We start from the raw sequence: 144,179 nt of genomic DNA, 5'->3' as shown, positions 1-144,179 counted from the left end.
TAGTTATAGAGAAACATTCGAGACCCGCCCAATTATTTTGATGACATGGATTATTAAAATTATCATTTATTATTAAATATTTTGTTACTTTTATGCGGAAGGATAGACAATGGCAACAACGGAAGTGAGAATTGGATTGATATTTTTTTTTAAGAATACAACACCATTAAAACATAGAGTGAAAGTGATTTTGAAAAATGATATAATATAAAATGATTAAAGTTGCAAAAAATATAAAAAATATGAGATTAAAATTTATAAAATAAAATAATAAGAGAACTTAATATTATGCAATTAGCGATAAAAATTATAACACAATTACGCGTGTATTCTTAATTATATTGTTAACCCATAAAAATAGTAAGTAATTAATTTAGGAATATTTTTGAAATAAAAATATTAAATGCATTTAGATTTATTAATATTTAATTATATTTAATATCAAAAAAATTTAAAGTTTCTTATTTTTTAATTTTTTTTAGAAGTCTTTTACTTATAATAAGGACAGAGAGATTACATTAAATTTGTAACCAACCCTTTAATGTGTGACTCATTGGATCCTGTGATTATTAAGGACAAAAATATAAAAAATTATAATTTGGTGAAAACTAAAAGAAATAAGTAAATATAAAAAATAAATTTGAAAAAAACTTTTACCTAATCACACATTATAATTATATGGTCGTATCTCAAATTTTTTGAATGTTTAACAGCTTCTGAAAGTTCCAATATTGTGATTAAAGATTAAATTTGTTCCAATATCTAAGACAATAGACTTATAGACAATGACGAAGTTACAAAGCAGCGGGAGGGTGTAGACGTGTAGTAGCACCCCTCAAAATTATCAGAATTTTTTAATAGTTGGGTTTTATATTAACGAAATGAAAGAGGAACTTTTATTTATTGCAATGTTTTAAAAATTAAACCGAAACTTATCGCCGAACCGTTTATTTAATAAACTAATAATATGAAACAAAATTTTATAGGTATGTTACAATATAGTTGCACACTTCATTTCAATCTTAGTTGAAGAATAATTTGAACAATTTAAAAAATTGTAATAAAATAAGTTAAACTAATTCACATCAAGATTAAAATAACAAAAATATAATAACTAAAATAAAGTTTAAATAATTAAGAATATTTAAGTTAAATAAGATAGAATACTAAGGGTCTGTTTGGTAAAAATAACGGTTGATTAATAAGTTAGCTGATAGCTTATAGCTTATGACCGATAGCTGATGACTGATGACTTATGCCTTATAACGGATGGTTGAGACTGATAGCTTATAAGCTAATTGAAGTGTTTGGTAAAATTAACAGTTCAATTAACTTATAAATGTAAAATGACATAAAAGATATTTAATATATAATTATTTTATTTTAAATTAAAATAAATTATAAGGGTTAAAAATGGATTTTAATTAGAATAATAAGGATAAAAAAGGAAGAAAATATAATAAGCTATAAGACATAAGCTAAAACGCTATTTGAAATAGCGTCTGGAAAATAAGTTATAAGCTCGTGATAAAAAGACCGTTATCAAACGGGTGTAAATTATCATATGAGCTTATAAGACATAAGCTATAAGCTCGAAAACATGTCTTACCAAACATAGCGTAAACAATACAATATATATAATTAAACAACAAAAAACAAATTCAAGTTAAACTACGACAAACAAGTCATAATTGACGATAGCAAACAATATTGACTTGAGCGTCAACCAAATATTGAGTTGGACAATACAACTTGTTTGAAAGATACGGCGTGATGACGATGAAATGTGGTTGAAAGAAAAACTGTAACGAAGTGATAAAACTTAGAAATTTATATGATTGTAAAAAAATACAAAAATTTTTTGTTATTGAAAAATGTTTGTTAAGTTTTAATATTAAGATATTAATTTATTAATGTTTTTTTTTTTAAAATAGTCCATTTGATGCATTTATTTGAACCGGACGATTTTACAAAATCGGATTAGGTTCTTTGGTTCAAATGGTTTTGAACGGTTCTATTCGATTTTTTTTAGTTTTATTTTAATTTTAACTCATTAGCGATTTTAAAAAGTTGACCCAACTGAATTCATCTCCGATTCCCAATCTAACCAACTGAACCGTTCGGTTCGATTTTTAAAACATAGATATTAATAGATAACATTTATATTTTATTTAAACAACTTTTTTACCTGACTTGCTTCATAATAAAGAAATGTTAAACAATTTTTTTACCCGACTTGCTTCATAATAAAGAAATGTTAAACAACTTTTTACTTGACTTGCTTCATAATAAAGAAATGATATTTGAACACTTAAAACTAATATCTAATATGTGTGTTTCTTTCGTATTTAAAGCATATTAATATATTTTCAAAAGAAATAAGAGACACAAAGACATTCACATACGATATCTAAAATTTGATATTCAAATAATATACTAGTAGCTCGTTTTTACCATACACTTATTATAGGAAAGTCTTTTGGCTGTTTTATTTCTAAACGTCCAATAATAAATTTAATAAGTAATAATGAAATGATTTAATTTTTTTAAAACTATATTAAATTATTTTTTATACAAAATTATTTCAAAAAAATATCTTTAACTATAAATTACTTAAGAGTGTGTTTGGTTCGAGGTAGACGGAGCGGAAGGGAGGGGAGGGGAAATTTTTAATTAAACATGTTTGGTTTAAATATAAGGAGGGGAAGGGAGGGGAGGGGAGCAAAATTCCTCCAAACCTCACTTTTTGCGTCCCTCTGAATTGGGGGATTTGGAGGGGAGGAGAGGGAATTAAAATTTTAATACGTAAAAAATAAATATATTTACTAAAATATTTTTAGTTTAATTTTAATATTTCAAAATTATTTATTTTCTTTCGTGTTAATGCTTCTCTTCTATGTGATTTTTCTTGATTATTTCCATCAACTTATTATAACTATTATCCACCTTCAAATTTTTTTACTTAATACAAATCATAATCATTACATTATTTTTATAATTTTTTTAATGTTTATTTATGTTATTTTTTCTTCTAATTTTGTTATCTAACCTATTATATTTTCTTTTATATCAAATTTTAGATTTTATTTTTTGTTTATTCATTTTATTAAAAATAAATAAATTAATAATTTTAACAATAACTTATTTTATATATTTGTTTTGTTAGACGATTATCACTATTTAAAATTTTTTATTAGCATATAGTATCATTTGTGTCGTAGAGTTATTATTTGAATCGAATGTAATCAATTTATTAACGTTATGGTAAATTATAATATTTTAGTCCCTCAATATTAAAAATTTTATTATCAAAAAAATATTTATGAATTTTTCATATTTGAATATTATATCAGTTATATAAGATCATAAGGATAAAAATGTAATTTATTAATAAAACATCTCTCCTCCCTTCCTGAAGCAAACCTATTTTTAATTAAAACCACTCTTTTCCCCTCCCCTCTCTTATTTTGAACCAAACAATTATTTGATTAAAAAAAATCCCTCACCTCCCCTCTCTTCCCCTTCCTTCCTTTAAAACCCCTCTCATCCCCTCCCTTCATTTGAACCAAACAGACCCTAAGTAAATTTGAGTTATATTAGCTTAAAATCAAATATTATTAAATTGAAAAAAAAAACTCTTTATATCAATTAATGCTTTTAAGTTGCAATTCAAATTAATTAGATTTTTTTGTAATTTGTTTAATGTTGAAAATAGCGATTATATTATATAGTTATTTGTGTTGGTGTTAAACTAATTAAATTTTAGGGAAATTTTGGTGTTTGGGCAATTTAGCTGTGGTTTTTTTTTAAAAAATGTATATCTATTTTTAAAAAGAGAAGATGGAATTGATAGTTAATTTGTACACATTTAGTCAATTTTTTTGGTTAAACATATTTAATCAATATTATATAAAGTAAACTTTTTAATTAATAGTAATTGATTTGTGTTTTTTAGAAGTGTTACAATGGTGGGATATACAGAAAAATGACTTTTTTTAAGAAAACAATTTTTAAAATATAAAATAAAAAATAAAAAATTATTTTTATGATTTTTTAAATAGTATTTATCGCATTCCTTAATATTTTAAACAAAATACACCTCACTAGAAAATATTAAAAAAATTTCATTTATTAAAAATACGTCATAATAGTATTTAGAGACTGTTTGGCCCAACTTTTTATCTACTTTTCTTCTCCTTATAAGGACATGGAGGGCCAAACACATTTTTTAGAAAGCTCTTATGAAAAAAAGTAGTTTTTTTTTAAAGACAAAAAATTGAATAAAAGGAGCTTGTAAAAAAGGAGTTGAAACCAACGTTTTTGGAGTTTAAAACATGTGGTCGCGGTTCGAATCCCACTGAAAACACTTTTCTTTAAAAAAATGGCACTAGTACAATAGACTGTAATTTTGTCAATTTTTTCTATGGTTCATAACATCTAGAGTTATTATTTTATTTATTCTTATTTTTTCTTCTTCTTCTGTTTACATTATCATTTTTGAAGATACTAGTATTTTTTTAATTTTTATTTATTTTCTATATTGTATTTTTTTATTGAATAATGATTCTCAATAATAATATTATTAATTCCTTATACTATACATTAAATTATATTTGTTAATACAACAATTAATCAATATGCGTTATATATATATATATATATATATATATATATATATATATATATATATATATATATATATATATATATATATATATATATATATATATATATATAGAGGAGGGATCAAATTACACCATTATGTTACACTTATAGTTACACTCATTAATAACCTTTGATTTTAATTTAATCCAATGACTAGAAATATTTAATTAGTGACTCATGATTCTTACTTAAAATAGTTTTATTCTATTTTTGGTAATTAATAATTTTGATTTTAACATATTATAATTTATTCTATTTCTCATAAAATAAATAAAATCCTACTTTTGTAACAATTAAATCACACTTCAATTTTGTAAAAAAAAAATTTCATAAAAAAAGTCAAGATTAAAAAAAAAACTTTTCATATTTTTAAATATATCAATTATATATAGAATTTTAAGCAAAAAAAATATAAATTTATTTATATAAAAAATAGAAAAATTTGTTTAAAGTTAAAAAAATTTATATAAAAATAAGTTTGATATTAATAAATGTTAAAAACCATAAATTTTTAAGAAATTTTAATAAGAATAAGTGAATAGAATATAGTTTTATATTATTATAAAAATTGTGTTTTGTTTAAAATTGTTAGTAAACATTATTAGATGAAAAATAATATTTGGTAGTAAGAAATCTTTAAAATTCACGTACTTAAAACTTATTAATAAAAAACAAGTGATTTTTACTAATATTTCTTAAAATATGTTATTTTTACCGTTTCTTAATAAAACTATAATTTTTTTAATTAAAAAAACTTGTATTCTTAATTTTTTTTAAATATTGCACTACTTTTTAAAATAAAATTTTATTTGATCCACAAATAAATTATTATGTTCTAATTATTTGATCCACATATTTTGAGAATTATTTTGTATTGTATTTAAAAATAAAACACTTTTATTAGTTACATTAAGCGAATACAATATTAATTTTTCTTTAAAATAAATCACAACTTTTATACCAATTTTTTCTTAGTAACAAATATTATTTTCATCAAATAATGCTTACTAATAATTTTGAACAAATCACAATTTTTATAATAATATAAAACTACATTCGATTCACTTATTATTATTATCATTATTATTATTATTATTATTATTATTATCATTATTATTATTATTATTTTTAATATTTCTTAAAAATTTATGATTTTTAATATTTATTAATATCAAAATTGAATTTGATTTAATTGTTACAAAATTAGTAGCAATTTTATTAATTTTATGAGAAAAAATAAATTATAATTTGATAAAATCAAAGTTAATAATTACCAAAAATAGAATAAAACTATTTTAAGTAAGAATCATGAGTCATTAATTAAACATTTCTAACCATTGGATTAAAATAAAATCAAAGGTTATTAATGAGTGTAACTATAAGTGTAACATATTGGTGTAATTTGATCCCTCCTCATCTAGAGGAGGGATCAAATTACACCATTATGTTACACTTATAGTTACACTCATTAATAACCTTTGATTTTAATTTAATCCAATGACTAGAAATATTTAATTAGTGACTCATGATTCTTACTTAAAATAGTTTTATTCTATTTTTGGTAATTAATAATTTTGATTTTAACATATTATAATTTATTCTATTTCTCATAAAATAAATAAAATCCTACTTTTGTAACAATTAAATCACACTTCAATTTTGTAAAAAAAAAATTTCATAAAAAAAGTCAAGATTAAAAAAAAAACTTTTCATATTTTTAAATATATCAATTATATATAGAATTTTAAGCAAAAAAAATATAAATTTATTTATATAAAAAATAGAAAAATTTGTTTAAAGTTAAAAAAATTTATATAAAAATAAGTTTGATATTAATAAATGTTAAAAACCATAAATTTTTAAGAAATTTTAATAAGAATAAGTGAATAGAATATAGTTTTATATTATTATAAAAATTGTGTTTTGTTTAAAATTGTTAGTAAACATTATTAGATGAAAAATAATATTTGGTAGTAAGAAATCTTTAAAATTCACGTACTTAAAACTTATTAATAAAAAACAAGTGATTTTTACTAATATTTCTTAAAATATGTTATTTTTACCGTTTCTTAATAAAACTATAATTTTTTTAATTAAAAAAACTTGTATTCTTAATTTTTTTTAAATATTGCACTACTTTTTAAAATAAAATTTTATTTGATCCACAAATAAATTATTATGTTCTAATTATTTGATCCACATATTTTGAGAATTATTTTGTATTGTATTTAAAAATAAAACACTTTTATTAGTTACATTAAGCGAATACAATATTAATTTTTCTTTAAAATAAATCACAACTTTTATACCAATTTTTTCTTAGTAACAAATATTATTTTCATCAAATAATGCTTACTAATAATTTTGAACAAATCACAATTTTTATAATAATATAAAACTACATTCGATTCACTTATTATTATTATCATTATTATTATTATTATTATTATTATTATCATTATTATTATTATTATTTTTAATATTTCTTAAAAATTTATGATTTTTAATATTTATTAATATCAAAATTGAATTTGATTTAATTGTTACAAAATTAGTAGCAATTTTATTAATTTTATGAGAAAAAATAAATTATAATTTGATAAAATCAAAGTTAATAATTACCAAAAATAGAATAAAACTATTTTAAGTAAGAATCATGAGTCATTAATTAAACATTTCTAACCATTGGATTAAAATAAAATCAAAGGTTATTAATGAGTGTAACTATAAGTGTAACATATTGGTGTAATTTGATCCCTCCTCATCTATATATATATATATATATATATATATATATATATATATATATATATATATATATATATATATATATATATATATATATATATAAAATATTTTACGAAACAACTTTTAAATTTAAAATAATTTGAAAGTTTAAAAAGTAATCATAACCAATCAGCTTCAACTTTATTTTAAAAGCTCTTATTTTTAACTTTAACTTTAAAGTAACTTTTAAGACTTAAAAAAGTTGGGTCAAACGAGCTCTTACTATGGCTTATAGATAGAAGTCCTTCTCTCTTCAAAAATAAAACAACTTAGATAATAGATACGATAAATTTACTACAAACACCGTGGCACAATTTATTTCTACCAATATTAAAGTACAATGTTGCAATTCAAATTAATTAGATACTTAAAGTATATAATGTTAACTTATATCAATTTAAAGATTTAAAAGCAAATACTACAATAACATTTGATTTAGATCCTATAAGCAAATACTACAATAACATTTGATTTAATGGAAAAGGTTTTTGATCCCATGGAACTGTTTTCAATGTTCATGGGAAGGTTGTTGAACCTGATACTTTCTCATTGGTGAGCTTCTCATGCTCTTTGAAATTAATAATGATAGTACTGACTAATTACTAGTTAGCAACCATTCTTATTTGCTATACATGGTTATTTGCATAAAAAAATTTCCACTAAAAATTTAAGAAATTAAAAATCGAAGTTGTTATCATTAATTTATTCACTCAGTAATCAAAATTGATAATTCAATCACCAAATTACACAAAATTAAGGTTTCAAAATCTGGTTTAAGATTTAAAATCTGGTTTAATACGAAAGATGAGATGAAGAAACATCTATTATAAATATATAAAAAATAAAGTACCTAGAAATACCACATATAACCTTCTGACTAAAAGTTATAACTTTTTTTATTTCAAGGATAAAAGTGATTTATTACTACATTGCTTCAATCATATGCATTTGACATTAAATACGTCTGATGTGTCACTACATCAATTATTTTAAATATTTTTTATTTATTTTAATGTGTGGATGATGACTATTAGAATTCTTCCATAAGTGGGACTCACAAACCAAAGATAAATGTAATTGTTGGACAATGGAAATAATGCGTTTTTCCATGTTGCTAATAAATTTTTTTTTTTTTGAAAATCTAATCAATTAGCATGGCTACAAATTCAAATTAAAACGCCTTCTATATTTTTCTTGAAAAGTGTTGCATATGAATATAGGATAAAAGAGGCATTCAAAGCAATTACACTAGACATGTAGAAAAGAAGTACCTAAATCAAATCCTAACCTGCCGAATAAGATCACAGTTTATTCAAGAAAGTTGGATGTTAGTATTGAAGAGGTATTGTTAAATTATTGTTACAAATTATTTAGTTCAAATTAGTATTCTTTTTGGTTACCCATGTCTATCTGCATTCTTTTTGGGTTTTGTGGCAGATGAAAGCTCCCCGTCGTAGTGCTGCAACGTTTTGCCATCTTCAAACGAAACAATCAATATTCATATTAGGCAGTATGGAAACAATGAGTTGATATCAACGGAATCATATTGAAGAGTAATTCAATATTCAGAAGTTGTGATGTGGGCTGATCTTCTGATGGTTACTCAGAAGATGTCGTTGACCAGAAGATGTTATCTTTTGGGTCCCACTAGCTTAGCTGTTTAGTAGTAAGGGTACTTTAGTATTTTGTAGTACTGTTTGTATCTTAGACTTGTTCACTAAGTTTACTATTTTAGGGCTTATGTGGCAAGATTTTTCTTTTCCTATAAAATAGCCTTGTAATAGCTATCATTAGTAGTAGAATACAACATTTTATTCTCTCATCTCTTTTACGCCGTTATTCTATTATTCTCTTTGTCACCATCTTTATTCATTGTGCACCAACAATTGGTATCTAGAGCTCCGGTTCCAAACACAGGGAAACACGAGTGAACGTGAGTTTGTGTGACTGTGTGATTGATTTTGTTTCTGGGAAACAAAATTGTGTTGAATCACATTTTTCTTGATTGTTTGTGGGTTGGGAAACACTGTGTGAGTGTGAGTGAAATCAGATTTTTATCTGCACAAGTTTAAAGATGAGTGGAAGCAACTTGAATACCAAACTTCCAGTTCTTGATGGTAAAAACTGGAATAGATGGATGATTCAAATGCGTGTATTATTTGGTGCTCAAGATGTTCTAGATCTTGTCACTGGAGGGTATATTCCGGTTGCAGCGGATGCAACGGAAGAACAAAGAGAAGTGCAGAGAGAGACGAAGAAGAGAGACCAAAAGGCGTTGTTCTTCATCCATCAGTGTGTGGATGTGAATGTGTTTGAGAAGATTGCTGATTCTATGACGTCAAAGGAGGCGTGGGATATACTGGTCAGGTGTTACGGTGGTGACGTATCAGTGAAGAAGGTGAAGCTTCAATCCCTGAGAAAGCAATATGAGAATCTCAACATGAAGAACAATGAGAAAGTCTCTGAGTATATCTCTAGAGTGATTGTGATCACTAATGAGATGAAGGCTTGTGGAGAAACTCTTTCTGAACAAGTAATCATAGAGAAGATATTGAGGTCACTTACTCCTCAATTTGATTATATTGTTGTATCCATTGAACATTCTAAAGATCTGGAAACCATGAGAATAGAAGAGTTGCAAAGCAGTTTAGAAGCACAGGAGTTGCGTCTGACTGAGAGAACTTCTGAGAGAGAAGTTGAGCAAGCTCTGAAGGCTTCTTTTGTCAAGAAGGACCAGAAGCATAGACGTGGTGATAGATTCCAGAAGGAAGCCTCAACTTCTGATGAGAAGAGATATCAGAAGGGAAAGGATAAGAAGAAAGTTCAATGTTACTGTTGCAAACAGTTTGGCCATTTTGCTAGAGACTGTTTGGCAAACAAAGGAAGGAGATCAGAAGAAGCAAATATAGCCAGAGGAGGATCAGATGATGAACCTGTGCTATTGATGGCTTCAGAGTCTGACGAAAGACGTTCGTCAGAGTGGTGGTATATGGACACTGGGTGTTCAAATCACTTGACTGGAAACAAACAATGGCTGATAGACTTTGACTCTGAAAGGAGGACAAAGATCAGATGTGCTGATGATAAGTACCTTTATGCAGAAGGTATGGGAAATGTCAAAGCCAAAGTGAAGAATGGAAGGACTGTTCTGATCAAGGATGTTTGGTATGTTCCTGGAATCAGAAGCAATCTGATGAGTGTAGGTCAGCTCATTGAGAAAGGTTTCTCAGTTGTTATGAAGAACAACCTCTTGAAGTTGTATGATTCCAATCAGAAGTTGATTTTGCAATCTGAAAAGGGAATCAACAGAACATTCAAGGTGAATGTAGAAACAGCTGAAACAGAGTGTCTGAGCGCTGAAGGCTCAGAAAGTGATAGTAAGCTGTGGCACAAGAGGTTGGGGCACTTGAACTATAGAAGTCTGGGGCATCTAAGTTTTAAGAAGCTCGTACGTGGCATTCCTAAGATTGTAAAGCCTGCGAAGTCATGTGAGGTATGCATGAAAGGCAAACAACCCAGATTGCCATTTGTATCAGAAGTTGCTCCAAGAGCAAAGCATGCTCTGGGAGTAGTGCACTCTGATGTGTGTGGACCATTTCCAGAACCTTCACTTGGAGGAAATAGGTATTTTGTGTCTTTTGTGGATGAGTTCACAAGAATGACGTGGGTAACACTTATCAAGTTTAAGACTTAGGTGTTCACAGAATTCCAGAAGTTCAAGGTGAAGGCTGAGAAGCAGAGTGGTCAGAAGATAAAGATTCTCAGAACGGATGGTGGAGGCGAGTATAACTCTACAGAATTCCAGAAATTTTGTGATGATAATGGAATTGAGCATGAAGTTACTGCTCCTTATACTCCTCAACACAATGGTCTTGCTGAACGTAGAAACCGTACTTTGCTTGATATGACGAGAAGTATGCTTAAAGAGAAGAAGCTTCCTCATAATCTATGGGGAGAAGCTGTTGCTACTGCAGCATATGTGCTCAACAGGTGTCCAACGAAGAGGCTGAAGGAAATTGTTCCTTTAGAGAAGTGGACTAAAGAGAAGCAAAGTGTTAGTCATCTGAAGGTTTTTGGTTCTGTGTGTTACAAACTCGTTCCAGAAGCTAGAAGGAAGAAGCTGGATGATAGAAGCAAAGTGATGTTATTGGTAGGGTACCACAGTACAGGTGCATACAAGCTCTATTGTCCAGAGACTAACAAAGTTGAAGTCAGCAGAGACGTCATTGTGAAGGAATCAGAAGTTTGGGATTGGAAAGAGTCTCAATCAACTTCTGATGTAGAGATAACTTTTGAAGAAAAGTTAGAGTCAGAAGATGAATCTTCTGAAGACGAGTCAGAAGATGAAGCATCTTCTGAAGATGAGTCAGAAGGAGAATCTGATTCTGATCCAGATTCTGATGATGATCCAGATTCTGGTGGTAGTCATGATTCTGGAAGGGAAAACTCTGAAGACATAGGGTCTGGAGGACAAGCTTCTGGAGATGATCATGGAGGTGGTGACTCAGGAGTAGCTGACTCTGAAGTAGCTCAGCGACCACAAAGAGTCAGAACTATACCAAGAAGGTTTGCAGATTTTGACATGTTGCACGACACAGAAGTTGACTCAGAAGGAGAGGTCATTCAGTGCGCCATGTTAGTAGATTTTGAACCAGTGAGTATAGAAGAAGCGCTCAAGAAGAAGGTCTGGCTAAATGCCATGAAAGAAGAACTTGAGGCTATAGAAAGAAACAAGACTTGGAAGCTGACAGAACTTCCAAAGAAGAAGAAAGCCATCAGCGTCAGATGGGTTTTCAAGGTAAAGCTGAAGCCAGATGGATCAGTTGGTAAACACAAAGCGAGGCTAGTGGCTAGAGGTTTTCTTCAGAAACCTGGACTAGATTACTTTGAGGTGTTTGCTCCTGTAGCTAGACATGAAACAATCAGGCTGGTGATTGCGTTAGCTGCGAACAGAGGATGGTCCTTGATGCATCTGGATGTAAAGTCTGCATTTCTGAACGGTCCATTACAAGAGGAGGTATATGTGTCACAACCCCCTAGCTTTGTGAAAAAGAATAAGGAAGGGATGGTGTACAAATTACACAAAGCTCTATATGGACTGAAGCAAGCGCCCAGAGCTTGGAATTTGAAGATTGATTCATTTTTCAAGAAGCAAGGGTTTCAGAAGTGTGAGATGGAATATGGAGTTTATGTGCAACATTCTGGAAGCAATATGATTCTGCTGTGTCTGTATGTTGATGACATATTGCTTACGGGGAGTTGTACAGAAGATTTGATGAAGTTCAAGAAGGTGCTGATGAATGAGTTTGAGATTACAGACCTTGGGAAAATGTCATATTTTCTAGGGATGGAGATTCTGTACTCAGAAGATGGTATCATTCTGCATCAGTTGAAGTATGAGTTAGAACTTCTGAAGAAATTCAAGTTGGAGAATTGCAAAGCTGCTGTTACACCGTCAGAAGTGAATCAGAAGTTGGACTCTGATTCTGAAGGTGAAGATGTTGATGCTACGGTATTCAAACAGCTGGTTGGTTCTCTAAGGTATTTGTGTAATACCAGGCCTGATATATGCTATGCAGTTGGATTGGTTAGTAGGTTCATGAGTAAACCTAAGTGGTCCCATTACCAAGCTGCTGTCAGAGTCTTGAGATATGTCAAGGGAACTCTGAAGTTTGGCATATTGTTTCCTTCTGGGAGAAAGGAAGAATCAGAGTTATTAAGTTATTCTGATTCTGATTGGTGTGGAGACAGAGTTGATAGAAGGAGTACTTCTGGATATTTGTTCATGTTTCTGGGAGGCCCTATCTCTTGGAGTTCCAAGAAGCAACCTGTTGTTGCTCTATCAACCTGTGAAGCTGAGTACATCGCAGGCGCTGTAGCTGCATGTCAAGCTGTGTGGCTTCTGAATCTATTAGAAGATCTGAAGATTAGAGTGAAGAAGCCTCTGAAGCTGATGATTGATAACAAGTCTGCAATCAATCTTGCCAAGAATCCGGTGTTACACGGAAGAAGCAAGCATATTGAGACTAAGTATCATTTCTTGAGAAGCCAAGTCCATAATGGAACATTAGAAGTTGTGCACTGTAGCACTCAGAAGCAAGTGGCAGATGTTCTGACTAAGGCGATCAAGACGGATCAATTTCTGCTCTTGAGGGATGGAATTGGCGTTGTCAGCTTTGAGTGAAGAATATGAATTAAGGGATGGTATTGAAGAGTAATTCAATATTCAGAAGTTGTGATGTGGGCTGATCTTCTGATGGTTACTCAGAAGATGTCGTTGACCAGAAGATGTTATCTTTTGGGTCCCACTAGCTTAGCTGTTTAGTAGTAAGGGTACTTTAGTATTTTGTAGTACTGGTTGTATCTTAGACTTGTTCACTAAGTTTACTATTTTAGGGCTTATGTGGCAAGATTTTTCTTTTCCTATAAAATAGCCTTGTAATAGCTATCATTAGTAGTAGAATACAACATTTTATTCTCTCATCTCTTTTACGCCGTTATTCTATTATTCTCTTTGTCACCATCTTTATTCATTGTGCACCAACAAATCATACTATTTCTTCATCGAGTTGCTGCTTTGAAAGCTTTGAAACTTTAACAATTTATAATGTTTGATGAAATTCAGTTCCATGTTGACGTTGAAGCGAATATATGGTGGATGCTTCTGCGTCAAGGCAGGTCTTATAACTTTGTCAGCAATATGTTACTAAGAAAGATTATTCATCTCATAGTCACGGGTAGGTTTTGGTTCGAATGGAAATTGATCAACAACCTCTCACATCATGCCCAAGTTATGTTGCCTTTTTAATTTTCTGTGTAGCTGTAGTTTTCAATTGATTTATTTTCCTGCAGTAGTACATATTATTAAATATATTTATTATACATATTTTTGATGCACAAATTTTTTATGGTTGCTCCCATGTTTGGAGTGGGGAAACCTCTCACCTAAAGGACCAATTTTGTTATGGATTGTGATCCTAAAGGGGTCCATGCACAAATTTCTTTTTCGCCTGGATCTTCTACCTGACCAAAGGAATATTGTTTATGGGACTGAGAGCATTGTGGCTGGTGTTTCTTGAGCATTTTCTTTTTAATGTAAAATGAAAAGTTTTATATCAAAATAAATTTAATGTAACATGAAAAGTTTTATATCAAAATAAATTTAATGAAAAGATACTAATTTTTTTTTGGGAAAAAAAGATACTGATTTTTAAATATTATGATATTATACATATTGAAAATCGAAAGCTATCGTATGATAATATTTATTTTTCGTGAGATATAATCAAATAGCTATACAATATCTCTTCATACTATTAATAGTTATGGAATAATTTATATATATATATATATGGATTTTATTTTATTAATTTAATTTATTCAAATTCAACTAATAAACTTGAAACATTATAACTCAAGCCCACTTTTGTAAACATATGCATTATCAACATTAATAGGAAAGCCAATAAATTACATTTAAGTAGAAGTTATAAAATTATTATTTGAATTTCCAACTATTCTTATCGATTTGAAAGGTATTTTAATATTTCTTATATAAATTAACAATAAAATTAAACTATTCAATTGATTTTAATAAATTATATTAAATATTTATTTTTAATTAAAGTTTATAAATGACATTATTTTATACATAGGGAAAGATAAAAAATAAATCATGATTTTCTTTTGTCAAATAGTAATTAGGAGTTAAAAGAGAATAGTTCAAAAGATATGTGATGTTCAGAGACCCACATAATCTATTTAAATAAATAATAATTATACTAAACATTGAAAGAAAACATTGGTATTAAAGTCATTGAACAATTAAAAAGTATAAAATGATTCAGTTTTTTGGAAAATTAAAATTAAAAGATATAAAGTGATCCAGTATTTTGAAAATTTAAAAGCCAGATTAAAAAGTTATAAAATGCTTTAAATTTGAAGCAGATTGAAAAGTTATAAATACTTTAATTTTTCTTTAGTAATAATAAATTTAATTCAATCAAAAAATTAATAATGTCATGAAACATTTTAGTTTCAAATTAAAACAATATTGAAGTTGGTTTACCGATACTCTATTAAATTCTATGCAAATTTAGAGGAACCAATTCACAAAAGTACGACAAACCGGCACGTGCGAACCAATTCATAAATTCTATGACTATGAAAAAGACCGAAGCCTTAATTTAATAGTTGAACTGAAATTCATTTATAACTGAAATTTAACGGGAAGCTGTCATATATTGTAGGTTTGTAAAAATTGTTATAAATTGGTGCATATTATTTGAGGTTTGAAAAAATTGACTAATATCTAAAAATTGGTGCATATATAACTGATATTTGACGGGAAGCTGTTATAAATTTGAGGTTTGAAAAAATTGACTAATATCTAAAAATTGGTGTATACTATTAATATAATTGAAGTTAGATAATCGGTTGTCCGATTTATTGTAAGTACGAATCAATGCTTTAAAATTGGTGCATATTAATATATATTTGGAACTATATCAATGCTAACCAATTGAAAAATAAATTCAAACTTTATAAATGATGATTTGGTAGACATGTGATGTGAATCCAGACAGAACCTGTGCGATAGCACGGGTTTCTTACTAGTAAAACATAAAATCGAAAGTTAAGGTTTCAACCGGGCAAGTTTCAAAATCGCCATGACCAACTAGGTGAAGTTTCAAAATCATTTTACCGAGATGAGATGAAGAAACATTAAGGTTTGTAATCAGACTATTTAGAAATATAAACCTTGAGTTAATAAGAAACAGACATATGGAGATTCAAACTTAAAGTAAATGATTAACTTCACTAACTCATTTCTAAAGAAAATTATGTTACTAAGTAAAAAGAACTTATCATTTTTTTCAATTTTATCACTAACTCATTCCCATGTTGTTCGGTAATACATGACAGTTATTTTCTTTGACCAATCAAATTCTCAGTTATAAAAGAAGTAAGGGAAGACACTACTTTTCTAGACCTATAAATATACCTACCTCATGTTTCTTTTTTGTAGATTTATTTTTGTTCAAAACTCACGCACAAATAAACATAGAAGTAAAATATCTATGAAAGATATTCACAATACTGAAAGAATTGGAATTTCAAATTATCCGTTCAAAGATTGCATGTGGAACAACATCACAATTAAATCTTCTCACCTTCTCACCAATTCTTTTTGTTTGTCACTTTTATGATTGTTTGTATTCTAAGATGAAATTTTTTTAATATACAAGATTACTCCATACTTTTAAAAGATAACTGTGAAGGAGGTGTATATATCTACTTTTAATATAATAAAGTAGAAGACATATAAAATTCTATAATTATCCCTCTAATCACCAATTTGAGGGTGATAAACGGGGACATAGATGTAATTGCATCTCCTTTAATACTTTAATTAATAAATAAATTTTTTAATCATTTGGTAACCTTTCAATTATCCCTTTTTTTGTTTTACCATCATTATAACGTGAAAAAGTTTTTTTGAAATTGTGCAATCTTTCTTGGAATACAGCAAAACCACCTCCACACTTCTCCTCTTTGATTTCTGAGAAACCCTTCAACTTTCTCTCATTAATCTATATATTATGGCTTTTGATATCAACCAACAAACCCTAAACTACAATAACTGCATAATGCATCTCTCATTAAACTATAATAACTGCATAATGCATCTTTCATCCACAAATTCAATCTCTCCTTCAACCCTAAACCCTTTTTGCATATTTTCATATTTACGATATTATACATCATGTTTACAATATGATTTTATCATTTGTCACTGAAAATTGTGAGTTGGTCTTCTCTCTGTTTCAGATCTGCCGAAGAATTGTCGCCTCTGCTGCAACTTTCTTTGTCAGTTTGTTTTTTTTTTGTTTGCTATGATTTGATTTTGTTTCAGTTCATGTTAAATCCTTTCTCATTCCATCATTTACTTTTCCAGCCTAATCAATTTTTTTTATTAATGACCCAACACAACCCCCACTTTTCCAACGTTGAGAACCTTGGAGTTTCAGCTTCCTTCCTCTTCGCCTCAACAACAATCTTTCCCAGTCTACAAAGCCTATGCAAATACAAGTTAGTTCCACCAGTCGGTTCATTTTTTTCGTTTCCATTGTTGTTTTCTGTTTTCATTTAACACTTCCTTTTCATTTTTGTGTATTATTTTCATCGGGCAAAAATAGATTGCAAAACCCAATCTGAAAAAACCTCAGCAAACAATAGTTTCAAAACTAGATTTGAAGCAAACTCAACAAACTATCATTGCAAAACAAAATCTAAAGCAAACTCGGAAAATAATCGTTGCAAAACTGGATCTGAAGCAAACTCAGAAAATAGTCATTACAAAATCAGATCTGAAGCAAACTCAACAAAAAATCATTTTGGATTCTCAGTTATTGAAAATTGGTCAGTTTAATTGAGTTTTCATCACAAATATATAGAAAATTTTTAAATTATATATTAACAAGATTTATCATTAAGTATCCAGGCATTGGTATAAAATTTATGACCAAATTAATATATAATTTATTTTCTACAAATATCTCAATGTATATAATTGATATGCATTATTTTGTTTACCCATGACTATGATTGATACGTATTATTTTCTATGAATACCAAAAAAGGATTATGATCAAATTAATATATAATAATCAATTGAATTTTTTTTTTCAAATTCACTTAAAACAATGAATTTTTTTAATGATTATACTATGAGTTTTTTAATCCATATATCAAATTTCTATACTCATATACTCATGTCATTATATCGGAAGATGATTTTCATTCCAAGATTTGTATTACAAATTTGCAATTCAATATTTGTGTTATAAAATTTAAGTCACATAATCTCATCTCTTAATGATTACACTTTGGGTTTTTTAATCTATTTATTAAATTATTTTATTTTTTCATAGATTTATTTTAATTTGTTTATAATTAAAAATTAAAATTTAGTAAATAAATAACTTATAAAGAATTAAGAGAATAGTGAATCTTTAGAGAATAGTAAATAACTTATCAAGACGAAGTGCATAATTTCCCTTAATTTTTCAGTTTTCCAACCTACAAAATATGTTACATACTACTCATTAATTATTTATTAGTAACAATTACCATAATATACTAAATCTAATTTATCCTTAACTTTTCAATTTTTAATTAGTTATTTATTCGTAATAATTACCAGAATATACTAAATTTAATTTATTCTTAATTTTTTAGTTTTTCAGATTTCAAATTCATGGTGTATATATGTAACGTTGTATTTGTTCCGCCCATTTGCTAGAAAATAATAAGATAGAGGAACAAGTTGTACTAAATTTGAAACTTGTGTTATTTAATGATAATTTTTTAGAGAAAATACAGAACTATTACAATAAATTAATGATAATATTTTATTGAATACGGAATAGGGGAAGGAACTAAAATAACAATTAACCATCGTTACTTATATTCACTTATCTCTAATAAAATAAAATTTAAATATATGTGTAGTAACTATTACAAAATATATACATTAAAAAATTAACTTTTTTTACCTAATCAATAAAACATACTACATGTTTGAAGTCATTATATTATTTACTCTAACCTCTTTAGAAATTTTTTTAATTAAAAAATAAAAAATTAAATTGAATATAAAAGGGGATTTGTTACTTAGACATGGAGGATTAAGCTACGCCAAATTTGGAACCACGGTAAAAAAAAAAAGATAAATGGTGATTATCTAATTATTTACGCTCAAAAAACATTATTGTTACTCAAAACCTTTTGCAACAACTTTAAAAACATAAATGGAGAATAGTTTATTCCTTTTATTTATAAAAAATCATATTAGAAAGTTAATTAATAAATATATATCAATTGTTTCTTGCCAAATTAACATTAGGAAGGTATTCGAAAAAAAACCGTTTTAAATTGATATATTATTTATTTTTATAATTTTAAAAAAATAATTGAAAACAAAAAATAATAGATAAAGGGTGAATGTCTAATTATATACGCCGCATAAAAAATGTAGAATAGTCTGTTCATTTTATTTTAAAAAATATTTATAAAAATTTATTAATTTGCATTAATAATGTAAAAAAATTTACATATCATTTAAGAATATTTTTAGACATCATTTATGGTTTGTTTTTTAACAACCAGTTGAACAACGTTATTCATGTCTCTATTTGTCATGATTACCCTATTACTCTATTTTATGGGAATAAAAATATAGATTCACTATTAATTAGGCATGCTTATATATATAATATTAATTATATACACTATTAATTAAGTGTGCATAGACAGTATCACATAGTCTCAAAGAACCGTTTCGACTTCGCTTGCAATTAACATTAAAAAGGTATTTCAAAAAAAAATTATTGTATTGTGTTTTTCATAATATAATATAATATAATAATTAGAAGGAGTATTTCATACCTATTACATTTATGATTGGTTGTGATTTACTTTACTCGCATGTTGTTTCTTAACTTTTCAAAATGGTCAAACTTGCCTATTATAATAAATGGCCTATTCTAATAAATTAATATTTCAAATCCTCATACTCTATATTTTTTTTAATAATGATAATAAATTGTGTTTCATACTGTCACATTTATGATTGGGATTTAGTTTACACGCGTGAATATTTCATACTGTCACATTTATGATTGGAATTTAGTTTACACGCATTTGTTTTTTAACTTTTTAAAACGGTCCAACTTGCATATTCCAATAAATGGCCTATTCCAATAAATTAATATTCTAAATCTAATATTCTATATATTAACTTGATTTATACCTTTTATTATCAAGGTATTAATAAGGAATTGATAACACGTTCTTTGCATCCTAGGAGGTATTGATAACACGTTTTTATATCTTCAAAAATTAATTTGATTTAATTTTAAATAATATATTATTTTATAATTTCTCATTCCATCACCGTTCTGTAAATTAGTACAATAATATTCTCTACACATATTTATCTATTTGACACTTAAATTTAGGAGACTTTCTTCCATGTTGATTTTTTATATCATGAGATCTTTATATGATTATTTTATTTTATTTTCATGTGAAAATTAATCTATAACTATAGATAAAAGAGATAGAAATTGTTAGACTAATATATTTTTTAGATTAATTTATTCTTTAAATTTATCTATAACTATTAATCTATGTGATATGTGGATAATAATTAACAATAATATCTATTTAAATTTTTAATACAAAGTTATAAACCTTCTTTAATAGTGGATCATTTGACTTTTATTTAGAGAGAAGACCCATTTTAGTCCCTCACAAAAATTACATAGTCCAAATTGATCCTAAGAAATAAAAAGTCCATATTTAATCCCTTGCAAAATTTAACCGAGATAAATTAGTCCTTCTCTTAATATTTTTCTCATCAAGTCGGTTCTTTTTTCTACTTTTAAACCATGATTGGACTTCCATCTATAATAATTTTGATGACATGGACTTTCAATTATTTTTAAATCCATTTATTTATTTATTTTAATTTATTTAGTTATCAAACAAAGCTGAAAAAAATTAAAATTTTACTTTCAACAAGAATAGAACCAAAGGCCTCTTGGTCATGAAGCAATCTTGTCTACCACTAATCCAATGTATTTTCATTTTACAACCTACAAATATCAATATATATTTTTTATTTTTTAATTATTAGCAATACTTAATATATTTTGATAATAAATCTTCAACTAACATTCACACCCACTAAAACCATATTTAAATATATTTTAAAACTATTTTATATAAATTAAAATTAATTTCTAATAACTTCTAAAATAAAATTCATACATTTAAATAATTTACAAAACACATCCAAATATATTCAAATACTATTAAAATGTGTTTGAATTCAAACAATGTAATTTAAATGTGATTTTTATATCATCCAAACATATTTACAAATTAGCATATTTACAAATTAAAAAATAATTTTAAATTATTATTTAAATGTGTTTGATTAATATCAAAATGTATCATTGTTTCTTAAATATTATATATTTATAAATAAACTTATATTTAATAAGAATGAGTTTGAAATATATATATATATATATATATATATATATATATATATATATATATATATATATATATGTGTGTGTGTGTGTGTGTGTGTGTGTGTGTGTGTGTGTGTGTGTGTGTGATTTTAGCTGATGTATATCTACTTAATCTAAATGCAAGGTTGTCATGATGACAACTTTTGCAACAACCCTAAACCTAAGAATGATGTGTCATTCCCATATAATACTAATGCTGACGTGTCAATTTCTTAAAATTTCTAATATTAATTAACTATTTGTATTATAATATTTTGAAATAAATAGTTAAATTATTAATATAATATAAATGATAATAAATTTTGATGTAATTTATTTGTTGTCTTAATTTCCCTTGCATTTATTGTGGGTATTTTCCTCTTAGAATTTCTAATATTAATTTAAATTATTATTATTAATTGAGATATCTCTACATTAAAAATCTCTTATTTCTAAAATTATATAGTCAATTAATAATTAATTATAAATATATTTATATAACCATATTAACCTCAATAAAATTAATAATAATCTAATTCGTGCAATTTTGGAAATTTAAAATTTATAATAATTTCAAAATTCAAGAATTCAATTCTCCAACAAATAATAAAAAAACCTCAAAAAATAATTATTTAAATTTTCTATATAGTTTTAGAATATATTTTTAAAATAAGTATTTATAATTTAAGGTTTAAGAATACTCCTATAAATAATAGAAAAACCTCAAAATATAAGTATTTAAATTATATATATATATATATATATATATATATATATATAAACTTTATTTATCCTATAAATTATTTAAATATTTTATCTATTTCAATTTCTTCAATATAAATTTTTTATTCAATATAAATATGTTACATCTACCACCCAACTCATATAGAAATGAGATCTATTTTTCCTTCTTTTTTTTTATTACAAGCTCTACTTTTCTTTTTGTATCGATATTTAGATTACTTTTTCAGAGCTCTCTCTTATATTTTAACAATTTTTTAAAAAACTTCATATAATTTATATAAATCAATAATTTGAATTATATTTTATTTAAGTTATTATAACTAATTAATTTAATATGTAACGTGTTTAAATTATTATAACTAATTAATTTAATATGTAACGTTTTTAAATTATTATAACTAATTATAACTAATTTATTTTATAGCATTATAACTAATTCTTTTTAAATCATTATAACTAATTACTTTATGTGTAACGTTTTAAAATTTATAAATATAATCAATATAATTTAATATTACATTTATAACAGACCATTAATTCACAACTATTAAGTATATTTCCTATAGAAAATAAATGGTACCTTTAAATGTTTTTATTGTGATATTTTTTTTTATCTTTTCATTTTCTTTAATATAGAATTTGTATTCAATATAAATAGGTTACAAAACATCTACCACCTAACCTATCACTTTTTGTTCTTTTTTTGTTGTCACAAGATCTACTTTTCCTTTTATATCAAATTTCGATTACTTTTTCTGAGCTCTCTTTTAAGTTTTAACTATTTTTTAATTTACGTTGCAGACTAATAAATTTGATGTATGTTATTGGTTGAAGACTCAACTTTATTTATCCTATCAATTATTTAAATATTTTATCTATGATGTTTTGTAATAATTTGTTTTGAGCGTCAATATAATATCTCCCTCCCTATCTACTGTTATGATTTTCTCTTCTTTTGATTGTTAATTTGAATATAATTATTTTTGCTATGTGAACGAAAAGAAGAGGATAAAGAAAACTCATATTATTTTTGCATCCTTATTACTTGAAAATCATGAGAAAAATTGCAGCTCATGTAATCTTTAAGAGAAATGTGTATTTGATTTAAATTTATTTATTTAATTATTGGAGATCTTCAATAAAAAAAGTAAAGAATCTAATAATAAAAAAAATGTATCTTTTGTCAATATTTTATTGAGAAAAAGGTATTTGTGATTCACTTGATATAATGAGATTGATAAAAATGAATTTTTTATTATTATGAAAATATGTATCTAATTGATTTTAAAAATTTTTTAAATTATTATTTTAAAAAATAAAATAAATATGTTAATAAAAAATTTATCTTATGATTTTGTATGATCTTACCGACGTCATCTCTTAAATTTATCCACCTCTTGATTAAAATATCTAAGCTTGAGTTTAAAAAAATGATTATTTTATTGCGATTTTAATTGAGATTACATTTTTTTTATTTCCCTTCTATGTAGAAACATTTGATCAAATTGATAGTATGATCACATACATTCAGTTAAGGTGGACAATTAATAATAAAGTTCATGATTAAAAAATTATATTACATGTTATAAAAACAACTAAAATAATTTGTAAGAAATTTAATTCGACCATCTAAATTATCTCTTAATTTATGCTCTTTTGTATATAATTATTATTTTCTTTGAAATATAATTAAAGTAATGATCAGAATACAATATTTGGAAAAAGTAAAATCAAAATAATAAAAAAGTTAAAAAGAAATTAAATAAATGAGAAAAAACATTTATATACAACCATACATTAATGTCATCAATTTTTATTTATATTTTTTCATCGAACAAAAAAGTTCAAATAAGTATATTATAATAAAACCTATGCAACACACAAGTTATATACATAGCCTCAAAATACTATAAATTAAATTTGTATAGAAATAAAGGTCTAGATAATATGTCTATGTAAGTAAATATAATATAAATAGGTGTAATTTAATCTCACATGTTATTGACTAAAAAGTTTTTTTTTTTTTTCTAATTTATTGTCTTCCATATTAAAAAATTAATAATATAATTGCAAGCATAATCTAAATGGCTTACAAAATAAATTTATATGCAGATAAAAAATTAAATATCAATTGTTATTAATAATATGTAATTTTATTTCTAATATACACGTGCGAAGCACGGGCCAGCAATCTAGTTATTTAAACGTCTGAGTTTTATTTTTGATGTTATTATAAGTTAATTTTAATTTGTAGAAAGTGGTTTTAAAAAATAATTAAATGTGATTTTAGTGGGTGTGAATTTTATTTAAAGATTTATTATTAAAATATATTAAGTATTGTTAATAATTGAAAAATAATAAAAATAATATTGATATAATTGTTATTTATAAACTAAAACATGAAAATACATTGGATTAGTGGTAGAGAAGTTTACTTAATGCCCAAGAGGTCCTTGGTTCAATCCTTGCTTAATGTAAAATTTTGATTTCTTTTTCAATTTTGTTTGATAACTAAATATAATTAAAATAAATAAATAAATGGATTTAAAAATAATTGAAATAAAAAATAATAAATAAATAAATAAATGGATTTAAAAATAATTGAAATAAAAAATAATAAGTCCACATCATCAAAATTATTACACATGGCAGTCCAATCATGGTTCAAAAGTAGGGAAAAAAAACCGGTTTGAGAAAAGTAGGGAAAAAAAACCGGTTTGAGAAAAATATTAAGAGAATGACTAATTTGTCTCGGTTAAATTTTGCAAGGGATTAAATGTAGATTAATTTATTCTTTAAATTTATCTATAACTATTAATCTATGTGATATGTGGATAATAATTAACAATAATATCTATTTAAATTTTTAATACAAAGTTATAAACCTTCTTTAATAGTGGATCATTTGACTTTTATTTATTTATTTACCTGGATCCTTATTTTTATAAAAGGAAAAATATTGTTTATATTATTTAAATTTAATTTTTAACTAATATGTAATTGAGTAAAGTGACAATAATAACGATATGCCATCAATATTAATGGCATATCGTTATTATTGCCACTTTACATTTAACATGAGACAATAGTTGAATACATAATTTCTTATAAAAACAAAAATTTGACGGGCCGAAACTACTTATAAAATTACATTTAACTTGAGACAATTATGATTGGGAATACATAATTTGTTATAAGAACAAAAATTTGTTATTCTTTTTACATTTTATATACATTTTTAACCATCACTATATTATATTAATTTACTACTTATAACGATATTATACGAACCGTGCGAACGCACGGGTAAATGATTTCTTAATTATTTTCTTTATTTTTCTACTAAAATATACATTTTTCGACGGGACAAAGCTACTTAATTTGTATATATTTTATTTACATTTTTAACCATTACTATATTATTTATTTTCTTTATTTTTTATATGTTGATATTAAGCCATAACAGATATTTTTGAAAAAATAAATCTATTAAATATATTGAAATTTTTATTTAAAATAAGTGAAAAAGATTTGAAATGCTTATAATAAGATAGAGGTATGAGTGACAATGAACACAATTTGGACAACAAATTTGGTACATGTTACCGAATCAAATAAATATAGTCACATATATTATATTTATTTATTATTTATAACATTGTGCAATTCGTGCGAAGGCACGGGTAGATGACTACTCATGGTAGATTTGTAACGATATTGTATGATGCGTGCGAACACACAGGTAGATGACTACTTAATTATATATATTTCTAACTAAATTAAATTAATATTTATATGACAATTATAATTTCAAATGTTTTTCTTTTTAATTTGCGTATCTTTTATATATATTTATTAACCATCGTTATATATTTATTTATTATTTTTATCGACTTTGCGTGACTCGTGCGAACGCACGGGTCCTTTACTAGTTAAGTTATAGTATCAAGAAGATTATGAAATTTGTGTAAAATTTCATGTCATATTTATTATCCTACTACTTTTTTAATCTATTTTTTTAGTTATTAATTTATCATGTGAAACTAGATTTTGATATGTATTTGCATAAATACGTAACGATATAATAAATTGAAAAATAATATTGTTACCACAAATTATATATTGATTTTGATTTTGATATGTATTTGCATAAATACGTAACCATAAATAATATTGAAAAATAATTTAACGATATATATATATATATATATATATATATATATATATATATATATATATATATATATATATATATATATATATATATATATAGTTATATATAGTTATTCTTTTTAAACATAAAAATATTATTGCTAATTTTTGTTTTATGCATGGACTAAATAAAAAAAATATAGATTTTTACCAATTCTTAGATTAAATATGAATTTTAATAATTAAAATAACAAAAATAAATAAAATTACTAGTTGTTATTCTTACAAAGTCATAATTTATTATGATAATACCTACAATATCTATATTTATTTTTAAAATTATTGGTTTTTATTATGTGGATTTTTTCTATACCAGTGATAACAAAAACATCATTTTAAATAATCAATCGTTAGTTGGTTCAATGGTAATTGACAAATAAATTTTATTATTTTTCTAATACTTATAAATTATTAAATTAATATTAATTCATATTATTTTATTTTAAATTATTAATTTAAACTAAAATGCATATTATTATAATATTTATTATTGATAATTTAATAAAAGTTTCTCGCACATCATGCAGATGAACGTCTCACTTATGTTACTTTTATGCGAAAGAATGGATTGGGCAACAAAAGTGAGAATTACACTGATATTTTTTAAGAATACAACATTAAAACATAGAGTATTTTGAAAATTTAAGTGTTGAGTTTAAGCTTAAAGATTGATATAATAAAATGATTAAAAAAATGAGAGATTAAAATTTATAAAATAAAATAATAAGAGAACTTAATATTATCCAATTAACCACAAAAACTAAACTTGATTATTAGGGTATGAAATTGGGACAAAAAGTTTGGAGTTTTCTTTAGTGAGGGTCATAGCATATACATTAAATTTATAACCAACCCTTTAATGGGTGAGCCATCAAAATATGTGATTATTAAAGACAACAATACTTGCGTTTATATCTCAAAGCATCCACTAAATATGTGATTATTAAAGACAACAATACCTACGTAGGGTGTTGCAAGTGCCAAAATAGAAGAGAAGGAGCCTGATCACCACCTGCTTCACGGTACCAATGATAAGTTAATATTCCACATGTTCTTCTTCAGTCTAGGATTCTGATCTATACAGTCCCTTTTGTTAATAAACTAACAATAAAAATCCTTTGGCCTCTGAATATATATCTTTGCATACATCTATATTGGATAAGAATCTCGCTTTTTTTAAAAACTCGCTATGGTTTAATTAATTACTTTACCCATATGTTGTTGTTCAGCCTCCCCCCCCCCCCCCATGAGGGACAAGCTTAGTGGAGAATTAGAAAGGAAATATTGAATTAATCAATATTAGGTTGTGGAGCTAATTGAGGTTGTGGGGGCTGAGCAGGATTGTAACACTCCGATTTATCCCGTATAATATTAATAAAATCTAAGTATAAGTATCATCATTTAAAACAATTGCTCATAACGATAACAAATACATAACACATATAAACGGATAAACCATTCAAAATGATATAGTATTCAAAAACATCCTTTATCACGCAACGGAAATCATTCATAATTCAAATAGAAGTCAACAACAACTTGGTTCAACAATAGTCAACATCATTAATTAAAAAATTTAAACAATTAACTTGGTATTTAACAATAAAGCAAATAGTGTTCATCCCTTCTCTAGTGTTACATATCAGAGCGACGACACCGACTCGAACTACTCGGAGGTAACTATCCTTCATTCCTGATTACCTGCACGTTACCAACATACAGGTAACATTCAAACAGAAGGGGTGAGATATCATAACAATATAAAGAAGCTTATGATAACAAGTATATGAGAATAGAGTCATACATGAATCATCACTTTGCAACATATTAACATCATTCATTATCAAGTAGTACACAACTATTCTACGGCATCAAAATCATCATCACATCGTCGATTATAAAAGTATTCATCACCAAACGACTCATCATTATTCATCATTATGTAGAATGCAACTTGACCAATGACTATGCGAATGCATGTGGTACCAATAGGGCATATGAAGGATCGAAAAACACAGTAAGGGGGGTTGGATTGGGTTTTTAATAAAATAAAAACTTAATGACACGTTTGGTTATCCTGGTTTGTTTGAACTCAAACTACTTCAGTCCACCCTGTTAAGGTGATTTTGCCTCTCTCTAACGAGGTCTTAATCCACTAATCAATCTTGATTACAAATTTTCACGATGACAACCGTCAACGTCTTCTCGAGATTCAAACCACAACCCGGTTTGCTCAAGGAACAACAATAACGACAAAACTTAATCTTATGTGTTTACAAAGTGCTTAAAATAAGCTGTATCACAACCATGATGTATACACTAGAATTCAAATAACAAAAGCAATAGATAAAGGAAATATAAATATCGTTTACAACCTCTTACTTTTTTCGTGCGTATGTCAGTGTTCCAATTCTTCAACAATTACTTCTTTATATAGGAGAGCATTTTGATCTGTTGGAAAACACGCTTTCTTGATTTGGAAACTTGATGAATTGCAGAATTAATTTGTTTCATATGAGAAGATTTTGTCTCTTGAATATTATTTCCAGTCGTTTTTAGATAAATCTTGCATTTAATTCTTGTAACGGAACTGTTCATCAGAGTATTATTCAGCGTTGGCGCATGAAGCGCTTATGTATCAGAGTTGTTTAGAACTTCTTGTTCTTGTAACTTCCTTCAAAGTCTTCGGAACTTCTTGTTCTTATAAACTTCCTTCAAGTGTTAGATGTTCTTATTCATATAAACTTCCTTTAAAGTTTAGATCTTCTTATTCTTTTAAACCTTTCTCTATGTAGCTTTCTGATTCTGAGAGATCAATGTTCAGAGTATCTTCTTCTTATAAGCTTCCCTCAATGCAACCTTTTGCTTCTGAGAAATCACTGTTACCTACTTCAGAACTTCTGAAAAGTGAAACATAGAATTAGAGTGCATATTTGTTCTTATCTAAGTTTATGTGTTTCTTATCATCAAAACTCTTTCAAAGATGTAGAACCAAACTATGTTCTAACAATCTCCCGCTTTTTGATGATGACAAAAACTCATATTTTAAAACTGAATTAAGAATAATATAAAATTAGAAAAACTCCCTCTGAGTGAAATACTCAAATATTTTAGATTACTTCCCTGATACGTAAGACTCTTCATGAGGAAGTTTTGATCAGTTGATTTTACTTTCACTGATTTCTTCAGAATTTTTGCTGGCCTTCTGGTTTTAAATATTCATGTTCTTTCAGATAAACATATATATATATATATATATATATATATATTGAAATGTCTGAGACTTAGTCTCGGTGAGCTGTTATGATTTCAAAATAACTTTACGTTTCTCCCCCTTTTTGTCATTAATCAAAAAGAACATAAAAGAAACTCGAGACTTTATTGAAGAAAAACGAGAAAGTTACAAAGAAAACAAAGACATAAGGAAAATAAAAGAAGAGAAAGAACAATCATAAGTCAAAGACTTCACAACTCTCATCAAACAGAACTTCGTTACTATCTGGAAAGTTTGCTTTGCGAAGGATATCAACGACTTCCGCAGATTCGAACAAAGCAGATAAGACACGTCCACATGGAATGAAGAAGTTCTGACCGGATCTGAAGGCCAAAAGGGATTCCTTCAGGTGATTGAAGATTATAGCTGGAAGATTTACAGGACGCCCTTTCTCTAGTCGATGAATGAGGAATCGATCCCTTGAGGACACAACATTATGGAAATATCCCCTTGGATGCAAGTTTGAGAGGACAAACCGAAACCAGGTTTTCTTTGAGGGTGGAAGAAACTCTGGGTTGTTGAGAAGGCGTCGGGAGGAGGCACTCAGATTGCTTGGGACAACATAGAAATTCCAGAAGTCAAAAGTTGCATGACAAGCAGATGTTGGGTCGGAGGGACAATCAATAGTTTCAACAATGGTGGATTTAGTGATGATGAAAGGAATACCATGGATTATAGAAGTGATGCGACTACCATCACTACTAAGAGAAGCATAGATCCATAAGGTTTTTACAATGTTAGTAAAGATAGGACCTCGAAGAATAATGGTGTACCCTCCTCATCCTTGTTTGTCTATATAGGAGTTGAAATGTTCATTTTCTATTTCTGAGCTGAGACGTTTTTCTATGATGACTTGAAGGAAACTTTCAGCGGTTTGAGGGTTTTGAGAAGCCATAAAAAACTTGAGAGAAGGAAAGATCACGAATTAGGTTAAAAATCAGTAGTAGAGATAGATAAGGAAAACATGTATATATATATAGCAAATGCGAAATAACGTGAGAGAAAATTTAGGAACAAGCATTAATGAGCAAGATTAATGAGGCATATGTAATCAAGAGAAAGAATAAAGACCTTCTTGGAAAGACGCGAAGAAAAGATGATTAAGGAACAGAGGAATAGCATAAAATAAATTTGAAAACAGTTACTGATGTGACTCATGCCTCAATGTATCAACTCAACCATTTCAACTATTCAGATTCTGACCACGTGTTCAGTCTCGGAAGGTGATTAAGTACTTAATGTTGATAGCTGTTGATGTAGTAAACTGTATGAAATAAGCTTAAGAAATTTTCAGATCTTTTGGCTTATTAGAATAGATAATCAGTAGTTCATAAATTGCGACAATCGAGAGAACATTTTAAGAATAAGCATATACAAATTACATCTTCATTCTGGACATAATTCCATACTAATATTCTTCAGAATGAAATTAAACCTATCTTCAGCAAGGGTTTTGTAAAGATATCAGCCCATTGATGGTATGTATCAATAAATTTTAAGGAAAGGATCCCCTTCTGAGTATAGTCCCTAATGAAATGATGTTTTATTTCTATATGTTTAGCCCTAGAATGTAAAATCGGGTTTTTAGAAAGACAGATAGCAGAAGTATTATCACAAAGAATAGGAATGTTACTCTTATATATGTTAAAGTCTTCAAGTTGGTTTTTTATCCAGAGCATCTGAGTACTACACCCGGTTGCAGCTATGTATTCAGCTTCAACAGTTGATAGTGCAACCGTAGATTGTCATTTGTTGGACCATGATATTAACTTTTCTCCCTGAAATTGGCAGCTTCCAGAAGTACTTTTTCTTTCTATTCTATCTCCAGCAAAATCTACATCACAGTACGCTACCAAATTGTAATTTCTGGATTTTCTATAAAACAAACCAAGATTAGTAGTACCTTTCAGATACTTGAAAATTCGCTTAACTGTTGTTAAGCGAGATTCTCTAGAATCTGATTGGAATATGGCACATAAACATACACTATAGAGAGTATTTGGTCTTGAAGCAGTTAAATATAGGAGAGAGCCAATCATACCTCTGTAAAACTATTGTTCTACTTTCTTACTTACTTCTTCCTTCTCAAGAATGCACGTCGGATGCATGGGGTTATTGGCTGGCTTACTTTCTTACATATCAAATTTCTTCAGAAGTTCTTTAACATATTTGGTTTGGTGTAAGTAAGTTCCTTCTGAAGTTTGATTGATTTGAATTCCTAGAAAGAACTTGAGTTCGCCTATCATGCTCATCTCAAATTCTGCCTGCATATTCTTAGCAAATTCTTTGCCCAGGGAGACTTTAGTAGATCCAAAAATAATATCATCAACGTAAATCTGAAAGATCAGAATATCATTTTTAATTGACTTACAGAATAGGGTTGTGTCCACCTTCCCTCTAGTAAAACCTTTTTCTAAGAGAAAGCTACTTAGTCTTTCATACCAAGCTCGGGAGCTTGTTTTAGACCGTATAGTGATTTCCTAAGTTTGTAAACAAACTCTAGATGTTTTGAATCTTCAAAACCAGGGGGTTGGTGCACATAGACTTCTTCATCAATGTAGCTGTTAGGGACCAAAAAGTACTATTTTTCATATATTGTTATTGGTCCCTTTAACCAATTTTCATTGATTTTTCACACTTTTATTCACACAATTTAATAGAAATGCAATTACTTTTGTTTTAGGTATGTTTTAAATAGATATTTCACTTTGTTTATTAGTTGTGTAGAAATTACTAACAAGAGGCTTTGGATGCATGTGCAAGTAAGGATGGATCATGGAAGATTTTGAAGTGCTTGAAGAATTAAACATGAGGAAAATATTGAAGAGAGTTTGGAAAGAAAAGGAGTGAAGATTCACTCAGTTCGAGCCGCGAACTGAGTGTTATCAGCCAACCTGTTTTTGTATTGCTTCTGATGTGGGGAATTCCTTTCAGTTCGAGCCGCGAACTGAGCTTCGTCAGCAATTCTGTTTTAGTGTTTGAGCCACTAATTATGTTTTGGGGCCCAATTTTTAAGTGACGTTTTGAAGACCCTTTTTAGTAACTTTTGAGATATCATTAGATAAGCTTTATTAATGTATGGTTAAGCTAGGCACCACACATATCAACTAGGTTTTTAGAGAGAGATTTGGTGTGGATTCTCATCCAATTTGTGAGAGCAAACTTGGTATCCATTGATTCCTCTTCATTGCATGTGTTGTCAACTATGGTGATGAGTAGCTAAATCCCATTTTGGTAAGATTTGAGGTAGTAGCTATTCTTGTTTACTATGTAATTCCTCTAGCTCTCTTATGTGAACTATTTGATTATTGAAATAGATTGATGCTTTTGTTCTATGTTGAATATTTAGATTTGGATTATAGTTGAGAAATATTATTCAAATCTTGAACTAGAGCATTCTTTCAAGTAGTGGATAAATTGTAGAATATATTTATACGCTACTTTTCTCTTGTATCAAACATTAAAGATTGCTATATTAATAGTTAGATGGAGAAATCGTCTAAGGATTAATATAGTGACTATCACAATCTCATTTAGAAATAAATGTTATTTAGAGGATACTAGAATATTTTCATTAATCTTGAGTTCACTTGTTGATTACTAAGGAAACATAGGAAATAAGGATAGTGAAACCCAATCTCGTCAATATTTTACATTGGATACAAGTCTAATTTTATTGCTTTATTGTTATTTTAATTAAAAAGATTGCGATTCAAACCAAAAACAACTTTGTTAACACATCCTTTTCAACAATTTGTTTGTCAACAAAATATATTTTGTGATGATTCAAAGTTTAAACCTACAAAAATCAATATAACAAAAAATTAGCAGACAATAATAAATTAAAAAAAATAGAATAGATGTATGAATAATAAACATAGTGAAAAAATAAAGTTAAGAAATCATCACATATAATAATAGTAAAATACAAATTGCAAACCGAACCGAACTGCGCGGTTTATTAAAAAATGACCCAAACACATCCGAACCAAATGCGATTTTTTACGGTTTCGGTTTGGTTTGGTTTAATTTTGCGGTTTTCTATTGGACCGATTTGATTTTGAACACCCCTAATTTAGGGTATCCACAATTTATTCATGTTTATTGTATAGATAGATGACAAGTGGTCAAAGTATGAGTCAATGGCTAAGATTTAAAATATAAACATCAATATTTTTTAATTAAAAATTAAAAGAAAAACACGGTTAAACTTCTCCTCCTAAAAGTTATTCTCCCCTCTCTTTGCTTCCCTGCCGTCAAACAAATTCCCATTCAACAACATATTATTCTGTTTCAAATTCATCTTTATTTTGTTTATGCAATTTCTATCAAATCTACTTGTATACACTCATTGTAGAATAGTTCTCATATTTGTAAAGTAGTCAATAATATCATAGAGAATAAAATGCCCAAATTTGTTTTATGATTGGCAATCAAACAAGAATGTTGTTCTACTCAACCGCAATATTGCCGTTAAGGTCATCACTACATCAAAGCTCCACAATCAATGTGTCTTTGTTTTTGGTCCTATTCTATCTCTCAAAATCACTACTATAGATCTTAAAGTTTTTTTTAAACAAACTAGTTCTTAAATATTTGGAAAGTGATAAAAAAAATCCCATGGCTTTTTCTAAAAAAAAAAGAAATTTTGCAATTTTTCAACAATACTCTTTAATTTCATGCAACAACTAAGTAATCCTCAATCTTAAAAAAAAATATATGACAACGTTTCACTGGAACAATGAGTATTGGCAACAATCGTAACAACTCAACAAGGAAGAAACGCATAGAGACAACATCGATGATTTGAAGAGACAACAACCATGATTTATCTTGATCCGGTAAATATTAAATTTTGAGATTATGGATTTCTTGGAAGAGAGAATTTGGGGAAGATGGTTTTTTTATTTTAAACAAAAAGGTTTATTTTTAACATTTAATCCCATTTGTTGAATTTAAAGTTCACACGTGTTATTCAGTTTACAAAACTAGACAGAAGTGGAACTGGAGCCAATCCGAACTCCTTAATTTTTAACACATGATTCAACTAACATAAACATTATCTCTATTTTTCTTAAATTAACAAGTCATTATCCATGTGTGGATGAGATGAAAATGGAAGAACTTGTTTTGCAGACAAAGTAAGTCTTGATCCAAATGAAACGATGTTATATTTAAAAGAGTCATAATAAGTGGTAATTCCATGTTCCTAATCATCTAAATTTAAAATATATTAATAATCACTAAAAAAATTGTCTGTTGCAACATGATATTCACGTCACAACTTAAAAAATCACATCACTACAAGTAATTAGCGACGTGAATTTTCATGCGGCAGGAGCTCGTGTGCCACGTGAATTTTACGTCGCAAATTTGCCACATGATATTTACATTGCAATAATTGTGACGTGATATGCATGACACAACCTAATGAAATGATTTTATTTTGTCTACTGCAGGGAAGATAAAGCAGAAAATGGCAGAGTTGTGACATGAATATCACGTGTCAAACTTGCGACGTGAAATTTACGTCATTAATTTTAATAGTTTTAAAAAATTTGTCACCTGATTTTAACTCGGCAAAATATTTTTATAATAAAAATAAGAAATTATTAATTAATAAAAATACAAAAATTAATAAAAATATCATGTTTTATTAAATATCTATATAATATTTTAATATATTATCAAAAAAATATTTTCAAATTAAATAGGGTTAATATTCGTTTAAAACCCCCCCCCCCCCCCTTCCATATAGGCGAGTTTTGATTTAACCCCCTTAAAAAAAAAGTTTTGGATTACCCCCCTATAATTTTTGGGCACCCCCCTAAACGTGTAAAAACTAGGGTGGTAAATCAAAAAAAATTCATTTTACAGGGGGATAATTTTTCCTCTTAGGGGGCAAAAGACTTAGAATTTTAAAATTATAGGGGGTAATCCAATTTTTTTTTAAAGGGGGTAAATCAAAACTCGCCTATATGGCAGGGGGTAAACGGCTATTAACCCAATTAAATAATATATTTATTGTTTTAATAACATAAATATAAAAAACTTCATAAAACCTAATATACTATATCATTAAAATATATTTTCGTATAAATAATTTTTTTATATTATATTAAAAATTAAAACAACTACTACATAATTAATTTACAATAACAACAACCAACAACCTAATATAGAAGCTAATTCGTGCGCCGACTTGTTGGCAAATGAATGCATTTTTGTAGATGGTTATTAGGCTTCTTTGATCCTCCGCAAAACCTATTCTCTAGCGTTTTATTCAACAAGTTAGACAAACCTAACTTTAGATTTACACACTTTAGAGCGAGGGTTTGGTTTGGCCCCCCTCTTTTTTTAGCTCTTTTCTTTGATTTATAATATTTGCCCTTTATAAAAAAAACCTAATATATTTAAATTTGAAAAAATAAATAAAATAAATTGCTTAAATACCTCAATGAAAATAAAATAAAAAGCTTGAATCTTGAACCTTGAATCTTGATATATCTTGAATTTTAAAGGAAAAATTAGCAATGTTATACAATAAAAAATCAATATAATATTAACAAATAAAAAATGAAAAATTAAACTTAATATCTTTTAATTTAAAGATAAAAATTGAAAGTCGAAAGATTTAATATGAGCAATCGGGTGACAAGTACCATATCTTCATATACAAAATGGACTACTAAAATTATTTATCAAACATATAAAGTTAAATTGTATTTTTCATATATCATATATAATTGTCTCATATGTTTATTAAAACAAACATTTATTGTAATTTTTAATATAAATATTATTATTTTATCATTAAAAAGTACAGTTTAATATTCCTAATATTAAATTAAAATATATCATAAATAAATATTAACTTGTATTTTGGTTATAAACTAAATCCTTTTAATATGATATATTCAATAACATTAAGTGATGTATGAAAAAAAATAAATTGTTTTTTATTATTATCAAATTTTTATAAATAATATAATTTTTTTAAATATGATAGATACTTTAATGTTATTCATATATATATTTTTTTAGAAATATTATGTTAAGAGTTATATTTATTTAAAAAATTGCGTGAAGTATAATTCTTTTTCTATTAATATTAGCGGTTTAGATTATATGTTGATTAATTTTATAAGCACCCTCCTATATATTTAAATAAAAAATGTTTGGAAGTTTGACCAACCAATTATAATACAAGCATGGTGTATGTATGTAAGTATATTTAATAATTCTTTTTTTTTTTATGACGTAATAATTTTAGAATTAAATATGTTTTTGGTTTCTATAAATATTTTAAATTTTATTTTTAGTCCTTTTAAAAAAATGATATATTTTAGTTTCTATAAAAAAATTATGCATGCAGTTTTAGCATTAGTTATTTTTTAAAATATTGAAAATTGTTTAATTACTTTGAAAATTTTAAATTTTTCAATAATATCTTTAAAAAATTATAAAATATTTCTTTACCAAATTATAGAACTAAAAATAAAATTTGAAATATTTATAAATGTGAACTCTTAATATTAAAATCACTCGCTCATATATTTTTGCATATTCTTAATACTAAATTAAAATATATCATAAATATTAAATTATTTTTTAATTATAAACTAAAAGGAGATTTAATATGGTTCTATCTTTATAAGGTTGAATAAGATATAAAACTAAATTAATTTGTTTTTAATATTATTAAATTTTATTAAAAAAATTCTATTAAAAATATATGAATTGAAGTCCTCAACCCCAAATCCCCTTGTACTTGTCATACGTTTTTTTCTTTAAGCTTAAGATACCATTTAAAGTCCTCACGAGTCACACACTTTATTAACTTGAGATTCAGAATTAGGTTTCACCTCTAATCCTCTATCTATAAATTAAATGTTATTTTTCTGAGATTTGTTTGTTTCTCCTCCATGTATCAATTAAATATTTTTAGTGAGATTTGTTTGTTTCTCCTCCATCTATAAATTAAATATTTCTTTTGGTCTGAGATTTGTTTCCATCTATAAATTAAATATTTTCAGTGAGAGATTTGTTCCATCTATGAATTAAATATAATTATTGGAGATTTGTTTCAGAGTTTGAGAATAAATAGTTTGTCCTTGCTTAAACAAACCAGAATTCATCAGTTTTGAATTTCAACACAAGATAGCTTTAGCAAGTGCAAGCCATCAATTTCGATGATTTCAACACAAGATAGCAAGCGATTTAGGGTTAGCAAGCCATCGATGATGATTTCAACACAAGATAGGCTTAGTAACCTTCCTGACTCAATTCTCTCTCACATTCTCTCTTTTCTTCCAACCAAATTAGCCGCCCGCACAAGCATCCTCTCAAAGATCTGGAAATCAATATGGCTTTCTCTCACCACTTTGGATTTCACTATTGGAATCACCCCAAACCATGTTATACACTCAATCATACTATCTCGTGACATCAAATTGCCAATACTATCATTCCGCCTAACGTGTGACAAACCTGAAGATGAAGATTTAGACTCAGTTATTAAGATAGCAATACAAAGAAGAGTTGAAACCCTAGAACTTAACATGCTCTCTTACCCTTTAGAGATGAAATTCTTTTCTAATTTTTTCACTTCTAACACTCTTACTGTTCTCAAGCTTACACACATATATATTGTCAAAGACCTTCCTGGAATAAGTGTTTCTTCTTCTATCAAAACTATTTATTTAGATGATGTCATTTTCTGTCGTACTAGCTATGTCATCAACTTTTTCTCCGCCTTTCCCAATCTAGAGGTATTGCAAACAAAATGCGTAGGTGTTTACGATTGGTCTAATCTACCTGCACCTGGAGCAATGATGGAATGTTTGCCCAATTTGGTGAGAGCTGATATTAATGACCATGTACTTATTCCTTTACTCCCCTTTTCCAGGGCACTCATTCTCAATTTAGGGAAGGTATGCTTTTTATTGTTTTCTAACTTCATACAAGTAAAGTACTACTTTCTAATGTTTTGTGATTTAAATTCTTCAAGGTATGGTCGCACCCCTTTGTACAAGTCCCCAATTTTTACAATTTAACTCAAATGGAGCTATTCATTGACTTGGACCAATTAGGGAAGTGGATACTTAAACTGCTTCAACATACTCCCAAACTTGACCATCTTATCATTCATCATCAGGTTCGTTGGTTTTATACACCATTTGGTTTTTTCTTTTTTAAATCTTAACTCATTCTGTTTTTTACTTCAACATTGTCTAGGAAATAGAAAATCAGAAGGAAATCTATGCGATGAATCGGGAGCGCATAAAGAAGATGAATAATCAGGTGGACCCAAAGATGGTTCCAGAATGTCTTTCTTCTCGGCTCAAAACTTGTTTGTTTCCAAGTTGGAGAGGCAAAAACTACGAGCTTCAATTTGCTGAATATATCATGCGAAATTCAAAAGTATTAAGTACCATGACAATTCAGTGCTCCTCTTCCTTGGATTTAAATGCAAAATATCAAATATTACAAAAATTATCTCTATATCCAAAGGGCTGTAAACTTATATTTGACTGATTCTGGAATACATTTAAATGCAAAGTATTAAGTATTACAAAACTCATCTCCAAGTCCAAAGGGCTGTAAAGTTATATTTGATTGATTCTCTATGTGAAATACATTATCTTTCTATATGCAATTTAAATTCATTATAATCCCTCACAATTCTTACTTTTTGTTTTTTATTTTAACTGTTTTCATCACTAAGTATCATTTTCTTTTCTCGCAACTGTTTTAAGTTTGTTGTAACCGGTGTATTTTGTTACATGCTTAATTTGGCAAAGATCACAAAATGCCTTACTTTTCCCTCTCTATACAGCCATAGAATGAAAAAGTCTCAATTGAAAATGCCTTTATTGCATGCCCTCCTTGTTTTCGAGAGTAGTTTATGAAATTTTAAGCATTAGTCATTTCTCTTGGTCGTTCTTATTCTGTCTGTCCAACATGTTCTAATTCTATTGTGTGGTAGTCATTTCTCTTGGTTTGTGCTTTCATATAAGATATAATTTACTGAGAACTTTGTTTGGTCTTTATATATGCAATGCATGCTACTGTGATGGATTTAAACCAAACATTCATAACAAACCAACTTTTTGGACGGAGAACTGGGATGAATGGTATGAACAAACTCATCCTTCAAGGGAATTGTCCATTAATAAGACACATGGTTGTCAATAGTGGCTGTAGAAAATGTTGTTGTAGATTGCATTATTGTACATGCCACCAATAGTCGCTACTACTTCTTTCTGGAAACCCTTGTTTTAACCATGTTTATTACTATCTCTTTACTAAATTCAGAAATTGAACTTTTACTCTGCTTTCTTTGCCATAGTATCTGCCACTGTAGAAGTCAAGGTCATATATCACTTTCTATTTCCCTTTTCATCTAATTTTGATTCTCATTTTTTGCGTTAGACGTTGACTTAAAGTTCTTCCTTTGTTGAAGATGGTCCTTTCCTATTCTTTTGCAGGTAGCAGATCCTGTTGTCTCATTTTGTGAAATAGTTGTTGATTCTTCATCCATGAAATGTTTTGCTGAAACAACAAACAAGAAGAAAAAAATAACAATGGTAGGTATCATATAGGCTTCATTACAATTTGTCCATTTCTTATTTCACAGATACATTTTTCTTAGGCTGGGTATTTTTCACTTCACTCATAAAACTCTTGGCCATTCTTTAGATTGCGGAGCCACTAGAAAGAGGTCTGGCAGAAGACATAGAGAATGGTGTTGTTAGCACTGACTGGAACAAAAAGTAACTAGGTGAATTTTTCCAGACTAAATATGATTGGGATCTTCTTGCTGCTTGGTCAATCTGGGCTTTTGGCCCTGATAAGCAGGTAAATCATTATATCTATCTATCTCTTTGCCCAAATGTCTCATGAAACTTATGTGTAACATATTCTAGTTCGATTGCAGGGCCCTAATATTCTTTTAGATGACACCCTTCCTACTGAAGTTGACAAGAACCTGCTCAATGCTTTAAAGGATTCCATTGTTTACTTTGATAATGTTATGTCATTTAACAGATTTCAGTGGGGTGCACGGGAAGGACCTTTGTGTGATGAACCCATTAGGAATGTTAAATTTAAGATTGTTGATGCAAGGACCTTTGTTTCTTCTTGGTGCTCTTTCACTTTCTACTGCTGGAATGCTTGTTCCATATGGTTCCTTCCTTGTACCTCCAGGGTATGCTTTTGGTTTTTGTATTCTTGTTTATAAATAATTTAAATTCAATCTCTTTGTGAAATTAAGGTTTTTGTCTGGTTGGTGAGACCTGTTGATGATGTATTGAGTTGTACAATCGTGTGGATTGATGTGTAGGTTAAGGATTTCTATGTGTTTGACACAAACATTGAACATGATACTGATTCCGACACTTAGACAATGATAATAAATTAGGAAATAGAAGTGATTGTGTCTAACCGCATGTATAAATTTTGTGTTAATTTCAGACACCAATACATGTCAGTGTCACAATCATATTTTCAATTTTAAAGGTTAGTGTCTAAGTGTTTAAATGTATGTTTGGTATCACTACTGGTTGACAGACTCACGATGATCTCATCGTGGTTATGACAAACTCAACGCAATACCAAACATGCACTAATAAGATGTATCACACAAGAGAATTATTAGTAGTCTACTATATTACTAGTTATCTTTTTCATTTGGCATCCAAAAGTTATATGATTCTTCATATTCCAAATTATTAACCTGTCTTGGAAAAAAATTCACAGCTCAGGTTCTTCAACTGGTGGTACCGTTGCCAAGGATGCCATTGGCAATGATGTAGTTGCATCAGAATGGCTCAAGGTTCATGGACCTGGTGACCGTACTCTTACACAAGGATTAAAGGTAAGAGTACAATCGTTAGTTGATTAAAACATTACATTATAAAGCCGTTTCATAAGTTGTTTGCAGAATTTATAGAAATAACTTATACATAAACACTTATCAGATAAGCTGTAATGCTATAAACACTTGAGAAACTTTTTGAAAGAGTGAAAATGAATACCTCTACTTTCATGATATTATATATTAGGGTGATCCTACCTAGTGGTAGAGAAAGATAGAACACTTGCAACATTTGCAATTAACGCCGTATGCACTCACCTCAGGTGTGTCATGCCTTTTAATCAAGCTGAGAACAAGTTCATCTGCCCCTACCATGGATCTTAGTACAATGACCAAGGAAGAGTTGTGAGAGGACCTGCACCTTTGGTAAGCATAAGAACTTGTAAAAATAGCTTCAACAACTAAAAATAGCTTGAACATAAGAACTTGTAGTAATGAATATTGTTGCTTATTTTTTTGGACAGTCTCTGGCATTTGCCCATTGTGATGCTGGTGTGGATGATGGGAAGGTAGTGTTTGTTCCTTGGATTGAAACAGATTTCAGAACAGGTGATGCTCCATGGTGGTCTTAGAGTTGTTAAACTTGTCCCTATATTTAAAAATGACAGTCTAAGCAGAATGTCCTTTTTGTATATGGCTGGAGTGACGTAATTTTTCTGAAGCTAACAATGGTTGCTTGTCTTTTAATTTAATTTAATCCTATATACATTGACAGATTATTTATGTTTAACAATAAATTTCAACTTGCATAGATTTTACTAATAATATGAATTTCTTGCTTAAATCTGTCAGTACTCAGAAGTTGAACGTCATAACAGTGAACAGTGTTGAAATTGGTGCAAATACATGCATTGACAGGAGAAGGTTGGTTATTTTAGGGCTTATCCTTTTCTATTTAGTTTAGTGATGTGTCAAAAATGGTGATATAGTTTGATTTTCACTTGAAGGAATGTTAGCTCTAATATTTATATTTGTAGTTGAAAGGGGCAATTTTTTTCTTTAGTAACTGCATTAATGGAATTTTTTGATACAATTATTGCTAATGAAATTTTTTAGAGCACACTTATTGCTATGAAAATGATATAGATTTGCCCCTTTCAAAAAACACACGAGCTAGCTTAAGTTGTGTCAAGTGTGAGCTTCCCTCTTTGTTTGTTAGAGGAAAGAAAAAGTAAAACTAGTTTTTGGGTTTATTTGTTAAGATTAAGAAATATTGTTTTCTGATGGGCAGAAAAAATCAGTCAAAGGTATTGGATTCTAAATATTCAAAATTATGACAGAAAATGGAAAATGGAGTATTAGATTCTAAACTATCCTTTGAGTGGATTATTTAGTATATCTTGTGTTATATTCCATCTTGTTGAGTTATAGTTTGTTGACACCTAGCATTGATGATATCCATGTGGTCATTATGTGGTGTTTCTAGTGATATTTTGTCATGAGCTTTTCTTGTTGATCATGATGCCTTGTGTTTTGCTTTTTCTTGTTTGTTTTTTACCTCTGATATGCTCAAATTTATAGGTAAGACTTGCATTCGGGAATTGTTGACCAAATGGGTAATCACGACGCCATAGCAACATGCATTGGATATTCCAATGAAACATGTAAGCTACTTACCTAACCTATGCTCCTTGTTTCTATTTGTTTCGGTTATAAGTTATAAAATTTTACTTTTATTGTTTTTCATTTGTTATTTGAATGGACACAAGATGAGATAAGATAGAAAACAGAGTCATTGAAGAGAATGTTGGGAAGCCCACTAAAGAGAATGTTGGGAAGCCCACAGTAATTATAAATTGTTTGAATGTTTGTTTTGGGCAAATGATAGGTCTATCAAGGTCAAGCTTTATTTTGTCCAAGTTCTTATTATGATCTTGATTGTTGCGTGTTTGTTAATTACTTCAGGATTTGACAACAAGTTATTGTCATGGGACGTTCGTACGAAGAAGGCTTCTCTTACTGAGTTGAGTTTCTCTCATGTATTTTCTCTTAAAACTTAGCATATGTACATTGTTTTGAGCTAAAAATGGTAATCTTGATTGTTTTTATTTCTGAAATCTCCTAGAAGTCATTAATCTTATTAGGTTGGATCTATATGGATTTTTAATTGTCAAATTCACAAATTTCTAATTTCTTAACTTGTTCTTGGAATTGGTATTGTTCTCTAAGTAGGTAATTTGATTGATACGATTATAATGTTTTTTGCGATTTTTTTAATTAGGCCTATTTTGTTTTGATTAAAATTAATAACTAAAATTAAGCCTAACAAATTTTGATTAAAAGTTATTACAAACATTTGCTATAAATTAGCTTGAGATTTACTATGAAATTTTGGCGGCGATATTGTAGTTGTATAGTTGGTGAAAACATAACTCAAAAAAGACATTTTGCTGGAACTTGGTTGTGGTTTAGCAAGAAACTTTAATATATTAGTTTGAGTTTTGCTAGGAAATTTTGGCCAAGATAATTAGTCACTCAATCTATGCTACGGCATATATTGTAGCTAATCCCCAACAAATCTCCAACTAACTCTGTTTGATAGAGATTAGCTACTAATTAGCTATTGTATCTGTCATAGCAAAATACACATTTTCTTGTGGTGTTATTAGAACTCATTTAGGATATTTTAGAACCAATACAATAATGTAACCTATAACATATCTATAATTTTATGGTGCTGAATGATAATATTATCTTTAGGGTGTGTTTGATTCGAGGTAAATGGAGGGGAGGGGAGAGAATATTTATAATAAAATGTGTTTGGTTTAATTTTTAGGAGGGGATATGAGGGGAAGGGAGAGAATATTTATAATAAAATGTGCTTGGTTTAATTTTTAGGAGGGGATATGAGGGGAGCGGAAGGGAGTAAAATCCTTCCAAATCACACTTTTTGCGCCCCCGAATCAGGGGATTTGAAAAGGAGGGGAGGAAATGTGACTCTTGATATTTAATTAACTAATATATTTATTAAAATATCCTAAATTTTATTTTATTATTTCTTATTTTCTTCCGTCTGCTTCTTTTTTATTTTTTGTGATTTTTCTCTATTGCTTATATCGATTTATTATAATTATTCTTTACCTTTAAATTATTATTTTTATTTAATAAAAATTATAATCACTACAATTTTTTATTTTTTATTATAATTTTTATATTTAATTATATTAATTTTTTTTCTAATTTTGTTATGTATTCTATTATATATATTTTTTATATAAAATTTTAAACCATTTATTTATTTTGTTTATTATATATAGTTAATAATAAGTTATTTTATGTATTCAAAAGTTGTTATCAATGGATAGATAATTGTGTTGAAAGTTATAATATGTATCAAGTGTATTTAATTTTAATCACTCTATATTACAAATATCACTTCTAAAAAATTATTTATGAAATTTTCACTTTTGAATATCATATCAATTATATAAAATAATAAGTATAAAAATATAAATTATTAATAAAATTTCTCCCCTCCTCTCGTGAACCAAACATATTTTTAACCAAAATCTCTCCCCCTTTTTCCCCCTCGTTTGAACGTCCAAAAATACATATAATTAATAAAAATCTCTCCCCTTCCCTCCATTAAAATCTCTCTCCTCCCCCTTATTTGAACCAAACAGACTCTTAGAATATTTTATATTATATAATAAATATATAGGATATATGTGAATATTCATCTTTATTTTATTCTTGAAATAGGTTAAGAATTGATATGCGCATTAATTGAAAAAATATTTTAAATGATAATTGTCATATAAATATTAATTTAATTTAGACTTAATTGTGATTTTGGTATTTCTATTATTCTTTTTTTTTTTTGTTTTAGTCCCCCTATTTTAAAATCCGAAATTTTAGTCCCTATATTTTAGTTTTTTTAGGATTTTGGTCCCCCTGCAAATTCAAAGACAATTTTAAATGAAATGATGCTCACATTGATTATGTGTCAGTGCTAGTTGAATAGTGAACTATTCAAAAAAATAATTTTATTTAAGATTTATGTTAAACATGTCATTGACTTCCATTTCATTAAAAAATGCATTCGAATTTGCAAGGGGACCAAAATTCTCAAAAAGCTAAAATAAAAGGACTAAAATTCCGAATTTTAAAACAGAGGGACCAATACCAAAGAAAAAGGATAATAAGGGGGCCAAAATTGCAATTAAGCCTTTAATTTATCATGTTGTAGATATAAAATCAATTAAATTAATATTAATGATGTTGTAATAGGGTTGTATTAAACTATAATTTAATTTATCGAATCAAATGAATAGTTGGTAATATTTGATATAATTTCCTAATTGTTATTAAACCAATTCTTGGGGTGGGAAAACATATCAGACACCTCATGCATGTCCATTTTGCCCTTATTAATTTTACGACGAGTCAAGATTTCAGACCCGCACACTCTAATATGCTCACTCCGTCCAATTTTTTGCGGGCATAAACATTTACCAGGAAATTTGTAATTTTAAGATTAAAAAGATGCAATGTCGGCGAGTCTGTCCCACCCCGCGCACATGATTTTGCAAGATAGGAAAAGGTTTTAGACCCATCCCTCAACAAAGCTTATCCCGACCTTTTTTTTTTCCCGACTTTTGCTTACACTATAAGAAAATAAGAGATTAGCCATCAAAATTTTATTATAAATTATTTTTCTAGTTAATCTCAATTTAAAAAACTACTATCTAACTTCAATTATTTTTCATTGTTATTTTCCTAGTTAACTTTTACTATATATTTATAAAATATTTATTCTCTTTTAGAAAATTATTTTTTAATAAAACAATATCTTTTAAATCTAAACACCAAACAAAAAACCTTTTTCTCCATCATCGATCAATTCTTTCTTTTATTGAAACACGTAAAACCTTTTCTCCTTCATCAATTGATTATTCTCAAAATCGCTTTCTCCTTCATCGATTTTTCTTAAAATTGCTTCTTTCCTTCATCAATCAAAATACTTCTCCTTCCTTCGAAATCACTTCTTCAACTTTCGAATGAGTTGTCGAAATTGCTCATGAATTTTTGAAAACCTAATACTTGAGGTAAAAAATTTCTGATGAATCTCTTTCTCTAATTCAAATGGTTTGATTCATAACAAATCTCTGAAGAATCTCTATCGGGGGATTGAGGACCAAATTTAAAAAGGATAGGTACTTTGATATTTGAAATTAGTATTAAATATTGTGCTAGCATTTTTCTGTTTCTGTTTCACTGTGCTGAAAGAGTTTATTGTTGTTTCAATGTCAGACAACTTTTCCTACGGTACTTTCAAAGAGTTCCAAAGATGTTTACAAAAAGCTACTTCTCTTCAGGCCTTGCAAGGTTGTTTCTGTAAAACTATCATCTAAGGACTAATTTGCGTAATATGATATGAGAGTTGAGCATTTAAAAGACTGAAACTATTAGTATTGTGATATTTTGACAGCAGCTGATCTCAGGTACACATTTTCTCCGGTCGACAGTATCAACATTTATTTTTACTAATTCTAAGGTACGGTTGATGGTAACTTTAGTTATACATGCCAGTGAAATCTACTTTGTTAAAGACATGTTTGTGTTGTTTAAATTACTAAAATATCTAAAATGTTGGAAGTTTATGGTGTTTGTTTATAGTAATGATTAAGGAAGTGAGTTACTGAGTTTGTGCTTTCATATAAGATATAATTTACTGAGAACTTAGTTTGGTCTTTATATATGCAATGCATGCTTTTTCATATATCAAGTACATTGTAGTAAATAGTAGACATGGCAGAATAGGAGTCAGAAAACACAGAAAATTTGCGGCGTGATTTTCACATTACAAATTTGTGACTTGAAAATCATGTCACTAAAACAAGTGTTTTTGTTTTAAATTTAAATCTGAAATAAACTAGTTGCAACTATTCATTAAATAGACTATTCAGTAAATTCATTTTTATTTTGTTGAAATTCTCTTTTTGATATTATGTTATTTTTTTAATAATAATAATAATAATAACATACTTATATTAGTTCTTATTTATAATATATGATAGTTGTAAGGTTTTTTTTATTAAACAAATAATAATAATAACAATATATAAAATATGCAAATGTAATATATTTATGTTATAAATAAAAAATTTAATTTTAATATTATTTGTTCAACTTTTTTAATATTATATTATTATTATATTTATTTTTAATTATAGAAATTGTTTTATTGGGTTAGATGAATCCTAAGATCAGATAATAGTTTGATTTGCGTTGAAGATATATAGTTCAACTAATATGTGTTGTTGTTTATTGTTATATTATGGTTTATGAATGAATAAATTTTTATTTGGTGAAATTTACTCAATACTATTGTTATTTAGAATTATTTTTACTAAGTACAAATAATATTTATAAGGATAAAAAGGTAAATTGATTTTAAAATCTTTCCTCTCCTCTTGTGAAACAAACATACTTGTTAAAAATCTCTCCCCTCCTTTCTTTGAACCAAAAATATATTTAGTTAAATTTCCTCCCCTCCCTTCCCCTCCATTCCCCTCCCCTCGATTAAATTCTCTCCCCTCCCCTTCCCTCCCCTCCGTTGAACCAAACGGACCCTTAGTGGTTGAAATTTTTAAGAGTTGGGATTGACCAAAGTGAAAAAGTAGCATATTTTAATTCTATACAATTCTATTTGGATCATTTACTATTCTTTTAAAATAGTAACAAACTCGTGCATACACACAGGTTCTGTTCTTTACACGCATTTGGAAACATCATTTATTTTTAAGAAAATTCTAAAAAAGAAAAAAAATATTTAGATAAATAATTCATTATTTCGCATATAAACAATTTAGATCAATAATAGATTTTTTTCCCGTATACCATTTTTCGATAAAAATATTTGATCATAAATACCATTTCTCGTATATAAAAACCACTTCACAAACTGATTTTTATGACGTGAATAATTACGCCGCTGGAGAGCGGGTGGCAACCAAGTTGTAACGTGATTTTCATGTCACTAATTAGTGACATGAAAATCACATAGCAAATGTTTGCAATGAGATTCACAACATTTAAGTCAGAGCAGACGCATCAGATGGGGTTCAGAAAAGTTGTTTTATTTGCCACGTGATTTTCATGTCACTAATTAGTGACATGAAAATCATGTCACTAATAATTATAGTTTTGAAAAAGTTGCAACGTGATTTCCATGTCTCTAATTAGTGACATGTAAATCACATCACTAATTCCTTTTTTTCTTAATTTCCAAAACCCAATTAATAATATATATATATATATATATATATATATATATATATATATATTCTTTATTATTTTTATTTTTTTGCAAAACTTAAAATATTAACCTAATAACAAATTTTAAAATAATAATTTATAATAATATATATAATAAATTCGTCTTTAATATATTTATAAATATATTCTGTTTTATTTTTTTCGCAAAAATTAAAATATTAATCTAATAGCAAATTTTACAACAAAAAATATAATATATAACCAAATTAATATATTAAATTTAACAAAAAATTGCAAAAATACCTATTTTCTAATCTCCTTCAACCTCTTTAATTCTTCAATCTCCTTCAACCTTCTCTTCAATACCTTACAAAAAAAATTAATCTAAAATTAATAATAGAAAATATTACAAACATTGAAAGATATTGATAAAACTAAATTATAAAAAAAAATGAATCAAACTTACCTTTGATACAAGATTTGAAGCTATTTGAATGAAAAAATGGAAGAGAAGAAAGGAATTGGAATGGAAGGGAAGAGAGATTTTTTTTGTAAACATATGTGTTATGCAGAAAGAGAACAAAGGGCCAATTATATAAGTCAAACAGTGAAGTGAATATCACGTCGCAACCTTGCCACATGATATTCACGTCACAACATTTCACCAATAACATCATTTAATGAGCCTGCCTGCAAAAGCCTGCCACTAATCAATTAACGAAAATTAAAATTTCCCTTTTAAATTTTGCGACGTGTTTAACACGTCACGACTATTTTTTTTTAAAATTTTGAACCTTTCCCCCTATGTGAACATTACAGCATTTAGTGTTATTCATTTTACTTGTTAGTAGTGACGTGTTTCCCACGTCGCAACTTCTTTTTTCAATAATTAATGTCTGACTCCCAATGACTTTACATTATTTATATTATTTAAAGGTAGTGACGTGATTATCACGTCACAACTATAAATTTGTTGACACGTGATAATCACGTCACTAAAACACTTCGCAGGAGAGCTTTATTCTTGAAGTGAAGAAGAGAAAAAATATTGGAGGAGGAAGTGAAGAGGAAAACTGGGGGGGAGAAAGGAAGAAGAGCAAAAATGGAACACTGGTCTGAGTGTGAGAGAGAAAATTTTAGAATATATATGGAGAAACTTGCGACGGAAATTTCACGTCGTAATTTAGCAAAATGAAATTCACGTCGCAACTCCCCCAATGGTTATATTTTTGTGACATGAATAGCATGACACTAATTAAAGTGTCAGTCAACCGCCCCTAATCAACTCCTTTGTCAATCAACTTCCCTCCTAAACATTTTCCAATTTTTGAATTTAACGTAGCGACGTGATTCCATCATTAGGAAGCAGTGCTCCCCGTTGAGGTTGAGATTCCATCTTTGAAAGTTTTAATGGAAACCAAGTTATATGAGGCTGAATGCTGTCAGAGCAGGTTTGATCAATTGAATTTGATAGAAGAAAATAGAATGACGGCTTTATGCCATGGTCAGTTGTACCAGAAAAAGAATGAAGAAAGCTTTTGATAAAAAGGTTCGACCTCGTGTGTTTAGAGAAGGCGACCTCGTGCTCAAAAGGATCTTGTCTTTCACCTCAGATTCAAGGGGCAAGTGGACTCCTAATTTTGAAGGACCATATGTTGTTAAGAATGTCTTTTCTGGCGGCGCATTAATTCTTGCAACTATGGATGGAGAGGAGTTCCCACATCCCATGATTGCTGATATAATCGAGAAATACTTTGCCTAAAAATAATAAAAGAACAGCTCGCTAAGTCGAAAACCCGAAAGGTCGGCTTAGGCAAAAAAGAGCGTCTCGGTGGATTGAAAACCCGAAAGGGCGGTCCAGGCAAAAATTAGAGACATAAACAGAATAAATTATCCGGTGGACTGAAAACCCGAAAGGGCGGTCCAGGAAAAAGTTAGGGATTTAAGGCATCGGACAAGACTTGATCACCAGCAATCATCTGTTTGTCATTTGAAGTTCAATACATTTCGACAGAGGCCTTAGCTCAGAGATTCGAAGTTGCGAGAGAGGATAGGGTCATTACATTTCAATGTACCTTTTCCATAAAAATTACCACTTTCCAAACTTTGTAATCATCCATGAAGTCTTGCCATTTGCAGGCTACCATTCTATTAATAAAGTTTGAGCCTTTATCTGTTAGTTGTAATCTTATTTCTTTCATACTTCTTAAAGGTCATTTCTTGTTGATAGTATTTTTTGAAACAAAAAGAAATTAAAATTTCAACAAAATTCTTTTGAAAAATATAAAAAGAGATTTATTTTGATTCGTGAGTATACCCAAAAGAAATGGAAATGGTGATGTTGATGCTTTCATGGTCAAGAATAATATATTCCAGTTTGGTGTATCCCTGTTATGGTTTAAAGATGTCAGAGTGTCATACCCCAAAATTTGTCCTCTCATTTTTAAAGACAAAAATCTTCAAATGCGAAAATAATTGAAGAGGACACCCTAAGTTTTCTTACAAATTCAAAATTATTCTCAAATAATGAAAATTGAGAAAATTATGGCTGGTGAAAGTTGGGAAATTTTGAGTTAGTGCATAAAGTCCAAATTGAGCAAATTCATTATTGGGCCACAGTTTTAATCCAATCACCCCTTAAATTGTTTATTTCAATTGTTTTGATTTATTCATTTAAATAATTCAAAATAAGGAAAATAAAATAAATTAAGCTCTTAGTGAGGTCCAAGCCCATTTTCCTTTTAACATAATGTTTTCTTATAAATAACTAACAACTCTTATTTTTAACGACTGACCAACCACTCACCTCTACCAAATTCTCCATTCCCATACACTAACAATCAACAACTCTCATAATTTTACACTCATCCACAACAATTTCTTTTTGTTTTGCAGGTAGAAAGATCAAAAGGAACAAGAAGATTTTTTTTTGAAGCAAAACGGAGCCACGATGCCATCCTCTCCTAATTCTCCTTCCTCAGCACGGTGATAAATTCTCCAACCTATCAGCCGAATTCTGAAACTACTGTTTCAATTTTTTCCAGAAGTTCAGAAAAAAATCGATTTACACAACTGTTTCTGCACCAGATTTGCTTATGTCATCAGTGCAAATCGATTTGCATAAGACAGCAATCAATTTTCATAACTGTTTTTGCACCATATTTTTCCTTTTTCAGCAGTGCAAATCAATTTGCATAAGGTGTAAATCGATTGCACTAGTGCGAATTTTGAAGAATGAAGGCAATTTTCAACTTTTGAGGAGTGTGTCACCATTTTCATGTGTGGGATGAATGTTCTAGATTTCACAATCAATTCCCTACATCATTTTGATCAATCTTATCATGTACCCTCATTTGATGACATATGCACCCTTGGATCATAATTTTGTCTCCAAATTCATTTACCAAACCTAATTTCATTTACCAAGCCTAACTCCAAACCACCACTAATCCCAAGCCTAAATCCTATAAATAAATGTCTTCACCTCTTCATTTCATAAGCTTGAAAATTCAAAGAAACTCTTGCATTTTCTCTTCTCATCCATTCTCAAATCACTCAAAGCTCTCTTATTCCATAAAAAAAGTTAGTGAGCTCCACATTGAACCTCACTAACTTTGAGCTAAACCTTCATCTAAAACAATCTCTCTTCATCAATTGTTGGTATATCAAAGCATTTGGTGGTGTGTTCTTGAAGTAGATTCAAAGTGTGTTCTAGATCCATTCCATCTTCCTTTATGTGATCCATTATTGTTTGTGTGATGCACCTTTGGTGCTACATTGATGCTATTTGATGGTATTTTTGTGTACATTTGTATCCAAGATCACAAGGTGTTTGGTTTTATGTTTAAACAAGTTTTTTTCTCTTTATTTGCTGTTTTTTGAAAAACTGTGCAGTGCAAATCGATTTACAAAGTTGTTCTCTGCGCAGAATTTGAACATCTGAGTTATGAAAATCGATTTGCAGCTGACAAAATGCTTTTTTTCCTTTTTAAACTTGATTTTTTGTATCTCTTCTTCCTCTACTTCATTAATATCATTGGATCTAGGATGTTGATAGGTTTGAAAGAGTCAAATCCATAATATTAGATGAATGATATTAATGATAGTTTGAGTGATTTTATTTTAATGTATCTCTATCTTTATTCTTCTTTTTATTTTGGTCGATGAAAGTCTTCAATATCATGGGAATTCTTATGGATTTTTGATGAAGACGAGACCGCTACCTATTTTCTTTTCGTGCGTTATTATTACCACTTGAGCTAGTAGCTCAATTGGTAATGGAAATGGATTGAACATGTACTTGAGCCCCGGGGTACATGGTTCGATTCCCACGAAAGGCAAATCTCTATTAGTGAGGGGGTAGAGAAGATCGTGAGGTAATAGTGTCGGAAGCGTCTTGAGAGGGGCCCGGGCTATGACAGTCTGTTTATGTGTGCAGGTATTTCCTCAAAAGTCCTTGATGGTTAATTCCAAGGCATTGCGATAAGGATTTCGTCTATATACAGCCGTTACTCTGGCCGATTTTTGTCTGAATTTTATTTTGTGTTCCAAAGGCTTAATATAAGAGGTGCTAAAGATAATCAAGTTCATCTGGATGCCCAAGTGGTAATGCGTTGGTTTAGTGTTGGTAGTCCAAAGGATGAGAAATCTACCTTGACTCTCAATGTCAAGTGTTGGTTTCTTATTTTGGTTAGACCGTTCTTTGCCTTAGCTTTTATCTTATGCTCTAGGATAGTCCCTTCATCTCCTTCCCTTCTTAGATTTTCAAATTCTTCTCCCTTTTTCCAAAACCTTCTTAAGTTTGCAATCTCTTTTAGAACATCTTTCTTTAAAAATATATTTGCCCTTGTTGGTGTTTCTTTCAAAAGTTTAGACACGATTAATGGTTGTAGTGAGTTGCGATACCTCACAATTTTGATATTGATTGATATGATAGAATCTTTTCCACTTGAGAGAGCTAGTGGCATACTTGTTGATTTTATCCAAGTTGGAGCCCTTCTCTCATTTGTGATGCAAAGAATCCATCTGCTCTCATGCTCAAGATCAATGGCTGAGTATTCTCTCCGACGATGATAAAGTGTTTATTCCTTTTTAAGCATCTTCCCTTTTGAGTGGAACTACATTAGCTTTGACTTATCCATTGCACCGAGGAGGTATGTAGGCACAAGGTGTAATGTCTTGCCGAGCTTATTTTAAAAAATCAAACAAACCTTTTCTTTCGCACACAATATCTTTTTAGCACAGATTTTCAAAAAGGTTCCTGTGGAGTACCACAATATGAGGGGTGCTTAAAACCTTCCCCTTGTATAATCAACACCCGTACCTAAGATCTTTTTGTTTTAAAATCTTTGGGTTTTATTTCATTCTTTTCCCATTTCCTTTGGAAACAATAAAACACGGTGGCGACTTTCACTGAAATAATGAGTCGAGTCAACCAATGGCTTTCTTATTCAATCATGTAAATTCGATATGTGTTTTATTTAATAAATTAAAGCGGCTTATTTTTATAGTATCTTAGCGGTGGAGTATTGGGGTAATAGGGATGTGGATGGACAATTGATGATTATAAATGATCCTCGAGCGGTATGGTCATTTTGTGGAGGAGAAACTTGTTAGCTCTTAATTATAGTTTCAAAGGGGCAGGTTTTGTAGGGTTGAATGATATGTGGAAAGGGGTAAGTTATTTCATGTTTCGTGACGAAAATAAAAGCCCTGGTTCTTTTGGCTACATGTTTGATTTCATTAAGTGTTGGGAGGTCATTAAGGGGGATATTTTTGGCTTCTTGAAGGATTTCCATGGCAGGGCAAAGTTAACAAAATCTTGCAGAACCTCGTTTATCACTTTAATCCCAAAAGTTAACAATCCCCAATCTTTGTCTGAATATAGACATACTTTCGTTTTAGATTGTCTTTTTAAGATTATCTCAAAGATCTTAGCTAAGAGGATCAAAAGTGTTATCCGTAAGATTATTTCCATCAACCAGTCCGAGTTTATTCTAGGAAGAAATATTGCATATGGAATATTAATGGTGAATGAAGTTTTAGACCTGGCCCAGAGGGACAAATGCAGTTGCTTGATTTTTAAGGTAGATTTCGAAAAGGCCTATGACATTGTGTGTTGGAATTATTTAAGATTCTTGCTTGCAAAAATGAGGTTTTGAGATCATTGGATCAAATGGATGGAGGGTTGTGTGTTCAATAGCTCCATGTCAGTGTTGGTGAACAAAAGTGCATCGGCTAATTTCAAAGTGGAAAGAGGTCTTCGTCAAGGTGATCCGCTATCGCTTTTCTTGTTTATTTTGGCTATGGAAGGTCTAACGGAATGAATGCATAGGGTAGTAGCACAAGGTGATTTTAAAGGATTTTGCATTAACGACGAGGTTTCAGTTGACATTCTTCAATTCGCGGATGACACAGTTATACTGGGAGATGGGAGCAGCGACAGTCTATGGAGCATCATAGCCATTTTGGGAGGATTCGAATTAATGTCAGGTCTGAAAGTTAACTTTTTCAAAAGTAAACTATATGGTGTTAACGTTTGCGACTGGCTGTTAAGTGCACCTTCTTCTTTTTTGGCTTGCGGCATCGATCAATTACCTTTTAAATTCCTCGGAAACATGGTGGGTGACAGCCCTAGTATGGAGTTCATGTTGAAGGATTTGATCACAAATATAAGAAATAAATTGGAAGCATGGAAGGGAAGGTTTCTTTCTATATGTGGGAGAATGGTGCTCATTAATTCAATTCTGAACTCTATGCCGATATATTCTTTTTCTTTTTACAAAGTGCCAGCATAAGTTCTATCAGAGATTAGAAGCATCCAAAGCAACTTCTTGTGGCGAGGGAATGTGAATAAGCGGACGGTTCACTGGGTTAGTTGGAAATCAGTGTGCAAGCCAAAAATTCTCGATGGGCTTGGCATTAAATATATTGGAATTCTGAATAAGGCGCTTCTAACTAAATGGAAATGGCGGATTTTGACAGAAAATAATACGATGTGGAGTGGATTACTGAGGCATATGTATCTGAAGCCGGAAATTAAAGTGGTGGTTAGTGATAAAATAGTGTTAACAAATAGAGACTCTATTTGGTGGAGGTACCTTGTGCTTATGGATTTCAAACCGAGTAATGGCATTTCTGGTTTAGCTGGTTGTATCTATTGCAGGTGCAAAAACGGAAGTAAAACTTCTTTTTGGTTTGGATCGTGGTTGGGAAATCAGTCCTTGAAGGAAGCTTTTCCTAAGGTGTTTGATGCTGCTACTGATGAGCTATTGTGCGTGGCAGATGCGGGTTCGTGGGTTAAGGGAGTTGCTACAGGCGTTGGAATTGGAATTTTGGTAGCAGTGTGCATGTTATAGAGGTGGGGGGCAGGACGCAGTTTGATGATTTCTGGGAGTTGTTGTAGGTGTTCAGTCCGAGGGAGAATGAGGAAGACACTTTCGATTGAATTTCGGAGGGAAATGGAATTTTCTCGGTCAAGTCTTGTGCCAATTTCATTCTCCAAAATTTCCTGATGAATGATGTTACTCCTCTTGGTCATAATGTCACAGATTTTGCTTTCCTATTGAAGATGAAAGTACCTTCTAAGGTTTTGTTGTTCGGTTGGAGATTGTTACTCGACAGACTATCGACTAAAGATCAGCTGGTGAATAGGGGAATTTTGGAGGACGATAGAGACAAGTATTATGTATTCTGCTTCAGAGAAGATCAACCCAAAATCCATTTAGTCGACTCTTATGTTTTCACTAGAAGATTTTGGGCTAAGGTTGCTGAGTGGATTGGTAACTACTCTTGTTTATCCACTGTTGAGCTAGTAGAATTTTCTAGTATCTCTTAGAGGGTGAAGAAGAATGAGGATAGAAATACCATTTGTGAGATTTGGTTGGCTTCGATTTGGAGCTTGTGGATGATGTGTAACGCTATTCTTTTCAAAGGTAGCATTTGTAGTTTCTCTGAATGTTTATCGACTATTAAATTGGAAATGGATGAGGATAGGTTGTAAACCCTCTGTATTTAAAAAATTTTCATGTTTGGAACATTCTACCTTTAACATGTCTTAAGTAGCTCGTCGTTTTATGTTGTTTGTGAGGGTTTGAGTAACCCTTGTACTCAAGGTGTTAACTGATTTGTTGCTTATTAAAATATATATATATATATATATATATATATATATATATATATATATATATATATATATATATATATATATATATATATACAAAACAACTTTAAGAAATTAAATGATTCGTTGCTTATTAAAAAATATATATACAAAACAACTTTAAGAAATTAAAGAACCAATATAAACTCTTTTTTTTTGTTAGAGTACCAATATAAACTCTAAAATCAAGATAAGAAAATTGTATGTTAACATGAGTTTCATTTTGAATTCTTAAAAACTCTATAACATATTATAAGAAAAGCATAAATCATATTTGAAAAAATATTCAATTTGAAAACTATAAATAATAAAATAATTTTAATTAATATGGTTGAAAAGAACATACATTATAAACTCCAATTTTCTCTCTCTTCTACAAAAAATATTATTTTTCAAAATTTAAACAAAATAACTATTCCATTTTTAACATAAAAACAAATTTTAAAATAAATAAATTTTGAAAAAATTTACAGACAGAATAATTTAAATACATTAAGTACATTAGAGAGAATGTATCAAAAACAAAAGTAGAAAAGTGAGAAGAGATAAAAGTGAATGCAACTAATAATAAAAAAGACTCACCTAACTCTTTCCCTCCATCAATGTTAGGTAAGATATGTACCATATACTCCTTTTAAATACACTATTCAACAGGTTATTCAGAATTGATCCAATAAAAAAATCAACACATTTCTTTAAAAAAGTGATATTTGTACCACTAGTACATTAATATGTACTTAGATTAGATTAACACTAAAAAAGTGTATATAACCCTAAAAACAATTTACAATATTTTTAGCCTCTACTCAACCATAAACTGCTTTCAAAATTAATCACTATAACTATGATGAGTTTTCTCACTGAAATATTTGTGTCAGCTAAACTAATAATGCAACAAACGTAAGCAATATGAAAGACAATGTGACAACATTAGTGTGATCCTAGCTAGGTTAGACACCTATGTGTGATGTTACTGTCTATCCCTTCGAGGTGCAAGATTGCTTTATAGCTCAATCTTCCTGATGCAAAAATCTTAATCTTGTAGCATACGAAAACTAAACTCTCTGACACACTTCTTCTTCTTCACTTTTCATATTTTCACTCAACAAAAAAATTGAATATAGATAAATAAATAAAAATATAAAAATAAACCATAAATTAATATTTACTACATATAAAGTTGCCAAATATCTACCATATACAAGGTGTGGTGTGAGGCAAAATAATAAAAAGACAGAAAATATTAATTAATAATATTAATAATATATACTATAGTTGCTAGGTTGAAGAATTTAATAATTCAAAAATAAATAAAAATGGTGATGTTCTCCATTTTTTGAGTCAACTAGGGGTTGAAAAAGTTGTCCCCACATTTGCACTTCCAGCTTATAGGTTTGTAGTTTGAAAGACCATCCCCTCTTGATGAATAAGCTGCTGAATAATAATGGCTTCTATGGCTTTGAACTTTAGATGGTACAATAGGTACTTGAACTGCTTCACATTGGATACAGCTTTTGCTTTTGCATCTTTTTTCACACTTTGGAGGTCTTGACCCTATTTGAAATTTTTCTACTATAATTGATTCATGTTCTTCCACACCATTCTGCACAAGAAAAATAGAAGATATATTTAGAGTCAAAAAACATTGAGTGAGTATAGAACACAAAAAATAGAAGAATATTATAGTACCTTTGCAACTTCATTGAGATTGGAAATTGTTCTTCCTGCATGGATAACATGGTTAATTAAACAAGAATATTGAATAAATAAAGCATGATATTGATATTGAAAGAGGGTGAGAATGAGAAGCTAGTTAGTTACCTTGAGCCATGAAAATGGAAGGAGAGAAGAAAGAAGAAGAAGCAAAGAGAATGAGGGAAATGAAGATGAATTTTTGGCTATATTTGTGGGAACTGTGGAGACTCATTTTACTAGTAATGTTAATTTTCTCAGGGTATGTGTGTAAAGTAAAGAAGCAGAAGAGGCAGAAGAAAGGAGCAGTTAATACTATTGTTTTGAGTGTAAATATATATTGAGATGAAAAGTTGATGGGAGAGAAATAAATGAGATATGGTAGAAATGGAACAGTATATGTACGTGTGTGTGTGTGGGAGAGGATAGAAAGAGAGAGAGAGCAGAGAAGGCAGTGAGACTGAAATTCTGAAAAAGGTGTCCTAAAATGGGGTCAGATATTGAATGCCACCCCTCTATAATACATTGTTCATGTCATATTCACCCACTGCTCTGCACTGCACGTCCTAACCTGTCATACAACTAATTCAATTCAAATATCTATTGAAATTCATATAGTCTAATCTAGTTTGTAAATTTTATTTTGAGTACACTAATAAAATCTAGCATTATTTGGTAATCCTGATCAACAGAAATTTATATATTTATATAGATTTAAAAAAACGAATGGATATACTAAAAACGGCCGTGACGAAATAGTTTAGCAGGTGTCAATATTAGTAATGTTATACATTATTTTTATCATAGTGAACAAATTATCGTAAATTCATATTGCGGCAATGGCAATTAGCATTATAGTACTTATACCGATCAAAATCGCAAAAATCTTTACACGATCGTGATTGTTATTTAAAATTTTGCTCCTCAATTAAACGAGACGGCATTTTTTAAAGGAGACGTAATAACAAACATACTTAATGTCGATCAGAATATTATTAACCCTAGAAAGAGATGGTTGGATCTACATGTTTGAAGTTTAGACTTTTTAGTGTGTGTTTGATTCGGTTGTGAAAAAAATTAATTTTGAATGAATTGGTTATGTATGTACTTTCATTCGAGTCAGAAAACCTAATCAGATTGAAAAAAAAAGTAAAATAATGAAGCAACTAATTGAAACTTTTGAAATAATGTAGCTTTTAAATGTAATTTTGATCAAATGAATGGGATCCAAACACATATTAGTAAAATTGATTTTTACCAACCTTACTAAGAGTAATAAAGGATTTGAAAGTGGAGGTTGTAAATTGTGTGACAAAGTGTGTGAATCTGCTCTTCATGTATTTAGAGATTGTACTAAGTGTCTTCTCATTTGAAATAGTCTAGTGACAAGCGAGTTGATGATGGAGTTTTTTATTGTAGACATCCACAGATGGATTACAATCAATCTTAATTACAATGGGAGGAGTAATAAAGGTTTGAGTAATATGTGGATAATAGCATGCCATACTATACGGACATGGAGAAATTTGGAGGAACATGATGATAATTATGTAAGACCTCTTAATCCTATTTGTCATACTTTTAAGAGAAACCACGATTACAAGTATGTTATTCTTTCTATCAAGAAATATCGATACGAGGTTGGTAGAATGTATATTGGGTGGAAGCCGCTTATTGCGAGTAGGCTAAAAGCTTAATACGGGTGGGATTAGCAAAAGTAATAGGGAGGCTGCATCTGAAAGAATTATTAGAGATCATAATGGAGAATAGAAGAGAAATTTTTCCAAGTTTTTAGGGAGATGCAGCGATATCCTTGCTGAATTGATTCTAGTAGAATTGATTTTATCAGAATTGAGTTTAGTAGAATTGATTTATGTTTGGATACATTTATGTAAAAATGAGTTGAACAATAAATTTCAGTGTAAAAATAATTCAGAATCAATTCTGGAGGCAGAAGCTACAAATTATAACTTCAAATAAAATCAATTCTAGAGACAGAATCAATTCTACTTTTATCTAATCAAATATCTTAAAATCACACAAAATCAATTTTATAATTTTAAAATTGTTTTTGCCTCATTCAAAAGTCAAACCAAACATGCACTTATTCTCCGTATTAAAAAATAACTATGAATTCTTCAACGTGAAAGATAATACAAAACATATTAGTAGTAGTCTCTTAGCCTCAACTTTTGCAATGACTCTTGAAAGTTTTACTTTTACCTCCATTTCCTATTCTTTTCCCATCAATTGAAAAGGCAGGACTACAAAAAGGGTTGATGTTTGAGAGAAAGAAATGGCATAACAAAACCAAGGACCTCACTAACACATATACAGCTAGGCAGTGTCTCGTTTATTGAGCCTCAGAAACAACAAGTTGCATCAAATGGGGACAAAACATAAACCAATGTGAGCATATTGCAAGTTACAAAAGACAAGAGAAAAACCAAAGAAACTTTATGACGACTTCACTGGTTAATTAACTCATTTTTCTTTGTGTATGTATGTATCCTTCTTCATCGGGGGAAAAACATTGCTCATCACACTATTTCAACACGCCAAGTATGTCTTGTTTTCCCAAGTAACTCACGGGAATTGTTGGAATATACAACATAAACAACAATGGTTTTGGTTACTCCACTTTTTGAGTGTTTAAAAGAACCTTATTGTACATGTGGTAACTCAAGCATAGAGATATTCTACTAACCATGCTTGAAATGTCTAATGGTACTTCAAAGTTACTTTGTTGGAAATTTATTATTTTAAACATATACAAGAAAATTTTATTCACTCGAAAATATTGTTGTATGAAGTTAAAAGTACACTTTATTCCCTCTCTTTAATTTCTTTATAAATGTTTTTTTCTTTTTAATACTTCATGTAACAAACTGTATTTTTTAGAATAGAAATACAGTTTTCTTGTGTATTTCAATTCAATGTTTACTATTCTATCTATTTCTTCTTAAATGTAATTACAATGTGTAAAAGTGTGTCTATATTTTGTCATCAATTTTAAAATTTTATGCAATATTAACTAGTTATTTATCAATTATATCTCTATTTATTGATTGTAAAAAGAAATACACAAGATAAAATAATAAATAATTAAATATATTAAATTAAAAAATAAATAATATTTTCCGGTGGAATCATAAATAGAGGAGATTGTAGAAGTTCCGAACGAAGCTTCACAAACAATTCTAGGGAAGAGCCTCTCATTCGAAGGTTGCGATCGTGATGCTCGTGGAATCGCAGTTGTGTAATTTGGACTGGTGTCTTTAATCTCTGTTGCGGTGGATCTAGGACGTACCTGTATGGTTAGCCCTCCAACGTCCAAGTCATTTAAGATTCAAGATAATCGTAGTGAAAGTGGAGATTATATATTGTTTACCTAAAAACTCTTTGAGAATGTATTTATACCTCGGGCTTAACGGAGCAGGTAAGAGAATTAGGCCTTTGGCTGGCACAAAATAGCTTCCCCCAAGACTCGATGGGCACTCTGGATGTCAGGGGAGTCTTTTAGCAGTCGTCGCCAACCTTCAGAAATGGTTGTTCGTGCTTGAGTGGGCGTGCATCGTTTTGGATTTGACAAAGATCATTGGGGAACATGAGCATTAAACGTGGTTCCATCATTGAAATATTTAATTGTTTTTCTCTTGACGTGTGACGTAGCTTATTGTGTGCTTGAAAGAAGACTCACATCACCTACGATCCTCACTCGCCCGAAAGAAGACTCATATTTGCTTCTCTACGTATCATTCACTTAGCGGGTGATGATCTCAGTCATTATCCAAGAAATAGACAAGGTAGCGAAACCTGTGTTTTTCGTAAGAAAAATATTCAAGGATGTGGAAACGCGCTATCGGAAGATTGAGAAGCTCACATTAGTTCTTGCCACCGCAACAAGAAAACTACAACCTTATTCCCAAGGACACGTCACCCTGGTAAAAAAATAACTATCATTTTCGCCAAGTGTTAAAGAAACCTGACTTGGCGAGAAGAATGGTATCCTGGTCGGTAGAACTCTCAGAATACAACATCCAATACATTCTGAGGGGAAGCGTCAAATCACAAGCCCTGGCCAATTACGTATTTGAGCTCAGGTCGCCTGTCGAAGAGGAGCCACCATCAGAATGGGCGTTATTTGTGGATGGCGCCTCTAATTAACACCTCGTTGACGTGGAACTGGAGATCACTTTAATAGACTGCATTGATAATGAAAAATATTTTTAATAATTTTAAATCCAATTTTTATATTAATATTTAATTTTTTACCATTAATATTTTTTATAAATTAAAATATTAATTAAATTATTATAATTATATTAAATAATTATTTAAAACAACTAAATGACATTTAAATATTAATTAATAAAATTAAAACAAAAAAATATAAAGTACAGCTATTTGCATCTTCCTATTAAAATGAGAAAGTGCGGAGGTGCTAATAGGATTGACTCTTCTCTTTTAAAAAAACTAGTAACAAATTCGTGCATACGTACGGGTTCTGTTCTGTTACACACATTTGGATACATGATTATTTTAAATAAAATGTTAAAAATGTTAAATAATTGATTATTTTGTATATAAAAATATTTAAATCAATAATAAATTTTTTCCCATATACCATTTTTTGATCAAAAATATTTGATCATAAATATCATTTCTCGTATATAAAATTATTTAGATCAATAATAGATTTTTTCCCGTATACCATTTTTGGATCAAAAATATTTGATTATAAATACCATTTCTCGTATATAAAAATATTTAGATCAATAATAGATTTTTTTCTCCGTATACAGACTTCATTTTTGTTTAGGTATCATTTACAAAAATACTTGGATCAATATTAAATTTTTCGTATATAAAAATGTTTAGATCAATAATAGATTTTTTCCCTTATACCATTTTTTAATCAAAAATATTTGATCATAAATACTATTTCTCGTATATAAAAATATTTAGATCAATAATAGATTTTTTTCTCGTAAACATATTTCATTTTTCTTTAGTTATCATTTACAAAAATATTTGGATCAATATTAAATTTCGTATATAAAAATATTTAGATCAGTAGTAGATTTTTTTCCGTATACCATTTTTTAATAAAAAATATTTGGATCATAAATATCATTTTTCATAAAAGTAATAGACTTTTTCCTGTATACCATTTTGGGATCAAAAATATTTGATCATAAATATCATTTCTTGTTTATAAAAATATTTAGATCAATAATAGATTTTTTTCCAGTATACCGACTTCATTTTGTTTAGGTATCATTTACAAAAATATTTGAATCAATAGTAAATTTTGTATATAAAAATATTTAGTTCAATAGTAGATTTTATCTCATATACCATTTTTGAATAAAAAATATTTGGATCATAAATAATAGATTTTTTTCGTATACAAATATTATTTTTGTTAAGGTATCATTTACAAAAATAATTGGATCAACATTATATTTTCGTATATAAAAATATTTAGATCAATAATAGATTTTCTCTCGTATACCATTTTTGGATCAAAAATATTTGATTCTGAATACTATTTTTCGTATATAAAAATATTTAGATTAATAATAGATTTTTAATAATAGATTTTTAATAATAGATTTTTAATATCTAAATTATGAAACATCCAAATAAAAATTATTTTTTAATATAAGTTTGAATTGACTATGAAACATCTAAATTATAAATTATATTTTTTATTAAGATTATAAAAATATTAATAAATATTTTTTATTAAAATTATGAAAATACTAATAAATACAGGAGTAATAGATTTAATATAATATATAACATTTAATATATTATAAAATAATAAATAATTGAATGTAATTGAAACGAATAAAATAAAAAAATTAAATCAAACTAATAAATAATAAAAATATTATTATAATAAATTAGCACAATATATCATATTTATAAAAATAATTTAAGAAATATAAAATCATTTATATACACATTAATGCGAACAAATCAGTTTTGAAAAATCAATCCAAAATTTCATACGAACAAAGTTGTTTTTTAAAGAAACACATAATAAAATTTAATTTGGAAATTTCTTTGTAGACTCCCTATGGGGAGAACCCCTGCTGAAAAGTCAAAAATACTCCTGCTTCAGAGATGCATCTCCGAAGTATTTTTTTTTTTAAATTTTCTCAAAATTCAGAGATGCATCTCCGAAAACATCCATTTTGTGGTATTTTCGGAGATACATCTCCGAAAGCACTGAAAATTCAAAATATTGAAAATTCAAAATTAACGTTGGATTTAACTATCAGGTATTTTTTCAGAGATGTATCTCTCCGAAAAAACCTTCACAAAATTTGGAATATTGATTTATTCAGATATGCATATCTGAAATATCCCAATATTCTAAATTTGATGTATCAAATTTTATTAACACACAAATTAAAATACAAATTAAATAAAATAAAGATGATAAACCGTATATTCAACCAAAAAGCAAAAATACATCATAAAATAAAAGAATATTAATATTCCAAATGTGTCATTGGTAAATTAATCGATCAATTAAATGCTACTATAACCGTACATTCAACCAAAAATACATCCTAAAATAAAAGAATATTAATATTCAAAATATGTCATTGGTAAATTAATCGATCAGTTAAATGCTAATATATATTAACACACAAAAAACACAAACTAAATAAAATAAAGGTGATAAACCGCACATTCAACCAAAAACCAAAAATACATCGTAAAATAAAAGAATCTTAATATCTCAAATATGTCATTGGTAAATTAATCGATCAATTAAATGTTACTATATATATTATATTATAAAATAATATCACAAATATGTTTTATGTATCAAACAATATTTTGGAAGTGCATTTCTGAAATATTCTAAGGAGGTGAATTGGGAAATGCATCTCCGAAGACATCTCCTATCCCAAAAAAAAAAGGTTATTTTAGAAATGCATTTCCAAAAATATTTTTTTGTATTTTTCGGAAGTGCACTTCCGAAATCAACTCTTTTTCAAAAAAAAATAATTTTGGAGACGCATTTCCAAAATATAAAAACATTTTAATATTTTCGCTGCGGATGTCCAAGAAAATTTGGAGGTCAATAAAGAAATTTCCTTTAATTTTTGTTAGTATGATTTTTAGTTTTTTAAACCTTTGAATTTGAAGATCTCTATTTATTGGACAGAACAAAGATATTGATTTGCACGTGTATGTATGTACACATTAATGCGTCTTTTTGCGTCCTCAATGTCATTAACTCCTCTTACGCAAGATGTTGTAATGGAATGGTAGGACATCTATAGGATATGCTAGTTTAATGGCATGCGTTCTGTTGGTTGCCACAGTTGCTTGCTGTTACTAGTGACACTGTTACTTCCTGTATAATTACTGTAAATATAACAACAGAAATCATTAACACTAAAGCTTCCTCACACATTAACGTCTCACACAGATATTATCACTTTTATTCACTATTTGGGCTTAAAGTCGGCAACACTTCGATTATGAGGAATTATCCACTTTGTGATTTGTGTCAATTATTATAGTTTTGATATTTGTAATATACGAAAATAGTTAGATATAGTAACATGTTATTGTTAAGGGTGTTCGCGTTATGGTTTGAATCGATTTTAAGATTAAAACTTATTTAACTTAAAAATAAATTTACTTGCGGTTCAGTTCAGTTTTGGATGATATATTAAAAAATATGAAAAATAATTAGATTAAAAATGCGATTGTTATTTATAAACTAGTACTTTTAAACCTCTTAAAATCACAATTTAAAATTTAAATTCTATAAATTTCACGTTTTTAAGACAGCATTTTATATTAAATTGTAGGTAGAAATTTTTTAATGTAAAATTTTATTCTAGATCAATTTTAAATGATTTAAATCGTTTTAAAATCAGTGAAATCGTATAAAATTATTAGATTTTACTCTTTAACCTGATTTTATTTTATTTTTGTCAAATTTTAAAAATCACATTTTAGATTTTGTCCCCATAAAAATTTTTCCTTGACTTTTTTAATTTTATTCAGAATCATATCTTGATTATAATATTAAAAATTATTTATTATTTAGAGATGAATTTAATCAAGTCGATTATGAATATCCTAATGAAGATGATGTTGCATAAGGATTAAACTTTTGAGTAAGTTGAAGATGAAGATGAAAACATTTTTTTTAAATTAAAAAACTTATAAAATTATTATTTTTTATATAATATTTTAGATGTTACTTTTTATGATTGACGGATAATTTATATAACTTGATACAAGTTTGTGAATATCACACTTTATTATGATGAAATAATATATTTTCACTTTATAATTAAGTTAAAATTGTAAATTACTAATGTATTTACAATATTATATATATATATATATATATATATATATATATATATATATATATATATATCTGTGTGTGTGTGTGTGTCGTGTATATAAATTTACTATTATTTTAATATGAAATAAACTCTATAATTTTATCTTTCGATTTTTCTATTTTGATTTTACATAAAGAAAACAAATTAAGTTAAAATTACGATTTTGTATTTCGATTTTATATAAAGAAAACAAATTAAGTTAAAATTTCGATTTTGACATTGTTACTTCTTCTTACTCGCAATTCTCAAAATAATTTTTGGATTTTGTATTTCGATTTTACATAAAGAAAACAAATTAAGTTTTTCATTTTGACAACTTGTTACTTCTTCTTACTCGCAATTCTCAAAATAATTATTTATAAACTATTCTTACTCTTAATTCTCAAAAATATGTATTAAAAAAATGTATAACAGAAAAGGTAATAATAGTAGCTATCTTGCTAATCCTTTTAATTTTATATGTCATACATGTTATTGTTGAGAAATGAAATGGTTTTGACCTCTAATATCATCGGTAAAAACTAATGATATATTGTTCTCTTAAAAGAGTTCATAGCTGCAAAAATATTGACATGTAAGGATTTAAGCTTAAATTTAGGTATTTCCCATTATTTTACATTTAAAAATAGAGGTATTAGTTGATGCCGTTTATCTTAAATTTTCAATGCACAATTTTAAAGACGACTTTGATTCGATGATTCAAACAAATTCAAATGAGTCCATTAGATTCTCTTAAAATCGACTTTGATTCGATGATTTGGACAAATTCAAACAAAACCATTAGATTCTTTCAAAAATCAATCAAATAAACCTTCTGCTTAAACTTTTGAGCTAGTCTTCAAATTATTTGATATTTGTTTGAAAAAAAAGAATATACTGCTCATTGATATACTCGATAGTGATCACTAAATGTTGTTGTTTTTTATATATTCGCAATTAGTGGCCGTGGCGGAAGATAATAATAAGCCAAGGACATTTCCCTGACTGAAGAATCTCACCGACATTAGCATCTACAGAAAGAGATACAGTGTTATATAATATGGGACACTTTAAGACAGATTTTTATTTTTGTTTGATATAAAATTATGATATTGAAATCTGAATTGAGGTGTATGGATGCACAAAAACTATCTCGAACATTGCAACTTTTATCTTATTGTATACTATATGTTCATTTCTTTGGTGAAAAAGAGGGAACAGCACTCCCAAAAGGCCAAAATATTAGAAACCATGAGGGTAAACATTGCTTTGGAAATATAACCCTTTTATCTTTACATTGAGCTCAATAGCAATTACACTATTTAAAGGTAAAGGAAACTTGGAAGCATCTCAAATATCATGCACACAACGTGTTTATTAATTTTAAGTAAAAATAATAATCATGTTTCCCATTTCTATTAGGAACAAGAGCTAATTCAAAAACTTAATTATACATTTACTTTCCCCATTCCATACTTTCGTAAATATCTCTCTCCCTCTTGGGTGTCCTGATACTTCTTGCCTTCTTGGCCTATACTTTTTCAACTTCCACTGGCATTTTTTTACAAAACTAAGGCTGAAGTATGAACCTATAACTTCATGCATGTTACACAAACCCTTCATCACTACTCCGTGGCAAAATAAGTTGGTGGGAATGTCCACAAACTTTCTCCCAGCTCGTCTCCCCCGAGAAGCCGAGATGAAAATAAGGTGGCATTACTGTATCAGTTAGAAGGGAGTATAGAAAAGTTCTATAATTGAAAATCGTCAATCATATGTTGGACCACATCAGCTCCATCGGAATTGATGCTGTAAGTCTGAACCTGAAATATAAATAAAAAAATTCAAGCATAGAATAGTTGTTAAAAGCTAGGACAGATATTAAGATGCAAAAGCCATGCGATTATTGCTAGATTTTCAAAACAGATATTTTGCGATATTGATGACCTCAATATGTCACTGAGTTCGACGAAATCACAGGTTGAAACTCAAGAACATAGTTTTATCAAAATCAAAGTTATACATCGTAGTTTTGCCAAAGTCACAGCCAATAAACATGCACTATGTTTTCACGAAGTAGAAACTAGCTTGCCTGAATTGCATTATGTGCGAGATATTTCTGCCTGCTACCACTGAAGCTGACATCAACTCGTTCCCAACTCACTGTTGTTAAGCCTCTAATCATTTCCTCTGCAAGTGTTATTACTAGTTATATGATTGTATATTTTAGCAACGGTTTCAACCAGAAGCAGAAACATTGTGAATTGAAAAGGCAAAAGGATAATACGCAGTATGTAGGATGGTTTGTCAAGGTTTTTAATCATTAGACTATACACAGTATAGGTAGTATTAATATGAGCTTTCCAATTCAAGGAACAGAGGTCCAATATTCCCCTATAGGTACCACATGATACCTCAAGTGTGCAAACAAAAATTACGCCTCTATGCATGCATAAAAACTTTCTGTTGACTTAGAGTGAATATATACACTTTTGAACAAATGCTTATGAAAATAATCATGAAGCTTTCAAACTCCAGCTTATCATTCTCGTATAGGTTACAACTGGCTTCTACATTTCAGTTTACAAGAAATTCTGTTACTTATTTTCTCCATAAACATCTATAAGCTCATTTGAACTTTTTCACAAGTGAAAAATCATAAGTTCATTTTAATTGAGAAACTCATTTAAGGTAGAAGCTAATCCAAACTAGACTTTAGCAAATTTTCTCCATTTAAGATATATGTCAAGAACTGAATCATTTGTTTATGATATCTAACAGACCTCACTAGAGAGATGAGTGTGATGTCAATATCTTACTCCACCAGAATACCTACAATAATATGAGAAATTAACTAAACCAAAGAAAACACTTTTTTTTTAAATAATCTTTAAATGAAATCAACTTGGATTTGGGGTTTCTATTTCCAATTATGATTTCATGGGCCATTTGATCTCGCAAAAGTATGCAAAAATGCTTAACTTTTGAGCTTCAACCAAGCTTCTCAACAAGAACTTGTTAGATATCATAAGACAAGATGAAGTTCGTTGGTTCAGAAAGATGAAATACCTTCGAAGTCAATTTTACAGGATCCACAACTAACTTTGGATTTACTTGGAACTTCCTCTGAAACAGAAGTGGGTTTTGCTGTCTCTTCAATTACAATATGCGGGTACTTCTCGTGTCTTTTAAGATGACGACGCTGAATAAAAATCTTGTCAGGTACATTTCACATAAATTATGTATATCACAGTGCATGAGATTGATGGTCTACCTTCGGAAGCTCATTTCTATGCCTTATAGATGATGTGCTCCATCCTACCATCTCTATTTATGAGTCAAGTTGTCCATGTAAACTTACAGGAAGTGGAAATACATTTTGATAATAATAGAATATCCAATGTTTAATGCTACTGAACTAAATCAAAAGGATACGGTCAAAACGAATATTTGCATAGGCAATGCGGCGTTTGAAGGACCGCAAAGCAGACCTGTAGAAAAAAATATATAATATGATGTTTGCTCATGGATCAGTTTCTAAACCATTAGCAAGTCACAATATGTTTGCTCATGGATCAGTTTCAAAAACACCATTAGCAAGTTGCGAAAATCAAACCTGGCCAAATTATAGACTTACATGAATTTCATATCTTCGGAGTCAGAGACCATCTGGAGAAGAAGAGGAGGTTTTCCATTCTTACCATCAGTTAAAAATAGGTGTTTCCCTGTTTTGCCAAGAAACCATGAAAAACGGGATGCTGTTTTCTCTAAAGAGCGAAATCCACCGAACAAAGGAACCTGAAGTATGTGAAATTCCAAAATCATGTCATGAAGCCTCTGTCAACACTGATTAGTAGGACACATAGTAAAGGTGACAGAAATTACATAGCTTGCAGCAAAGTTGCATTAGAGAACTCGTGCAAAATTTAACATAAAAAACATAATATACTAAAGGCTAAAAGAACTACCTGTCTATGCCCTCTGCAACCAAGGTGAGGCGTTGCAGACGTAATAAAATTAATAGGCTCCAGTCCTGCAATTTTTCCTTCATATATTCTTTCAGGGCAATCTTGCTTTGAAATATGATTCTCACAATGTTCATTCCCCTGAGATAGTTCCTTAGAAATATCTCGTTCATAAAGCTTGGCTATTGCATACCTTGCAATCAAGCCACCTAAAGAATGAGCTATAAATGAAATTTTTTGAACACTTGGATGGCGTTTTATAACTGATATAACCTGAGAAAAGACAAGGAAAAAATATCTTTTTATCTTTTTAGATTTGATTCAACAGAATCAAAGTCAATTCAATATACTAACTCCTTAGATTGTCACAATTCAACAACAAAATCCAATATGAACTGCGAATGCAATAAAGAATTACAAAAATTAGAGTCGAATGTCAAAGATGTCACACACCTCCTCTGCTAATCTATCTCCCGTTACATCAACACCATCAAATGTTAACTTTGAAGAATTAGATTCACTGCCTGCATTGCAAAATAGTGATGCATTACATCAAATGATTGAAACTGATTTTGTTGTGATTGTGAAAATTTGAATTAGAGAAGAGAATGTAAATAATCTAAAAATGTCAGAAACAAAAATAACCTTGCTAACAGCCAAAAAAAATAAAGCAGAAGAATAAAGCTGACTTCATACTACATGATATACATGTAACTACTAAGCCAATCCAAACAGACCCTTTGTCTAGTTATGTAGTGATAAAAATTGATTTTGAATTAAAATTGAGTTGAACATAAAGTGATTTATGTTTGAATACATTCTTGAACAATGATATCAAGGTTGGATATCAATTGTAGACGCAAAAAATCCAAATTTTGGCCTCATGTTAGAATCAATTTCAAAGACGACATGAATTCAAGTCAAAAGCCCTAAAACCTGTAAAAATCAATTTTATACCTTTAAAATCAATTTTGTCTTCTCCTAAAATGGAATTAACCGTGCACTAAAAGAATCACAACACAAAGTTTCCCCCTTTGTAATAGAACATGCCAAGCAAGAACCTATCCCCAAAAATTTATCGGTACTTGAGTCGAAACTGAGATCAAAAAGCAACATCATGCATTGCATCAATCAAGTTACATGTTAAAGTTACTTCAAAAACTGAGAATCCTTGTACTGATCTAATGGTAACAACTACCATGCAACATGAAACAGATCATATTAATCCTCAAATAATTAAGTGTATGTTTGGTTTCACGTTTGGAGCATCAATAATTGATCGAGTAGAATTGATTATATTTTTCAGAATTGATTCTACTTGAAGTAGAATTTGTAGCTTATGAATCTAAATTAGATTTTTACACTCAAATTTACTGATCAACCAACTATTACAAAAATTTATCCAACATAAATCATTTTACCTCCATATTACTTTTATCCATAATCAATTTACTCGAAATAAAATTTCTTCACCGCATAACCAAACATATGCTAACAACACACAAAATGACAAAAGAGGAAATTGCCAGGAACAAGAGAACTTACAATGTACAATAGCGTCATAGGGGTATCTTTTCAGAAACTGTTTAGCAGCATATTTCCAATTATCAGCACTGCAATAAACAGCCATTACTATCCATTATTACTTAACAAAAATCCACAAATCAAAATCACATAATCAGTAGTAAAATCAGTTAATGATGAAACAAACCTGCCAATGAGACCATTAACCATAATGATCAAGTGAGTAGGGTTAGAACTGTGGCCAGAAGCATCAACAACTTGGATATCAAAACCATCACCTGTATCATCGTAATCGATTCTAAAACAACCAAATCTAGGGAAAAACTTCTTACTCTTCTTCTTCTTTTTGGTGTTTTCGGTTTTGTTATTGAGCTTCTCCACCGTGTTGTTTGTATTTTCATCGACGCTATTTTGAACTTCGGGAACTCGTTCTTCTGATTCCACGGAAGCCATAAGGTATAACCGTATAAGATTCAGAAGAAACGGTGAAATTTGATATGTGTTGGGGGTGTGAAAAGGAATAGCAATGAGGACAGGGGTGTAGAAAGTAGTTATTAGACGGTGGCGGTGTGGTGGTTGTGACGGAACCGTTGGCGGGTGAGCTCCATACTTAATGTAGGAGCAGGCAGGCTTCTCAAGACATTGTGGTTCAACCGGTTGACTGTTACTTTTCTTTCTTTTACATTTTTTTTTTTTCTATTTTTTACTAGTATTTTTTTTTTTTTGAACTATTTTTTTAGTATTTATTTACTATTGGGAAATTAGGATTTGGAATTGAAATTATTGAGTGATTGGAATTTGAGTTGATCTGGACCGTAAAATATGACACGTAGGATTATTTGTGTTTGTTGGATTTGGAATTAAGCTGCGCCTCATTCAACGCAAATGTTAATTATTGATCTCCTTCTAGAAACTTCATTCAGCGTTTTAGTTACGTTTCAAAAGTATTTTCTATAAACAATTACTCGATCGGTTTCATAATAAATGTCTTATTTAGACAATGTGCGGTTTTTAAGAAAATGATTGGATGTGTTGGTTTTAGTAAAAAAGTTAATGAAATTTACTAGAATACCCCTATTAATAGTAGTTGAATAACGTGAAAATTAATAAATAGGGGTATAATAGTGAAAAAATAATTGATGTATTGGAATTGTAAATAGACAATTAATTTGAGACAAGAAAAAAATGTAAATAAGACACTTATTATAAGATGGAGGGAGTATGTTCTTATAGTATTTGTCAAAAAATTGCTTTCGTTAAAAACTCTTCTAATACAAATATATGAATACACAAATATATCAATACACAATCCCTCACCCACGAGAGCTTGAAAAGGGAAAAATGATTTAGCCTAATCGACTCTTATCATTTGGACGACTCTCCCAGGTGTACCTAGGGCGAGTTCCTCAGGAGTTATGAGGGAGAGTGTAACACTCTAAAAATCCCCTGACACTCTACTCATAAAATTTATGCAAATTATAATTAAAATAATACACTCACAAAAAGGGTGTCATATTTCTCTACATAAAACATCTTTTCTCAACAACTTAATAAAGCAGTGAAATTCATTTATAAAGACTCAACATACTTCATTTAATCCTCAAAGATTCATAAAACAACTTCAAATAACCATGAGATTTTAAATTAAATAACTCTCAAAATAAACATCAACGACAATCCCATCCCGGTGTTACAGTATTCAGAGTGACACTTGGAATTCTAAACAACACTAAAGTAAACGATAAGATGCGAACAAGGTCGCTAACATCATCTTCCAAGGCAATCAACCGCTAAGGCTTCTCAGTCCCTACCTGAGTACTCGCATCATAAGAGTAAAAACAACACATGAAATGAACGGGGGTGAGAATTTATTCACATAAGTTAACGGTGCATAAAACATCGAGGATAATGCAATCAACACGAATAATCATCCATAATATTCATCCACAACAATCACCATGTAAAACACTAATCACCCACAATATTAATCATTTCACATATGTAAGAATGAATGCAATGTACTTATCCTCTCTACTCAAGTATGCATGTGGTACTAATTTTGGACATCATAGTTATGTTACTGATTTCATTCACTCACTTTTGGTTCCCATTTAAACCTAGTTCCTGTCTGAACCCATACTCATCATTGGTCTCCTCTTCTGAACCAAGACTCATCAGTGGATTGAAGTTCATACTCCTATCTCCAACATACATGATGCACGAATGCAATAAAAATACATATGTAATAATCATCATTGTTTCCTCTTCGAACCGTACTCATCGCTAATATCGGGCCACCGTCGTAGTTCCTATTCGAACTACACGACTCAACACCACTCGACACAATATATAGAATTACACAACTTCTTGACAATACTAATTTATATAAACAATCACAATAATTCAGAGTATTCTATCATCATTAGTCATCACATGACAAATTAATATTTCAGGATTTTATCACCCTTTAATAATCATCACAAGTAAAACATACCCTTAAAAACACATTTAAACATTTGATTCTCATCCTCACTCATACATATAACCTCTAAGACATTACTACGAGGTAGTACTACGCGTCAGTTTTCTAACGCTTCAAAATGCGCCTAAATTGGAGTCACATAACTCAAATTAGGCACAAAAAGATGCGCATGATACAAAAACCAGGGGGCTACTACGGTCGCCCGTGTTGGTTAACATGACCCGTAGCACTCCCCAGGCAAGCCCCCCCCCCCCTTTATATGTCCCTGCCTCTCTGGTACAAAAACCAGAAGGCTGCTCTTCACATTTTTGTGCAATTTCTCTGATTTTTCAACATTGCATCAGACTCAAACCCCAAAATTCGACTTCTAACAACCCCAAAACATAACATAACTTAAGGTACACGGATTCTACGATAATCAACACTTTATATCATCAAAATCAATATCATCATGTTAATATGCTTTTCATTAATACATAATATCAACATATGAACATTATCATCTTTAATGTTCTCATGGCATCCAATCACACAAATTCTCATAAAAACAACACTTAGCATAATTAACAGAATCAAAATCAACACTACATCAATCCAACCGTGGAGGTTTTGCACAAACCTCACATAATTCACAAACCCTCATTAATGGATGATAATGGAGAAGGGGAAGAAGAAAGAGGGTAAAGACCCCCCTCTATCCTACAAGATTAAGCATCCTTATCATGAATAGTTCCCCCTTACCTCTATTTTGTAGCAAAACCTTGAATATACAGCTAAGGAGGCTCTACTCTTGCTCTACTAGGGTTTCCCAACTCTGCTGACAACTTTTCACGCATTATCTAAATTCTACGTATTCTCTATTTCTCCCCTTCTTTTCTATTAAAAACAAAAAAAAATTATCTCCTCAAATATCCCAACTCTCACTTTATTTCTACCCTTTTCCTTAATTAAATTAACAATTCTATTTTGCTCCTCAAACTAATTAGAGTTAAAACTATTTTCCTATTCACTTTCTCAATTAGAGTTAAAAAGATTATAAGTAAATAACATCAATCAATGCTCTATAAACAACCTGAGAGAACCATTCTATTTATAGACTATTAAGCTAACTTATGGTATGTTTGGAAACACGCCCCACTGCCGCCACCACGCGTTTGGAGCCCTCCCACCGTGATTTTCAAATGCTATTATTGGCAGCTTTTACCCACTGTGATTTTCTACTGTGGTTTTTAATAAATTCCAAACATAGGCTTAAACAACATGCTAACTTAAGCAATTGGGCTAACAGACTGGCCCAATTCGACCACATGCTTGAATGGACTTCAACTACAGTATGTAAGACTTCTACTTTTGTCAAACCAACCCTTGTTGAGGCTAGAGTTCTTCATGCAACTTTACTAAATGAAACTTAATAACAATTATTTGGTTTCATTCCAAGCTCTAATTTAAGTCTAATTATAAGCTCTTATAGTCAATGAAATACGTCGGTCCATTATAGACATAAGCTGACTCAAATTATAATCAATGTTTGTACTTCTTAAAAGACTCCTCACATTCATATAAATGTGAGATTAACATCTAGTATCACATACCCGATATGTAGAAGTAAATAATTTGATTTTCTATAACAAAAAAAAGTCTTACTTCTTTCTTCTACTTTGACTCTTTTGATAAGCATTAACAGTTATCTTCTTTCAACACATGAAATCACTGTCTTCCTTTAGAACCGTGTTTTTCTGCCAAAGTATAAAATGAACCCCGTTCCTTTTATAATTCATATATTTAGCATTCACAAACTACTTTCCTTTTCTTTTCAACGAGATGTGGTAGATATATTTAAAATTCATTCATACTGAATCTAATCTACTTATTCGAGACAATCTAAAATAAAATTTATGATCAATTACTTCATCTATAAGGAAATCCAAATTTTAAATCTCAAAATTATTTTAGATTAATTTGGATTCCCAACTTATATAGAAAAAACCTTGGAAAGTTTTGCATTTCTCATATCTTGTATTATAAAATAAATTCCTCAAGGTTAATGATTATATCATTCTCCGTGACAATTAAAATGATCAGATATGTTATATCTAGACATTCGATTTGATCCTTCTAATAAGTATCATTCTTTGAATCTAGTCATATTTGGTTGTTAGGAATTGGTTTGCTTGAGAACATACAACTTTTCTCGTGCTTGAGAACAATTCTCAATTTATGTACTAACTCGGAAACTCCTTTTTGATCCTTACATCGTTCATAAGGATATTTCATAGTAAAATATAAAATAAAATGCAAAATAAACTCTAAATACAAAACGTGTAAAAATAGATTGTATCAAAATCATTTTAATATGGACTTTTATTAAAATGCTCCCACTATTTTTACTCAAACGAAATGACCCTCGACATTTGATTCGGAAAATCCTGTTGGAAAATTTTCTTGCGGGTCAAGATCCATATTTCACTTTGTTTTAAGTCCGCGTAGGCGGATTACACAAAACTATGTTCGTTAGGTAGGAACTCTTTCCAATTGTATCTAATACAACTCTCGATTTTTGTCAGTTAAGTGAATAACTCCTTATTCTGATCCATCATATGGATTGTTCTCAACTCTTGCTTCTAAACATATATAACCTATTATAATTAGTTAAGTTAAGTCAAACCCAAAAATTTAGCAGTTGGATATCACATTTATCCCATCGCACCTTACTAATAAAAAACATACACCTCGCGTTAGGCGAAACCTACATTATTCTATACTAGTCTTGATGAGTGCTAAATTTTGGAAAACAATTAACTTAATATTTAATTGAGGAGTTTTTCTTAAATTTGATCTCACAAATATGTGTATCTCATACATGCGCATATAAACATATAATACATGCATCACATACATAAAATAAAATTTGGTAATGCGATTATGACCACCTAAAGCGCAAGAATTAAATAAATAACTTTATTACAATTCTTTGACCCACGAACAAGCTTCTCAAGCTTCTTCATCGGTGTCATCATTTGACGTTGTCTTCTCTTCAACTCTTGAACTCGAACAATTATAATATTTACATAAATAAAATAAATAAGTAAATGGCACGACATGCAGGTCGTATTTAGTTACATTAAATCACGACATGCATGTCGTACTTAAATAAAATAAAGGGTTAAATATGTCAGAGATCCCTATAAATATGCGACCCTGCAATTTAAGTCCCTCTAAAATTTTTCTTCAATAAATGGTCCTCGCAAACTTTTCTGTCTACAATATTGGTCCCTCCCATGTTACGTAAAGATGCCTAAAATCAGTCCAGAAACTCTGTCCAGTTTATAATATCTCCATCAATCATCAACAGCCCATACAACTCCATACATGTTATTTATCATATATTTTCACATCAATTTTACATCATATAGTGCAACCACGTCAACAATTCATCAATTGCAACAAACATCATTCAATCTATTACAACACCACAACACAATCATGAACAACATTCGACAAAGAAAACTATGGCAATCTAAACCCCATTCCTACATAATATTCCTCATAAACCCCATTATAAAGTCAAAATCCCATCATTACCTTGGATTGGTGATTCCCTACTCTTCAATGGTTTCCTTGCCCTAGCCTCTTTGTGCCTCTTCCCCTCTTTTACGATAAACTTCTCTTTTCACGTTCTCTCCAAAATTTCCCAATTCTATTTTTCTCTCTCATTTTCATTTAACCCTTACTAACTTCTAAATTCACTAATGGGCTTAGCACACAACACTCTCATTATTCATCATGCTAACACCACTTAAGGTCCAACTAATTATTATTATTATTAAATCTAAATAATAAATTCTTATTCTAATATTATTAAATCATCTAATTTTATAATAAATTAAACCAAATAAATAGTTACAACTAATTATATCTATTTAATTCTACAACTTCTAAATCAAAGGCACCACATTCTATTCTATGGATACATACCCTCCGATACCACAATCATCCTATAATTCATATTTTCCCAAATAACTCAAAATCAAATAATTAAATAAAGTAAATGGGCGTTACACACCACAATGCACCGCCTACAAATCCAAATAATCGCATCATGTGTATTGGATGGCTTTCAAAAGCGGGTCACTTTGTGCAAGTTTACTTGAAACCGGTATGCCCCATACCACCTATGTCACCAGAATGGGCGCTTCACCATACCGAAAATGTCGTTATGTGGCCGGATCTTTTTGTTGATAAGATGCACGAATTCGAAAAAATTGAACAACATCAAAAAGGAATCAAATAAGGAAAAGTCGTAATTAGAACCACCAATAGATTTAGCCGGTAACAGTTCTTTTAATGTATTTTCTAGTTTCACAATGTAATATATGCATTCTTTAACATTGCGATATAATCAATTTTTGTCAATTATAATTAATTTTCCTTCTACTGCTACTGCTATTTAATGTTGTTCTGTTAAAAAAATTAACAGGACAAGTTTTGTAGATGTATCTACAAAAAGCTCTAATTTTGAAAATTATGGATTTTTTCCGTAGGTACATATACAGAAGCAAAATATCTGAGATCCTTTTGTGCAGTGGCGGACCCACGTTTGGTTCAGGGGATGCAACTGCACCCCCCTCAAATTTGATATTTTAGTTCAATATTATTTGTTATGGACAATTTGCACCCCTTAGAATAATACAGTTTGCACCCATTATTCTCCTCTAATACTACTCACTCTACATCAATCGATCATTCTCTCTCTCATGTTAGTTTTCATTGAACATACTATTATATATAATAAATACTCTCTTTCACTCTCATATTACTCATTACCTAATATTAAATGGTCTTTTCTCTTAATATTAGTTAGGGGTGGACAAAGTTAAACCAACCAAATGAGACCGTCTGCTCCGTTAAGGATATTGTGAAATGGGTTCGATTTTGATCGGTTACGGTTTAAATCGGAATACAGAATAGGGTAATGGCGGATGTACTCGGTCGGTTTCGGATAATAGTTTTGGGCCCGTCGGAAACTGAGCCCGACCGAGTCAAAAATATACTATTAATCTTATTATTTATATTTATTATTAGTACTAGGGTTAGAGATAACTTTTCTCTCATTCTTTCTTCTGTCGCCGCAACATGCCTTTCGTCTCTCTCATCTCTTTCAATCTTCTCTCATCTCTTTCCTTACCACCGTCTCCCCCTTCGTTGATACCCTCACCACCACCACCATCTTCGTCTCTCTAACAAACACACGCTATCTCCTACTTTCACTTAATCACCACTCAGTTTTGAAGCCCAAACCCTAACCCCCAAAATCATTGAAAATGTTTACAATGACATTGAAAGGTAATCTTTACTTCACTCCATCTTGATTATGGTTTTTTGTTCCACTTATTGTTGTTTGGTAAATCTCACCCATCCTTGTTATGTATCTAAAGCGTATTTGATTCATATTTCATAGATATTGATCTTTTGTTGTTGTTTTTTGGAATCCAGGTTTCAAGAATGGAGTTAGTGTAGATTTGTATAACAGAAGTGAAGTGATTCTCATACCAGATCTGAAGTTCTCTTGAAGCAATAATGGTATGGACAAGAAAGAAAAGATCTGAAGATCTCAAGTAAAGTGATACTATTGTGACTGATCTTATTTTAAACATGAATGTAAGTTCTAATTATTGTGATTGATCTTGTTTCTCTTTTATAGGTTAAGAAAGATTGGGCAAAAAATGTGCAACAAAAATGAAGAATGGAGCATCCTGGAGGAATACTATTTGGTAATGTTTGATTCACTCTGTTGTGACATTACATATCAATATAAATCTCCTAAGAAAATTCTTTCACTTATAACTGGTGATTATTATTTTGTGAATGTTTTGATTAGAGTTTTGAACTATATGTAGAGTGTTGCAGATCTGAGAAGTAATGTTGAGGCTTGAAGAATATATAGTTCTTTAATTTTGAAAATATCTTGAATACTTAAATTTTATATTTCTTGAAAGTTCAGTGTAACAACATATCAGAGTTTGTGATTCATCTTCAATGCAGTCATTACATGCTATAGTCAGTACTAATGGAAAGCCGCTACCGTGTGCGATATACAGATTTTTGATGATTCTAAATCTGTGATTCTGATGTGTTGAATCTTCAACATAGAGTGATATAGTGATTCTGATCAATCTAAATATGTGGTGAATCTAAATCTTAACATATTGTTATTATTGCAGAAGAACATTGTTTTGTTGGCAATCTGTCCATGGTTAAAGAAATTAAACCTTTGACAATCTATAAAATACTTGTCAGGCAACCAAGTGGAATTGAAATATAAAGGTAATTTCAGCCTTTGATTGCAACAAATGCTTGGACTGTTTTGCTAAATTGTTAATTTTAATTAATGTTCATATTTATTTCTTTAAGGTAGTTTGTAGATGGGTATTATAGGGAAGCTGGAAACAGTTTATCAAAAATTGTATTTTTAAGTGAGCAACCATTGATCAACATTCTTTTAATTGATAAGTTTATGTAAATAGGATGATTAATTTATTGTTTTCTTTTTTAATCTTTTGTTTTATGTTTCAGGTGAGAATTGATTATCAATATTCTTGAACTCTTGGACAAACCACGAAATTTATGTTGGTTGTTTTTGGATAATGAATTTTATTTGGATTAATATTTTATAGTTTGCCAAAGGTTTAATTTCTTCAACCATGGACATATTGTCAACAAAACAATTAGATATAGCTTTACTCAAGTGAACCATTGTCAAATAGGTTTTCCTAGAATACTAACCAATTTAATTTAACATGGAAACAAAAGATTTGTTAGATTAAATGGTGGTCACAAACGTTTTCAGCCAGCCTTTTATTTGACCGCTGATAGTGTGTCCAGAAATTCTTTTTCTAAGCTACTGATGTTTTCTAAGCATCTTGTTTCATTACTTTGTGTAGCAACCTGCCTAAAAAATTATAGCTTTTAGAGAGTCGCCACCTATTCTACCAAGGCGAATAGGAAACCTTACGCAGTTGAGAGATCGGGGTAAGATACTATATTCAGGTCGAGGGAAGGTGTTAGGCACCCTCAACCCTTTCCTAAAGGCTAACATTCAAAGATAAAAGTTTATGGCAAAAGATAAAGAAAGATGACAGACAGTTAATAGAGTTGAAAGGCTAATTATATGAACATGATTAGAGTTTGGAAGAGGGGGACTCGCCTTGTTGCCAAGTGCCTACGTACCTCCTTAGGGAGGATCAGAGTCTACGTAGTTCGGGGAGGGTTGTACGCCCCTTAGAGTTGATTATAGAGATTGTGTGAAGTTGTTTTGAAATTGTTTTGAGGCTCTTCGAATTGCCTATCGCAGTTTGAGTTTGATTTGAAAGGGCATTTTGAGTTGCCCAGGATAAAAATCCTGTAGTATCGTGGTTTAGTGTATTTTAGATGTTTCGGGCGTACAACCCTGATTTGGCACAATTAACCGCAATGATCAATAGGTTTGATCACCATAGTTAAAAGATTGGGGTTTTGCACCATTACCAATTCAAATCGATTGATTCGATTATCACTAATAATGAATTAACGTATTTTATTATTTTATGAATTTGTATTTTTATACTGTTACCTCTCATAACCGATTAATACGATTACAAATAATAACAAATTGATAAGGTATGCTAATCATCATAACCAATAAGATGGTTAAAACCATTTAGCAAAATAATGTTTATTTTAATTTATAGGATTTGATTAATTAAATTAATCGATTATTAACCATCGCGACCAATAAATTTAGCCGGAACGAATAATAAATTAAATCCTAATATCTTTGGCTACGTGGCCAATGGGATTGGGCGAACCCTAATTCCTTAATATACTTATATAGGGTTTTTATGTGATTATAATTAGTCAAAATTAATTGAAGTAGTAGAATAATCGGGATAGTCGGGAAAAATCCTAAATCCTAATTATATTATTAATTCAAATTAAAGATCAAATTATAACCATGCAGTAATATATTAAGTTTAATCTAAACATTTAAATAAATAATAAATTAAATAATGTAAAGAAACCTGGTACTGATCATGCGTTACGCCTCCTTGAAGGAGTACCACGGAGCTGCACTCCTTTGGATCTGCACACGTATAAGCCAGAAAATTAATGAAGAAAATAAAGTGAGGTTGCTGAGAATCGAACTCGCAACCCCTTGGATACAGGTCTCCGTGTTCAGCCAACTGTGCTGCGTTCACTTGCTGTTAATACTAGCGCACCAAACCATAATATACGAAAAACCAGCGACCCAGAATTCCAAACGCTTGCGTCTTCTCCTTGGCTACGGCTGTTTGCAAAAAAAAGACCATGGAGTTGTCCCTGCAAATCTGAATCCAAGCAAATACAGTGAATAAATAAATTACAAGATCATGGATTGACTAAAAATGGCCTTCCGAATCCAATAGTATTATCGGTTTGTATTAGTTTTGCTTGTATCAAAAGACCCCAAATATAGAGCTTCAAGACCTAACAATGGTGATTCTTGAAACCTGCAACAAAAATTCAATTGAATGGTTCTAGAATATTCCAAGCATGATTATGAGTATGAATATACGGTTAAATTATACTTGCAGTGCATAAATTCCCATAATTCGATTTTCCTTCTTTCTTGAGTCTTTTCTTCTTCCTTTTTCACGGTCTTGGAGGCAGCCTCCCTCTTTTTTTTCTCCGCCGCCAGTCCCCCCTCTGCATCTGCTAATGTTCAGTCTTTATAGCGTATCAATTTAGGTCACCCATATTGGAGATAAATCAAGAAATTCTTTATGATTGAGATTTGATTGGATTTTGTGAGCTTTTTGAAGATATGGTTTGAATAAAGCTTAATAGAGAAGGTGAGAAACCGTGTCAACCAAAATTGTTTTTTTTTGTTTTCTTCAGCCCAATAACAAAACAATGAGCCCAATAGTTAGCCTAATAAAAACCCCTCCTAACAAATAATAATAACCTAATTAACACTAACACTAATACTAATATAATAATAATTAATAATAATATCAATAATATTCTAACCTAAATAATAATATTAATGCTAATTCTAATAATATATAGTTAATAAAACCTATTAAAAAATAGTAAACTTAATTAATTAAAACCTTAAACTAATCCTAATACTACCTAATAATAATTATAATAATAACAATAATCGAAACAAATGTTAATAAAACCCATAATACCCATAAATAATGATAAAACCTTTGTAATAGTCGGGCCCAACATTTGGGTCTTAAACATCTGTTACTTACGCCATTGTTTTAACTCAACCTGGTTTATAAGAGAGCGGGTTTGACAATAGAAATGTCAAACCCCATGACTCTTAATTTTGACTCTTGATAGGTTAAGAGACGTAGATCTGATCAGGCAAATTTTGGGGTATGACACTTTGTTATCCTATACTTGATTTGTATATGCTGGCAGGTTGCAGCAAAATATATTTTTCATAGTAGTTTGTAGTCTTAATTTCTGTTTTCATTTTTTTGTAAATTGACATCTAGAACTCAATTGTCAATTACTAAAAGACATATTTTGCAGGTAGTCATCATCAACTTGCAGTCCCACAAATTATATGTCTGGCAGTTGTGGAGGAACAACTAGGTTCATTGTCTTAGTTAGAGGTATCTTCCTATTTATTGTTCCAAAAGACATTTGAGATTGTTTTAGGATTTAAACAAATATAATATCAATTGAGTCGTTGTCGACTGCAATGCCAACTATATCTTATATTATTATGCAGAGTTTGTTTTTGGTGTTACAATGATGATTAGTCTCAGTATAGTATGTTGTTACTTTCGCCAACGCATGAAATTGAGAATATCATTAACAGCAGTACTAGAGCTGCTATGGTGAGAATATTTGGTTATGTTTTCAGTCTCTTTAACACTGCTGCAATTTTTATTGTTACCATTGTCTGTATTTGGTTTTAATTCTCTGACCTATTAGGTTGTTGGCAATTGAAGGTAATGGGAGAAAAGGATATTGAAGCTCATGAAAGATAGCTCATGTTTTATATTAACTATGCTTGGTTGGTTGCAGGGGCGGAGCTACGGCCCAGCGAGCCCGGGCATGCGCCCGGGCTCAACCCCTCATTTTGTTGTATACTCCCATCTAATAGTCGATTTTTAGACAATACCAAGGGCAAAATTACTAATTTTTAGACAAAATTAGTAAAAACATGGTGTGAAATTTTTGGCCAAAATCAAGGACAAATTTTTTAGACAAAATCAAGGGTAAAATTAATAGAAACAGGGTGTAAAATTAGTAAAAACAAAGGTGTACAATTTTTGCCCAGGCTTCATAAAATTTCAGACTCCGCCACTGACTTGGTTGTGTTTGTGTTGGTGTTATTAAATTTAAACTGGCTGTATTAAATTTGAGCAAACATTTATACTCTCAAAAAACTTAGATATTTTATGGTTCTTAGATGTGTTCGAATTTTATTTTAACAAACTCTATTTGGTTGTGTAAATGTTATTGTATTTGAATTTGGTTCAATTTTAAAATGTGTTATGTCAGTTTTAAAGTCTGAAGAATTTGAAATTTGAACATGGTCCAGTATAAGTTAGTTTTAAAGTCTGAATTAAAATGTTTATAACAATTTTTTTAATGTAATTTTTGTAAATATAAGGTCCATATTCTAATAAATTTTAAACAGATTGTAATTAGGTTAGATTGTAATTAGGTTTGAAATTTGTACCCAACAATTATAGATAGATTGTTAATTTGAATAAAAAAATTAGAAAAAAAACTACTGGATTTTGTTATTTGGGCTAGATTTTCAATTGGACCAACAACATTTGCCATTAAACCGATCAAGGTACCTGAACCGATTGAACCTGAACAAAAAAAAAACGATATTACGTAGGGTCGAAATTGGGTCACTATATGTCACCCGTGGGGTTGGGCCGGATTGGTGTTTTGGGCCCGAATCCGACCCTACTCGACCGACTATCCACCCTTAATATTAATCTCTCTCTCTCTCTCTCTCACATGTTAGAGTTCAACAATCACTTATTATAATAAACTAACACTTTCATAGAACCTATGACATTCTAAATTTAAAGGAAGTTAAACATTAACCATGTAATTTTGCAAATAATATATATATTGTTTTAAAAAATTGTCTTAGATCAACAAAAACGGTCGCAATCAGGGGTAATTTTATAGTTCAGCGAGCATGAACGCGTGTTCAGGCTCAACCCCCTACTTTCTTTGTATTTCTTCCAATCTAATAGATGATTTTTTGACAAAATCAGGGGCAAAATTTAAAAACAGAGTGTGAAAACTAAAACAGACGAATAATCAATGACTCAGCCCAATTAATTATTTTTGCCCAGACTGTCTAAAATTACTGGCTCCGTCACTGGTCGCAACAAAACAGTTTTGACATATGTCGATATCGATACCGTTATCATCAATTTTATATTAAATGTCAAATCATAATTAATTTACACCACGACAACCATAATCAGTGTTGCAACACCTATACTGTTCAAAATTTGAAAAACTTTTACGCGACCGTGATATATATAAAATAAAAGAAAATATTTTTTACTTAAAAAAATCTTGCAGCCCTGCCTCAGGGTCCTGGCTCTGCCACTGCTTCTGTGGATATACCTACAAAACGTTCTCTGATAGCGAGTGTGTGGTCCATATCCACCTAGGTCTTATATAAATTTGGGTTTCTAATGTTGTATTTCACACAAACACAAAAATGTCTCAATATGAGTACAACATCCGTTGGCATGTTGGAAGTGTCTTCTACTCCGACGGCAGCACACCCGGGCGGATTATCAAAGTGCAAGATACACCTCACTCGGAGATATCATCGAAGAAATCCAATACCGCCTACCTTACGGTGACAAATGAAACGTTGTGAAGTTCGAGTATCGGTCACCTTCATTTGACGACAGAGGGAACATCATTTACAACAACTGTGAGCTCAAGAATCGAGCAGATATTTTAGCAATGTGGCGAACGTATGAAGGTTTCGAAAAGAAAATCCCACTCGAGTTCGTAGCAACGGTCTAAAGAACGGTAGAGAAAATCTTAGAGATGTGCAAGCGTCCACCGGACTATTGATATGTAATATTTAATTTTCTGTTGGAATTATCGATGTAATGCCGACCGATTTTAATCAACGAATGTTGCTTTTCTCGTTACAAATGTTGTTTTTCTGGTTTACCCATTATGGGTCTATTCCGCAGATGTACCTACGAAGTGTCGGCATGTGCATCTACAGAACATTTTTACACAAAATTTAAAAAAAAGTGCTTCCAGAGGTTCATCTACAAAAGTAGAAGAACAATTTTGAAAGCACACATGCTAAATAAGAGATCTAAGGAGATGAGGTTAGAATTTCTCTAATCTAATTTACCAATAGTACAAGACAACTAATCAAAGAAACAAGAAAATTGAAAACCACCAGTAACAACATAAATATTGTGTACACTATTGGTTAGTAATATTGTAAATATAACTGTTTTTCATTGTATTTGAACCACGATAACAATGTTAATTTAATGTTTTCTATCAAAACATTCAAATTACAAACTTTCTGTTAAAATTCTGAGTTGTTCCTTATCTTCTTTTAAAATAATCATATGCACGCAAAATCACATGAAGTTAAACTGTCTTTGCATTTTACTAGCCTAATTTACTAGAGACAGCATTTCATATTTCTAACCACTGCTGGACCATGTAAAAAAAATATTTATCTTCTGAAAAGCAATTTCGCATTTTCTAATATATTTATATAAAAGATCTTGCTAACATACTTTCAGGCACGTATTAAGATTTTTTTATTAATAATATCTAAACTTTGAACAATTAAATACTACACAATTTTTTATTTTGGATTTAGCATTTCCCAGCCACCGCTTCCAAATCTCTCGCAGATAAATCAAAATCAAACACAACAGCCACCACGGCTGGCGCTACCTCATTCGTCAGTTCAGGTGACGGTGGCTCATTCCATGCTTCTTGTCTTTTTCTAACACGCGCTTAACCCTGACCGCGGGCAGAGCGTAAAGTCCACGCAACGAATAACCTACCATTCATACCCTTACTCACTTTCACATTCCACATGTACTGTTTCGTAACTTTCATTCATTCATTATTTTGGTTAATTACAAATGTGTGTTTCTGACGCTCCTTTAAAGCGGCGTGAGGTTCGGTAACTATACAACAAAATTATCCCCTACGGTTAAGTCCACAGTAATTCCCACGATTCACCCAATCAAAATCAGCCAAGTGAAAGAAAATCAAGATCAAAATAGAAAAATGTCGAAGTTCACGTGAACCTCTCCGTATACGATAAGTCCCTTTTCTCCTTTAGCACCAGAATTAAATAAAGCTTGCTCTGAAAATCGTGGTTCTTTTTCTTCTCTCTGATTCAATTCGATCTTTCTCATCGTGCGTTTCTGAGATAGATTTCTAGGGTTTTCGGTGAGATTGAATTTCCGTACGCATACAGAGATTAGGGTTTTTCATCCATGGTGACCGCGAGGTTCATTGCATTGGTTTCTGAATCGAATTTTACTTCTGATATCCGAATCCCTGTTCTCTTAGTGTAATGAGTTCTATTGCCGCCGGTGAATGGCTCGATTTTGTTTCCGGAGCCTCCGTTTCTTTGCTGTATTCGCAGTTGTTGTTGTTGTCTTCGGGAGATACTGTTTTTGCGATGAATCGAAGAGCAGCGAGTTGGAGCGTGACTTTTCTATAACTGATTTCGATTGGAACCTTTTTCATCAGGATTATTCTCCGCCGGCTCCGCCTCCGCCGCCGCCTCATCCGCCATCGGTGTCGTGCGTGGACGATCTCGGCGGGGTTGGTTCTCTGGACACGACGTGCAATATTGCGAATGATGCGAATCTCACTCGCGACGTGTATGTAGCAGGGAAGGGGAATTTTAACATTCTACCTGGGGTGAGGTTTCATTGTGAGATTCCTGGGTGCATGATTACCGTTAATGTTACTGGTAATTTTAGTTTAGGGGACAACTCGTCGGTTCTCGCCGGAGCTTTTGGCTTGGGAGCAGAGAATGCTGTTTTTGGGAATTTTTCTGTGGTGAACACTACGGCTATGGCGGGGCCGCCTCCGCCTCAGACGAGTGGGACTCCTCATGGGGTTGCTGGGGGTGGCGGGGGCCACGGAGGGAGGGGTGCCAGTTGTCTGGTGGACACAACAAAGCTTCCAGAGGATGTTTGGGGAGGGGATGCGTATTCATGGGCTTCGCTGCAGCAACCAGATAGTTTTGGGAGCAGTGGTGCGTCCACAAGCAAGGAGAGTGACTATGGTGGGTTGGGTGGGGGGATTGTGAGCATGGTTGTTGTTAAAGTTATTGAGATGAATGCAACTCTTTTGGCTGATGGGGGTGATGGAGGGACCAAGGGTGGAGGTGGCTCCGGTGGCAGCATCTACATCAAGGGTTATAGAATGTAATAGTTATTTTTTTGCTCTGTTTTGGTTATATCAAGCTTAGTATTGATTATTCTGAATAAGTTAGTCATCTTTCTATTCTAGTAGTTACTATTGCTATACGATGTCTTGTTTGCAGTTTGGAATTGGATATTCAACTAGGAGTCTTCATCCTCGCTTGTTAGCCGTTTTTTCATTTCTCCGAACTTTTTTACTATTTAGCTTATTCTCATTCCATATATGTTTCTTTCTTATTTTAATCACGGTATTAATTGCAATTTTTCTTGTTATTAGCGCTTTTGTTAACTTTTTGAATGCCAGCACTGGACTTTGTGTGGTTAACCAGTGTTATCGATGACGGATAGCGGAGAGGCAAAATCCCGCCATATCGGCCGATCTCACTGGATTATGTGTGGTTAACCAGTGTTGTCGATGACAGATAGCGGAGAGGCAAAACCCCGCCATGTCGGCCGATATTTACCCTTGCGGCGAGCCCAAAAACCACCATGTATATCCGCCATTGCAGCCATGGCGCCACAATTTGACGTGGTTAACTGAGGGACATAATTGATACGCATTACTGTATCCATTTTCTTTGAAATCTTGTTTCCGAGCCTTTTTTCTTCTTCTTGTTACCAATGGTCTATGTAGTTTGCTCAATGCCATGTTCGATGATGAAGTTGTCTATGTATTACCTCAACTACTCATCATCACTGTTTCAATAAAATTAGTAGTAGTATATGCATCTTAATGTGTTACCAGAGACCTAAAACCATATCATGGCTTATGAATTATTCATTTCAAAGGATTTGATTTCTCTCTATATTTATGTGCCTAGTTTTATTTAGCCAGTAATGGAATGTTTTAAAATATTCTTGTGCTTGATTGCGATTAAAGCGTCTTTTCATGAATCTAGACTTTATGATTTATCACTTATCTGTTTTTTATTTTAAAGAGCAGGACTGGTAGTGGGATGATAAGTGCTTGTGGAGGTAATGGTTACGCAGGTGGAGGCGGGGGCAGAGTTTCAGTTGAAGTTTTCAGTAGGCATGATGAGCCCAAAATTTATGTCCACGGTGAGGTTTTATGCTTTTGCACTAGTTAGCTGTACCTAAACACTTTGCAGAAGGTATTCCATCTAATTAAATTCTCACATATGCCAACTTCTAATATATTTGGCGACAGAGTGCCTTGGCACCTCGTGTGTGTGTGTTGGGGGAGGGGGATCCTTATATTTGCAAACTAAGCAGGCTCACAGATGCCAAGTGATTATGCAGTTTGAATCCTCAGAGAATTGTATTAGTTCTAATTAGCCAACCACAGGATCTAGTATACTTTTTGCGAATGAAGTGCTCTTTCGGTAGAATAATATAGTAAAGAATCATAGTTGAGGAGCTTCCACTTTTTTATGATAATGGTTATGATGAAAGATGAATCATTAAATTGGCATTGCAGAATAAAGCATATATTGCTCTCTAGATTCTAGAAGTAGCTAGGCTTTGGATACATCATCCAGTATCCTACTTCTTGGACAACTCTTGTAGGCAGGACAATAGATGAGTCCTGTTCTCTGGGCCTCTGGCCTCTTATTGGATGATTTGAAGTTTTGACATAACTTTATTTTTGTGTTTTTCTATGATGTGGCTTCAAATTCATCATCAGTTATGTTAACCGCATGATTAATTTCTTTATTTCAGGTGGTAGTAGCTTTGCCTGTCCTGAAAATGCAGGGGCAGCCGGGACTCTTTATGATGCAGTTCCTCGAAGCCTTATAGTAGATAACTATAACATGACAACTGACACAGAGACACTTCTCTTGGATTTTCCTTATCAACCCCTTTTGACTAATGTTTATGTCCGTAACAAGGCTAGGGCCACCGTTCCATTGCTTTGGAGTCGTGTTCAGGTTTGTGTAATGCAGATTTATAAATTGTTCGATTATCCAAATCCCAATGCTGATTTTCTGTTAGTCAACCCCTTTTCTTTTCTTTTCTTTTCTTTTCTTTTCTTCTCTTCTGTTACTTATCTTCAACAGCCTTTTTATTTCTTATCTGATTTTGCCTGTTTTTTTTCAAATTTTTCAATACAAATTTTGAAATTCCTTTGTAAAACTCAAAACACGAATACATGAATATATATATGATTACCTCCCCAATGAAAGATTTAGCGAAGAAAAACAAGAATTCAGGCATTTGATTTATTTGATTGAGGTGGAACGCTTTGAAAAGGAGAATTTAATGCTCTTCCTTTCACCTAGTTACCTCTCCTAAATTTTTTTTCACTCCTGTCTCATCCAAATTATTGAAGATTTGATGAGTTTTGTTTCTGTATTTCGTGTCCTTTCTTGCAAATACTTTAAAAAAACTGTAAACTTCCCGTCTTCCCTTCATATTTTGATGCATCATGCATATTCTATCTTATTTGTCGTCAGTATTGAAATTTTCTTTTGGCACGCGAGGGCATCACTTAAACTATTGCTTCCTCTATATCCTTTGTTATATAGGTGCAAGGACAGATAAGTATATTGCAGGGTGGGGTACTGAGCTTTGGGTTGCCACACTATGCTTCTTCAGAGTTTGAGTTATTAGCTGAAGAGCTGTTGATGAGTGATTCTGTGATGAAGGTAGCTGGAATTTCTTAGCGTTTGTTTAATAGAACTTGTTTCTTGATACATTTTTGAGCTCTAGTGCAGCTATCCACTGCATCTTTAAATTGCGATGTAAAACTAAGCATAATTGCCGTCGATATCAGACATAGGTGGACTGTTTTCTTATATTACTTTAACCATACACTTAATTTGCTTGTCAAAGGTATATGGAGCTTTACGCATGTCTGTTAAAATGTTCTTGATGTGGAACTCAAAAATGCTCATAGAATGTGGGGAAGATATAACAGTGGCAACGTCTTTGCTTGAGGCTAGTAATTTGATTGTTCTCAGGGTATGTAACAACTCCTCCCCTATGCATTATATTCCATTTGTTACAAGATATATGTGACACAAAGTTTTGTTAACAGGGGTCTTCTGTGATACATTCTAATGCTAACCTTGGAGTACATGGACAAGGTTTACTGAATTTATCAGGCCCAGGAGACTGGATTGAAGCACAGCGTTTGGTTTTATCTCTATTTTACAGTATTCATGTGAGACAATGTTCTGTTTATGTTTGATCTTTTTAATACTACACGCTTAATTTCCTGCTTTATTCATCTATATAACGAACAATGAAGCACGGACACGATACGAGTATCGGATACGATACGTATCCGATACGGCGATACGTTACTAATTGAATAATACAAGATACGATACGTTTAAGATACGCATATAAAGATTAAAATAAAATATTTAGTTAAATTATAGTCTAACAAAACCACTCTCATAATAGAACTTTCAATACATAACTATATTACTAAAAAATATTAAATCTAAGATATTGGTATAGTATCAATGTTGGAAAATGTTAGTCATATAAATAGTCACTAATAATAGTCACTAATGATCAATATTATTGGCATTGAAAACTTAGCATAGTTATTATTAATAGTTATTGCCTATTACTTTTATCTTAACGTGCAACTATTGCCTAATATGCCTAATAGGAAGTCCCAACTAATGATGAATAATGATGAATTTAATTAAATAAGATATTAAAAATTGATTTAAAAAATTATTGGAATATAAATATTAGGAAAGAATTAAGTAGGGAAATAAATAATGACTATTAAAAAATAAAAAAATAAACGAAGAGTCATTAAAAAAATAAAATCTGCAAAAAAAATTGAAGATCACGTATCGGGACGTATCGGAAGCGTATCGCAGCCGTATCGGATTTTTTTTTATTTTTTTATTTTTTAAAAAAATTCCGATACTCCTTCGATACGTATCGGCAGCGTATCGGAGCGTATCGGCGTATCGGAGCGTATCGGATACGATACGACAGGGATTTTGAAGTATCGGTGCTTCATAGATAACGAATTAGAGGAACTCATTTCTTTTCATTACACTTCCATTTCACCCAGCACACAGGTTCAAGTTTGCAGGGCCCTCAACCCATGCTGATTTATTTTAAAAAATTCATACATACACACATACATACATACTACACATAATCGAGCACATCTTGATAGCACTTCTCATGGTCTCTATGCGGTGGTTAATTTTTGCAATTTAAGCCTATGAAAATAGTGTTCTGGGACATATAATTCTATTACCGGACAAAGAAACCAAAGATTGAGAACCTGTATTGTAATGCAGTCACTATGGTGTTATAAGGATGTGCTTAAAATACTACATAGAACCGAGCATATATGTTCTCATGACTTTTGATTTGTTTATTCTCAATTTTGTATTTGCCATTGTGATTTGTGGTAATTATATATGTTCTGTATTTGGGTCGAGTTGTATTTGTTCTTACCTCTATAAACTGAGTTTGCTTTTGACAATTTCTTATAGGTTGGGCCTGGATCTGTCTTGCGTGGTCCATTGGAGAATGCAACTACTGATGATGTGTATGTTTGGTTGTTATCAAATCATTATTTTTGACCTCTCATCTTAGTTTCTAGTTCTGCTGAATTTCTATGCTCTTATGACTGACAGTACTCCAAAACTTCACTGTGACAACAAAAATTGCCCGTATGAATTACTTCACCCTCCTGAAGATTGCAATGTGAACTCATCCTTGTCTTTCACTCTTCAGGTACTTGTTGAAGTTTTGATGGCTTAAATTTTTTCGTCATGCTTGCACATCTATTGTTTGAACTTAAGCATTCTGCATGTTGCCTTTCTAGATCTGCCGTGTTGAGGATGTCCTTGTTGAAGGCCTTATAAAAGGTTCTGTTGTTCATTTTCATAGGGCAAGGACAATAAGTATCGAATCTTCTGGAACAATATCTGCCTCTGGAATGGGTATGCTCCCAGGTTGTTGTCGCTTTTTTCTCAACTATACATTTCTTACACTGATTTTGTTTAAAAATAATAATTTTGCAGGTTGTACTGGTGGTCTGGGTCATGGAAATATTTTAAGTAATGGTATTTGCAGTGGTGGTGGGCATGGGGGTAAAGGTGGAAAAGCATGTTCCGGTGACTATTGTGTTAAGGGTGGCATCTCATATGGAACTCCAGAACTGCCCTGTGAACTTGGTAGTGGAAGTGGAAATGGAAACTCAACTGGTACCACAGCTGGGGGTGGTATCATAGGTAAGCTTATGTTTGAGCCAACACATTATTTTTTTAATAACAGATGTTAATTACAGTTTTTCCCCTTAATTTTTTTTCTTGTGTCATATCAGTAATTGGATCATTAGAACACCCTTTGTCAAGTTTGTCAATTAAAGGTTCTGTAAATGCCGATGGAGAGGATTTTGATCCAGCAGTTAGAAGGGAAAAATTTGTTATTTCCGATAATTTTACTGGAGGCCCTGGAGGTGGATCTGGTGGCACTATTCTATTGTTTCTCCAAAGCCTTGCCATTGGTGAATCAGCTATTCTTTCTAGCATTGGGGGATATAGCGGTATTAGTGGAGGTGGCGGTGGTGGCGGAGGAAGAATTCATTTTCATTGGTCTAACATTCCTACTGGAGATGTTTATCAGCCCATTGCTACTGTGAAAGGAGACATTCAGTCTGGGTATGTCTACAATAATCTTTTGTTAAAATTATAAGATTTATTTGAAGCTGAATATTCTTTATATCCCTGGCTGCAAGTAAGTCTGCAAAAAGACCTTTGTTGTGGTATCTTAATAGAAGTTCCTACTTCCTATCCAAGAAAGTAATTTGTATATGATAATGATAATGTCTGTGGTAGATCATGGGTTATTAGGGATTTGAAGAGTTAAACAAGAACAAGGAAGAAAGAAGAAAAGAGAAAGAACCAATGAATAACAGAATTTCTATTATTCTCTCAATGGGCAAACTCTTTCTCAACTGTAATAACAGTTTGTTACACTTTATAAAATGAATGAATGAATATCATAGTGACTCAATTCTTATTTATACCCTGCGTAGCCTTACTAACAGAGACATTCTTAATGGGTAGCCTACATGGACAATGTGGGATCCTAACAGTCTGTCTCTATCATGATCATAAATGCTTATGGCGAGGAGTGGAATGCAACTATGTTCAGCCTCACGGGGTGATTGCTGCCCCCAAACTCCCGTGACTATAGCAAATCTCCTATTTTGTACATAACTTTCGTCATATTTCCTTGAAGTTTTTTATTTTGACCCTCCGTATTTCATTTGCAGTTCTACACTTTCTTTACGTATTTGTTTAATGGTAATTTATGAACTTCATTTTTCATTTGATTATTATAGGGGAGGGAAGGGTAAAGGCTTGGGTGGCTCCGGAGAAAATGGGACGATATCCGGGAAAGCTTGTCCCAAAGGACTCTATGGTACATTTTGTAAGGTATACAAATATATTTTCAAACCCCAATTATGTTATAATTCTGTATTTAATTAATGTTCTAGCCAGTTTCTATTTATGAGTTCTTGTGAATGCGACCTTCATGAATGGTACCAAGTATAAAGTATTGGGGCAGCACAATGTATATAAATATTTTCTCAAGGGATAATAACTCTTGCACTAGAAATGACCACTCGGATTTGCAATTGAACAACCTACCCTTTTCTGAATTCTTTGCTAACCTTAAATATTCATGACTCTCGTCACAATAACCTACAACTTCCCACTGAATTCTATAACTGTCTACGTATTTGATCCATGCCATTGAAATCCGACAGAATTTTATGTTGGTTGTCGACTGCCTAGCACAACATAACCCTCTCCTGTTACCGGGGCTTGTAATCGACTATGCATAGCAAAACTAACAGGCATGAGTTAATGTGAATTGTGTATTGTAGCAAAATTGAGCAAGATTGCTGCAAAATCATAACCAAGTTGTTGAAAGAGCTTGAAATCATTGATTCTGTGCGATCCAGGTTGTTTCTAACCACGATCTGCCGTTTTATGGCCACTACCATCACAAGGTGTGAAGAAACAGAAGTGAAGGATAAGGATGACAAGGTGCAGAGGCACAACAGTTTCGGTTTGATGGCGATGACGATATGCCTTTTGAAATAATTAAGTTTTAGATTCAGAGTTTAAAGAATAGACATATTGGCTTTAGGGTTTGTTTCAAATAATAGGATCTTACTATCTTTGTTATGGTCTTATGTTTTCCGATCTTGCTAGTAGCCCCTCTCGATCGTACTACCCCCTCCTCGTTCTTATACAAGATTTCAATCCTGACAACTTTATAACTCCTCTTTTCGTTGTCTCGACTTCCTCCTAAAGTATACTGTCCACTTTTTTCTGTTGACTGCACCCTTTTCCAAACAGTAATAGTATGGCATTTCTAGTTGTCGTCATCCAAGCAATGCATTGGCATGCAGGATTGGAGATAAGCTTAAAGATGTTGTGGCATAAGGTTCCTTATGCTTGACTAACCAATTATAAACCAAATGCATGTCTAGGAACTAGTAACATGCTAGTAGTGACTGAAGTTGGGGTTCTGGGTTTGACAGCAGATGACTAAGGAAAAAGTGGACTGCCGATTCTTGGGTGGAGAAAGATAAGATGGGGGAGGAATGCTTAAAAGAGCCAACGATCTATAATCACAAACCTAGTTCCTAGCCAGCAACCTGTCTTTGCCTAGGCGTATTGTCACACTCACTCACTTTACACTTTGCAAACAAAGATACATCTTGATTGGCTTGTTTAGTTTAATTTGGAAAGTTAACCGAGCCTTACTGTGATTTTTTTTTGTTATTTGCGTAGTGTATTGGTCAATAAGTGTTTAAAAGACAATCTTGATTTATTTATTTATTTATTTATTTTTCTGCACACGAGTTGCATTAGTCTATTCTGTTTTTACTACTTTAAACTCACATTGTTAAGGTTGCCCCGTACTCTGCTTTGATACTGGTGAGCTACCTGACTGGCATCTCTTCTTCCTCAGTAGTATCGTGGGTTGTCCATTCTTTTAACTGTATAAAATCAAGCCTACTAAAACTTTTAGGAGCTTTATTTTCCCTCCGTCTGTGCTCTATTCAGTTATCATTTTGTTGGTGACTATTAATGTTTCTGCACATTTTATTTTACTCAGACTTTATTTTTGCATGACTCCAGGAATGTCCAGCAGGCACTTACAAGAATTCTACTGGATCTGATAGCTCACTTTGTCAAGTTTGTCCTGTTCGCGAGCTTCCTCACCGTGCTGTTTATATTTCAGTTCGAGGTAGATTTTACAAATTTATGAATGATTAGTTGAGCAGGCATGCCAGAGTCTTCAATGTAATGCAATTTAAAAGTTATATTATAAAGCTGAAGGATTGAACCATAATTCTTGTGTATTTTATGATTGTGGATTTGTATATTATGAAAGCTGAAGGATTGAACCATATTTATTTATTTTCGAGTGTAGATGGGTAGTTGTGTGTTTATGATCCCGATTATAGTATCTCTAGTATATCCCTGCATAAATTGTATTCATGTCCTTTTGTGCAGGCGGCATTACTGAAACCCCTTGCCCTTACCAATGCGTTTCTGACCGATATCACATGCCAGACTGTTATACAGCGCTTGAAGAGTTAATTTATACATTTGGCGGACCTTGGTTATTTGGTCTCTTACTTACGGGTCTCTTGGTCCTCTTAGCTTTGGTGCTTAGTGTTGCAAGGATGAAATTTGTTGGTGTTGATGAATTACCAGGCCCAGCACCCACACAACATGGTTCTCAAATAGACCATTCTTTCCCTTTCTTGGAGTCGCTGAATGAGGTTTTTTCTCTAACTGTTAGTTCCTTTATGGTTTCCTTGTTTTGATATGTTAATCATGATGATCACACCCCTTATCGGTGGATATTTGTTTTCTTTGAGGAATTATTGTTAATGGCATAACCATGTTTGTTGTGCAATGACCAGGTCTTGGAGACAAATAGAGTTGAGGAGTCTCAAAGTCATGTTCATAGAATGTACTTCATTGGACCTAATACTTTCAGTGAACCCTGGCATCTGCCACATACACCTTCGGAACAAATACATGATATTGTGTGAGTAAATTTCTTCTGTTTGATCCTTATAGATTCCATGGTTGAAATTTATAGCTGCTCTTTTTTTGATTTGATTAACTTATTTGATCATGATATTGAGGTGGAAATCTTTTATCATTTGATGTGACAGCTATGAGAGTGCATTCAATACATTTGTGGATGAGATTAATGCTATAGCAGCTTATCAATGGTGGGAGGGAGTGATATTTAGCGCTCTCTCAGTTATTGGATATCCACTTGCATGCTCATGGCAACATTGGCGCAGAAGATTGAAGTTGCAACGATTGCGTGAATTTGTTCGATCAGAGTATGACCATGCTTGCCTTCGTTCTTGCCGTTCACGAGCTCTCTATGAAGGGATTAAGGTTTGACTTGTTGACATGCATGCCTAGCATGTGGACTGAAATATTTGAAATTCAAATTGAGTTTTTTTAATGAGCTGTGTTGGTTTAGATGCATCTCTTGATCTGAATCTAATGCACGTAAATGGTAAAATATAAACACCGAGTTTATTAAATGTGGGTCACATGATTCGTGTTAAGCGAAGGGTTTGGTTTATATCAATATCATGCAGAGTTGGTGGTATGATTGCCATATCCGATGCCTTTTATTTGATTGTATCACTGTTTTTAATCAAATGATATCACTTAGCTTAGACAGACAAGATTTATCATTAATGCAAATCTATTAGGGCATGCTGATAGCCGATGTCATTAATATTTTATTATTCTTTTTAGCCCTGCCTTATCTTTGAGATTATATACAATTTTTAGGTTTTTGTTGTAATTTTGAATTTAAGAGTTTTTTATTAAGAATAAAACTTCCTTTACTTTGCAATTTTTAATTTCAACTTAAGTCAGAGTAGATTAAGGTTTTTAATGTTGTGTAGAATGTTAATTGACTCAAATTTTGTAGGTAAATGCAACTTCTGACTTGATGCTTGCATATGTGGACTTCTTTCTTGGCGGGGATGAAAAGAGAACAGACCTGCCTCCTCGATTACATGAAAGGTTCCCAATGACATTGCTTTTTGGTGGTGATGGAAGTTATATGGCTCCATTTACCCTTCACAATGATAATATCCTTACTAGCCTCATGAGTCAGGTTTGTTTGTGTTTGATTTTGCGATTACAATGTTATGTACAGACACACTTAGATACATGTTATGTTTTGTTCCACAATTGGGGAACTCATCCACACATGTTTAATCTTTTTTGCAGTCAGTTCAGCCTACGACATGGTATCGATTGGTTGCTGGGCTGAATGCACAATTGCGGTTAGTGCGGCATGGACGACTAAGGGTAACATTACGACCTGTTATCAGATGGCTTGAGACTCATGCCAATCCTGCTTTGAGCGTTCATGGTGTACGTGTTGATCTTGCATGGTTTGAGGCTAGCAGTATTCGCTATGGCCACTATGGGCTTGTGGTTTATGCTCTCGAAGAAGGAGGTTATCCGGACACTAGAGGAAGTATTGATGGAGCACTAAGAACTGAGGAAACATCACGGTAATTAATTCTTCATACTCATGACATGTTACCAAATTGTTTTCCAACATTCTTAATGAGAAACAGTGAACATGATATGCTGATAAATGATTTAGAAATTTGTGGTCTGGCTTTCTGTATGATACATGATTTATTAATTCTCTGGTTTATATTGGGTTCCAGAATTCCGATTGTTAAAAAGGAACATCACTCGGGGCTTGCAAGTGGAGCTGACTTAAGTCCTGGTGGTAGAATTGAGAACAATTGTTTGAGGCGAAAGATGCAAGGAGTTTCTTTAGATGTAAACAATTTGCAGATGCTTGACGAGAAGAGAGATATCTTTTATCTTCTCTCTTTTATACTTCAGAATACAAAACCTGTTGGGCATCAGGTATATCTTGTAATGATAATTTTGCAGACTAAGCTTGATTTGATGCTTGCATTATTTGAGAACTAACTTTCCCCTTTCCTTTATTATGTTGACTGCAGGATCTTGTTGGTTTAGTAATCTCAATGTTGCTTCTAGGAGATTTTAGTTTAGTATTACTTACCCTGCTTCAGTTGTACTCAATTTCTCTGGCGGATGTATTACTTGTATTGTTTATATTACCTTTTGGCATTCTTCTCCCATTTCCTGTTGGAATCAATGCTCTATTTAGTCATGGACCAAGGCGGTCTGCAGGCCTTGCACGTCTCTATGCTCTGTGGAACCTTACGTCCTTTATAAATGTCGTGAGTTTTCTATCACATTTTAACTGATTGATATTTTTTCCCTGTCAGACAAATGGGTTTTTCCACTTACTAGGGTGAAATACAATGATATGGGTTTTGTTTTTTTTTAATTTGGGATTTGTTTTACTTTCTTATCACCAGGTGGTTGCATTTCTATGTGGATATATTCATTACAAATCTCAATCCTCTTCCAGCAAAAGACAACCCAGCATTCAGCCTTGGAATATCATGTAAGGGTATTCCTAGCTTCAATAAGACACTTATTTGGTAATATCCGCCTAGCTATTTATTTATTTAACTGCTTTGGCGTGCAGGGACGAAAATGAGTGGTGGATTTTTCCAGCCGGGCTGGTTTTGTGTAAATTATTCCAATCTCAACTCATTAATTGGCATGTTGCCAATCTGGAAATTCAAGACCGTTCCTTGTATAGTAATGATTTTGAGCTGTTCTGGCAGTCATGATGGTATGTTCACAGCATATATTCAACATTAACTTTCCCCCCATTCCTCTTCTTGATCCATCATATGTTCGATTTGAGTACATCTAGAATAGGTCAAAGATTTGACACATAGAGATGATAGGAAAACTTGAGGTGGGGCAAAATAGAACTACAGAACCCGTAGATGTTGTAGAGGTAATTGTTAATGTAACACCTAAAGTTCAATAGTTTTTCTAAAAATGAAACCATTTTTCGTCTTGAATTATCTAATTTGTAAGTATCAATCAAGCAATTAAGTACTCTTCAGAATATATTTTGCACTGGTAACTCTTTCATTTAGTTGAATTAGCAAAATGCCTTCAAGCTCAGTAAAATCCGCATAGTGAGAATTTGGGTGTAGGCTTATTATTTGATTCAAAGTACTTTTTTGTAATTTATGTTTTCGCATCTCATTAAAATAATCTTGAGATGATAAATTTTTTAGGGCGATTACACCTTGTTAAAATAATATTGAAATGATGAAAAGATGTAGGGTTGATATAGTTTAGCGGTGTCTCAGTCTAGTATCTGTACATAAAAAGGTTTCGGTTAATTGCTTTGTTAATTATCTGTGCTCTCAGCTTTTAATCTATTTAAGTTTTAGATTGAAGTAGTAGAACTATGTTCATGAATCATGTGTTATAATTATGAGATGATGATGATGATGGATGCTATGTATTATGTAAATTTTGTTAAATACACTTGTCACAACTAATAGTTGAGTTGAAACAAAATGTTAGCGCTTGTCTAGAACGACATGTACGACACAGCAATAGCCGAGTGAATCTTTATATTTTATTTTATGAATAAAACATGTATTATTTATACATTAGAAGTATAAATTGATACACAGCTTTTGTTATGTATAATACCTATAAGGTATAAGTAATCAAATATAATGTCAACTTTTATACCAAAGTTTTGTAAAAAGTTGTCAAAAAAAGTTATGAGTTAATAGTTTACATGATGCAGTTCATGACTTCGAACTATGTCTTGCCTTATAAGTAGACATTTTCATTATCATAAGTTTTACTCTCGTAAGTAGACAATAAGATAATGATGTTATTTTTAAACAGACAATTTTTGTAGGCAACATACGGGGGCAAGGTATATAATTAATGACCCTGTTTGTTTAAACCATATTGTTAAATAAGGGGATTTGTCAAAATTCATTCAATGACTTACTCACACAACCTGACAAAATTCGAAAATACCTTTAGATTTTAGATAGATTTCAAAATTCCTACGTCTCAATTATACACCAAACTTTTAGGATTACTACGCCAAATTAAAGGAAAAAACAAGTTTGGATTTTGAAATCTGAATTAACAATTTACTGAAATTGAAAATTAAAAATCTATACTGGTTTCAAAATTTGGCGGTAGTATTCACGTTGTGTAGGGAATTAATAAATTGTAATAATATGGATCCGGATTCATCATTCTTAAACGTTGGTTTTGAATTTTTCATACAACTTTTTATAGGTAATTACTTAGGCAATTTTTCAAGTAATTTTTCATTACACCCTTATATAGTGGGGTACTCCTCTGGAAATTTTAAAATATCAGAGTTTATTCGGAGGTATATTTTCGAATGCATCAAATACTATTTTTTTTTAACTTTAGGAGGTTGCATCTTAGAATAAACTCAAGGTTAATTTGCATATATACCTTTGAAGTCACCTTTTGTCCTTAGAGCATCTCCAATGGTGTAATTTATTTTTAGATTTTTTATGGGACCTATTAAGACACATCATCTTGAAGCAACTCTCCAATAGTACAACTCTAAACCACAATTTTATTTTATATATTAATATTTTATTCATATTAAATTTTATTTGTCTTAATAAATAGTAATTTAAATTATTTAAATTAAAAATTTAAGAGAAAATAAATGTGAGAAAAAATTGTGTAAAATTTAAATAAATAGACTTAATTATAATCAATTAAACTGTTAAAAAAAAAAAGAAAGAGTTGTTTAGCATTGAAAGTATTAATTTTATTACTATTATATAATGAAGCTACATTGCAGTGTATTGTAACGGTTGGTCAGACTGGTCAACTTCAATGGAGAAAAAAATTGAAAAGTATGTTGGCCACGGAGAAAAATTCTCCACTGGAGTTACTCTTAGTAAATCAGCATCCATCACATGTATTAAGAAAATACTTCCAAATTGTATATGTGAATTATGTGTGGAGTAAATTTGGAAATATATTTTTTTGCATGTTTCTTGGGCAGGAACAGTGTAGTGAGATTGTAGTTTTTTTAATTCAAAGTAATTTTATTTCGATTAACATTGTCATTATTTGTTTCAAAAATTAATAAACACGAATATCATATGACAGAGTAATGCATTAATCAGAAAGATAATCATAAAATAAAATGCTTAAAGTATAGAAAAATATACAAAATACAATCAAATGCACAATCTACTAACTATGCATAACTCTAACACCCCGCCATCTAATGTAATAGCCTAATGTAATCAAATGCACAATCTAATGTAATAGTCATCTCATCGACGAGGAGGTGGAAAAACGACATTTCGCTATGGCATCTCTCAGCAAATGCCGCCTACATGTCATGGCTGATGATGAAGTACCTAGAAGCACAAATGCCTACAAGACCGGAGGTCAGAAGTACATTAAGGGACCACTCTTCTTGAGGTGAGTAAGTCTGTGAATCTTTCTGAAATGATTAATTGATTTCAAACACTCTTGTTCCTGTTGAAAATAAAAAATAACAGTGTCAGTCGAATTGAATTTGGTTAAAATATAAAAAAATATAATTGTTAAGAAACATTACTCTCCGTCTCAGATATGCTTAGCCACATAATCTAAGAAGTATATCAGTAATGAAGTGTCTGTAGGCCATCCTAGATAAGTGTCTGGAAGTGAGACCTCCCGTGTAGTTGGGGCCTCCTCCTCATGGTGTGCACGACCCATGGGGATGACGACCCCTGTGATAGCCTGCTCGTAGAGGTCGACGTTTCCTTGTCGTGAAGCATAGGAACGGGTCTTGCTTGATCGTGCTGACGAGCTCTCTTGCGGTAAGCATACAATGTTAGGGTGGGACGACCGAGTCTCATCCTGTCATTTTGTAGCCATTATTCTTGAAAAAAACATAACAAAAGATATTATTGCATAGGAAGGAAAGAATTATAAAATGTATCTCCAAACATTAGAAAGAAATCATTTCAGAGATACCTTTTTGGAGAAGCTTCGTTTTTCATTTTAATCGCCGAAACATCTTTGCTCTTTCCCTAACCATCCAAAGCTCATCCAAATCACCCAAATGATAGAAATAGATCCTACACATAATCTATTTCAAATGCAAATACTATCTAATACATTAAAAGTAATCTATTTGACCAAATACATTAATCAAAATTCAAAATAAGCTAAATGAGAAACTTACTCAAAAATGTGTTGATAATGGTGTAGAGTGTTAAATGCAGTAGCTAGAGGGAGTTGAGAATGACAAGATACAAGCAAAGGATCTGAAGCTGCTTCAAAAGTTGAGGGAGAGACAAAGCTGTTAAATTGAAAATGAAGAGAGAAAGTTTGGTGCGCGTTTATTTACGTTTACCTAGTTCCAAGATGCATCTCCGAATTAAATTTGTGAATTAAAAAAAAGGTTAATTCGGAGATATATCTGAGAACATATCCTAAAATCCCTTCGCAGATACATCTCCGAATAAACCTTTAGATAAAATGAATAATTGATGTGTTCGAAGATATATCTCCAAAAACAAAGGACATTTTAAAATTTTTGCACGAGACCTTTGAAAAAATATAAGGGTGCGATATAAAACTCCCATTATTTATATCTACGGCAACATCATAGATTTCGGATTTGTCATTACATTATTTATATTTTTCTTAATATTGCAATATTAAAAAGTTGTCAATATACTCTTGAGATTGGTTGAAAATATACATGTTGATGCTCTTTACGGTGGAGTATGATTGTCGGTGAAGACAATGAAAGTTTATGTATTATTTTCAATTAAAGTGGAGATTGTTGGGTTTGGTTGAAAATATATATGTTGAAGAAGTCCCACATCGCTTAGTTTTGTGAAGGAAGTGGGGGAATCCAGTGTTATATATAGGATTTAAGTTATTCTTCACAAGATGCACCAGTCAAAAACACTTTAAATTTCTATTTGACTTTATTTGTTCTCTTAGGCTTTGTTTGCGAGTTTGGAAGGGAGAGGAGGGAAAGACTTCCAGAAACGAAAATTTAAATAAATATAAAAAATATTTGACATTTTTTGAAAAAATGATTTTGTTGAGAAAGATAAAAGGGTCATTATCATTATTATATTTTTATTTTTCAGAATATTATAACAATCTAAAAGATATTTGGAAAATTTATGTAAGCCCTCCAAAACCGGCATTCAATATAATTTTTGAGTTCCCCCATTTTGTGTGGTTTTTGGCGTTGTGAATAAAATCAAGGTGAATTCTTATTTACCCAATTCAAAAAGTTGGGTAAGGTTACCTTCTTTGTAAAAAGCTTTGGAAATAACAAACATTTATAGTATTTTAATAAATAATTAAATGTATTAAATTAGATGGAATTATGTGATTGGTTGGAGGTACACTACCCAACTTTTTGTGATGGGTAGTGAAGTTGTCCCCTAAAATCAAACACTCCAAAACCCTCATACTCAAAAGCTTTCTATTTTTTTTCACCAAATCCTTCATATATTTTTTAAAGCCCTCCCATCGCTTCCCCTTCAATCTCAAAAACAAAGACTTATGCTCTTGTATTAGAGTGTTATGAGATGTAGTTAAATAATTTTTTTGGAGGATGTGGGTGTACCGGGAGTTTGAGTTAGTTGATGCTATATTATGTGTTGTAATAATTTTCACACTATGTTATTCTCTGATTGTCATTAGAGAACGGTCGTGGTTTTTCCTCCGATTTTAGAATTTCCACGTTAGTATGTTGTATTGTTATTTTATTCCTTTTTTTCTAACATATAGATTAAAATGGAATATTCTTTTCAAATAATATAATACCTGTACTAACTGAATTATAATAGGTTTAAGTTTTTGAAAATACAGAGAAGTATTGCATATGTTGATGGCAAGATTAGTAATGCCAATAAGCTCAGTAAAGAACACATTGGGAATGATAATCTCAATAATGAGAAGGTTGGGAAGGGGAACCACTTCCATTTCTGATTGGAGTTGTAGGACAAGTGGCTATTCATTATAAATTTTCATGATAAACATAAACTTGAATAAAATAAAGACAAGCTATACACAATATTGTTCTACAAGTATCTAGATTTTGAAATTCAGAATTTTCTATTTTCACTATAAATATTCATGAGAAACATCAACTTGAATAAAATAAACACAAGCAATACACAATATTAATTTTCTATTTTCACTATAAATATTCATGAGAAACATCAACTTGAATAAAATAAACACAAGCAATACACAATATTGTTCTATAAGTATCTAGAGATTGAAATTCAGAACTTATTCAGGTAAATCGGAAGATCGAAATTCAAACTACTTCTTGAGCAAAAATGATAGTGTCTCTTTGATTTCGTGATTTTAAAATCCGAACTATATGAATGACACTGAGAGTTTCTATAAGGTGTGTAGTTATATAGGTGTAGTGACACCCTTAAAATAATTGTTAGGCTGCTTTTCTAAATATGGCGTATTATTAGGCTTAAATTTAATTTATTTTATAAAAAATTGAATAAATATTTATGAAAATCAGGATTGCAAATTAGGTGCGGTAGCATCAGGTCCGACTTTAGGATGTGGATCATGAACATGTACAACAACATCATGAGCATGATAGGGAGCAACGGATGCTTCGTCATGGGTTGGAGATACATGACCACGGGAAGACAATCCCTCAACAATCCAAGATGATTCTCCAACAACTCGAAAGAATTTAACTCTCTACATATGCATTGAAGCATGTTGAGACATTCGACTATGTTTGTAACTTAGTTGCTCATCAATCATTTTTCAATAATCATATAAGACAAGGCATATCATTAGCAAACAATATTAACAATTAGAATGACAAAAAGAATAACAAGCATAAAAAGTTGATTTTATTATTCGTAATAGGGTTTGGATTTTGATCTCCGTAATAGGGATCAAAATTTTGAAATCTGAATTTTCTTGCATCAGTAACAAACCCCAACACACACCCTACAATTCAAATGCAAAAAGATTCAAGTCAATGATGTAACTTAATGTAGCTTAACTAGTTTCTATTGGATGTAAACTAATGGAGTTTAACTATAATCATTTAAGAAATTGCATCAAAAGTATAAATAGCAAGAATGAAAAACTTATCAAATGTGAGAAATGAAGTTGTTTGTTTTGAATGGTGAGGAGTAAAAGTTGTTGAAGGTGCTTGGTTTGAATGAACAGAAGTAGATATTGAGAGAAAATGTTGAAAAAACGTTTGAGTCAGATTTGACAGTTATGTTCGTGTTCATGAGAGATATTACTTTTTATTTCAATTTCAAGGGAATGGAGTAGGGATGGCAAAAATACCCATACCCGCAGATATCCGCGAATAAAATCCGTCACGGACACGGGTTGGATAACTTAACGGGTATCCACGGGTATTATAAACGGATATTTAGTTACCCGGTTACTTACGGGTACGGATATGAATTTGATGGTATCCATATCCGCGGATATCCATATCCGTTAATAGTGATTAAAATTACTTAAATATCCTTTTAAAATTAATATACTTGAATATCTTTTTAATATCAATTAGTATACTTAAATATTCTTTTAACATTTTCTCACATTCTACATCAATATTCATTATAAGATATTTTTAAATTTAATATAGTAAATGTATAACACATACTTTTCTATTAATAAAAATATAAATTTTCTATTAATATATAAAAAATTAGTAAATTTCAATTAAACAATATAAATTAGTAAAAATATAAATCAAATGGAGATTTATATTTTTAGTAAAAATATAAGACTATGAATTCAATCACAAAACCATGCCAAATACAAATATAAAAAGGGGAAGAAAATTTATATTTTTATATATTGAATAGAAAATTTATATTTTTATTAATAGAAAAGTATGTGTTATACATTTACTATAAAAAATTAGTAAAAAATTAGTAAATATGTTTCGACATACTACTTGGTTGATCTCCAAGATGGATCCAATCAAGTACATCTTTGAAAAGCCTACCTTAACCAGGAGAATTGCTCGTTGGAAGATGTTATTGTCAGAATACGACATTCAGTATCACGCTCAGAAAGCCGTGAAAGGGAACATCCTAGCTGAGCACTTGGCTCACCATCCTAGCCAAAATGTTTTCTTCACGAGGAATGTGATGAAAATCTACCCTATCGAAGAATGGTAATAATCTTCTCGCGTAGTCTTTGTAAGGAATTAGTCCAGGTTGGCGTGTTTCCCATTCTCCTTTGATTTGATTGATGACCAAAGCAGAATCTCCTTATACATCCAAGTGTTTGATTCTTAGATCCACAGCTTCTTCGAGACCCATGATACATGCTTCATATTCTGCCTCATTGTTTGTGCATTTGAAAGTCAATCTGGCGGTGAACGGAATATGGGTTCCATGAGGTGTAACTATGATTGCCCCAATTCCTCGTCCATAATCATTGACGGCTCCGTCAAAGATTAAGCCCCACTGGGATCCTATCTCAGGTCCTTCGTCTGGTAGTGGTTCGTCGTAATCTTTGATCTTGAGGTACATGACGTCCCCGTCTGGAAAATCAAATCTGATTGATTCATGATCATTGAGTGGATGGTGAGCCAAGTGATCAGCTAGGATGTTTCCTTTCACGACTTTCTGAGCGTGATACTGAATGTCGTATTCTGACAATAACATCTGCCAACGGACAATTCTCCCAGTTAAGGCAGGCTTTTCAAAGATGTACTTGATTGGATCCATCTTGGAGATCAACCAAGTAGTATGTCGAATCATATTTACTAATTTTTTACTAATTTTTTATAGTAAATGTATAACACATACTTTTCTATTAATAAAAATATAAATTTTCTATTCAATATATAAAAATATAAATTTTCTTCCCCTTTTTATATTTGTATTTGGCATGGTTTTGTGATTGAATTTGTAGTCTTATATTGTTTATAAAAGCCCTCTCGTGTAGGAATGGAAGAAACTGTGAGATGATCAACAAGGCAAAGAGGTTTTCCTCCAAGACTTCAAGATTGTGAGCTATTCTAGTATAATAGAGTCAATGACAATAGTGATTTTGTATAATTTGCACTTATGGTCGAATCTGAACCCATTAAAACAAGGGAGGCCTTGAGTGATCCAAAATAGATTTATGCTATGAAAGACGAGCTGGAATCAATTAAGAAGAACAAGAGTTGGGAGCTAGTTGATGTACCAGATGGAAAGAAGCCAATTGATGTAAGATGGTGTATAAACTAAAGGTAAATCCCAAGGATGGAATAATCTAGCATAAACCTCGATTAGTTGCAAATGGATTCTTACAAAGAGGTGGCATAGACTTTGAAGAGGTATTTGTTCTGGTGGCTAGAATTGAAACCATTCGGTTAGTTATTAGTATTGTAAATAACAACAATTGATCCATCTAATAAATGGATGTCAAATCTCCATTTTTAACGGATCGCTTGAATGGAAGAAACTGTGAGATGATCAACAAGGCAAAGAGGTTTGCCTCCAAGACTCCAAGATTGTGAGCTATTCTAGTATAATAAAGTCAATGACAATAGTGATTTTGTCTAATTTGCACTTATGGTCGAATATGAACCCATTAAAACAAGGGAGGCCTTGAGTGATCCAAAATAGATTTATGCTATGAAAGACGAGCTGAAATCAATTAAGAAGAACAAGAGTTGGGAGCTAGTTTATGTACCAGATGGAAAGAAGCCAATTGATGTAAGATGGTGTATAAACTAAAGGCAAATCCCAAGGATGGAATAATCTAGCATAAAGCTCGAGTAGTTGCAAATGGATTCTTTCAAAGAGGTGGCATAGACTTTGAAGAGGTATTTGTTCTGGTGGCTAGAATTGAAACCATTCAGTTAGTTATTAGTATTGTAAATAACCACAATTGATCCATCTAATAAATGGATGTCAAATCTCCATTTTTAACGGATCGCTTGAAGAGGTAGAAAAGCCCTCTCGCGTAGTAATTTTCTAATGCATCAGCCTAATTGTTTTCTTCACGAGGAATGTGATGAAAATCTACCTTGTCGAAGAATGGTAATAATCTTCTCGCGTAGTCTTTGTAAGGGATTAGCCCAGGTTGGCGTTTTTCCCATTCTCCTTTGATTTGATTGATGACCAAAGCAGAATCTCCTTATACATCCAAGTGTTTGATTCTTAGATCCACAGCTTCTTCGAGACCCATGATACATGCTTCATATTCGGCCTCATTGTTTGTGCATTTGAAAGTCAATATGGCGGTGAACGGAATATGGGTTCCATGAGGTGTAACTATGACTGCCCCAATTCCTCGTCCATAATCTTTGACGGCTCCGTCAAAGATTAAGCCCCACTGGGATCCTATCTCAGGTCCTTCGTCTGGTAGTGGTTCGTCGTAATCTTTCATCTTGAGGTACATGACGTCCCCGTCTGGAAAATCAAATCTGATTGATTCGTGATCATTGAGTGGATGGTGAGCCAAGTGCTCAGCTAGGATGTTTCCTTTCACGGCTTTCTGAGCGTGATACTGAATGTCGTATTCTGACAATAACATCTGCCAACGGGCAATTCTCCCGGTTAAGACAAACTTTTCAAAGATGTACTTGATTGGATCCATCTTGGAGATCAACCAAGTAGTATGTCGAATCATATTTACTAATTTTTAATATAGTAAATGTATAACACATACTTTTCTATTAATAAAAATATAAATTTTCTATTCAATGTATAAAAATATAAAATTTCTTCCCCTTTTTATATTTGTATTTGGCATGGTTTTGTGATTGAATTCGTAGTCTTGTGGTAAGTCTGAATTTCAAACTCCAGACTATAAGAAGGATATTTTTGAATTTTTGTTAGAATGGGTGCCATGAACAATTCTCATATTTTCGCACATCTGTTGACTGGCTGTTTGTGAGTTCATATTATTAAAATACAAAAGGAAGGAAGTGCACATTATAGAAATCAGAAATAGTTTTGAAATTTTTAAATAAACTTTTTTGAGACTATTTAAGTAATAGAAAAACATGAAAATAGTTTTGCTTTGAAGTAGTTTATAAGAACCATAATGAAACATTTAATGTTAATTCAGAAACAATTTTCTTTCTTATTGGATAGAAGAAAACTTATAAATATTATTCTTTTAATTCAAACTACATGTTTATAAAACCTTTCTCTTAACTTGGTCATGTCAGGTGGGAGAAACCACTGCTGTATATTGCTCAGATGACAAGGATAAAATCTAGTGTAATGATGGCTATTGTACACAATCTATTTACCAACATTTTGTAATGTTTTGTTTGATAAAATCAATGAGCATTTTCACTCGATTAACAAGCTTAATCATTACAACAAAAACAATTGAGGCTGTCTGCTTACTGCTCTCAAATAGAATTCCATTGAGATGTTATAGCCATCACATTTTCTTATAAACATTGGAATTTACAGTCGTTAAAACTTCAAAACTTTACAAGGACAAGAAAGGGGTAGTCAATCTCGTGTCTCTCCTTCACGCGCGTTTGCATTGCTTCTCTCTGCATCGTTAGTGGTACATTGATGCAACTGGGGAGAACCAAACAGATTCTTCTGAACAGCATCAGTGCAAAGTGAACCACTCCCTGCTGTTGTGACATGGGTAGAATCAACCTCATATGGTCCACTTCTACTGCTACCTACAACCAACATGTATTTGTAAATGTTAAGCAATTTCTTATCTTATAGACTTTAAGTCCAAAGGCATTATTATTTTACTGAGGATGACAAAATACCAGGAAGAGTTGTGGCAGTAGCAGGCGAGTTTGTAAGCGCTGGTGACATTCCACTTCCCCTCCTCATCTTCGACTGCACCAACGACATTATAAGAATTGATGGTCAGATGAATCGGTTATTACAAAATCATGCAATGATCAAGTAAACATGATAGAGGATTAGACAGCATAATTTTCAGGTGAAGTACACTTAACAAGAAAAGTTGTAGAAAACTACAGTGTCTATAACTACTAAGTAATTCCTCAACTTAAATTATCATGTGGGAGATGTACTCCGAACTTATAGCTGCTGGAGGTGAAAATCTATAAAATACTGTCAACCAAGAAATACTCGAAAGTCGGGCACCTATCTCAAAGATGGTCATAAAGCAGGTATCTTAAAGCATAGGAGAGAAGACACGTGAATGATGAATGACTCGTCTCTAACAAATTCTGTATAAATTTTTCTTGCTTATGGATGATCTAACTCAAAGAACTTAGCATACCTTTGAACCTTCTTCACAATGCTTCACAACAACTGATATATTTGCATAACGTCCGTGTACCATAGCATAGGCCCACAAGAGAAGCTTCCTTGGGATGCTCAGATCAAGGGCTTCAACTCCGGTGATAGTTGGACTGAACGGTGTCTCTGTTACTAATTGAGATGGAATTACATAACAGTTGAGGCCAGAGGTAAGCACCACAGAAGAACTCTCCCGGTAAAAAATATAGCAAGCTCTGAGCAAAGTGTTTGCTGTTTCCAAATTTCCATCAGAAGCTTTCTTGATCAGAATATTTTTTATTTTTGATAGAATGGGACTCCATTTTGTTTCAATCTTTCCTAAAATAGATGGATCTTCAAAAGATGTAATCAATAATTCACGTGGCTGCAAATCAATACAGAGCAGCTGGCTATTTTCCATCCCATCATCATTCAAATTACGAACTTGAATCCCATTTGAGAATCCACATGATACAGGAGTAATTTGTGCCAAACTGTAGATAAGAGATCGACACAAAGCAACAGAAGCATGCTTACAAACTTTTGCACAACTACTATTTGAGAGCTTAGGATTCTTAAAACGTTTACGAATCTTGTCATTAACTGTTTCAAGAGTTTCCAGTTTTCCATTTATCTCCAACAATGATATATGTTCGTGGAGATACCTGCAATTATTTGAGGATCTGAATTAGGACAAAACAGGCAGCAAAGACATTACATTTCAACCAGAGAAGCTACAAAAGTTTGCAGACTAGATTGGTTCAAAATTTTGTTTTATTTAAAGTTAAATTTAACAGGATTTATTACCCATATATGATACTTTCTGATGTATCACGAGACTCAATTTCAGGCAAGCTGCATATTTCTGGCCACAAGCTTCCTTGCTCCATAAATAAAGCAAAGATTTTATCCAACACATTGTCAGGGCTGCTCACCGAAAAAGAGGCAGTAGTCTGAGAATGGCGCATGGCTGAAATCAGGGCTTTTAAATACTTTCCGATAGCCACGGGTACAAGATCTTCAAGGCATAATGAAAACTGCAAGTAAAAGAGATAACAAATCAGGTTTATAATGCTTTCAGATCCGATGACAAGGTGTGCAAATGCGACAAGAAATCATGTGGGTTTTAGTTGAGAGTGACCCATGCATAATATATTACCAGAGTATAGACAATATTGGAATGCTTTACCCATCTATGAGGGTGAGGAAAGGGGCATTGTTCATGCATACAAATACTTGAATAAAAAGGGGGAATATAAGACAAATAGAAGGCTAGTTCTATGGTGCACAAGTGAGATATGTGTTGTACCATGTACAAGTTTGGTGAATGCACAAGTTTGTTTTCACCGTTGGATCAATAAGTTCCACCATTAGATCAAGTGAGATATTATTGATTTAATGGTGGGGAAAAAACCAGTGCACAATACAACACTGTTTTACTTGTGCACCACAGAATTAGCCCAAATAGAAAAGCTTAAAAACCTGTTTAAGAAACACCTTTGAGATGTGTAGGGGAAGAAGGTAGCAAATAGTTAATGAGGTTTATTTTATTGTTGTTGAAGAACTAGGAGGAATACTACTAAACTGGATTGCATAGTTAAATTAATATCCATTAAAAATAAATAAATAAATTCATTCAAAAAAGTTGAATGAATCAGCTAGAAACTTCCAAATATTACTCTGGAGGCAAAATCAACCTGATTATGTTTGGAATTTATATAAAATAAGTTTTTCAGAGAGAGGAAAAAGTTGCAGAGAAAGGGGGAGATATGATTCATACAAAGATAGGATAGATTTTATATAAAATATATTGGCAAGAGTTTTCCTTAAAGTTTAGATAAAACTGATGCTAAATCCTTCAATTTGCGATCAGATTTGATGATATGAACAGGAAGGTGGTTCCTTCCTTAGGCCTGCATAAATCCATATCTCAAAAAACGTGTTTTCATCTCATAATATTATCTAAAAGGAAGTAAAGTCAAAATCAGCATATGAAGCATCAAGTAAAATAAATACTAAAAAGAGTGCTTCCAGTTCCATGAGAACAAATGAAGCATAACTAAGCAAAAGCAGTTATTGTTTACCAAGTTATAATACTAAATCCGACTTTTAGGAATTTACCCGCTTATCTCCCCGGAGGGAAACATATGCACGCTCAAGAATACATCTATCTCCAGTCTCCTCCAATAGTTTGAGATAAAACAGCAAATACTTTCGAATGCAGGTAATGAATTTTCGAGAACTTTCTGGTAAGTTAACCTCGAGGACTTTTTTATTCCCAGTAGAACCCGGTGTCTTGCGCCTGATATCATTAAATGCAAAGTAGAAATTAGTTTAGTTATTGACAACATTGATGTTTCTTAACTCCTGTGTGGCTCGGATAACAAATCCAATAAATGTTATTTTATTGTGTGGGAAGTCCTCAAGTTATATAAGACCATTTGGGAAAGATTTCTTTTCGTTTAAAAAAAAATCCCCTAGATTATATTTTTCAATTCTTCGAACGTTTGTCATGACACTCAGTAGAAATACCAAAGCATTTATTACACGCCGTTAGAAATATCCCATAGTATGAACACTCAATAATCAATTGTTTCTAGCAAAAAATGTATCGCTCAAGTTTAAACTAACACAGGGTTAAATAATAGAAGTGAAAAGATTAAAAAAAGTTAATATTAAAAATGTACCTTCCTTTTTTTGCCGTGCTATCGATTTCCCACATATTTATGGTAAATGATGAGCGTGAAGATTTGAAGCAGAAAGATAGTTGATCTTTTGCTCTCTCTAAATCACCACTCTCCCCCCTTCTATACAACCCTTGAGCCAACATGTATCTGGCCTTATGGAAATGCTTGAGTTCCCCCTCGACACAAGTTTCAAGTGCAGAAAGGCAATCATTGTAAAGCATGGACCACGCAGTATCCAATTTGAGTAACCTTTCATGCTTAGTATCCACAGAATTGGCACGAATACAGCTCTCCTTTGTATTTAAAGATGAGCTATCTGTGCTGCCAAGGATACTTGTGACAGCTTCTTTTACAGATTGATCAAAAGAGTCTGCTGAAAGAACCTGTTGAGGATCAGATCAACCTTTAATTTTTAAATTGATTTGATGAATAGACAATCAGAATAAATGGACAGCTGTAAAGGCAAGTAAATAAAGTAATATCAAAATATAGTGAAGCATTAAGAAAGAGGCAAAACCTTCAGAATCTCCACATTCTGTTTTCCGCATTTAAATAATAGTTTCAAGCGCGAGGCATGCATTCTATAGACAGGATCAACAGCTGATGTGTTCAAAGCAATAGCTTTTGTGTAATATGATAGAGCAATTTCATGTGAATATTCAAGTTTTTCGCTAAGTTTACCCAAGTAAAATGCATGTAACCAATCTTGCCTGTAAAAGAACAAAAGTGGTTCATTAACGTCATTATAACATATAAGTGCAGAAAATAAGACACAAGATAAGAGGACATACTTAAGTGTGAAGGCTTTCTTAAAATGTTTCATTGAGCTCTCACAGAACGCCATCCATGTTGCATCCTTTAAGGGCAAAACAGATCTCTGATCATAAAATGGGACTACACTTTGAAGACTGTCGTAGTATACCAATGCCAATAACTCATGTATCTCGCACTGGAAATAAAACAATTACACACAAAAAAAAAAAGGTTAAACACAGTATCAAATCGCATACCAAGACAGTGACAACTAACAACCCACGTCTAAAAAGTTAAAAGAGTGTATTTATTCAAGTTAGCATTGTAAGCATATAAAATTGCAAGCCAATAACATTACAAGTCTTGAACATCAAAATTTTAAGACACATTTTGTTAGCCTGAAAGTGTAACAAATGCAAACAAAAAAAAGTTAGATACAGACAGAGAGTGTATTTATTCAAATATGAGCCTTGGACATTACAGCATGAAGACGCATATATATGGCACATTTTGTTGGCCATAAATATTGTCCGACATTTAGAGTTAACGAGAAAATATCAAAAAACGAGTTCCTTCATTTAAAGAAGATAACATTTGGTTTGGATGGAATGTTTAGGGTATAAACAATATTATATTCTTTTCTAGTTAAATTCTTATATTGATTGAACCAAATTTAACAGGAGAATATTGATTATCCTCGTCCAAGAAAAAGAAAATTTAAACGGAGTGAATATATGCAGGGGTCAAACCTGCTGAGCAGATGTCTTTGCCAAAGCTAAACTCATTAGTAGGCACCGTCTACTCCTTCTTCGGCTTGTTTCCACTCTCTCAGATAAAGTGGGATTCTTCCTCCATCCTACTACGTTTATGTGCTTGCTACCATCATTAAGCAACAAATCTACTTCCTGGCTCGGTGCAACCAAGAATATATGAAATTTTAAAACATATTTAAATATTAAGACCTCATTGTTCATCTGAAAATTTCAAAGAATCAACATTTTAATGAGCCAAATGCAATTAAACTTACCTCATCATAAATATTTCCAAGTCGCTGCCAACTTTCAAAGCGTAGAGGATTGTACATGAGATCATATTTGAAGAGCTTAGCATTTTGCTCAACAAATTCTTCCCCTTCCTTGGTCAGCACAAATCCAGGCCATTTATCAGTTGCACTCATTTCCTCAGACAGAGCCAAGAAATGAAACAAGTTACAGTAGACGTCTAAATATGGCTCGGACCTGAAAGTTAAAAACCTTTGAGATAAACCTAAGAATATAAAAACAAGGAATGTCATGGATATATAGTATCCATTAAATATGATTTACAGGAGACAGGTTAAGACTGATTAAAAAAAAATTTGTCTAAATGTATACCTCCTCAATAGTGTTGTGTTATAATGTCCAAGACCTCCCACATCAGGAAACATGGTCTTAGTTATAGTTTCAAGAAATCTTTCAGATCCGGCCTCCTCGGATAGTTTATCTTCACATAGATTAGGATCATCAAGGAACTTATCAATTGGATTTCCTGTCAAAAGGTCCTCTGGTGGCTGAAGAAAGTGTTTCCTAATAGCTCTTAAAACTCTGCGAAGCTTGACCAGTCCAGTTTTCTAACAGACATGAAAAAGTTTAGCAAAAAAAAATATATAATTGCAATTTCGGTACCATATTGTGTAAATAAGCTGAGTTATGCAAATTAAAGAAAGAGAGTACTCACAGAAGATGCCTTCGCATAAGGAAGAACATATTTGAAAACATCAGCACACTGTTCTTTGGTCTGATAATCTCCCCGACTTGAATTTTTGTGCATCACTAGATCATCTTCATAGGATGAATCAGAATTTAGATTTAATCCATATAAGCAGAAAAAGCACTGATCTAAGGCCCCGTCAATTTTAGACTCAAGTTCTTCTGTTTCATCTTCAGAAAGTTCATTTCCATGTTCAATCAATTGATTGCATGAATTTTCACCCTTAACTAACTTACGGTCAGTCCCAGCAACCACGCTATCTTCACACTCTACTTCCTTCCTGTCTTTATTTTGAACTTTGCAAGATGAGACTTCTTTAGATATTCCCTCAGAATCATCCTTTTTCACAGAGGTAATTTCATCAATTCTGGTCCAATCCATCCGGAAATCTAATGTATCTGATATTGAATCTTCCATAGACAAATTGACAACACTGTTTTTGGATGCTTCTTCGCATCGCATTGATTCTTTATTTTTAAGGTTAAAGCTGGATTTGAACTTCATATCCAAGCCCAATAGATGCTTTATTGCAAATCTAAGAAATGTTCCTTCTCCACCTTTGCCACCTTCACCGACACAGCAAAGCCCATATTCAGCAAGCATGTCATGTGTTGCAACAATTAAATCAACCTGAGTTGAGAATTCAGGAAAAAGTGGCAATGATTTCCTATTAAAAAATTAATAATTTAAATGAGCAATCATTCAAAGTAAAATTATGCAACAAAGGAGATAGCTAACTTGAGTTTCGATAGGTGTGGTTCGGCTAAGATGCTGAAGTTTGCAGAAAACAATGGCTGCATCAACAAAACAGTTACTTTCCACTTGATCAGAGATTACTTGTGCAGAGGTTATGTTGCACACAAGTACATTCGCGACATAGCCCATGATTAACAGCAGCAGAGATTGCATTTGACAAATGCTGCTTGTTGGAACAGTGAGGCCATCCTGCAAACGTATAAACACAAATGCTTTCACGACAAAGGACATACTGCAGTAAAATGACGAGGAAACAGACAGTGTTGTTCATAAAACCATGTTACATTAATTGGATTAGCAATCTCACCGAAAATGGCTGTTTTACTTTTAAATGAAAACTGCATTTTATGACAAAAAGGGAGGAAAATATAATTAAGAGGATGATGCAATATAGAGGAGCCATAAACACAACCTAACAAAGCATATATGGAGGCAATCGAAGGTCTTTAAACCCAATTACAGAATTGGACAGTAAAAAGTGCTTATTGCCACAATACCAAAGTTCTTATTGCGGTTTGTAAAAATTATTTCAATGCGAATTGAAATTGCACACTCAAGATTGACCCAACATATCTTATTCCATTGAAAAGTAGCTAGTGACAAAATAATTGAGCCCCTGTGTCCAAATTCAAGCTGCACATAACATATGTATCAGGAGAAAGATCTGTGGGGAAACTAAAATCAGCAGTCAATGAATTTTTATTACCCCTTTAGTCCTATTGAATACTGTTGTACAAGCAAAGGTCTGCAAATCTCTCTTTAAAGATCAAATAAATGGGTTTTGTTTCCAACTAAACCGATTTCAAAAAAGGACTGTAAAATAGCGGTTGTAGCAGAATTTGAACCAATCACTATTGTTTTGCGATATGCTACGTCTAAATGTTGCCAAATAGCAGCTACAACGGCATTATAGCACTGATGTCTAGCAACATTTAAATGAACTGCAACTTTACGCAATCCGCAATTGCCAACACTGGTTCAAAATAAAAATTAATATGGATATTGGATAATCCTTCAGACTAAGCTAAGTTTAAAATACTTTCCCATTTGATAAAATTGCAAATGATTCAGGTAAATACATCCAGATCAAAGACAACAGACAATCGTTTGAAAACATAGTGAGAATGAGGGGAAAACAAGATAGGGAAAAAAAGCTCCAAATACAATAACGGTATTGTAGGTTCTTTTTTTTCTTCTAGATTCATAGAAAAAGGAATTCAGAGAGGAAAACCTGCCTCTAAAAATTGGGGGGGAAATAAGAAAAGCCCAAAATACTACATATACTAAAGTCTAAAGGTATAGCCTGCCAATCTCTTCAAATTCGACTAGAAATCTGCCAGGCCCAAAATGTCAATAAGCAAACACCAGTAATGCAAGGGGGTGAGCTTTTTTGTTTTTACATGCAACAAAAAACTTATACCATATTGACGAGGCTTGTCAAGTTTATCCAAAAGAGAGTATTATATGTAAAAGTTCATGGATTAGGATGATTACACAGTCTCATGATAGACAATTGGTAGATATGTTTTAACTAATGGATTTATTTAAATTGTGCTCAGGAAATAGGGTTAATCTCGCCACAGATATAGTTCTTTAGCTACAGGATTAACAGAAAAGCAACTTTAAAGAAATACACCTCAGAATCAGACAGCTTAGAATCCAAGACTATCGACAATGATATTTACTCACGGAATCTCCACAGTGATCAATAACTTTCTTCACTTGTGATATAAAGTCAGAGAGGGCCTTCGCTTCCTCTGCAACCAAGTGATTACAATGCTTGCTAGAGCTTTCATTTGAGTCATCCAAATTAGAAGGTGCACTGAAACCAAGTGTATGGTCTGAAGATTTAAATGATGTAACACTTGTACTCAAACCCATCAATGCCATAAGTATTTTCAGTTTTCTGTAATGACAATTGAAATACAGATCTACATCCATTGGCGTTATCTTCTGACATGCTTCAATTAGAACATCTAGAGCCATGAGCTCGGTGGAAGTTATCTTTTCATCTTTTTTATCTGCCATGGATAAAGAAAATGAATTGAAGTAGACATCCTGTGTAGAGAACAGAAGTGGAGTAAGTAGAGATACACAGTCAACATACTTTTCTTGCTCCATCATCCTAGTGACAGACTTTTCCATCAAAAAATCGACCTTCAATATATTAACTTCGTAGAGAACTCTATCAATGTTTATCTCTTTAACATCCTTGCAATGTGGGCGGGGGACTGAACCTGGAGAATTTTCCATTTTTTCCCTTTTTGCCAAAAGTGACAAAGCAATACAAAATTCTTCACAAGCTTTTTCCTTGTTGCCTTCAAAAATAGACAATCTCCCACTTATCCAGTAAAATCGAGACCAGAATGAACTGTTTTTCATCAGAATAGAGCTGTCTAAATCTGAATTATTCTCAGTTGAGGTGTCTGTTGACGTTCCACTAGTCTCTTGGAAACCATCAACTAAAATGCAACCTTCATTCAAGGCACTAGTCAAGTGAAAAGGATAGTCGAGAGCTACAGACTCTACAATCTTGCAAAGCTGATAAGATGCCTCTGACATCCATTCCAGTTGTTTAGAACCAGTGGGTGAGCATAACCCAAAATCATAATACAGCTCAGCAAGAAAAAGGTTACACTCAGCAGTTCTATCCTTTCCCCAATGCCTTGTTAGCTTTTCCAACTCCAGAAACTTGACAAAAGCATCCTGAAATGAGAGGCCTTGTCTTGAAACTTCTTCTAACAGCAAGTGTCCCATATGGTAAGCACCATAATTATTTGAAGTATGTCTTAAAAACGCAGAAACATGATCATATTCAGAATTTCCTGAGGAGGATAGTGTCGTGGTATCACTATTGATAGTTTCTTGATCACCCAATCCACCAGCAATGAAAGGTTCTAGATAATGAATGACAACCTTGGCAGGGTCCTTATCGCAAGAGTTTGAATCTTCTTTCCCTGGTTTACGACTGCGGAGCCTTTCAAGTCGAGAACTTCGCCTTTCATGTGGTTGTTCTTCTTGGGTATTAGCTTCTTTCTCTTTAAAAACACGTGCTGGTCCTACTTTAGCTTCACCAAAAGCACTATTTTCACCACTTAACCCTTTCACTTCCATGGTGTTCAGAGCAGCTTCTGAACTACAAGGCAAGTTTATTCTTAGCCTAATGTCCGGAGAACTGCACGTTTCTTTAGGTTCTACCTCAGAAATTTTCAGATATGAAGGCGATAAGATCCCCAGCAGTGCATCAGCAAGAGCCACCCAGGAAGCTTCGGTGAGGTATAGATCTTTGTTTTGGTTCAGCTTCTTAAATGCAACATCCTCATCTAGATTCTCATCATTAGCTTTTCTCTTAGCAGAAAATTTGAGCCGCACATGTTTTGGTTCCAATTTATCTATGCCTCTGGGAGCAAATGGCAATGGTTCCGATTCTTCAATAGTATTTCTAACATGCAAAGCGCGAGAATGTGATGGCCAGTGCCTCAAAATCAACTCAGCAACAGAAAGGCAAGCAACTTCGTCACCAATTGCGATAAGAACTTCTAAAAGTTTTTCCATGCAATTCCCTACATCATGCATCAAGGGTGGAATATCAAAACTACTTTCAAAGGATGAACTTTATAGTGGGAAATGACTATCCAAATAATTTTGAAAGAACTAATTGTGTCTAGATAATGATGCAAACAAATCTCAATTGGAAAAACATGAAGGGATTTATCCAGATGTGAAAACATAAAAAGAAATACCAATGAGCACGTCATTAAGTAACCACTAGAAAAAGGAAATATTAAAAATTTTAGGTGCTTACAGTTATTAGGGCTGCACAAGAGGCCTTGTTCAAATGCCCAACGTGAAATGCTTAGCGAGCCCATTGAACATGACAATGTTCCCAGCTGGTTCCATACAACGGAATCTTTAGAATCAATGTCCACAGCTTGAAGATAACAATGTAGAGCATTCTCATGATGAGTAGAGCCTAGCTGAAGAAAAACAGCGGCAAGGTTTTTCAACGCTAAAAACCTGCAGAAACCTCGGTAAGTAACACGGAGATATACATATATATGCGCACACATATTTAAGTGAACCGTGAATTAGCAACAGATAAGAGGACCTAGCTGTTAGAATATATGTAAGTATCTCTAAATGGTCAGGTTATAGGTTTCAGATAGAATAAATATGTTGTTAATTGCGGATAGCAGAAAATAGCAGTTTTTTCAAATTTTGGTAGGCAACATTGCAAAAGTGCCACTACTTCACAATACTATATACTAAATCGTTTATCCCGGAACAGTGGTTTGTCAAACTCTGCTATGCAATAGAGCTATAGCCGCTATTTTACAACACTGAAATAAAGAGTGGCACCCTTCACCTTACAAGTCGATTTTGTAAGAATGAGTTAGACTAAATATAAAACTTAAAACGCTATCAGAGCTTATCGATCCACGCGACCCACCATTTATATGCACACCATGAGGAATTTTGCCCTGTAACCTTGATTGTGGACTCAACAACTGTTTGGGGCCGCCATTTGCAGCTACGACAACCAAGGATGTTAAACTCTAGAGTTTACGTCAACTCATTTTAGCTAAGCGAAATTGACTCGTAGACGAGTTTACCTCATTGAAATAATATTAAAATTAATTTATACATAACATTATACTTTATACAATATCATAAATACATCAATAATTCAAATTTTCAACTTACAATAAAACAAAACAACACTAAACTACCATCTAAAAAGGTCATAATCATAAACTTGTATAAAACTACATAACTTATCCTACCAAATCATAAAAATATGAGTTCTTAAAATTGTTGACATTTTAAAAAACCAAAAAACAAGGCCAGAAAATGAAATTTCAAAAGGCAACAAACTCATATTGAGGGATAATAGTTATCCCTCACAATATTGAAGATATTGTACTAGTAGTGTCATTAGAGGGAAATTGACAGGTGTCAGTATTTGTGTAATTGTGAACCTGCTACAGCAGGTCACATATTAGGGATATATATAGTTGTGTTACACTTGGTTTGTAAGTAACAAAGATGAAAAACTGAATTCAGTTACAACAAAGATGAAAATATCTTCTATCTCTTCTACTCTCTCTTACATGGTATCAGATTGCTAAGTCGATCCATGGCTAGCACTAACTCCTCCGGTACGTCTTCGCCGGAAACAGTACCAACACCGGTGGCGCCGCCGGTTGCAGAACGGCATGATTCTCGCCGTCTTCAATTTTCGCTTAAGATAGCGCAGAAATTAGATGAGAAAAACTTCCATCTATGGCGTCAACAAGTTGAGCCATACATCAATGCTCACGATCTAACGGATCTAGTGGTCTGCACACGCGTTCCGCTCAAATTCGCGAACGATGAAGATCGTCGTAGTGGCACCGTGAGTCCGCGGTATTCGTCGTGGATCCAGAAGGATCAGATGTTGCTCTCGTGGCTTCAGTCCACGCTTTCTAACGAGATTCTCTCTCGTGTTCTCGGTTGCTCTCATGCTCACGAGCTTTGGGATCGGTTGTTCTCCTATTTTCAGAAACAAACTCGCGCGCGTGCACGGCAGCTTCGGGTTGAGTTACGCGCCATTACACTTGATTCTCTTTCAGTTCAAGATTACCTTCTCAAGATTCGTACTACTGTGGATGCGTTGGCCTCGATTGGAGATGCTATTCCTCTTTCTCACTATATCGATGTGATTCTTGAAGGATTGACTGTGGATTATGCTCCGGTGGTGTCCGTTATTGAGAGCAAGTTCGGTGTTATGGATCTTGATGAGGTAGAGATCTTACTCCTTGCTCATGAATTACGTCTTGCTAAGTTCAAGAAGTCCACTGTTCCTGACGTAGCTTCTCTTAATCTCACACATGCTCCTTCCAATTCTCCTACCTCTGCTCCTGTTGAGGATTCACCTACACCTACCACTGACACTTCAGTCACTCCTAATGCTACACAAACTCAAGGTGAACCGGAGTATAACTCCTTTCGTGGTGGCAGATCTAATCGTGGTGGCCGGTTTGGCAGAGGAAGAGGTGGTCGTTCCTCTGGCTATGGTGGCATTCAGTGCCAAGTTTGCTTGAAACCTGGTCACTCTGCTCTAAACTGCTGGCATAGGTACAATTCTCAGTTCCAACCTTCTTCAGGTGGTGCTCAATATGGTTCTGCTCCCTATGCACCTCAACCTCCTTGGTATGGTGCTCCTGCTGCTTATGTTCAGGCTCCTCCCAATGTTTGGTATAAGTCTCCTAGGCCTGCAACTGTGGTTGCTAATCCTCCTGCAGCCTATATTGTTAATGCTGCTCCTGCCCCTGCTAGTGCTGCTGCGTGGTTCCCCGACTCTGGAGCCTCCTTCCATGTTACTAGTGACCCTAAAAACATTCAGCAACCTACTCAACTTGAAGGTCATGACCAAGTCTTTGTAGGAAATGCTCAAGGTTTGAACATCTCTTCTGCTGGTGTCAGCTCTTTTCCTTCTCCTTTTCAACCTAACACACACCTTACACTTCAGAACCTATTACTTGTTCCTAATATTACTAAAAATCTGCTTAGTGTGAGTCAGTTCTGTAGGGATAATCAGGTATACTTCTTGTTTACTGCTAATCAGTGTCTTGTTAAATCTCAGGTTTCTGATGCTACTCTCCTTGAAGGCCATGTAGGAGCTGATGGACTGTATTCCTTTCCTCCTCTGAACCTGTCCAAGTCTACTTTTGTCTTTAGTTCATCTAGTCTTAATAATTCTGTACCTAGTGTTAATTCTGTTGATGTTCCTTCTAGTCTGCCCCATGTTTGGCATCTTAGGCTTGGACATCCTAATACTCACACTCTTAGACTTGTATTGCAAAGTTGTAATATCCCTTTACCAAATAAATATAATGATTCTTTCTGTTCAGCTTGCTGTCTTGGGAAAGCTCATAGACTTCCCTCTTCCACCTCACACACTATTTACACTAAGCCTTTGGAACTCATTTTTACTGACTTGTGGGGACCTTCTCCTAGTCCCTCTACATCTGGATATTCATATTACATGTCCTTTGTTGATGCTTATTCCAGGTACACTTGGATTTATCTGCTTAAGTCCAAATCTGAAGTCATTCATACCTTCAAGCAGTTCAAAGCAATGGTGGAACTGCAACTCAACTTGCCTATCAAGATGGTTCAGTCTGACTGGGGTGGTGAGTTCAGACCCTTCACTAACTATCTCAAAGAGCTAGGCATTATCCACAGACTCATCTGTCCCCATACTCACCATCAGAATGGTGTTATTGAAAGAAAGCACAGGCACATTGTGGAAATTGGCCTCACCTTACTCAGTCAAGCTTCTCTGCCTATCACATACTGGGACTATGCCTTTTCCACTGCTGTTTTCCTCATCAACAGGCTGCCTTCTTCCTCTGTTCAGTTTCAGGTCCCCTTCACTCTTCTCTTTAATCAAAATCCTGACTATAAATTTCTCAAGGTATTTGGATGTGCCTGCTTTCCTTTACTCAGACCCTATAGTGCTCATAAGCTTGAATTTAGGTCTCAAGAATGTCTATTTTTGGGCTACTCTCCTTCTCATAAAGGGTATAGGTGCCTGGCTCCTAATGGTAGGCTTTACATTTCTAAGGATGTCTTGTTCCATGAGTCTAGGTTTCCCTACCATGACCTATTCCCTGCTTCCTCTCCACCTTCTCCTCCTGTTAAGAGTGTCTCCATTTCTCCTTTGAGTTTTAGTCCCTCCATATCTACACCTAGTCCTTCTTCAGGACCTGTTACTCTTTCTCCTTTAAATACTGCTAACTCTTCCAGTATTTCTACTCCTTCTTCTGCCTCCTCTGAGCCAGCTCCTTTCTCCACACATATATCTTCCTCCACTGCTGAGTCTAGTCCTTCTTCTTCCAGTCAGTCCTCTGCTTCTCTTCCTCCTAATGCTGTACCTGTTGATACCATTCCTTCTAATGCTCACACTATGCAAACCAGAGCTAAGTCTGGTTTTGCACAACCCAGGCTGCAACCAAGACTTCTCCTTACTCATGTTGAGCCTAGAAATGCCAAGCAAGCTCTAGCAGATCCTAATTGGAGAATAGCAATGCAGGCTGAGTATGATGCTCTCATGAAGAATGAAACCTGGTCCTTGGTTCCTCTTCCTTCCAATAAGAAGGCCATAGGTTGTAAGTGGGTTTTTAGGGTGAAAGAGAATCCTGATGGGACTGTCAACAAACTGAAGGCTAGGCTGGTTGCTAAAGGTTTCCATCAAAAGCAAGGTCTTGATTTCAATGAGACCTTCTCTCCTGTTGTGAAGCCCATTACTATAAGAATCATCCTCACCATTGCCATCACACACAAGTGGACTATTCAGCAACTTGATGTGAATAATGCCTTTTTGAATGGCTGTCTTGAAGAAGAGGTCTTTATGGAGCAGCCCCAAGGGTTTGTTCATTCAGATTCCTCTCTTGTTTGTAAGCTTTCTAAAGCCTTATATGGCCTAAAACAGGCCCCAAGGCAATGGTTTGAGAGGCTCAAATCTACACTGCTCAGTCTGCAATTTCAAGCTAGCAAGTGTGACCCATCTTTGTTCACCATGGTTTCTCAAGGTCATACAACATACCTCTTGGTGTATGTTGATGATATTATTATCACAGGCAGCTCTCCTTCCATTATTCAAGCTACCATCTCTAAACTAAACTCTGCTTTCTCCTTGAAGCTGCTTGGCTCTCTTGATTACTTCCTGGGTATTGAGGTTAAACAGGCCTCTTCAGGTTGTCTTTTGATGACTCAAGCTAAGTATCTTAGAGATCTCCTGCAGAAGACAAATATGCTTGAAGCTGCCCATGTTAACACTCCTATGCAGTCCACTTGCAAGCTCACTAAAACAGGCTCTCCTAAAAACTGAATTCAGTTACAACAAAGATGAAAATATCTTCTATCTCTTCTACTCTCTCTTACACACAACAACACTAAACACGTGAGTGTACATTTTTAAACCAATATACATTAAAACACATAAATAACTAAACAAAATATCTAAAAATATTGACCAAAATTTTCCGCTTTAAAGTCAAACCAATGTAGAATTGTAAACTTGTAAAGTGTAAACTAATAGTAAAATTGAGAGTTTACCAATTTTATCAAAATTTAATAGAACTGGTAAGAGTTTACAAAAAAGAGAGTTTACATCATAGTAAACTCGTTTTTAAGACCTAAAATCATAAACTTGTAAGAGTTTAACAACCTTGGCAACAACCGCTGATGCGGATGGCAGCATGCAAGCCAAAAGCATTGCAAAGAATCCTATCACCGCTACGTCGTTCTGCTGTTGCGCACTATAGTAGCTAAAAATGATGGATTTTAGGCTTTCCACCTTGGTCTGCCATCCCCAATTGATAACACTGCTAGCTAAACACTAACCCTTGTTTATAGGGATACAAGTCTCCTAATCCTAAATAAGTAGGAAAACCAGGAAATAAATCATGGTACTAATAACTAAGCAATATAGAAACTAACTTTAGGAGATAATGTAAGATGCTCTAAGATTAGAAACTAATCTTCCGAGATAAACTACTCCATAAATGATAACATTCTAAGATACATTCTTATATTTCAATACTGACAAATCCAAATGGACAAGTTATAAAACACTTATAACCAAACGCTGATTAATCCTATCTATTAAGCATACAACAATGCTTGCAGTTACTGAATTGACCCAGTTTAGTATCTGAAGCAATGCAAGAAAAACAACAGCTTGTGTGGATGACTTTTTTAACTAAGCCCCTCGCCCCCAATAAAAGGGTAGTTTAAAAGAGAAACATTCACCAGCTCTGTGGTTCATGAAGATTAAAAGAAGTGACAAAATTATTATCAAAATCAATAGTTTCCTATAACTTATGTTACAGTAAATTGAAACAATAAATTTGTGTCCAATGTTGCTTCTTCACTAAACAATGGGTTGACATATGAAACTACATGAAAATAAACCAAGGACAAGAACAGTGCAGAACTCGATATAGAGTATGTAGTATAGATTAAAACCTTAGTTGCAATAGATGACTGTCACCAGCACCTCTATCCACCTTAGCATTAGCAATGAGAGGATCTTTAAGAACAGATTCTAAGAGCTCGCGAGCCTTTTCATACTCCTTTGCTTGTAACTTGACAAGTCCTTCATGATAAGTTTGAGAAAGATGAAATTCCTAAAAGAAAAAATCAACAGAAAAAACATTATACATTTATGTAGCACCGACACCTCTGAAAACTGGTGTGTCTGTGTGGGACACTTGCACCGACACTTGTGATCACGTTTAATTTTATTCAGTTTTTTCAAATTATTTTCAGTGTCGCTATGTCAGTGTTGCATACATGAAATAATCATAATCATTGTAACCTAAGAATCATAATCATTCAGAATTAGTAAAGAGAGGAACGTGCCTGAGCTTCTTTGGTGGGAGCTAGTGGTTCCCACTGGCATTTAGAGTCGGTGTCATTGATAGCTGCAATTGAGAACTGAAAAAACCAAAACCGAAGAAATTGTATCAGAATGCGAACTTCAAAACTCGCAAGAAATTACAAACGTTAACGATGAAATAACAACGGTGATAATGAAGATAATAGCATACCATAGTTCGAATTTCAGAGTATCGAGTGTTCAAATTCGCTGAAGTTTCTCCGATTTAGGGTTCCGGCGTTCGATTTTGGCTTCGGATTTTTTTCCGGTTGTAGCTTGCGGAAGTGTGAGAGAGCGAGCGCGCTCTGAGAACCGCGGTTCAACTAATTCGTAAACGACGTCGTCTTGTAGACTTCACCACTTTTTTTTTACTTTTTATTAAGAAAAAAAACTGTGAGTTTTATTATCCTTTAATCATCATAACCCGTAAGTTTTGGGTCGGATCTCATCTAAACTTCAAAATAATAAATTATAAACTAGATATATGGTCCGTGCGTTGCACGGGTTTAGCTAAAATATATTTTTATAATATTTTAAAAAATTTAAAATATAAATTTAAATAATATAAATATATATAAATAATTTTTTAAATGCGAAACTGTGTTTATATTTAGTATTAATTTATTATAGAAAATAAATTTTTTATATCATTTATAAATATAAAATTATATAAAATTTATAAATATAGGGGTTTATTGATAAACGTTGAATATTATAATGTTTAATATATTGAGTTAAATTTTATTTTCAATCACTAAAAGAGACATTTTTCAATTTTTTTTAAAAAAAAAAAATTGAAGATAGTTTTTATATCATTTCAATAAAATTTAAATATTATATTTTATTTTAATAGTTCTATCAGATTATATTTTATTTATATATGATTGGATATTTTTATATTATTTATATTTATCTTTTGTTATAGACGCTTCGTAAATAACAACTCATTTATATTATAATAAAGATTTATTACTCACTCATCCCATAATACATAATTTGTTAAGTTTAAAAAAATACTCATTCGATTATATTTTCAGTAATAAGATAATTTTTTAAGTTTTAAGTATACTCAATCGATTATAATATATTAGTTGAATGTTTTTTTTAATAAGATAAATATTTCATTTAAGTTTATTTTATTTACTATGATTTGATTTATTCTCAATTAAAAAAAAACTTTCCAACTTTTTGTATTTGTTAATAGGTAATATTATTTAGTGATATTGAAATATTATTATTTTTATTTTTAACTATAAGCAATTAATTTGTATTTAATAGAATTTTTATGCGCATAGTTAGAAATTTCAAGCAATAATTTAAATGTCAAATCAAATGAGGGTAACAAATAAATTTTATATTATACGAAATTGAAATAAGAAAATTATTAATTTGTTAAAATTAAAAAAATAAATAAAATTATAATGATGTAACTTTAAGTAATTGTATAAGATTATGGATTGTAATTTATTATTTTATTAGGATAAACAAATGAAATATTCATTCATTTTAAAATTTTAGAGATAAACTTTGAATATATGTCTAATTGTTTTTAATTTTCATATTGAAGGGTGCACAAAAGTAAACAATGGTTTTAAATAAATTATATTTTTTTAAATAAAAAATTAATATTATCTTTTATATGGTACAATATAATAATAAATTCGTTTACTTTAATTTGAGATTATATAATTTTATTATGAGAAATATTTTATTAGAGTCAGTCTGTTTGACCAAATCCAAAACACATCCACTTATAAGTAATCATAAAGTTTCCATAATTTTATATACATGTATAAATCAATACTACAAAAGCAATGATATACAAAATTTGATTAACAACAATGACTAATTTCATGAATCATATATCCTCACACATTTAGTTAATTTTTCCAATTTAAAACTCTATCGTATAGTCAATTGTGACTCAACCTCTTTTTTTATACAAAAATATGTGATTTCAACCGGAAAAAAAATAAATTCTAATAGTCTAAATTATTTGTAAGATGTAATTAAAATGATGAGTAAAAAAAAAGACAATAAATTAATTCTTAAAATGTCATACCTTTTTTATTTTTCCGGTTAATTATAGCAAATAGGAAGTAAACTAAAATAATATAGTAGCCAAAACCTCCATTAGAATTTATCAAATCCAAAAAATAATAAAATAGTAATGGTTCAAATCTCACATATATATATATATATATATATATATATATATATATATATATATATATATATATATATATATATATATATATATATATATATATATATATATATATATATATATATATATGATATAATAAGATATGATATAATAAGAATGGATAATGTAAAAGACATAAAAAAATCTTCAAAATTACATTCCTTTCCTGTTCTTCTGAAATAAACTCAAACAATATATTAGCAATTTTCAAATATATTTTTTTGATTAAAAAAATATTATATATAATTTTTTTATAAAATGAATAAATATATTAAAGATATTAAAAATAAAATGATAAAAAAATATTAAATAAACATAATTATTAATGATATATTAGTATAATTTAACTTTATAATTTCAAATTTAGTTGATGCAATTAAAATGGTTAGAGACAAACTTACCTCTAAGATGTCACACTTGTCATCGATTTCTTGAACACTAAAAATGCAGTTGAAACAATAATATAAAGATAAGATCAAGTTACTTCAGTTAGTATCATACAATATTAACTAATGAATAGTCAAGATAATACGAAGATTAATAAAGATAAACAAAAATTACAATACAAAAATAAAATTGCTGCTACAAAATTACTACTAAAAAGTGATTACAAATCAAAATCAAATATTAACTGATCAACAATTAAGATAATATGAAGATTAAGAAAGATAAACACAAATAATAATATAAATTTAAAAAGCTGCTAAAAAGTTGCAGTTTATAATCCAAATTACCATCTATATTCAATATTTAGTATATACACTTGAATGAATATTTCTTGAAAGAGACAATGTAGAGAATAAATCTAAAAAGAGAAATAGAAAAAAACTTGAGATTGAAGGCCATTTTTATAAGTGTATTTATAATGAATACATAGAATTCAATGAGAGGGTAAATGAAAAATAAAAAAATTGTAACGTATCTTTTATGTATTCAATTAAAAAATTTAATAAATTTTATTTTGGAATAAATTAAAATGAGGAAGATGGAAAGTTTTTATTCTTACAGTTGAAATCTTCCATTAATTCTTATTGAACATAATAGCATTAAAAAAGTCAATGAAAAAACATTTACCTGTTACATTTAAATTCATTCTTATTAAACTTTTTTTGTAGAATTTATTTTTATTAAAATTCTATGTGACCGTTAAATGCTACTGTATATATTTTAACGGTTAAATGTTAGCTTCATTCTTAAAAAATTTATGTAACAGTTACATTAATTCTTTTATATTGTAAAAAAGATTATTTGATTCTATAGCTATGGCTCAATATTATTATTATTATTATTATTATTATTATTATTATTAATAATGTGTCAATTTAATAAATAATATAATAAATATAATAGTATAAATAAATATTTGTGTTTTGTTAATATTTTTATTGTTAGTATAAATAATTTAATATTTTATTTAACGTGACTATTAAGTTATAAAATAGAAAAATTAGTTTAAGAGTTAATAATATATATTGGCAATAAGGGTTACCAACATAAAATTTATTGGTGTTTTAGTGTAACGTTATTAACGTTACGACTTCTCATTTTCTATAAAAAATATGATAAATTAAATTGAGTATTATGTATTATTAAAATTTAATTAAATTTAAAAAGATTTATTTTTAAAAAAATGTATAAAATTGGAGAAAAAATTAAAAAGTGGTTTACGTAAATAGAAATCAAATATTTTCTTTATAAAATATTATTTATGTTTTTTTATTTCTTCTCTTTCATAAATTAATTTGATTGTTAAAATGATTTTCTATAATTTAATCTTTACCATTATTTTATTATTATTATTATTATTATTATTATTATTATTATTATTATTATTATTGAATTGTTGAATTATAATACTATAAAAGTAAAAAATAATTTAACTATTTATTCTAAAATATTATAATACAAATAGTTAATTAATATTAGAAATTTTAAGAGATTGACATCTCAGCATTAGTGTTATATTAGAATGACACATCATTTTTAGGTCTAGGGTTGTTGCAAAATTTGTCATCATGACAACCTTGCATTTAGATTAAGTAGATAAATAAAAGATAGAGACCAAATAGGATCAAATTGTTTTTTTAAAGGGTTGTGTCTTGAGTTTTGGGTGGGTTATATAGGTTATGTCTTGAATTTTAAAGGACAAATTATTATTTTATTAAATTTATTATTGTAAAAAAATTAATAGTGAGATTTTTAGAAATTTTCAGAAAATCTAGTCTCTTATTTTTAGTCTCTTATTTTAGAAATTTGTTGAAGTTTGAGTTTAAAATAGTGAGATTTTTATTGTTTCTATTTTTATATTATTGATTTTAACGGTAATATTTTTGTTTCTGTTATATGATTTGATTTTGATTAAAGTGAGTGAGTATATTATCGAGCAATAAATTTTGTATAGCATTTTCAGAGTTTTTGATATTTATGCATTCTCTTATTTATATTTTAGAGTGAAGGTCCATTTTAATCCCTTACAAAAACTGCAGAAGTCAGATTAGTCTCTAAGAAAAAAAGTCTCTATTAAATCTCTTACAAAATTTAGCCGAGCCATGTTAGTCTCTCTACTAATATTTTTTTCTAACCGGTATTTTTCTTACTTTTGAACCGTGACTGACTACTGCCAATGAAGACCCATTTTAGTCTCTAAAAAAAAGTCCAAATTAGTCCCTAAGAAAAAAAGTTTATATTTAATCTCTTACAAAATTTATCTGAGTCATGTTAGTCTCTCTTTTAATATTTTTTTCAAATGATTTTTTTCCTAATTTTAAATCGTGACTAAACTAGACAAAATAGACCTACTTTCAGAAATTGAGTACGAGCCAAAGGTTAAATTCCTTTGCACATGGTCTTCAGAGTCTGAGTTTTCACCAGAAGTTGAGTTACCGAGTATACTTTGTTAAATACTTTGTTATCATCAAAACCAAACAAATATAGTATAAACCAATTTTTTTCCAACATATCATGTGTATTATTTTCGCCACAAGTATTATTTACAAAAGGAAGAAATTAGTCTAAATCACCCCAGCAGCACAACTAAACATTTCTAAAAGATCATTAACGACATAAACAATAACAACATCTAATACACAAGAATACATAACAAGATAAACAGTAGTCACCCAGCCATAAGTCTGATAATAAACCCAACAAAAAAAGAACATCGTGGTATTGCGATGATTTATCTACAATCCCTTCACAAATAATTTCAAATCAATAGTCGTAAAATAAAAATCCAGTCACGGTTTAAAAATAGGAAAAAATTGTTACTTGTCACTTCAAATATTAAACCTGGAACCCCCGATTTTTTTTAGTTTGAAAATGCCCATGATATTATTTACTCTTTAAAAAATTACATTTGTCAAATAAAATTACTATTGCTGTAGAGTAAAAATCAAAATTTCCGATAAGCAAAACAAATTTCTGGGTACGAACATTGCACGCATACCGAAAATTGTTTGAGTTTGGGAAATTTTCGGTTGTGATTTACCGTAAATTCCAAAATTTTCGAGGCGATTACAAAATAATTGGAAATTTTCCAAATTTTCTGGGACGATACATATTTAACCGGAAATATCAAATTTTCAGAATGCCATAAATTTCCTAGTTACTTGAAATTTCTAGTATGTATGCAGATGAAATTTTGTATATGTGTGTTCCTGGGCCGACAACTGCTTCTACAGATTCATGTATAGATTATACAGAATTCTTCACTTCATATATGGTATGTTTTGTATTGAAATAATGCAGTTTTAATTTTTTTCCGTCATTTATGAAATTAATAACGTTTAATAATTATATGTTGCAATTGACAAATTTGTAACTCACAATCAGAAGTTTTAGCATGGGCGCAATCTACTGGTAAACAACATGGTATTATTGTTGTTATTGTTCGTTCTGATCCTACTAATGAAATGCGGGGGAGGAAGGATAAATTAATTATGGGTTGTGACAGAGGAGAAAATTACAAAAGAAGAAATGCATATGAAACCACTAATTTCTCTGATGGCATTTATAGTATGAAGGTCAAGTGTTCGTTTAGGCTGAGATATGTTTCAAGTGGTACCGATTGAAAGGTGATGGTTAGATGCGGGATGAACAATCATAGACTAGATAATGATTTGGAAGATCGTAATATATTTAGTCATTTAAATGACCATGAAAGAAAGTCTGTGAATGACATGAAGAAGTACAATATGGCTCCAAGGTACATAATTTCTGCTTTGAAAGACAGAGATCCAAAAAACCTCATGAGTATTACCCAGGTGTATAAAGCTATATCAACATACAGAATAGGCAAGAGAGGTACATGGACAGAAATGCAAATGTTATTAAGCCTTATTCACAAAGAGAAATACATGTGTTTGACTAGAAATAATGACACCTCGGATATTGTAGCTGTTGTCTTCTGAACACATCTTGATTCTGTGAAGTTGTTGAATATGTTTCATCTGGTGTTAATATTTGATTGTACGTAAAGACAAAATAGGTAAGAACTTTATTTTTTACATTATAAAACCTGTTGTGAATGTTTAGTGAGTTATTTGGTTATGTGCATTTGGATCGTGCAGGTACTGGATGCCACTGCTTGAAATTGTTGGTATTATGTCAACGAAGTTGACGTTTTTGGTTGCCTTTGCCTATTTGGAACATGAAAGGGAAGAGAATTTCACATGGGCACTAGATAAGCTCAAAGAGTTGTTCACTTTAGATAAATTGTTACCAAAGATTACGGTGACAGATCGAGAGCTTGCATTGATGAATGTCATGGAATTTGTGTTTCTAAATGCAACTCATTTGTTGTGTTCATTCCATATTTCAAAATATACGAGTATGAAATGTAAAGAGTACGTGAAATCGAAAAGACAAGAACGTGTCATGGATCTATAAAACAACATCATGTATTCAAATACAGAACATGAGTTTAATGTACACTTCAAGCACTTTGAAAGTGTTTGTACTCTAATTGATTATTATTTTCTTTAAAATTATTATTTTTAATATGTTTAAGAAGTCAATGCATGTTTGTTGTCATTATTCAATGCAAAATCTCATTTAATAATAAAGGTCTACATGTTATTGGAGATACACCTAACCTTTATGAGAAATTTATTTTATTATTGAAAGACATTAGTTCCTTTTGACGAAGACAACTTGACTTCTTATTTTGGATTTGACGATGGTAAGGCGCAGTAATCCCTTAAAGCATCAACATGCATGAAAGAAATAGAGAAAGTCATTGTTTTTTTCAATATTTTTATATTTTTTAAAAATCTATAAAGTTTGGCTTATGGTAGATAGTAGCAGGAATTCTCTGGGAGTCACATATGATAATAATGGTTGTGAGCTTAAATCTTCTCATGTTTAAGGAGTACCTTCACTGGTGAGTTAATCAATTATATTACCTTATTATATGTTAGATGTGAACATGATTTGTAAGAGATATATGTTAATCAACTACTTTATTGCTTCTTCAATGCTTAATGTTGATACGTTTATTATTTCTCTAATGCTTGCTTCAACTTTTATGATGTAGCTGCTCATTTTATATATATATATATATATATATATATATATATATATATATATATATATATATATATATATATATATATATATATATATATATATATATATATATATAATTCATTATAAAATGAGTCCAATCAAATAGTAGAAGTTGAACAAAACTCATAAAAAGAAGCTGAAGAAGTCAAAGGTCTGTGGATCTCAATTTGTCTGGTTCCTTTCAGCTGACAAACTTTTACTTTATCTAAGTTCCCTTGTTAATGGCGGATGATGTTTAAGAATAACCTAACATAACATCATACTTTTAATGTATGAAAATTTTCTTTTAGCATGATTAATTTGACATATCTCCTACTTTGTGTATAATATTGATATTAGTTGGTGTTTATTGCAATAGCATATTCTGGTATATCTATCAAAAATTAAGACTCGGTATCTTCGATGTCTTTTGGCGAAGCAGTTTAAAATTTTAAGTACAGTTGCACAACTGATTATGGTTGGATTAATAAACATAGTTATGTGTGTTATGGACACATACTCGATGATGAAACTGTTGTTATGTATGAAAGGGGTGATAAATATGAAACATAATACAATCATTTATATGGTTTAACTATATGATAAGAATAACAAGAATAATTCAACTATAAACTCTAATAATACTAAAAAAATGATTTGACTGTGAGATATATACAATTCATTGTTATATTTCTTTTACATATTATTAACCATTTGCGAAGGGGGTTTAACTTCTAAAAACAAAACCCTATAGTTTACATAAAATTCCATTTTTGAGTACATATGTTGACTCAATAATTCAACAATTGCCCCGTTGTCATGTCATATATGTAGAACTTAATGTTTTTCACAAAAATTAACGGAAAGGATCAACTTGACTAACTTAATACTTTTAGGGGACTAATATGTAACATTTATTAAATAAGAGACTGAGGTGAAACTTAAAATCAAGTTAAAAGACTTTGCTACTAATTAAATTTTTTTATTAATATGATATGTTGTGTTATTTTGTTATTTGATAATACTTATTTTTTTAACAATATTTATTAGTTTAGTTTAATCTATTTGCGTTTATTATTTAATTTGTTTCAACCATAATCGATTATCCTTATGTTGTAATATTAACTTTTAATATACAATATATAGTACAATATATTCAATCTATCATTTATTAGCATTTTTATAATCTTAATAAAATTATAATTTATAGTTTGAATATCAGTAAATCAATCCAAATTGAACCACATTAAATTGATTCAGGTTGAATTTGATTTTTTTTAATAAATCATCCATAACCAAATTGAAACGTTAATAAATTTATCTTTGCATCAGATGGATTTTTACCTCAATTGATCAAAACCGCACTGTGAGCGTCCCTAGTTCACATGGACATTATACAGTTGGTATAGTATAATGGTTTGAAACTAAGCAATCCAAATAATATAGATTACAGAATGCCCACCAATACATATTAAACAATTGAGAAATATCATATAGTGTTTAGTGAGACTCAAAGTAAAATAGTCAAAGTATTTGTCCATGTGGAATAAGGAGAAATATATATGACAGGAATATCACTCTTACATTTTGGTTCGAAGTGCTTATTATGCTCTTTTAATTTTTAGTTAAGTTTTTAATTTTATTTTCATGTATTTGCATCAGCATGCATAGATTGGAAAATATAAATGCATTTTTCATATAAATTAGGGATAAATATACGTTGCGAGATTCGGTTTACTCCCTTTTATTTTTTTTTTGTTTGGATTACCCCCTTGAAATATAAAAATTAGATATTTTTGCCCCCTATTATCCCCCTGTAAAATGATTTTTTTGATTTACCCCTTGGTTTTTTTCCTGGTTTTTACACGCTTAGGGGTTTTGATTTTGCCTCATTTGCTTGGTTCTTTGCTCTTCTTTGATCTAGGGATCCCTGAGGCAACTCGCCACTTAGAGGTTGATCCTATTAGCATTTGATTGAAGTTGCCTATGACATATTTCTTCAAGTGGACCTCTTGGACGAGGCGCTCAATCTCCTTGAGTTGGTAGCAATATTTCGTGTGGTGGCCCTTAACCTTGTGAAACTTGTACCACCAACTAGGTTCAAGCCCCACGATGTCTAACTTGAGAGATGAAAAAAGAGGAATTTTATGGGGCACGGAGGACCTCATGTCATATATGCTTACGACGAGTGTTTAAGGGCGCGGAACTTTCCGTACGCCTCCCTTTTTGTTTGAAGGTCGCACTGTCTTTAACAGGCGAAGTATAATGATTCATGTGTGACTAAAGTAATTTATTAGGGTTTCCAATTGTCGGTTGCTTAACATCTCTGGCTTTCTTTTCTATGTTGCTCTCATCCTTATTTACGTAACATTTTGCTCGTACCATTACCTTTGCTATGGAAGCAACAAGCCTCTAACTGGCCTTAGGATTAATTGAAATGCCCAACCCTTTGTTTGTTTTGGAATGTTCCTACAAACATCTCCTAGTTAGGGTGGTCGACCTTAATGGTCTCCTCATTGAAGTAGACGAGGCACTTCTTCAAAGATTATAAAGGGCCTTGACGAATGTTGAATAGGCTGATGGTAGACATCCTTCACTGTCTGCTTGCTGTAAAATGATTGACCAATTTATTTATTAAGTCTTGGTAACTAGTAACTAAAAATCGTAGCAGGCTCATGTACCACTTTAACGTTGCATCCTTGAAAGTTATAGCGAGAAACTTGCGCTCTAGGGAGTCAGAGGCTCCAATAATTGTTATTTACGTGTTGATTGGGGCGACATGCTCTTTGGGTCACCACGTCCATCAATCTTGGCCAACAATGGTAGCTTAAAATTATTTGGCACTAGGGCCTCCCCCCCATATTTCATCAAAGAGAGGCCAGGGTTTCATAACCTTTATCTTCTGATGAGACTCAGGATCCTAATGGATGGGCTAAATATGAAGAACACTGTCATCCAGAGTATGATTCTAGCAACACAAATTCTCCATGCTACCATACATTTCCTCTATGACGTCTTCATCGCCTCCGAAACTGTTATTGGATGGAGTTGCTACCTGTTTGTTCATCATATTTACTAAAGGGGGTAGAATATGGAAGGCAATTTTACCGTCTGATGCAATAGTGGCCCAAGTCAGTTTTACCTTGGCTCCACGGTGGGCGCTAATTGTACTTACTAAAAGCACAATGAATAACAACTCCTAGTTGTGTAGGTTTGTTTGAGGGTTTCTGGGTTGTTGTTGGTATTAGAGCAAGTTCATGCAGGATTGGTGAGAAGTCCTGTAATTGTCTTATTTATGAGTGAATTGAATGTCCTTTTCAATTCTATGGTTGAGGTATCTATAAAGGTTTGTCGGGTCAGAATTTTTGGACCAATGAGGGGTTATTATATTCCTCTTAGGAGTATGGAACCATTATTTCCTCTTATTCTTCAAGAGAATGTAACTGGCCCCTTTTGACTGAGTTTCCACACCGTTAGTGTCTAATGACACATTAAATCCCACATTTCATTTGATAAGCGGGTGGCGCATTGTACAAGCTTATCCGCAACAGACTTTATCCTACCTTTTCTGACCCCTTTCCTTCTAAGTCGGTTAAGTTTTTCCTTATACAAGACCTAATACAATTAAACTGATGTGAAAGTCATTACAACAAAATTGTTACAAAAGATAATAATTTATTTCTTAAAAGTTATATTTATCAAAAACTGAAAAGAAAGTTCTTATTCAATCTCATGTATGCATGATAACTTAATATTTTATTAATTTTATGAAAATAAAAAAGTTAGTTACGACTAGAACAAATAAATTTGTTAACAATAAATTTTATGAAAGATTTAATATTAAGGATACATGGAGTAATTAATAGTTAAAGAATTAAACATGTGTATTTTTATAAATTGTTTTTCAATTTGCTAAACATCCATTTGGCATAAGCTATTATATTGAAATTATTGTACCGAAAAGACAAGAATAGAGAAAGACGTAAAGATTTTGAAAAATAAGTAGAGAGCGTGACTGGACCACGTGTCAGCTATCCGTTATTCGACCGTTACAGATTGAAAAATGTCTCGTTGTTAATCAATGAACGAACCAACGAAGAATTGAAGAAGAAGAAGAAGAAGAAGGAGCTGCTTTCAACTTTCATCGTCGTCTTCTTCCATTTCTCCTTTCAAGAAACCCTTTCTCTCTCTAAAACCTCTCTCTCTCATGGCCATCGCAACAGAGTCTCATCAATCTCACCCTCAACAACACACGGTAATCCATTCTAGGGTTTTGCTTTCCATTCTGATTCAATTGTTTCCTCTTTTTCCGTTTTTGTTGATTGATTCGGTTTATTTCAACAAGATCTGATGGTTCCTGTTTATTAATTGGGGGTTATTGTTCGAATTTGTGGTAGTTGTTAACAAGATCCGTTAATTGTTAATTATTGATTGTTTTGTTCGTGATTCTTATTTGCAGGCTTCTTCGGAGTATTCAGGTTCAGCTCAGGAGCAAAAGAGATGGACATTGAATGATTTTGATATTGGAAAACCTCTTGGAAGGGGAAAATTCGGCCATGTCTATTTGGCCAGAGAAAAAACTGTGAGTTCATGTTCAATTTTGTAGATCTGTCTGAAATGCTTGTAGTTAGTTGATTTGTGATGTTTATTTAAAATGTGTTTATGTGATTATGATGCAGAGTAATCATATTGTTGCTTTGAAAGTACTCTTTAAGACTCAATTGCAACAATCCCAAGTTGAGCATCAGCTTCGCCGAGAAGTTGAAATACAGAGTCATCTGAGACATCCCCATATATTGCGACTTTATGGATACTTTTATGATCAGGTATACTTTGGTTTTGCTTGATATAATTAGGATCGAACCGTGTATTGTTGAAGAAGGTTAAATTATGCTGCCTGCTATTAACTTTTTCTATGTGAAATTAATTCATTGCAGAAAAGAGTGTATTTGATTTTAGAGTATGCACCTAAAGGTGAACTTTACAAGGAATTGCAGAAATGCAAGTATTTCAGTGAAAGACGTGCAGCTACTGTAAGTACTAATTCCCCCTTCTCACATCTGATGTGATTTTTTTTCTTGATAATTTGCTCAACATATAGCAAAAGCCTAGTCAATACTGAAAAACTTAACATGATAACTCATCTCATAAGTAAAAAAAGGGTGTGCATTTGATTGGTTATGTGGCTATATTCTTAAATTGACCAGTTTATGTTGTTATTTTGTGGTTGATGCAGTATGTTGCGTCATTGGCCCGAGCCCTTATATATTGCCATGGAAAGCATGTAATTCATAGGGACATTAAACCAGAGAACCTTCTTATTGGTGCTCAGGTAACCTCCATTTTACTATTGGACTATGTTTTTTTTATGGTCCTTTTGTCTCTTGTCTTCCTTCATCTTGTGCTAATTATGTCATAATCTTTTTCATTTTCAGGGTGAATTGAAGATTGCGGATTTCGGATGGTCGGTACACACATTCAACCGCAGGAGGACCATGTGCGGCACCCTGGATTACCTTCCACCCGAGATGGGTAAGTTTAGATGACATGAGTTTTTCATATTAAATTTGTTTGTCTCTCTATATGATGATCCTAAATTCTCGATATCTTGACAGTGGAGAGTGTAGAACATGATGCAAGTGTTGATATATGGAGCCTTGGTGTTCTTTGCTATGAGTTTCTTTACGGAGTCCCCCCTTTTGAGGCCAAAGAACATTCTGATACTTATAGAAGGTAACAAGCACTAAGCATTTGAAATTGTATCATCATGCATGAGTTATGTAGTTCCTGTCTAGTGGAAAATATTAGGACAGAAGAATTTAAATAGACTATAGGGTGTATGAACTCTACCGTGCTTAATCCTACTTCTGTGTATGGAATCTTTTTATTTAAACAGGATAATACAAGTGGATCTCAAGTTCCCTCCTAAACCGATTGTTTCTTCTGCTGCGAAAGACCTCATCAGCCAGGTTTTGCTTCTGTCTTGTGCGCTATGAATTTTGTGAAGTTACATATTTATATATTCAAGCATTTTGCCTGAGCACTCTTTCCTAACCATATTTATGCTGACAGATGCTGGTTAAGGATTCCTCTCAACGACTACCGTTGCACAAACTGCTAGAACATCCTTGGATTGTTCAGAATGCAGAGCCCTCCGGTATATACAGGAGCTAATTTGCCTCCCCAATTGTTGTGTTTTCGTAATCGTGGAAATCACCAGCATTGCAGCTTCTTCAAAATAATTGTCAATATTTGGCTGAGAGATGTTGCAAACTATTTGAAGATTTGTAAACTTAAAATTTAAATCCATTGGGTTAGCTGATGCTTGCTGAAGCATTTGATAAAAGAAAAGCATTGTTTGAAAAGATTTACCACATCCTTTCACATGCCATCTTAAATCCCAATGTCTTGTTTGAGGAAGAGAAAATCAGTTTCTTATATCCAATTTTATATGTAATATGTCTTGTTTGAGGATGAGAAAATCAATTTCTTATATCCAATCTTATATGTAATATTATCATACATTGTGGTGTATTATGTCTTTGTATGCCATTGTTCTACAATCTGTAAGTTTTTTCTCCAACAAAACAATAATGTTGGGTTTGATATTTGATCACCCTGACGTTTTTCCAACATTGTGTTTTGTGTGTTATCGTTCTTCCTATCTTTCTTTAAAACATGCCCCCTTTTTTTCTTCTTCTAAATTTGTATTGTTCATTAAACTTAATTAGGTACTATTCAATTAGGCACTATTCCTTGTAAAATGCTAGATGACAACATTTTATAAAATTAGTACTTTTAACAAACTTGATCAAAATTTTGTATAATGTTAATAGGTTTATGTGATTCACAAGAGAAAAACATCACTTCAATGTTTTTTCCTCCAAGAAAGAGCCACTTCAATTCAATAATATCTCATGATATTTTTTTAAGTCAATTTTATTTCGTATGACCTCAATTGGAATTAATTGGAATCATGTAACAAGAGAAAAACATCAATTCAATGTTTTTTCCCACGCAAGAGCCACTTCAATTCAATAATATCTCATGATTTTTTCTTTAAAGTCAATTTTATTTTGTATGACCTCAATTAGAATTATGTTTAAGGTGCATAAACATTAAAAAAAAAAACATAATATTTCACTTAGATTTGTTTGCAGTCGGGCTTGTCGGAGAAAACTAAATCGAATTGACAAATTGGTTTGCCTCCTCTTTTAGCAGAGTGGTGGGCTGGCTAGAGGGCGGTATGGATTCTTTTAGCAGAGTGGTGGGCTGAATAAAGGGCGGTATGGGTTCTTGGGTCGAGGGTGTTTTGGGTTTAGACTTTTAGTTGGAGGCATCCTCTCG

The 144,179-nt window shown here is 31.3% G+C and overlaps 6 protein-coding genes across 16 annotated transcripts; 3 read left to right on the top strand and 3 right to left on the bottom strand.

The window, feature by feature from the left end:
* The first annotated feature begins 37,621 nt into the window (after positions 1–37,621).
* Positions 37,622–44,655, top strand: LOC131660125 (F-box/FBD/LRR-repeat protein At3g52680-like). Of its 9 annotated transcripts, none has more exons than XM_058929281.1 (10): positions 37,622–38,699; positions 38,777–38,923; positions 39,004–40,355; positions 40,468–40,626; positions 40,706–40,975; positions 41,527–41,644; positions 41,832–42,010; positions 42,109–42,193; positions 42,437–42,508; positions 43,166–44,645. In XM_058929281.1, exons 1-3 carry the CDS (start codon positions 37,959–37,961, stop codon positions 39,301–39,303), a joined length of 1,188 nt encoding a protein of 395 aa, XP_058785264.1. In that variant the 5' UTR covers positions 37,622–37,958; the 3' UTR covers positions 39,304–40,355; positions 40,468–40,626; positions 40,706–40,975; positions 41,527–41,644; positions 41,832–42,010; positions 42,109–42,193; positions 42,437–42,508; positions 43,166–44,645. The 9 variants fall into 9 exon arrangements, with proteins under 9 accessions (XP_058785264.1, XP_058785265.1, XP_058785263.1 ...); XM_058929282.1 differs by having other exon boundaries at positions 42,109–42,508; positions 43,166–43,248; positions 43,550–44,644; XM_058929280.1 differs by having other exon boundaries at positions 42,437–44,652.
* A 13,652-nt stretch (positions 44,656–58,307) lies between these two features.
* LOC131657449 (EPIDERMAL PATTERNING FACTOR-like protein 2) lies at positions 58,308–59,296 on the bottom strand. The gene is made up of 4 exons (XM_058926846.1): positions 59,290–59,296; positions 58,848–59,186; positions 58,716–58,750; positions 58,308–58,629 (listed from the first exon to the last, which is right to left on the bottom strand). Exons 1-4 carry the CDS (start codon positions 59,294–59,296, stop codon positions 58,372–58,374), a joined length of 639 nt encoding a protein of 212 aa, XP_058782829.1. The 3' UTR covers positions 58,308–58,371.
* A 9,052-nt stretch (positions 59,297–68,348) lies between these two features.
* On the bottom strand, positions 68,349–73,272 carry LOC131660124 (putative lipase ROG1). Of its 2 annotated transcripts, none has more exons than XM_058929275.1 (10): positions 72,770–73,270; positions 72,604–72,671; positions 71,512–71,582; positions 71,062–71,331; positions 70,731–70,891; positions 70,529–70,584; positions 70,368–70,420; positions 70,163–70,295; positions 69,186–69,283; positions 68,349–68,916 (listed from the first exon to the last, which is right to left on the bottom strand). In XM_058929275.1, the coding sequence occupies exons 1-10, from the start codon at positions 73,033–73,035 to the stop codon at positions 68,845–68,847; spliced, it is 1,248 nt and encodes a 415-aa protein (XP_058785258.1). In that variant the 5' UTR covers positions 73,036–73,270; the 3' UTR covers positions 68,349–68,844. The 2 variants fall into 2 exon arrangements, with proteins under 2 accessions (XP_058785258.1, XP_058785259.1); XM_058929276.1 differs by lacking the exon at positions 68,349–68,916 and adding an exon at positions 69,877–69,925 and having other exon boundaries at positions 69,188–69,283; positions 72,770–73,272.
* Positions 73,273–88,227: 14,955 nt separating this feature from the next.
* On the top strand, positions 88,228–101,534 carry LOC131660123 (uncharacterized). 2 transcript variants are annotated; one of them, XM_058929273.1, is made up of 22 exons: positions 88,228–89,532; positions 90,473–90,588; positions 91,210–91,418; positions 92,016–92,135; positions 92,323–92,451; positions 92,528–92,653; positions 93,966–94,021; positions 94,110–94,209; positions 94,301–94,418; positions 94,500–94,709; positions 94,802–95,138; positions 95,825–95,918; positions 97,641–97,749; positions 98,019–98,290; positions 98,435–98,562; positions 98,693–98,927; positions 99,478–99,666; positions 99,783–100,072; positions 100,235–100,442; positions 100,541–100,783; positions 100,925–101,013; positions 101,098–101,534. In XM_058929273.1, exons 1-22 carry the CDS (start codon positions 88,691–88,693, stop codon positions 101,243–101,245), a joined length of 4,368 nt encoding a protein of 1,455 aa, XP_058785256.1. In that variant the 5' UTR covers positions 88,228–88,690; the 3' UTR covers positions 101,246–101,534. The 2 variants fall into 2 exon arrangements, with proteins under 2 accessions (XP_058785256.1, XP_058785257.1); XM_058929274.1 differs by having other exon boundaries at positions 89,486–89,532; positions 90,468–90,588.
* A 10,179-nt stretch (positions 101,535–111,713) lies between these two features.
* LOC131660122 (calcineurin-binding protein 1) lies at positions 111,714–129,496 on the bottom strand. The gene is made up of 18 exons (XM_058929272.1): positions 129,255–129,496; positions 129,067–129,141; positions 128,671–128,831; positions 122,462–122,673; positions 120,346–122,219; positions 118,639–118,845; positions 117,868–118,530; positions 117,525–117,760; positions 117,179–117,389; positions 116,901–117,056; positions 116,190–116,347; positions 115,916–116,108; positions 115,399–115,781; positions 114,833–115,013; positions 113,519–113,748; positions 112,713–113,376; positions 112,228–112,300; positions 111,714–112,131 (listed from the first exon to the last, which is right to left on the bottom strand). The coding sequence occupies exons 1-18, from the start codon at positions 129,255–129,257 to the stop codon at positions 111,950–111,952; spliced, it is 5,862 nt and encodes a 1,953-aa protein (XP_058785255.1). The 5' UTR covers positions 129,258–129,496; the 3' UTR covers positions 111,714–111,949.
* An 11,373-nt stretch (positions 129,497–140,869) lies between these two features.
* On the top strand, positions 140,870–143,465 carry LOC131654793 (serine/threonine-protein kinase Aurora-2). Its single transcript, XM_058924727.1, has 9 exons — positions 140,870–141,087; positions 141,292–141,414; positions 141,512–141,658; positions 141,770–141,865; positions 142,069–142,164; positions 142,268–142,364; positions 142,448–142,565; positions 142,729–142,801; positions 142,905–143,465. The coding sequence occupies exons 1-9, from the start codon at positions 141,040–141,042 to the stop codon at positions 143,004–143,006; spliced, it is 900 nt and encodes a 299-aa protein (XP_058780710.1). The 5' UTR covers positions 140,870–141,039; the 3' UTR covers positions 143,007–143,465.
* Positions 143,466–144,179: the final 714 nt, after the last annotated feature.

Source organism: Vicia villosa, linkage group LG3, assembly GCF_029867415.1.
Source record: "Vicia villosa cultivar HV-30 ecotype Madison, WI linkage group LG3, Vvil1.0, whole genome shotgun sequence".
NCBI lineage: Eukaryota > Viridiplantae > Streptophyta > Magnoliopsida > Fabales > Fabaceae > Vicia > Vicia villosa.
Note: the sequence above shows the minus strand (reverse complement) of the source record. Positions and strands in the feature narration are given on the sequence as shown.

Coding starts and splice junctions, on each gene's coding strand:
- LOC131660125 (XM_058929286.1), top strand. CDS start 37,959: ATGATTTCAACACAAGATAGCAAGCGATTTAGGGTTAGCAAGCCATCG. Junction 38,700..38,776: donor TCATTCTCAATTTAGGGAAG/GTATGCTTTTTA, acceptor AAATTCTTCAAG/GTATGGTCGCACCCCTTTGT. Junction 38,924..39,003: donor ATCTTATCATTCATCATCAG/GTTCGTTGGTTT, acceptor AACATTGTCTAG/GAAATAGAAAATCAGAAGGA.
- LOC131657449 (XM_058926846.1), bottom strand. Junction 58,751..58,847: donor TTCCATTTTCATGGCTCAAG/GTAACTAACTAG, acceptor TTATCCATGCAG/GAAGAACAATTTCCAATCTC. Junction 58,630..58,715: donor ATCTCAATGAAGTTGCAAAG/GTACTATAATAT, acceptor TTTCTTGTGCAG/AATGGTGTGGAAGAACATGA.
- LOC131660124 (XM_058929275.1), bottom strand. CDS start 73,035: ATGGCTTCCGTGGAATCAGAAGAACGAGTTCCCGAAGTTCAAAATAGC. Junction 71,583..72,603: donor CTATGACGCTATTGTACATT/GTAAGTTCTCTT, acceptor TTTGCAATGCAG/GCAGTGAATCTAATTCTTCA. Junction 71,332..71,511: donor GAGATAGATTAGCAGAGGAG/GTGTGTGACATC, acceptor GTCTTTTCTCAG/GTTATATCAGTTATAAAACG.
- LOC131660123 (XM_058929273.1), top strand. CDS start 88,691: ATGGCTCGATTTTGTTTCCGGAGCCTCCGTTTCTTTGCTGTATTCGCA. Junction 95,919..97,640: donor TCTATGGTACATTTTGTAAG/GTATACAAATAT, acceptor GCATGACTCCAG/GAATGTCCAGCAGGCACTTA. Junction 100,443..100,540: donor CAAAACCTGTTGGGCATCAG/GTATATCTTGTA, acceptor TGTTGACTGCAG/GATCTTGTTGGTTTAGTAAT.
- LOC131660122 (XM_058929272.1), bottom strand. Junction 117,761..117,867: donor CTTATGCGAAGGCATCTTCT/GTGAGTACTCTC, acceptor CATGTCTGTTAG/AAAACTGGACTGGTCAAGCT. Junction 113,749..114,832: donor CCCTCCGGGGAGATAAGCGG/GTAAATTCCTAA, acceptor TTTTACTTGCAG/TTTTCATTATGCCTTGAAGA.
- LOC131654793 (XM_058924727.1), top strand. CDS start 141,040: ATGGCCATCGCAACAGAGTCTCATCAATCTCACCCTCAACAACACACG. Junction 141,415..141,511: donor ATTTGGCCAGAGAAAAAACT/GTGAGTTCATGT, acceptor ATTATGATGCAG/AGTAATCATATTGTTGCTTT. Junction 141,866..142,068: donor GTGAAAGACGTGCAGCTACT/GTAAGTACTAAT, acceptor TGGTTGATGCAG/TATGTTGCGTCATTGGCCCG.